This window comes from Tauraco erythrolophus, chromosome Z (assembly GCF_009769465.1).
Source record: "Tauraco erythrolophus isolate bTauEry1 chromosome Z, bTauEry1.pri, whole genome shotgun sequence".
Lineage (NCBI taxonomy): Eukaryota > Metazoa > Chordata > Aves > Musophagiformes > Musophagidae > Tauraco > Tauraco erythrolophus.
This window is the reverse complement of record NC_141496.1, coordinates 76,884,554-77,028,732: the sequence shown is the minus strand read 5'-3', so window position 1 is coordinate 77,028,732 and position 144,179 is coordinate 76,884,554. Positions and strand designations below refer to the sequence as shown.

Below are 144,179 nucleotides of genomic sequence, written 5' to 3'. Positions count from 1 at the left end.
TGATCTTACTAAAGCTCATGAAAAAGTTTATTTGAAAAATGTATTAAAAAGTCTGCCAGATTCCTTTCCAATACAATGATGTATTTTCTTTCTTCCAAATATATCACAGATCTTGTTCTTTTTTTCTTTTGCTGCTGACAATTGTTCTTTGTTCAACCACCTATATTTTTCCTGAGGCTCTCCTTTTTTCAGAAGAATTTTTCCTTTTCTCTTTTTATAATTTTGTAAAAGACTGTCATATGTATAATTTTTTACTTAGGTCAGGATGGAGCTGACTTCATTTTCATACTGTCTAGGGTATGTTCAGCTCAGGCAAGCCACAATACACTTGACAGCCCTGATTATAGTTCTTACAGTCTTGTAAACAATTACCCTGACAAACACTTTCAAATCAATCAAAATCAAAAAATTATCAGAGAGGCCTCTTGAATATTAGAAGGGATTTAGGAATCAATAGGGTGCAATGACTTCAATCAAAACTGACTTCTAAAAATCAAACCTGGTTTGAGGATGGAAACAAGATTTGGTCTTAAATTTGTTTTTCTACAGTTATTCACTCCTTTAAACTTTAAGGAAAAGAGTAGTAACTTGTATGTCCTTTGAAATAGTCGGGGATGTCATTAAAGAAGTAGCTGCAGCGTCAGTCATTTAGATTTAGAGCACAAAATTTTGAGAAATGGAAGGCTACGCTAGCATCTCAATATTCATGTATAAGAGTAGGGAACAGGAAGAGGCTTCAGGCTAGATGTTTTTATACTGCCTTATTTTGCCTAGCATGGAACACATTTTAAGAATAACCTTTTAAGAGTGACAATAGTATAGAACCAAAAATATTTACGCAAAACAAGATTTGAATCACATACTTACTGCTGTGTAACTAATAGGAATATCTCCAACTATCTCTACTCTAGTAACTTTCTTTAAATGCTCAGTGTTACAGTTTCTCCTTATTCTCCTCAAATACATCGAATACATGATTTGATGTAAAATCGTGATTTTCTTACAACCTGTAAGATAAGCACTTGGGAAGATATGTAATAATTTACATATACTGGGCTATGTTTGCTTTCTACTGCAGCCAGTGGCAAAACTTGTGTTTAATCTCAGTAAGAGGAGGATTCAGTCCATACTCTTGCTAAATAGCGAATGAAAGCATTCATGTCAATTTATATAATTTGTATCAGTTTTTCATCTGACCTATCAACATCCTGTTCTGCTGTAGGAAAAACACCAGATTCTATTTTAATAGAAGGCTACATCCAAGTGGAATTCTGTTTAAAAGGTGTCAGAATCAGAAATCCTATTTTAAATAGGGGCAAGAAGCAGGTCTGTGAAGTCTTCTAGAGAACAAATTAACAAGTGGGAATGATTAAGCCAGAAATGACTTGGTGTTCTAATTGAAGAAGTCATACAGCATGATGTCACCCCCTGTTATTAGTATTTAATTGCTTTCAGAGAGAGCTCAGTGTGCCTCTCTTCTCTCTCCCACAAGAAAACACTCACAGCATTCAAAATGCATCAAGTTATAGAAGAATGTTGCTGTTTGCACACACTTGGTCTGTTTTAAGTTCATGTAATTAAATTAGCTACATAAAAAACACGGAGCTGTTTATAGGCTCAGCTTTGGATTTTTTTGTTTGTTTTATGCGTCCAGGTCTGTTTCCAGTCTCATTGGCTGGTTTCAGGACTATTCTTGCAGTGTGTCTAACAAAGAATAGTCACATCCCATGACTGCCCCTGGTTTGCTGAACTGGCTATTTGAATTTTTTTTGGCCGAGTGTCAGTGCAGAGGGTTGTTATGTTATAGAAATTGAGAGTGAGAGGAAGGTACTGTGCTCGTTACTTATCCATGCATATGAGGCATTCAAAATCTTGTTGTCATCAAAGAGTTGGGATAGATGAATTCAACTCTTCCATTAAAGCCAAGCAAAAGCTTTACTGTGTGTTTCTATCAATTGCAGCTCATTTAACATGCATCAAATTATCTGAATGGATCTATATATACACTGCAATGAAAGAAAGACTTAAATGACACTACACATTGCAGACTAGCCTCTACTTCTCGCTCATGCAGGTGGCCTCCGTCGTGGCAGTAGAAGTACTGAAGCATCATGACTGAGAGTTGTATCTAGCTTGTTTTCTGTATCTTTGATTGCTCCTTTCATACACGTATCATACACATTTAATATTTTAACCAATTCAATAATGCTATTGTTCAAGAAAGAAATTTTAATGGTTGAGATTTAACACAATTTTGATGGACTTCTCCCAATTTTTTCATCATTATATCTTTCTCTAGATGCTTTCAAAACCATGAATCTGGGGAACATCATGCATGCACTCTCAGCACCTCTTCCTGATCATTTTCAAAAGCATGTCCAGCTCATATGTTTTCTACTGGACTAGTTGCAAGGTTGAAAAATAGACATCTTAAACACTGCTGTGAGGGACAGGAGTCTGTCGCTTTTGTCCCACCTTTTTCTAGCTATGCTTCAATTTCATAAGGGGAAAAAAAAGTCTCAGTTGGGCCTTTTGAGAGAAAAGATACGCCTGAGGGTTTTTCTCTCTCTTATATCCAACAGATGAAATACGTGGAAGGGGAAAAATTGCTGTTTTTCTCCCAACTAGGGATTGCAGTCCCACCTTGGGGCAGCCTGACAGGGAGTTTTTTCTGCCTGACAATTATCCCTCTTGCTACCTAACAGGCCTCGGTGGAAAAGGAGAAAGAGACAAACATCAAAAGTGCAAGAAAAGAAACCTTTGTTTCCAGCTCTCATGTCCAGGCAATGGCTCCAAAAGTAAATTCCCTATTCCACTGCAGGGGCTAATTCCTTCCAACCATAGACATTTTGTTGGTTTCTCCCGGGTCTGCCAAATGAAAACAGAATACAATGTACCTCAGATGAATGTGCACCAAGTAAGCCATTGAAAAGTGACTGAACCAGAACTGCTTTTTGATCATTTTTCCAGTTCTAGGTCACAAAACACTTTGTTATGTAGTTGCTTGTCCTTAGGTGTGTTTATGCTACATCACCATGAAGCTACAAAGTGGGAGACCTGGCTGAGTAAGTTCTCAGAATAAGATACATAAAAATACAAGTTATGAAAGGAAAGTCTTTGTCCTAGAGGAACCTGATGCGAATCCAAGAGCTTTGTAGGGGCCCGGTGTCCCGTTATGTCACCCCTCCTATGGGTCTGGCTGCCTGTGCACAAGGCTGGTTCTGACATGGTGCAGCTGTGCAACCCGGGACCAGGCTGCTGCAAGAGGCGTTGTGAAAGAGCAGTGAGCAGCAGCACTGGGGTTCCCTGCTTTGCCTGGGAGCTGTGGATAAGGTCTGGCAGTGGGTCTTTGAATTATATGGCAGCCATGCCAGTGCTTGGCCGAGTGCTTAGCTGATTCAGCCCCTGACCAGTCTTGTCTTCACGGTGTGACTTCAGACAGTCTGAAGTCCTGTCTGGTCACTGTGAGCTTGCCTAGTTATCAGCAGACTCATGCCTGATGAGGTTACCAGCATCAGTCCTGCTCTGCTCTTCTTGTTCTGGGCCCTTGACTGTAAAGCCACAACCCCACCTGCCTTGCTGTTGCTCTCGGCTCCGGGCTTGCCTTTCCAGATGGAGACATCCAGTCCTGCTGCTCTCTGACAAGACGTTTGCTCTTGTTAGGCATGCAGGGTTTTTTGGTTTAATTGGATCTATTTCTAATAGATGTTCTATTTGTACTAGACCTTCTCTAATGGAGGCAAGAATTTAAGCTCAAAAGAAAACTTAAGCCAAGAAGTCAGAGAAACTGTTTATCTGTACTGTAAAGATGCCTTTGACTGCTGTAAAGAGCAGTGGTATTAGAATATTATTTGTAAGCATAACTTTTTTTTTCAGCCAATACAATCCTTCACAAAAACATAGATTTTCTGAAAAAGTATATTTCTTAAGTAAAATTTATGTGCACATAAAGAAGTTGATTCTATCTTTTGGCCTTTTCCCTCACCTTCCTTCAGACTTACAACTTCACTATTTGCTATTCAAACCCAGCTCCGATTATATCACACTTTGACCACTCTGCATGGGGATTAAATCAACTGCCTTCTGCTAAAAAGATTTTTATATTACATTTCCAGGCAATTTGTGGTACAGGAAGCTTCGTCTTCAAAGAATGTATTTTGTAATATTTATGAGGAAAACATCACAGGTTAGAAGAGCATTTCCATTTTAAGATCATTTTTGATCCCTTCTTTTTTTCTAGAGAAATTCTTGTGTCATATTTTTTTTTTTTTTTTTTTTTTTTTTTGTCCTCAGATGATGTGACATCCTCAAGATCCTTATTAAAAATATTTGAAGGCAATCAGTTAAATCTTTTTTACTAGTGAGAAGGACTAGGTCTACTCTCAAGAGGTCTATTTTTGTACAGAAGTGTTTCAAATAGTTTAAGAGCGTTCCATATTGTTTTTTATTATTAAATAAAAAAATGGTGCAAATATTGTTTTAATTAAGCATCGCTTTCAGAAGTGAGCCGTATTACTGTTTTATGTTTGTCACACAATGGACACATGAAGACATTCTGTACTTTTAACAGCAGGACTATAAAAGGTCAGGACTTCACTGGCTGTCCTGTTTCCTATCATCATGAAAGTGGACACTTCAAGAGCTGGCTGTGGATGTAGTGTATTACTGTTATGGAGGCATTTTCTAACATAATACACCATAGGTAATGAGAGACAAGAGAAGCTGGGTAAGAATGAGAGAATGGGAGCAGAATATAAAAAAAAAAAAGAAAGAAAGGATTTGGCTTTTCTTTTATAGAAGGAAGTACTATTTTATGCTTTTTGCCCATCTTGTTAAAAAACGGTTGAACGATGTGGGCAAGATACATAATAGACAACACAAATTTGGTAGCAGAGACTGGACATTAGAGATGAAGAAAGGAAGGCTGAAATCAGAGAATTATTAAGCAACGTTAAACCACTTTTCTCCCTGTCTTTAAATTTACGAACTCAGCAACAGAGCTTTTAGCATCGTTAGTGCAGGAGAAACATCTGACAGCCATTAAAGTCTACACAAGTATAGTACATTAATAAACGTTCAGCCTCCGTGGAAATATACCAGGCTGAATGAACTTGTCGCAGTCTTTGGGAGCTACATGTAGGTGATTTTTCCAGTACAGAAATCATATTCGGAAAACATATTCAAACAACTTAATCAGTAGGAGGCATAGGAGGTTCAGGACAGCAAGCAATATTATGGGAAAAAGATGGCATATCCCTTTACAGCTGGATAAAATGCACACCAAGATAAGCACTGTGAGTCAGGAGACAGTGAAGGCTGCTGTCAGTAAGAGCTATGCTCTTTACTGGTTGCTTCCCAAACTTTAAACCACCATTTCTGGAGCTGTTCTTTAAATTTTTCCAAGGCTCTCACTTTGGGCATAAGTGATTACTTAAGAGGTAGCTGAACCAACAGCTTGGAAAACTAGTTTATTTTGCACAAACATATGTTTTCTGCGTTCAAGAGATAATGATGAAAAAATATGGAAACCTCCAAGAATGGACAAATAACTGAGTTATTCAACAAATGAGTCATATACAAGCGAATCCTAATGATTCCCTCAGAATTTTTCATCAGAATATGAGTGACCTGTATGTGTTAAGACATACAGCAGTGTGATTTATGTGAGAAATATTATTTGTTTTACTGATAAGCCTTTGCGTTACGCCATTAACTATATTCTAAATATTACCACTGAAAACAAGGTATCTTCAAACCTATTCAGCTCAGCTAATCCTTCAACTCGAATGCAACAGTCTTCTTAACTCAGTTTTTTTTCAGGTCCCTCTGTCTTAACTGAAGGAACCAACTGCACCCCTGGAGTGTCTAGCAAATCTGATTCTACTAGATCAGTGACAGTAAAAAAGTAAGGTCTTTAAATAAAAGATCCAGTGCTAGGGATCTGAGAGAAGTAAATCTAAGGTATTTTATTTTGGTAATGCTAAGAAAACAATTTTCCTGCTGCAAAAATATCAACATTTTGGAAGTCATTGATGCCAACAGTCATCTTGGAAAGTTCACTGTACATTCTTCCAGTATCATACAGTGCAGAGCATCACACGTTCCCTGCGTGCATGGAAATCATAGAAGTGAGTTAGCCAATAGAAAAGTAAGGAACCAGTAAATGTATCAAACCTTTTTACTAATTGTCTGGAAGAAAGAAAACCCAAAGAGGGAGACAGTTATTTTCAAATCTTGTGACAATAGAGGCTCATGAATGCCCACTAGTAGAAGGGGACATAAATGAGGTATTACAGCACACCCTACTTAGAGTGGAAAGCTTTGATCAGTGACAGCAGAATTCAGTAGCTGCTGTCAATCACGACCTAATTTTACTTCATTACTTTGTACATGCGTACACAAATCTTACCAGTTACTGAAATTCCTACCCAAATCCTATACTACTGCATTGGATTTTTAACTTCTCAGTGGTTATGCTTGAGTTTTCTGAGACACGAATCCTTTACACCAAATAACACCTAAGATGCTCAGAGTTTTGTCAGTGAAAAGGGACAAAACTCTGTTGTAGGTTCTTGGTACATGTGAGGCAGGACTCATGGTATTCTCAAATCCTAGAGAAAACTTCCTCCCCTCTTAAACAAAAAGTAGAAAGTTCTTGCTTTTCATATGCAATCAGACATCATTACAATAAACAGCATTAGTAAATCAAGAATTTCCTATTTTTGAGTTGGCTTTCGACCAGTAAACAAATTGATATTTTACAATAAAGTTTGGAAAGTGGCAATGCTAGTATGTTCAGTCCTCCTTCAGCATCTGTACCAATTTCACTACCTTTTCCTTAAGTTTCTGAATTTTTTTTTAAGAGGAAGTAATTTTTATGTTGGATTGAAGTAATGGATATCTTCTGTTATTTTATGTATTTTTGTCTCTTGCAACTTTTTCTTTGGCTTACATGACATTTACAATCCCATTAAGACTAATTTGAAGTGAACAGTTTGTGTGTGGCACCCCTTCTCACAAGGGACTGGTGTGCTTTGTGTGACATCTCTTGTTGACCTCATCAAAGAGCACCCCAGATCCCTGGCTTAGAGAAACTATGCAGTTTGGTATGGCATAATGTATCTCCTGTGCTACAAGAAGACAGAGAAATTCTGTTTGTTCTACCTCTGTCTCCAAGACATTCAATTATTTTACTTAACACTGGAGCAGCTTTAGCAGGAAGGATGGCAAGTTTGATTCTTTGTACGGCATGTTGGCTTTTGCAGGTCCTATGCTTAGGCATCTTTCTCGCTTCTTTTGGACATTGATTTAGGAAACCCAGATGTCCAAAACCAGGACAAGTTCCACTAGTTGGCAAGGTACTCAAAAATTAAGTGCCACAGCAGTCAGTGTGCTGCGGACTTAAGTCTCTGACAGTGCTAGAAACCTCAGCATGAGAGGAGGTTTACTCTTTCCACAGGCTGGAAAATTGTTGTGTTTCATTGCATGCACAGCTTTACTGAATTTTGACTACATCAGGCAAGATGTCCTCTGGAAATCCACTTCAGTTATGATTCCCCTGCCCTGTTCCTTTTGGTTTAGCCCATAGCAAACCACATGACAACACCCCATTGAGTCTGGTGAGAGATTTGCTTGACTGAGAAGGCTGAACCCTTTGTGTGTTCTGCTTTGTTTTTTCATGCAAATATTTTGAAGGGGGGAAAAAAAGTGTTGTTTGCTGGTGTTCTCAGTAAAGGTTTTTTCTGTGAAACTATATTTTTCTTTTTCGAGGGTTTGGATACGCATAAGTAGTAAGTTTCATAGTCTTTTAAAATTCAGTAAAAGCAAAAAAGCAAAACACATCACTTAATGAGATCTCTGTAGAAATCAAATCTATTTATGCAAGGAAAAAGAAAAGAGTTACATGAAATTATCTTCCTTGTCTTTTGATCCAAGTAGGTGTGTTGTAAATACATAATCTTTCTGTGGCAGTTTTCTTCCAACTTGAAAGACCACCAGCAGTACAGGCTTTGCTAACACCGCTTTCTACATATGGTAAAACCATGTTCACCAGCTCCTAACTACTTTTAGCTGATGGTGACCAAAGAGCACTTCACTTTCCAGAAAGCTGATCAGGCCAGCAGGTGTTACATGGTGTTAATGTGGAAAAGAAAATCTCCCTTCTTCTGCTGACATGTTTTTGGGAAGTAAATTGATTTGTGCCTGTAGGCAACGCCTGACTTTTCGCCAGAGAACGAAAGTTGACAGTTGCACTTTTCCTAGAATCATCTCATTCATCCAATAAAGGATGAGACAATTTTCCAACATGTTGTGCTAAAACCAGATACCACCCACTTGAACTATGTATAATGTATATTGTGTTCTCAGTGAAGGTTTACTGAGAGGGATATGGGAAAAATTATCTCTATACACTTTTATATTCCTCTATCTACCCCTGTACCTATCTAGAACTTTAATCTTGACTTGAAAACTAAATTATCTATGTTGGCATTGCAGGCACCTTCTATGCATATGAGGTTCACGGATATGTCTGTAGTATCTGTCCATACAGTTTAACAAACGCTCACTGAAATTACCCTTTAAGTAAGTCCAACCTAAAATACTTAAAAGTAGTTACAGATTACAGCAAACTGGCTTCTCAAACCTCTGGCATCACATAGACATAAATCTATCCATGGGCTTTAAGATCCCACTCAAACTGAAACGATTGAAATTTAGTTGACTATTAAGTCATTTTAATGACTTTCCTATGAAATTAACATGAAATATGAAAGTAATTCATCCTGACTATGAGGTAAGAATGTTTCTCTAGACAGGAATGATAAGCAGCATGGTCCAAAAGTCTGAGACAAATCTGACCATAGCAACTGAACCCATTTGAAACTTTGTGTCCAAAAGGTCCTTGGCCTTTGACACCGTTGATTATATGATGCTTATGAGACAAACAGGACAAAAAAGAAAATTCACCTGATAGATGATTCCATTCCTATGCAATAGATGTCCACTGTCACAGAAGATACTTGTGCATTACCAAATATCTAGGCTAGAGATCAGAACCAGAGAAAAACAGAATGCTGCCTGTGGTATCTCTGCAGCATGTTGTGGACCACTATACACACAGCGACATCTCTGCCTCCAATATGGTTCACGTTGTCTCCTCTTTCTTTTGACTTCTTTGTGACGTTGCAGCTGGAAACCACCAGCAATCAGAGGCTCGTGTACCAACACCATGGACATGTAACTAAGCATCCTATTCTCCCAAGTTGACAGTCACCAACTACATAGCTTGCCTGCACGTTCAATGCAGCTCCTGCCCTGGGCACGTTCAGTAACTACCATGCTGGATTGCTAGGTGTGTCTCAGCCTTTCCAGGTAATTGCCTGGCCCTGCACTTCATGGGATTGCAGAGGCATCATAATTCCTGCTACAACCCATTATTTTTCCACCCAAATTTTTTCCTTTCCTTTGAGCCAAGCAAAGTAAAACAGTAGCCATATGAACTGCTGGAAGATTTCCCAGTGGCAAGGCTCCAGCTGTAGTGCCTTACCGAAATAACGCAGGCTCAAGCTAGAATCACTGCATTTAAGACCAACTCTGAGGATACGCGTTTTTTATTCATTATTATTTCAATAGACACAACATTAGTATTCTCTCCTACCTTTGACACAGCACACGGAAGTCTTCACAAATGACATTAGATGCCGTCATCTCTGCTCAGCAAGAGTTATTTTATGTTTCTGCTATCAACCCTCAGTTTTCAGTTCAGAGGACACTTAGTGTCTGTGTTCGACCTGAAAGGGACTTTTTGGACATCAGTATTTTAGATCAAGGTACACTTGCAATGACGATAGATGGCAACTTCTAACTTGTAACTTCTGCTTTTGATTTTCTCTACTTCATTACGTTTCATAGACAGTTTGTGAACATGAGTGCTTAAAACGCTCTGCCTGGCTAAACAGAAGTTTGTCATATTGAGAACTACAAAAATGGTGGGTTTACTCGCAAGTTTTGAAAGACTGAGGAGTGCTACCTGATGAGGGGTAATGGTGATTTATAACTGACATTTTAGTGAATGCATATTGAAACTTTTCCCCGTGTAAACGCAAACAGTGACAGGTTTCTTTTAGCCAGTGTATGTAAGCACACGACTCTGATCTTACTCCACAGGTGACTCCTGCACAGCAGGTGGAGTGGGCCACTGGACCTCCTGAGGCTGGAGTGGAAAGGCAGGGCACATAGCTTTTTGAGAACAACCCAAAGCCTTTCCAGCACACAGAGGGTTGGTGATTTTCTGGCCGATAGCGTGTTGCGCTTGTAGCAAACTGATCTGTACTTGCCAGTAAAACAGCAAGTGTGTTGTCTGGATTCAAAATCATTAAAAAGGGAGACTTTGCTTTCTCTGCAGACACTGCTGAGCCTGCAAAATGGTCTCTAACACTTTCTTTCCACCAAGTACTAACAATTTAATTTTCTCTTGGTGACTGACTATGACACAGCTTGCTCATGAGTAAAATGTAAAATACGGTTGTATTGTAAGAGGTGTGTCCAGGTTTTGTCATGCTTTATTTCTAGGCATTTCTGTCCTTTCTAGGTAATGGCCTTGCCCTGCACTTTGTGGCCATGCAGAGACACAGTAACTCAGCGTAATTCTCCTCCACATTGCCTTTTTCCTCTCCTCTGAATGAAGAAAGGAAAATATTGCAGCATGAAGCCTGTGAGTTACTTTCCTCCCGAACCATTCTCAGGTTCTTCTGGACACAAGAGGCTGGTTTTATTCCATTTTTATGGGTGAATTTGCTGTCTCATATTAGAAAGATCCCTTACTTTGAAATGGTTAGTCTGTGGGATTTTAGCAATGAAATAAAAATAATCCTTGAAGGAAACAGTGAGTTTCAAGCAACCACAATGTGGACTGTGAACCTGAATGCCAGTTGAACCTAATCCTCTGCAGTATTCACATTGCAGTGACAACAGACAGTAAATAGAAATGGCTCCAAAGGAGGAGGCCCCCATCTCACTTTAAAAAGCTGAAAATAGAATCACAACCTTTAATCTCTTTTGGTTTGGGTCCCAAAACTAAGAGTCAATGTTAAAGCTTTAAGCAACCAGCTTATGAACTGTCCATACGTTGCACAATCTGCTAGGAAACTAACTTGACTTTTAAAAGCCAAACTCAGACTTAAGCATTTTCAACTTCACTGGCGAGAAGAAAAGGAGAAAATAGGATAATACGCAGAATGAGTGGTGGATTAAAGCATTCTTAGCTAATTCTTTCTCAGTATATAGATTACAAATTAAAGTGTTTATCCCTGACTTTCAGCATTGCAAAACAACTTGACAACTTCACACCAGAATATTTTGCCACTGGCACCATCATTAATAACAATGCAGTCTGTAGTTAGACCTCAGGTAACATGTTATTGTTACACAAAGGAAAGGATTATCTATCCACCTTGATACCTAGCACTGCAGAGCCAGTACCAGTTTAATCAGTGGTAAAAATCCTAAGAAATTCAGAAAATCCATTTACATTTACTGTCTATTTTATGCGCAATGCAAACACTTCTGCTTGCTTGCTGTTATGCAGAGAAAATTCAGATGGCTTTGTTTTCTTTTCATAAAAGGAGAATTTTCTAAGGGGAAGACTGTGTGGTAGTTCTATGAGCAGAAGAATATTAATTTAACCCATGTAATATTTATTTATAGTTTTGCATATCTTGTAATCAAATATTCAGAAAGGCAGGATGTGTTTCGCAATTGTTGAAACATATTATAAAATTAAGCGGCTTTAAATTCAAGGAAATACTTCAAGTGTGTCAATGTTCACTGACATATTCACAGCTCTAAGAAATGACTTTTCAAGATGGCAGTCAGTGGTGTTTATTTGGTATTATAGCAGGAACAATTTATAATCATTTTGCCTACCAATCACTTTAATCACTTGCCAAAATAAAGTACCTAAGCATAACTCTAGGATCTTCTCAACATTTTAGGGTCAAATGCAATATCGATGTAAAGTATGATTCACTTTCTGAATTGAAAATGTGACTTACAACAGAAGGAAAAATCTAGTTCATAGTAACGGTGAAGTGAAGGATTTTATTTGTGATTTGTGTACAGCCAGTAGTGAAAGCACTCTAGTCCAAACAGAAAACAAAATTAATTTCCTCCTGTAAAGAAGACAAAGTTAAAATATTTTTCCGCTGCTATCTTTTTTGAAGAAGATTTAAAAAACACCTCTAAAAGATGTGTTTGCTATATGCTTGTTCAGTACGACATTCTGAGCTTTCTTGTTTTTGTCAAGTAACATTCGTCACTTTTAAAGATGTCAAACAAATTGTCTCTTTTAAACACATAGTTGTGAGTTTACTGCAGCAGGACATATATTGACGTAGCTGTCTTTGTTTAGGCCAGACAGTTTAGCAGAACATATTACTAATTATCTGTCACAATTACATTGCTAGGGGTTCATCACAGAATAAAAGGATACCATTTCCAACTTTTCTATTGAGTTGCATCAAAAATACCAAGTGGGCAACACCATATGCTCAAACACACAAAATTAGAAAATGGAAGCATCAGCAGTCATTGTCCCAGGACTCCTGTTTTATTTTTTTATTCTAGCACATTCACCTTTTGCAACATCAAATGTTTTACCATGTATTTTTTTCAAGGAGTCTTCCCTTTGTATTTCATGTTTCCTTACTCAACTCAACCGTTACATTAGGAAATATGAGCAGAATAAAAAATCTGGAAATTAAATAATCTCTTTTAGATAGTTTCATCTCTCAATATTCTCTATTGTAATGGATTTCTTGATGCATCATAACAACATAAAGAATTGTATCGAGCGCAAAGAGGGGAGTTTTAAAGAGCTTGAGTCTAGATTATGTGGCATGTTTTCAATCACAGTGTTGATATCAGAATAAAAATGTTTATTTTCATAGTACTTATACTCATTGTTCAAAGGTTCAAGAAATTCCAGTAATGAAAGAGCCAGGCTAATCTCAATTTTAGTTATGGAATTTGGTAACAGAGACATGGAGAACATACTGGTTACACAGCTGCTATTAAAGTTACTTGTAGTCCTTACATTGACAGTGGAGTTAGGTACAGCTGCAGAGTATTCTCACAGCATAGGAAAAAATCTGAACTGGTGATTTTTTTCCTAATGATGACTGATGCAGTAAAAAGTTTAAGTTCAAGTTTTCTTGTTAACTATTGCTTACACGCCTTGGATGACTGCTCGTTCTTGGATTTTAGAGAAAAATCCATGTTTAAACAAAAACAATCCAGCATCTACCATTTCCTTGTAAATCAAGACAATTTAGCCATTAAACATGAGTTCAGAGATTAAAACATTCTACAGAACAATTCTTTTCTCTATAGATTATCTGAATGATGGTGGTGTAGGATAAATATATAATAACTGAATATAATTCTTTCTGCTTCATTGTCAAAGCTATTTGAGGCACATAATTATACTAAAAATCCTAATAATCATCCCTGTCCTTGCTTTTATTCATCCAAAAGTTATTCCAAGAAACTTGTCTTGAAGATGTCAAGAAGAATGGAGAAGACGGTTTCCCTTAGATTAATTCCTTCAAAATCCTGTCACCTTTGGCCACTCTAACTGGCCAGATTCATTGCCTATTTTTCCCTCAGTAAACATACACAAAAATTGCATTCTTCTATGGTTAAGACTTTAGAATAGCATGATATAATTCCTCATGGCAAAGTTTTCATAGTGGGATAACAGTCTAGGCAAATTTATGACAAGCAGCAAAATGCTCCTGGGATGTAGTGTAATTATTCTCATGATCACCCCCACCCTTTATTTGCTTTATTCCCTCTGCCTCTCATCTAAATTGTATTTTTACAAAGAACTGTTCGGTCTATCATTAAAACATGAAGGTTTACAGAAGGACTTTGAAAAGGCTTAAACTTAATTGATGTCCAAACTCTCTCAGTCCGCAAATCAATAACAAAAGACATTTTGCCTCCTTTTTGCAAACAGAGCAGACATCTAAGTAAAATATCACCTCTGGAACAGAAGCAACTGACTTTTATGTTCTCATCACAAAAATGGAAGCTCTCCACTGGTGGCCTTTCTTATTTACACCACACACATGGCAATCTTTGACATTCATTTCCTTGAATATAAACAGAAGATACAGCCTCCCTCTCCTGAAGTTAATGAATTGAATGATAAGGTCTTTCCACATACCCCCTTAATTCAAATGCCTAATGACTCTATAGTACTTGTTCAGTTCTGAAAAGAAAGTGTATTAAAATGAACTTTAGATTTCAGATAAAACAGAAGATTGGTGAAACAGTACTTTTCTGCTTACTATAAAAGGACTTGTTCACATACGGCCTTAAGCCAAATTACATATAACAATTTTAATACTGGCCAAAACTAGGTTTTCATTTGACTTAAAGCCAATTGAAATGACCAGAGCACTGAGGTACAAGTTTTTTAACTAACTTACTGGATCTTTTAAAATGAACAGGATACCTAATGAAAGGACATTCACAATATTAAGACTCGACAGACATCAATCAATAAACTGAAAACTTTAGATAAAACATACATTCATTAGAACTAGTCAGATGTTTTCTGGTGAGTTGTTTTGTCTTAAAAAAATTACAAAAGATAAAACTTTCAAATGTATGCCAGTTTTGACAAAGACCAAGGAATTTCAAGTCACGCAGAAATGCACTACTGGAGAAAAATGTTCAGGAAACTCACCTACAATGTGGGGAGCCAGCCTGTTCTGCCTTGTTCAGATGGAGGACATGAACCTTAGCTCTGTCCAAGTCTCCTGGGCTAAGCAACTGTTGTGGTGTAAAAAACTCTGGTTTCTTTTCAGCTTGTTTGCATGGAAAATATTTCAAGTTCCTGTGAAAATGTGCATGATATTTGTTTGCTCTACTGTGAGATGAGAATTTTTCTTTTTTTAAATTTTGAAAAAGGGACAACACAGCTTTCTTGTCCAGCTCTGATATTATCCTGTGCTGAACTACTGTTTATAAGGCTTGCTTGGTGTGAATTGCTGACTTAGTATTCTGCAGCCTGTAAACTCTTGAGTCACAAAACATAAAAACTGGGGAAAAAAAGACCCTCTCAAAAATGAAGAAAAGTTAACGTTTCTGGTTTTGTTGTTATTTTTAACACAAACTTCAATAAGGAACTGTTCTTTTTTTTTTTTTTTCCATTTTAAGTTTTCATATAAACTTGATACCAAGAGTGTGAGAAATGAAGTCTTGCTTGTCTCCAGAGCAAACAAAAAGTGAAGTCATAGTGTCCAGCCAAAACACTTCAATCCATTTTTTTGTGTAGATCATTTAAAAACTGAGGAATTATTTTCCCAGACATCTGATAGCTACCCTACTAAAACTTGGTGAAATTGCTACTTAGGGCCTTTTTTTTAGCTTCTCTTTGAGGTTAGATGGAATCTGCCATTTCTCTGCTTGTAGGGGCAGTGATAAAAACTTCCAGTCACTCTCTATGCACTCAGAATTGAACTGTGGATAGTTTCGCATCTTACTATTATTCCCTAATGGAAACTTTTTGGTCTTTGCATTGTGTGCTGTTTTTGAAATTCAAGTTAAATGTAGCACATCAACTCTACTGTTGATAGCACCTCATGTTTTAGTCAAAACCAATTTCCAATAAAATCTACAGGCTCCCCACAAGCTTTTCAGGTTGCTTAGTTTCATTTACTTAAAAAAGAAGTGGTGGATCTGGGCCTTGATAAAATGTGAAAAAAAGTGCTCTAGCCTGTAATAGCTGTAGGGTTAGACTAAGTGAGCTAAATAGTCCTTTCTTATCTTGAAACCCTTCAGTACATTGAATTGAAAAATAGAGCACTGGGCAAGATGAGGATGATACGTTCCTGTCTATCATGAAATGCACAGTCTCCTTCAGAGTCTCTTTATTTAAAACTCTTAACAATTCTACTCTGTTTCAATAAAGTGGTAAACTACATGTTTCACAAATAGCCCTAAATAAAAAAAAAAACCAAAAAACACAACAACCCAAAACAAAACAGAAAAAAGCCAAAACTTGATTTTTATACAGGTATGAAGGATATTAGATTGGTAGCAGAAAACAGAAAGAGCTGCTGCCTCTGTCTGTATGTGTAATGTTTTGGCATGACAGAGCATTGAAAAAGAACTCCATGATTCTACCCATCAGCTGGCTAAACAGAAAACCCTTGCAAATTCATACAAATAAAAACGTCATTCATTGGAAACAAGATCTGCGCCACTCGCATTTCTGGTATTTAGATGGCCAGGAACGCACAGCTGAGATAAGGCAGAGAATGGGGAAGAGCGCTAACCTAACATAGGCATTATTTCGTAAAACTATAGAAAGTAAAACTCCCCTCACACTGAGACACACTGCATTCCATGACTGCATCCCATTTATAACTATCAGTGGTATCAGTAAGGGGTAATTACTTGAGAAAAGCAGTCTTATGTAAATAGGACGGCAAATCAGAAAGCAAGTATTTAACCTGTATCACAAACTACCCAACCATACGCACTTAGTTGAAGAACAGATCTTCGAGTGTTGCTAATGACTTACCATTTTCTCTGCTTTTTGAAAAAAAAATTGCTGAAATAAAGGTGTAAAGATCTGTTAAGAATTTTGTTTAATTTTATCCGTTAGAGCCACATGTTAGGAATAGAAAACCCTGGTAAGGCTGAAGAACTGAGTTGCAAAACTGGGCATGAGATATTTATCTTCATGTTTATCAACTTGCAAGTTAAATGCTTTTGGTGTATTTTGCTCTTTAACGATGCGGGGGCAGGAGGGGCAGATGGCAGGGAGTAGTGGGAGTTGAAGCCTCCATGCTTTGTGTTTGCCTGTCCTCTTGTAATACTTGTGTTCTCAGCTTTTAGGAGTCTGTCAGAGTCCCAGGCTCATATAAAAAGCAAACTCTGTATTTTGAGGCCTGATCACACATAAAACCCTTAAATGTAATTTGTTGACTAATTCCTGTTTTCACCACGCTGATTCACTCTACAATATTTTAGTGGACAGCAGCGTAAATATCATAGTCATACTGGCAAACTCAGTTCCTGGGCTGTAAAGAAGCAGCAGAGCAGGCAAAAGTGGCAGATATCTGGACATATGGTCCCTCCTTTGATTTCCTGAAGTAACCTGCATTACAACGCTTCACAGTCCTTACAGCACAGGGGACTTGTGAGCAGAGGAAATACAGGCCAGACACTTAAAAAGCACTTTATATGTCTATTTTTTCATAATAGTACACAATTTGAAACCACATAAGAATGCCCAAGACTGCAAATGTTCTGTAGTCATTGCTCGCTGTCAATATATAAGCAGTTCAAATTTCAGAGGGAATGTTCTCTTACTTCCCTTGATGTTAATAGAACAGAAAATAAAGTTTAACAATCTTGATTATCAATAACAATTCTACAATAAAAAGGCAAAAGGAAAATGAATTAAGCGGTTATATATTTCTGGGCAACTAATGTGTGGCACCTGATCTTGATTTTAAAAAATGGCAAAGCCTTGCATTTCCCACTAACCTCATGTGAATTTGTGGAAGGTAGCACTTCCACAGAGTAGGATCGTGGTATCGCCAGTTTGTAGCTTAAATGTAAATGGATCCAGAACAGTGGCCATTTGAGAAAATTTTGCTTTTACAGGGAAATCGCTAAGCAGCCCTTAGCCCATCTGCTTCAGAGCCCCATATTTTATAAACACTCGTATTTCAACTCAGTTGGTGTTTCAGAGAACTTATGCTCATTGATTTACTGTACTTAAAAGGCAATGTTTGAGCAATTGAGTTTTTATGTATTTTTATCCATTGCTGTCAATGTTGTATGAATGCTTCTACAGCTGGCATTATTTATACAGTTATGTAAACGACGGCTAGGCTTAATTTCCCAAGTTGGAGTTCTGAAGTAGATGATAGAACTGCCTCAAAAAGAAAAGGAAAGAAATAAAAAACAAAACCCCAAGAACTCTCTCCTTCCTCCTACAATCACTGTGATTTTCTGAATAATATACAACATTTTTATACAGATCTTCTGATGCAAGCTGGGATCTCCGTAGAAACCAGTTCCATATCATCATTTTCTGCAGAGGAAAACATACCAACCAGCTTTTAGGGATAAACTTGGCTATACACTCTGGCTATACATCAAACATCCTACTGCTTGTCCTATGAGTGAGGTCCTGTAGATGGAAAAGGAAAACAGAGCTCGGTTTCTTCACTGCAGGAAGGGCTTTTTTGTTGGTGGTGTTTGGTTTGGTTTTCCCCCCCAAAGAAGCCTCTGTTTAAGAAAGTGAATATATCAGTATATAATGATACTATTTTCAGTCATTTTCTAACATTGATAAACAAATTATTTGAGTCCTAGAATTACGATGTTTATTGTCATACACTGCCTAACATTCAAGACTAGTTGCAACCAAAATTGCAAGAAAGGAACACGCAAAAAAGCAAAATTACTCCTTACAGACTTGAGTACAATGACCTCTGGGTATAGTGTACTACGCTGCGTCCCAAAGGAACTCTGTGAAGGCCATGCAGTTAATATTTCTGGTACATGGTTCTTTCAAAGTGATTATGGTTCACACATTTTTTATGTACAGATTTTCTACCCCTTTCCCAACCCAGTCAATAGTACTGGAAACATCTACTGGGAACATTTTAATAAAATAAATTGCACAGACTTGTCGAATTTCTCTTGAAAGGACATGCATTGTAGATGTAAGAGAGCCAAATGCATTTAAAATCCTAGACTAGAGCACATGTTCTTTTTCTGGAGGTTATAACTACACACTAAATGAGAAGGTGACTTAGATACAGGAGCGTTGGTAGGGAATACGGTGATGGAAGGAGTAATACAAGACTGCGCCATCTGTAGAATACCCTCTCTGTTACTTCTTTGTTTCTTCAGTTCTATAAAGGTTATTTTAATGGCTGCTGAAATCCAAATTGTGCATCCCTATTGTGGCTGTAGGGTAAATATTCGAAGTTATTTTTGTTTCTGTATAATGGCAAATGGCACCTGTCACATTCAAGTGCAGGACAGTAGTGGAAAATACTCTGAGTTGGACTATACCCGCTGGGAAGACAGTATTCTGCTTCTAAAGGTGGGTATTTCTAACCAGATAAGAAGAATTTGCAAGGAATTTCCTGAAGGATATTTTCATAATAAAATTGCAAGAAAACTAAACAACCCTTCCTCTCCCAACCTCATGGAATATAAGATTAGTTTGATCCTAATTTATCTCTGCACAGCCAACTTCTTCCAGCAAGGTTTGTTGCAAAATCTCTAAAGGTGCAACAGTACCTGCAACAAAAATAACCACTCCTGCCTTGGCCAACATACCACTTTCTGAGCTGTACAAAGCAGCCAGCCTTACACTGGCGTATTGGACAGTCACCCAGTGCCACTCTACTTACACTTGCAAGATTTAAAAATATCTTGTGATTTACTTTCAGTAAATTTTGTCCTTAAATGTAGGTTTTGGTAGTTCTGAACTTTTAACCCTTCAACAAAGTTGCTTACAGTCCAGAAAGGCTCCAGCTGCAGCTAGGGCAGCACTCAACAACGGAGGCTGATAATCTAAGTTTGAGACTTTTACAACGCCTTCGTATGTGGTCAGTGGCCTTGCCAACCAAGAGACCACACACGTGCAAACAGAGGCTCTCATAATTGCCTAACATTTTCACCACCTGTTCTGAAGCCATGTTATCAGATGTGAAGGAACCAGTAAAGAACAGTTTATAAGCTATAAATGGAAGCAGCTATGTCAGAGAGCTGATAAACATTTCAGTGCAAATTATTTGTGTAGCAGACTCTGTAATTTACACGACACTAAACTGCATTAAATTATTGGTTTCAAGTTACAGGATGTCACAGTTACTGTTTTGGGTGGGGGATACGTGTGTTGGGGGGATAAAGGAGAATGCAGGCGGGTGATACTTCTTGTTTAACAGATCGTGTCAAAGATAGTGTTATCTTTTCCTCTCCTTTTCTGCTTCATCTTCAGCCCAGCCTGCTGCCTAAGCGTGAAACCTTGGTTGTGTTTAAAAAAAATCCATAAGGGTGCCTACCACGTTCAGTCATTTCAAAGCCTTCAGAGACGTTTGCTTAGTGTGGAAATGCTGATACGTCTATCTCCAGTAATGTCAATAATTTTTTTTTTTTTTTTTAAAAAAAAAGTAACCTTACCCACACTTTAGTTTAAATGGACTAAAACTGAGCGGAAAAACATATTTTGTATCCATGACTCAGGCAAATACGAAGAAGAAGAGGAAGGTATCTCCAGATCCAATTACAGATATACAATTCCTACATTATTCTTTAAAGATATTTGCTTTAGAACTTCTTTTAGTAGTAGTTCCGCTGTCACCGCTGGTCTGAATAAAAATTATTTGTGGTCAGCCTCTTCTAGAACTGGACATTTGGTACGACGTGATGTAAATAAACTGTTCATTAGGAATATCTTGAGTATCTTGTGAATATCAGCCTTTTTACCCTCTGACTGAAATCCATTCCTATTTGTTACTTACGCCCAAAGATCAGGACTGACTGACTTCCAAGAGAGAAGAAAAAGAGAACCAATTGCACATATGCTGTTAGCCCTGTCAGCTTTGCATATCTCATTCAAGAAAAATTTGACAAAATTTTAGTATTTGTTTTCACTGAACTTATCCTTGAAATTGTATTCATATATACTGACGTCTTCTTGATTTTGGTGTAAATTTTCAGGGTTTTGAATTCTTGTCTGCAACACTCTTTTATCAGTAAGATTATATTTTTAAAAACAGAGAAACTCTGGTATTACAAATATACTAGTCAAAAGCTTGTTTGTGATATTGAGGCATTTACTATAAACCCTTTACAATTACAACTGCCAAAAATTGTGTTGAAGAATTTCCCATAAATTGCTTACTGCATCAGGTTTGGAATTTCAGCCCCTCCAAAGCTGTCTTTCTATATGTCATATAACTATTCTCACCTGGAATCCGGTGACAGCTGCAATTGGTAGTTACACAACTCCGAAGACATTCAGTAACAAACTGTCAAGGTTAGTGCAATTTAGCACTGAAAGAATTCCTTACTGTTCCATGTCATCTGCTGTAATAATTTGGTTTTTTATTCCTTAAGCAGAGCATGAGTACTGATCTTAACAGTTAGCAAATAGCCACTCATGGGTAGAGCACTGCAGAGTGTTTGAACAGTGCATTTGTGTGTGATGACTGCTTGAAAATTTAATTAGGTATTAAATAATCAAGTTTTACTCTCAGATCATCATACAGACAACCTAACAAGTGTTACGCTATAGAAATCTATTATGTAACCAGATTTTACAATTTTGGGCAGTTTTGGTGCTGCTACCTCAACTATTGCAGAGTAAGAAACAAAAGCAGAGAAGGGTAACAAGAATGAAGAGTGGTATGAAATTAACAGTCATACAGGAAAAGGGGAGTAAAAGTGATTCTTCAGTTTGGGAAGTGAGGGTTGAGGCAGGATGAAGGAAGGGGAAGGGAATCACAGAGGCCAATGAAATCATTACTGTAGTGAAGAGGCCAAAAATATCTAGTGAAATTGGCAACAGGGATATCCAGAGAAATTATCATACACGAGTTAATACTAACAGAAGAAGTACTGACTTTCTACATACCTCCAAGTCGTGCAACTTGGAGGCTTGAGATACAAATTTCTCAAATGCTGGCTATGGGAGTCTGGGCAACTTGTGGTAGGAACAGTCACCCTATCCTCATAAATAAATATACTTTTCAAGAAAGTTTGCAGGGCTAAATAGACTTGGGTTCAATTTGCTGCATCAATTCAGTAAGTTACATTGTTTTGCCATGGTGGTGATATTGCTTTTCAGTGTGGAAAATTTCTGTTTTGAGCTAATTAGCTGAGAAATGAAAGTTTGGGACTTGGTGCCTACAGACATCACAGGAGGTTCTTACCAATTCTCCCAGTGAAAGCTCTTGTACTATGCTAACCTTTCTAATTTCAGCAGTACTTTCTCTTCAGATGAACTTCAGTTTTCCTGGAAAGGAGGCATTTTTCCATTAAAAAAGCTTCTTTTTAAAACATTCACAAAATAAAACAATGTTTTTGGCAAGATAAGCTCATTTACAGGCTGGAAATGAAGTGTGAAAATTGCTGAAAACCCTTACTTTTATTGCAAACATTTCTTGTGTTTCTAACAGAACACATTCAGTTGTACCAGGCAATGTATTTTGAAGGAAACGACCTGAAAATTTCAGAACTTTAAAAAGAGAACTTTAAAAACAATCGCTTGCCAAGCATTTATTTTTTTTTAAGATGTGTCTTATCTGAACTTTGAGTGATGTTCTGCCTTCTTTTATTCGCTGCCTGCCTCTCCTTGCTGCTTCTGCCACCAGCTTCAATCCCGTGACCCTTGCTAAGAAAGGTATCTTCTACTTTCTCTGATGGCTGACTGTGTTTTGAAAGTGTTTCTCTAATTTGGTTATGAATCTTATAACCTCCAGAATGCATTGTACCAGAATGCATGTCATCTCTAAAGAATGGACAAATACGACATTTTTTTCTTCTTTAAATAAACAAGAGGCTTTATCCCTCAGGCTACCCTAGCCACCTACTTCCCTGTCAATCTGTAGCAAAGGATCTTCTCCTACTTCTTACTATCCCTGACTTACTGCAATAACTTGAATTATCCACTATCACAGATTTATGGTGAGCATATCCTCTGCAGCTTTGGTGAAGCTCTGGAATTTTGCTTCAAGAGCACTCAGGCTCTTGAAGTGCTAAAGTATTGAAGTACTGAACCCACACAGCTGTCAGTATAACCTGATAGGAGTCAGGTGGAAGGGAGCTTGGAAACTGAATGAAGCTTCTGAAAACTAAGCCAAGTTTAGCACTTATTTTGTTAAGCAGTCAGGCAGATTCTTACTTCTCTTTCTCACTAGAGTGTGCAGCAGCAGCAAAAGCAAGGGAGAAAAAAGCCAAACCCCAGTCCAAACCAAAGCAAATATCCCTTGTATGTCAAGAATTTTTCATATGCTGACCTGGATTCAAGTCTGTGTTCTTGAAAATTGCAGTCGCAGAAAAGAATTGATAACGAACACTTAACTTTTATAGCTGTAAATTGGAAATAGACAGATGCAGATCATCAGCTTGAATCCAGGCCAGCATAGCAGTGCTGAAAGCCATTATGTCATGGAAACAATTGTGTACTCTGTTAAAGACAGGTTGAGGTGCACAGAAAGCTTTTCATTACCCAAAACTATGAGGAGATTAAAACTATGTGGAGGAGAAATACTATGACTTAATTTCTCTTTCAATCCTTCCTTGGATCCAGCTCAGCAAAGAGAGAGTTAGGTGGAGACTAGCTCTGCCATTACCTGCAGTGTATCACTTCTAAACAAAAAGTGGAACATCAACCCTTACTAATTTAAAAGAAACATAGAATCATAGAATCATAGAATCATAGAATGGTTAGAGTTGGAAGGGACCTCAAAGATCATCTAGTTCCAACCCCCCTGTCATGGGCAGAGAAATCCTCCACTACACCAGGTTGCCGAAAGCATCATCCAAACTGGCCTTGAACACTTCCAGGGATGGGGCATCTGCAGCTTCTCTGGGCAACTTGTTCCAGTGCATCACCACCCTCTGAGTGAAAAATTTCTTCCTTATATCTAATCGAAATCTCCCCTCTTTCAGTTTAAATCCATTGCCCCTTGTCCTATCACTACATGCCCTTGTAAAAAGTCCCTCCCCAGCTTTCCTGTAGGCCCCCTTTAAGTACTGGAAAGCTGCAATAAGATCACCCCGGAGCCTTCTCTTCTCCAGGTTGAACAGCCCCAACTCTCTCAGCCTGTCTTCATAGCAGAGGTGCTCCAGCCCTCGGATCATCTTCGTGGCCCTCCCCTGGACTCGCTCCAGCAGCTCCATTTCCTTCATGTGTTGGGGACTCCAAAGCAGTATTCCAGGTGGGGTCTCACGAGAGCAGAGTAGAGGGACAGAATCACTTCCCTTGACCTGCTGGCCACACTTCTTTTGATACAGCCCAGGATACGATTTGCTTTCTGGGCTGCCAGTGCACATTGCTGGCTCGTGTTGAGCTTCTCATCAAACAGCACTCCCAAGTCCTTTTCCTCAGGGCTGCTCTCAATCCATTCTCTGCCCAGCCTGTACTTGTGCTTGGGATTGCCCCGACCCACGTGCAGGACCTTGCACTTGGCCTTGGTGAACTTCATGAGGTTCTCACAGGCCCATCTCCCCAGCCTGTCAAGGTCCCTCTGGATGGCATCCCTTCCCTCCAGCGTGTCCACAACACCACACAACTTGGTGTCATCTGCAAACTTGCTGAGGATGCACTCAATCCCACTGTCCATGTCACCAACAAAGATGTTAAATAGCACTGGTCCCAGTACTGACCCCTGAGGAACACCACTCATCACAGCCCTACATGTGGACATTGAACCATTGACTACAACTCTGAGTGCCACCATCCAGCCAATTCCTTATCCAGCGAGTGGTCCATCCATCAAAACCATGTCTTTCCAGTTTAAAGACAAGGATGTCGTGTGGGACAGTATCAAATGCTTTGGATAAGTCCAGGTAGATGATGTCAGTTGCTCTTCCCCTATCCATCAATGCCGTAACCTCATCATAGAAGGTCACCAAATTAGTTAGGCACGATTTGCCCTTAGTGAAGCCATGTTGGCTGCCACCAATCACCTCCTTATTTTCCATGTGCCTTAGCATAGTCGCCAGGAGGATCTGCTCCATGATATTGTCTGGCACAGAGGTGAGACTGACTGGCCTGTAGTTCCCTGGGTCTTCTTTTTTCCCCTTTTTAATGATGGGGGCTATGTTTCCCCTTTTCCAGTCATTGGGAACTTCACCAGATTGCCATGACTTCTGAAATATGCTGGATAGTGGCTTAGCAACTTCATCAGCCAGTTCCTTCAGGACCCGTGGATGCACGTCATCAGGTCCCATGGACTTGTCCACCTTCAAGTTCTTAAGATGGTCTCGGATCTGATCTTCTCCTACAGTGGGTGATTCTTCATTCTCCCAGTCCCTGCCTTTGCCTTTGACTTGGGCTGTGCTGCTGGAGCTCTTGCCAGTGAAGACTGAGGCAAAGAAGTCATTGAGAACCTCAGCCTTCTCCATATCATATAGTTATACTGGCAGTGTATCCAACCCCTACTCATATCTCACATTAATCTTTAATTAAGTGTTATATAGAGGCCATTCAGGAAGACACTTCTTTGCACTCAGTGAGAAAGGATATCAAATAATGGAGTAGTGCCTTACACACTCTTGGAGCATTAATTATGTTCAGAAAGAATACAGACATCATGAACTTTAAAGAAAATTAATAATCTGCATGTGTTCCTGTTTTTCTTCGGGTAGTTGGGAACAGCCTGTCACTGTGAAGTTTGAAGCTCTCTGGCCATCTGAAGAGCCATGCAGAACTGGCACATCGCTACCAATGCATGTCCCAGTGTGGCTGAGCAGAATTGAAGGCTGAGCCTTGAAATGTTATGGGACTTTCCTTCTTGCAGTTGGTTTTATTTGCCTCATGCACAACTGACGCAGCAGAAGGCTGTTCAGCTTTACTTCATTTGCCGGTTGTAGCACATACAGACACACAGAGGCATGCCGAGCCTGAAGCCTCCAGGAAAGACTGAACGATGACACCTGCATGGAAAAACTGAGATAGGCAGAGATACATCTCCCTCGTCTCGAAATGCCTGGAAGCCCACCTATCCCAGAAACACTTTGCATATGCAGCAGTATTTCACGTTTATTTCTAATGTGAAGCTCGTGCTTTACATTTCGTTTGATCTCTTCTGTTTCACATGCTGTGAGTCTTAACATCTGCGGTGCTGCCTGAACAGCAATCACAGAGGTCCCGGAGCGTCCTCCGGCACTGCGGCTGAAGCGCAGATATTTAAGATGTTTTCTGAGGCAGCTTGTGCGAAGGATTTGTTTCCGCAAGCGCGGTGTGTGTGCGCGATCCCTGTGTGTGGCCTGTGTGGGTACCGAGCGCTGTTTACCCCGAAGGCTCCCTAAACCGCCCTCTCTGCCTGTGCGGAACACATCTCCCTGCTGTAACTGAGCAGAATTAGAAGAGTTATTTGTCCATCCTTTCTTTTATGTACACGCACTCTGGCCCCCAGTGAACCTCCTCTGCAGTTCCACTGCCTGTCCTCAGCAGCAGCCAAAAGTCCCCTTCCATGACTGTTCCTCTCTCCTGCGCCCTACTGCCGCTCCGTTGGTTACATCTGCCTTGCTCCTTCCGCTCTTTCCCAGTGCTTTCCACTGGTTGAAGTCTTTTAATTCCTCAGAGGCTGTGTGGCTGAGCTTCCAACAGAGCTGCTTCATGGGCCACGAAAACTCTGTATTTCTCTATCCTGGTAAGCTGTTACTTCTAGATAAATAAGACAGACAGGAAATAAAACCAACACGAGCTAATAGCTCACAGAACCACCCTCCTGACACAATTGCCATAAAACTTTGGAAGTGACTTGTTTAATTTCCTTCTTTCTCATGCATGCTTGCCGCTAGCAAGCAATCTACAGAGTTCATTTAACTATCAGTGCAAGCACTTTTACACTTCACTATAAAGCCTTGGATCAATAATCTCATAGTCCTATAACCGTTCTTAGAATTCAGAGTAATTTTTAAAATCTTAATGAAAATGTTGCTGGCATGTAAAGTTCACTGGCAAAAAGAATCCTTCCACTTCACTGTTCGTACACTGAAAATCAATTTTTCCCGTCTTGGAATCTGAAGTAATTGTTATCCACTTTACTGGGAGAAGTCAAAAAAACTAATTTCTGTTGAGAGCACAATACATAGTATTTGAACACTTTCTTTTAATTTCATTATCACAGAAAGTGGTAAGTGTTTTATTGCCATCTTTCTGCTAGGGAAACTGTGGTAGAGGGAAGATAAATGACTTTCACAAGAATTTGAGAGTCTTGCTGGTCTAATGGCTTTCCATTAGTGCACACTGCTTCCAGTTTGGGAAGGCAGATTGCTCAGATTCTTTTAATGTATTTATGTTGCCCACCTGCTTTCAAATGATTAAGCACATGGTCAGGAACTACAAGTTCTTTCTCCTTCCAAAGCTGGGTGCTCATCACAGTTTACTACTATGTCAAACTGCACACAGCACTTACTTTTGTGAATGAGGAAAAAAGAGCTAGAAAGCATGAGTGATCCACAGTCATCTAGGAAATTGGTACCAGTACTTCCACTTCCTGATACAGTGCAGACTGCAGCAAAACACAGTATCTGCTGGTGAAATTGCATCAACGCTTTTGGTGGAAATGTAGTTCCTTTCACCATTTACCTCAAGAGGTCCCAAACTTCCCCTTTTCTCTTAACTTTCTGTAACATAGGATGTACTTACTCATCTACATTTAAAGTGGTCTATGTCTGTGTACCTTCAGACTGATGACACTTGCAGTCTTTATTTCAGACATTTCTGCTTACAAAGATCGAGAAGATGTCACCATAGAGAATCAAGGAAGCATGCCTGAGAGAGGAAAGGCTGGTGCATGAAGAAGCACACCGTGACTGAACGTTTTTTATCTCACCTTTGGCAAGTTAAATATCCCTTACTGTTGAGGAAGTCATGAAAGAAAGGCACTCCAGTAATTACTTCCCAGTCATTTATGTAAACAATTTAATAATGAAAGTAAAAATAACACAGTGGTGTTATAATTTCAGACTTGACTGCACTCAGTTTCAGTTAGAAATCCTTTCACATTTGAAAGTACACCAAGAAAGTAATTTTGACTTTTTTTTAAAGTCAGAGGTAAATAAATGTCTCATCTATTCAGAACATCGTCTGTGCGTTTCAATGGAAAAATGTAATCCTGTGGAAAGGAAATACAAACACGGAGTAATCTGTCAGAGTAAGCTGTAGCCTTTTCTGGATACTGCACTATCAAAACTTTCTTAATTTTGATTTCAAATTTTTTTATTATAGGCTCATATACAAGCCTAACTACTATGCTTCAAAATGACTTTTTGTATTTAACGTGAGTAAATATGATATGAAGCTATTGATTCACGATGACTTCAGAACCCTAAAATGCCAATATTAGAGATTTTTCACTCGATTTATTAAAGTTCTTAGAAATATTTTTGTTACATTTACAGTGCAAAATAGTTCTGACTCCTGACCAACAAAAGTAAAGACAGACATTAACAGCGACACAGTTTATGATCATAGAAAACAGCACAACAAGGAGCCAAGGACAAAATTTTGGACGATGGTATTACACGCACTACAGTTCAGTGGTTTCCACACATACAGCTTGCCTACAGTTGTATTTCATGATAAAGTACAATCCATCTGGAGAATCATCAGGTTAGATGTTTTCTGTTGTCCATCCTAGTAAAAAATATTGGACAACAGTGGTGCTGATGACTCAGCAGGCAGCACTCACTCATGTTTGTACTGCAGGTTTGTGGTCTGTTATGCACCACCGTTACGGTTGATGAGTAGTAGCTGCAGTTGTAGAAGATACAGCACAACAAAGGGTCATTTTTGCTGTCTAACCTAAGTGAATCACTGTGCCTGCCAGTGTAGCCTGGGCAGCTGATTTCTCCCTACAGTACAGCCTCCATTTTTATTGTCACCAGTCTGGAACCGAAACGGCAGGGAATTCATTGCTCCTCCATTTGCAACCACTGGGTAAGTACTAAGCTACTGCCTCAATGTTTTACAGCTCAGCTTTTTGCTTTCAAGACAAAAACAAATAATAAAATGCTTTAGTTAAGGATTCTTACTGCTTTGTGCAAGAGGTGGGGCACTAGCCGCATTTTACTGCCTGCAGTGAGTAATTATAGTCTGTCATTTCCTCTGTGCCTTCACATTGTTACCGCATTCTTCCCGCTCTGACCAAAAGGTTGTGTAGTATTTTGTGCACTGTTAAATAGCAGCTTCAGTCCACCCTACAAACACCTGTATTTCATTGTTAGCGAATGAACCAAACCGTCCATTTCTCCTCACTGTGGAATGCACTTTATGAATTTTTTTAAAAGCATGAAGTGTATACAAGGGTCATACCTTGTAGGCAAGAACTGGCAACTGAAGTATATCTATTAAAATTCTTATCCTTAAGTTTTTCCACTTCTCTCATCTTGTCACACTCCTTTAATACATCCATGCTTCTTCAGCTGAAAGTGCTGCTTTCTGAGGCAACACCATAGCACCAGGAGCCAGGTACGCAGCAGGCACACCGACACTATGAATTCCTTAGCTAGGGATGAGTGGGAGACCTCTGGATGTTCTTGGGCTCATTTTTATGACAATGAATTGAAATAAAATTCTCAAATTATTTCACTTTTTCCTCCCTCATAGACACAAAAAAAACCCCACACAGGTGAGCAAAAGCAGAGGATGGTTATATGAACTATGAAACTATTCTTGATCCACTTTGCTTTCAGTATGGACATAAGGAGTAATCTCTTGTGCTAGTAGTTCTGATTGATTGCTTATTCAACAGTAGTTATATGCCACAAGCAAGGAAGAAGAAACCGGTATGGGTTCTTCATGGAAAAATACACTTAATTTACAAAAAGAGGGGCATAATTGTCATCCACTATTGATTTCTGACTGGCAGCGTTCTGCCCCATGTTCGAAGGTGAAAGCACTGGCTTTTGCTTCAGAAAGTGGCAAGGAAGTTACATGGTTTTCTGACTTTTCTATGCTTGTGATGGGCTTCTCAGCATCACTGCGTGTGAAGTTACCTGCATTGTACGGCTTTTGCAGCTTGAGCCGCCAAGCCCAAAAGCTTGCTCCTCCAAAAGCTCCCTGCATGGTGCTGACCTACGTTGTGTTGGTCCATCAGGCAGCTCCAAGGTAGCTCAGGAATTCACACTGACTTATGCACTGGCTCACACTGCGGGAAGCCTAGGACAGTCTATTTTTCAAAAATGAAGCCAAGGAACTTTAACACAATTTTTGAAAAGGGTTTGTATGCCATGTTCAACAATGCCAAAGTCAGGCACTCAGTGAAACGACTGACTGAGTTCCCGCTAGGGCAATGAGGCTCAGAAGTTCAGGAAAGCACATAGCAAAATAAAACACAAGTTAGAGCCCTGTTCTTTTTCCTGTGCTATCACCTTCCCTACCTGTCACTATTTTTACTGCACTTAGTCAGTACAGGTAGACTTCCATGGTTAGGAACATGTACAGCAGTTGGTGGGATGACGTCAACTTTCTTCATAGGCAACATGTTTTGGATTTGTGGCTAAACCACTGATAACACACTAGTGTTTTGGTTGTTGCTGAGCGGTGCTGGCAGTGTCAAGGCTTTCTCTTTTACCCTTTTCTCTCTCTGCTCTCCCAGCGAGTAGGCCAAGAGTGGGCAAAAATTTGGGAGGGGACGGAACCCGGACAGCTGATCCAAACTGACTAAAGCTTAGCTTAGCTGCAGGCTGGGGTCAACTCACCCCAGAATGCAATTATGTAAATAAACAATTTAACTCTTCAAGCTAGTAGAGATTTAGAACAGGAGGTTCTGATTTTGGTGAACCTGCAATCGGTCACTGATGAAAGCACAATGGTGCCCACTTCATAGAAGAAATTCATGTATTATTTAATCTAGCAGATACCAGCAATATACTTCAGAGAACACAGAATAATCAAACTCATGCTAATTTGTGTTGAATCAGTGCATTATACATGAATTTTGTGGTTTTATCCATAAATTTCAGAGAATAAGTATGACTCCAAGGGGTCTTTAGGTATTAATAGCAGATCCAATTTATGACTAAGAGCTCCCCTCACTCTTGGACTCTATCAGCTCATTTAACTACTATTGCTACTAATACTCCACACTTCTGTAGCTTTTTCTCTATTTTCAACTTAAGAGCCCAGAAGTGCTCTCAGAAGTGCTTTTTTTCTTCTCCATATACACTTCCCCACAGGCATGGGCACAAACATAGCTCATCTGATGTGTGTTCTTCAAAGAAACCACACTAGAGCTTGGAAAAAGGCAGAAGATCAGTAGTTTTTACAGATAATTAAAGTACTCACCAACACTTCAAAATAATTTTTAGTTAATGTTTTGAGTTTTATTTCATACTTTTAATGTTTTATAAATTTTAGCCTGGGTTAACAGATATTACATATTACTTAGAAAACAAAAATGGTGACATGTTTTAATACCAGAAAACTGAGATTTAGCAAAATACTTGAGAGAGATGCTGTAACTTCAAAAATATCAAGCAATTTTTAACAGAAAGACTAACACAAGTAACTATTTGGTAATGTGGTAATTTAGAAGAAGTCAACCAGTACTTGTAGCTCAATTAGTAATGAATGCCACAAAGGTTAAAAAAAAATCCCTTAAAGTTGTGTTGCCCTTGGTACTCCAGCTGAGAGTCTGAAGAGGAACAGGATCAGAAATAGACGGATATGGTAAGAGAACCTGATTCGTCTGATTGCTTATCAAAATGTTAAGATTTTGACTTTCCAGAGTAAAAAGGCACTGACTATACCAAAGGCAGTATCTTCAGAAAAAAAAAGCTTCCATTCGTTCACCTCTCTCTGCCTTCCCTGAGAACAGACAAGATGTTCACGGTTCAAGAATATGCTCTGCTTCTTTCATAAATCTTACGCCCGTGAAACAGTTTGTTAAAGTCCGTGAGAAGCTCTCTTGAAATATGCTTGTAACAGCACTAGCGGCAAAAATGATGAAGCAATTGTCTCATTTAGTAAGATTCAACTTTTACTACAGTTAATTTCTAAGGAGTCAGGAGCGAATTCAACAAAAGGTTATATTTCTTGCTGCAATTTCTGCATAAATGACATAGGAAATTGGCTTATTTTATTTAAATGGATGTCAGATGTTGCTAAAAGACAAGAAAACTCGGTCATGGGAAACAATTCCTTAGTCCAGCAGGGTACTCGGAAGGCCAAGCCGCTCGCTAAACATGTAGGTAGTGAATTCTTCAGCCAGGCAACAGTAAAAAACTCCAACTTCCAGCCCTTCAAAAGCCCCTTCTGGAAGGCCGTCTTACACCTCTCGGTGATTTGTGTCATTTCTACGTAGGGAAGATCAATGCTCCCATACTAACCACCTGGCTTAATACCCCTTAGCCATTAGGACAATGGTGTTGGAAGAAAAGTAATCAACATTTAACAATAGGTCTAACACACGTTACACTTCTGATTACTTATGATAGGTAAAAATAATTTTTATTGCAAAGAAATCTATGAAAATGCTTTTAAACTTGATTAAGTCTTGAAATTACTAGTGTATCCCTCTGAAACATATTTCTTTAGGAAAAAGTTGGAAATATTTCTGTGCCAGAATTGCCTGATTTTCAGTAGCAAAGAACATTTTTTTTTTTTTTATAGACTGCAAATTCAGCTCTAGCCAGTCTTCAGTTTGAGCAATTCATGGGAGCAGAACCTAGAAGGGTCCAAATACGGGCATGAGTGACCTAAATTCATCAAACTGGTAGGAATTCCAATTGAAAGCAAGCATTCTGGTTCAGCATTCAGGGGCAGGCAATGTGAAAGGGGCTATACTAAGCACCTTTTCATCACACTACACACCAAAATCTGGATGTCAAAAGCCTAGAGAGCCTGAGACAAACCTGTATCTGTCACAACTTTAGCACCTTAGAATTATTCTGTAAGCCTCTTCTGTTCTCACTTGCACTTTAAATGGATCCATCTCAGTTCATTTTAGGAGTTATTTCTTTGTCTTTTTTTTTCTCTTTTATTGTCAGGCTCGGTGGCCAGGTCTTGAAGTTTTACTCAGATGATTTTGGTCCTGACACTGGCAAGGACTTACACACATCTTTAACTTTCACCAAAAGTATTCCCTCCATGAGTAACCATTATCTGCGAGACCACTTTTGCAGTTCAATCTATATGTAAGCAGCCGCAGAATCAAGGACTTTGAAAACCAGCAAGCAGTAACAATTGTTTGCATTTATATTTAGAAGTGTCTAGCTTAGCTAGCATTAGTTTATACTTAAGGAGATTTTAGGCCATGCCACGTACACTCAGTATTTATCTTTAAATAAGAAATTAATTATTTAAGTACAATAGATGGTAGATACAATTCATCTAGATTCAGGTAGACGTTTGGTATGATGGTATATCAGAAACTAGATGGTGTACGATTAACGTAAGAATTGTAAGAGGTGGAAAACACTGACTAAACAGGACAATACCATGAGTTATGCTGAAAGCAGAAGTACATGAATAAAATAAAACCATTCAGTGCAAAGGAATTTTTTCTGGAAATCTATTCCAAGAACAAATTCAATATTTTTTAAAATTTGTTACAAGATCATAAACAGGTGTAAAGGTAAAAGTATTTGCTGTTGCCTCAGGTGTAGAATGCCAATCATCCAGAGGAGAACCAGAACACCAGGTAAGAATTAAGCAAGTTTGAGGACAGAAGCCATGAGAAGAACTCAACAGTACAAAAACGTAAAGTCATGCATTTAACATTCGTTAATAAGAATTTTCCCTCTCCTGAAAGGTCACCTTTTGGAAGTAAAACAGAAGGACAATCTGCTATCTGTTATGCAGTAAGACATTGAAAATAACTGATGTTTTAAGAAGTGTTCCTATGTTTGTGAATACAAGCCAGGCATTATACTCACTGCAGTTCTCCCCCGTGCTTCCCATTAGCCAATGCCAAAAATTTGGGATAGAGGAAGGGAAAAGGGGAGAGAAGATAAGATAGAAGGAGCATTTTGAAACAGGCATTTCATGAGCGTTTTTATGTTAGCATGACCTCAGGAATAAATTGAGCATAGCGTGTCTGAGCCCAGCAGACTCTTGTGCAGGGTACGCACTTGCATTGATGGCATTCCACTCTCTTTCAGCTGTGGCTGCACCTCGTCTGTAGCCAAAGGAGCCTCAACAGCCTTTCATGCTCAGACAGAAGAAGCAGGCAGTTACACTCCCTGGCTGGCATGCTCACTTTGTCTCTGCTGCTAAACAAAAGGTCTCTGTACGAGGTCACTGTATAATGAGCTCAGTTCAGTTGTAAATACATTTTCAATGTTTCCGTCCCAGTGCAAAACAAAGAGGTGTGTCCCAATTCAGGTCAACATTTCATAACAACATCATTTGAGGAGAAAAATAATTTTTGTCATCAGTTGTCTCAGCATCACTGTTTCATGAAAAGCAGGCTTACCTGATACATTTGACACTGGTTGTGATGTCAAATGCCTGTCATTGCTCTCTTTAATCTTAATTGGTGATCTCTGCTTTGAGCTTGGTTGCATTTCCGCACACCCAATATTATGGGAATTAATCCTGTTTTGTTTGTCCTTCAAAATTACATTCTTCTAGTTTTCAAAGATTTGCTTTCCTAGGGTGCGTGCAAATATGTAAAATCTGAGGTGCAAAACACCAACGAAAGACTTGCAGGGCTAGGAACAGGAAGGTTGGTTTGCTCTTCTATAAGAAGGCAAATTTTCAAATTGGTCTACATAGTCCTGTCCCTCTCTAGAATGCCAGGTCAACTGCAGGCTCATACCATAGTGCATTTTCACTCATACCTTCTGTATGCACTTTATATTTTGTCTTTGAAATTGGCTCAAAATACTATATTTCTTGTCATTTCTGGGTTGAAATTTAGGATTTGAACTACTGTGTGCTATCTTTCAGAGCGGTTAAAACAGTATACTCAGACAGCGCAATTAAACATAAGGGTACAGAATATTTTAGGATGCCAAAATTATATTTGCTTTCACAAACATCACCAAAAAACAGAAAGGCATTTTTTTTTTGTGAACTGAAGATTATAGGAGACTTCCTACTAATCATCTAATTAAAGCTGTGAACTAGTATAAACTAAGTTTTATTCTCAGCTGGAGATGTTAACATCTGTCTCACTGCAATTTACAGGCAAACCAAAACTAAAAGTTAATTTAAATTTATTCAGCCTTATTTCAATATTTCTTCAGCACAATGGCATTTAAAGAAGTCTGTTGCACTAAAAAATCTTAACTCAAAATCTTTGGCACTGTTTTCTCCTTGAACAATCCCAGCTCTTGGTTCTGCCTTTGCTCTGTGTGGTGGCTCTGTACGTACACTGCTCCTCAAGTTTCATAGAATCATAGAATCATAGAATGGTTAGGGCTGGAAGGGACCTTCAAAGGTCATCTACTCCAACCCCCCTGCAAGGAACAGGGATATCTCCAACTAGATCAGGTTGCTCAGGGCCTCATCCAACCTGGCCTTGAACGTCTCCAGGGATGGAGCATCCACCACCTCTCTGGGCAATTGGTTCCAGTGTTCTACAACTCTCATGGTAAAAAATTTTTTCCTAATATCCAACCTGAATCTACCTCCCTCTATTTTAAAACCATTACCCCTTCTCCTATCACAACAGGCCCTCCTGAACAGCCTCTCCCCATCTTTCCTGTAGGCCCCCTTGAGGTACTGGAAGACCACTATAAGGTCACCCCGGAGCCTCCTCTTCTCCAGGCTGAACAGCCCCAACTCTTTCAGCCTGTCCTCATAGGAAAGGTGCTCCAGCCCTCTTATCATCTTCGTGGCCCTCCTCTGGACCCTCTCCAACTGGTCCATGTCCTTCTTATGTTGGGAGCTCCAGAACTGGACGCAGTACTCCAGGTGAGGTCTCACGAGGGCAGAGTAGAGGGGAAGAATCACCTCCCTCGACCTGCTGGCCACGCTCCTCCTGATGCAGCCCAGGACGCGGTTGGCCTTCTGAGCCGCAAGAGCACATTGCCGGCTCATATTGAGCTTCTCGTCCACCAGTACTCCCAACTCCTTCTCCTCAGGGCTGCTCTTGATCCATTCTCCGCCCAGTCTGTATTTGTGCCTGGGATTGCCACGACCCAGATGTAGGACCTTGCATTTGGCCTGGTTGAACTTCATGAGGTTGGTACGGGCCCACCTCTCCAGCCTGTCGAGGTCCCTCTGGATGGCATCCCTCCCTTCCAGCGTGTCGACAGCACCACACAGCTTGGTGTCATCGGCGAACTTGCTGAGGGTGCACTCCATGCCACTGTCCACGTCACCGACAAAGATGTTGAAGAGGGCCGGGCCCAACACGGACCCCTGAGGGACGCCACTCGTGACCGGTCTCCACTTGGACATTGAGCCGTTGACCACTACTCTCTGAGTGCGGCCATTGAGCCAATTCCTTATCCACCGAGTGGTCCATCCATCAAACCCATGCCTCTCTAGTTTAGAGAGAAGAATGTCGTGCGGGACAGTGTCAAAAGCTTTGCACAAGTCCAGGTAGATGATATCCATTGGTCGACCCTTGTCCACCGATGCTGTCACCCCATCATAAAAGGCCACCAAGTTGGTCAGGCACGATCTGCCTTTGGTGAAGCCATGTTGGCTGTCACCCACCACCTCCTTGCTCTCCATGTGCCTTAGCATGGTTCCCAGGAGAATCTGCTCCATGACCTTGCCAGGCACAGAGGTGAGGCTGACCGGCCTGTAACTGCCCGGGTCCTCCTTGTTCCCCTTTTTAAATATGGGGGTTATGTTCCCTCTCTTCCAGTCATCGGGGACCTCGCCAGACCGCCACGACTTCTCAAATACAACGGCCAGTGGCTTGGCAACTTCATCCGCCAGTTCCTTCAGGACCTGCGGATGGATCTCATCAGGTCCCATGGACTTGTGCACCTTCAAGTTCCTCAGATGTTCCCGAACCTGCTCTTCAAGTACAGTGGGCGGTGGTTCATCCTCACAGTCCCTGCTAGTTCTTTCCACAGCTTGGGTGGTAAGACAAGAGGCTTTATCAGTGAAAACTGAGGTAAATGTCCAGAGACAAGCGATTAGAGATTGCAGTAAGTATTTTAAAGACCTTAGTATTATCTTTTTTTTTCCTCCTGAAAGTGCTTGCTGAATGTTTTATATGATGCTGGCCTGAGCTTGCAGTAGAAGTGAAAAATATTTTCAGGTGCCCCATTTCCAGCATCAGGTAAGTCTTTGCAACAACATTGCTAAAATAAGGCACTTGGAAAACATACCCTATGGGGTTCCTAAGTAAGGAAACATACAGAAAGATTTTCTTGGCAAATTCTAACATTAACATAACAGTACGTCAATGAGGTACTTCATGGCAATATATGGCCAGGTTACTGTGCAAAATATTTAGCTTTAGAAACACCAGTACCTTTCAGTATAACCTTCATGCTTCCTCTGTTCTGAGTGTTTTGCATGCTTTCACTTATTCTCTTCCTGAAGTTCCAGAACATGTCTGCATCTTCATATGGCTTTGATGATCCAACACCCTTTTCCATCTCAGGTGGGAAATTCCTAGGGCCTGATGACTGCAGCTTCTTTGGAGTTAGTTAGATTTTTCTTCCTTTAAACACAGACATGCTCTTGTAGTGCACTGTTTAGACCCAGGCATAACGGTAAGGTTTCACACCTCTCACAAGGGGCTATCTCAAAACTGTGCCACCAAATGAGGCAGAACATGAAACGTTCCCTGAGTAAACAACTCGCTAATCTCCAGCCCTGCTCACTCCTCACAAACCAACCAAGTCTAGGTGCTCCCCATCTCTGCTTCTTCCAAGCTGGTGGCTTCTGGGCCACCAGAGGTGCTTCTAATTACACAATAGCTTGTCAACTGGCATCATGCCAAAGAAAAAAAGTTGCATGAAGAAGACTTCAATCTGGCTCTTCTGTAGCCGTGCTTGAATTAGAAAATGGAGGTAGGGTGCTGTGGGAAACGGGTGTCTTTTCTTTCTCTCCCTGCTCTGGCTGGTCAAAGCAGGGAGGCTTCTGACTTCTGTTTTCAATTGAGATTTTATTTTGTTTGACTATTGTTAAAAACAAAAAGATTCTGGGAGGGAAAAAAGCTTTTAAAAGAACATGGGTGTGGCTTTTGCTGCTTCTCTCTAGCTGGTGACACAGCCTGCACGACTGTACTTTGAACTTGCTTTTCCTGGGGGGGAGTAGGGAGCCTGGATGTCTCCTGCAGTATAAAAGATTCTCTCTTCATAATCACAGCAACGAAGACAAGGTCAGGTTTAAGAATTGCAGAGATTTGTCAGGATGATTCATCGCGATATACTGAAGCATTTAACAAGCATGTTAGATGCATGGCTGATTTCTCTGATCCCACACTATTGCAAAGAAAACTCCAGTAAGCATCTCTTTTCCATTTATGAATCTACACCCCTTTACTATCCCTGCCAAAGAAAGCACAAGATCTTTAACACTTAAGCATAACTGGAAAAAAGTTAAAGAACTTCAGCTTAGCCAGTCGAAAGGGTCTATTTACAAGGGGCTCATGAACTCCAGTCTTTTCATTTGGTGAACTAAACAAATCTTCATGGAACAAGATGTAGAATTCAACCTCCCTCTTCAGGACACAGTAATACCACAGCTGTAGAAGTCTTACACCTTTTCTATTTCTTTTGAGTACTGTTTGTTTCATAATAGAGGACTTTGGAATCTTGAAATGGGTCTGGAATGGAGAAAACAGAATAACTGGAGCCAGAAAGCCTTAAACTTCTGTATTTCTTTCATGCATAATGCTGGAGTGCAAATAGATCAGATTAATGTCTGTCTGATAGCTTGTTTTTAACAGACAGTTATGTTTGTTATTCAGTGTCATCCAAAGCCTGTTTTCAAGAGATTTCTTGAAACTAAACTAGCAAGAAATATAGATGGGCAAAACTGAGCATTTGAAGCACAATCAAAAAATTATGCTAGTGCCAAAGCAAATAAACAAATACAATACCAAAAGCTTTGGTTTTGTTCTGCTAAATCATAACCTTATTTTGAAAGTTGGTATGTGTTTTGTAATTTTTTTTGTTTTCTTGTTATGACAAAGAAAAGCATTCATTGGAGATTCAATTCACTTTAACATGCTCTTGGGGGATTTTTTTGGAAGCTGACAATAAGGAAATAGTCTCTGCTTTTTAGCATAATTTAAAATTTTCTTTTAATTCTACACATTTTTATAGCATTTTATTTATTAGAGATATGAGAAAGAATGAGAATTTATTAGAAGAACGAGAAAGGGATGATACACAAACTTATATGGCTTCTAATACAGATGTCATTATTTTATTCTTTTCTTTCTTTGAAAAATACATTGAGCTAAATTCTACTTCCAGTTGTAAAATATAGTACCAAAAAACAGTAGTGAGGTCAGTGGACTTCTTCTGCTTTTACAGGTATAACAGGCTAGGCTTTACTCATCTGTGTTTGTTTTGTAACGAGTAGTATACACTTGAAGTATTGACATATATAAACCCTATAAACAGCTTTATCTAGATATAATCAGTACACCTTAATTCATGACTAACAAAGAATTACAAACAGAAGTGTCTCACTCTTCAAAAGAAATGCTTGTTTTTCCTCTGACTTTAGTCCTAATTTTATACTGAATTCTTATTTTATAGTTCTTGCATTGAAAGGATTATGATTTTGCCAAAAGTATTCAAAAGGCTTTTCATATGTTTACAATATCATCTAGGCTGTCCTTCATTCCACAAGGTACTGTTTTCTTCCTCATAAAAATTTCACTCCTAAAATCCATCATATATCAAATACTACTACAAATTTTAGATTACCAATTGATTTCTGCCTAATATTTCATAAAGTCAGTCACAAGGCATTAATTTCTTAACTGAGGCCTCAACATGTCAAATTGCTTGCTATATTATGCTTTACTTCTGTTTAGAATCATACATCACAGTATGGTTTGGGTTGGAAGGGATCTTCAAAGATCATCTAGGCCAATCCCCCTGCCATAGGCGGGGAAATTTTCCAGTAGATCAGGTTGCTCAAAGCCTTATCCAACCTGACCTTGAACACTTCCAGAAATGGGGCATTCATAACTTCTCAAGGCAACCTGTTCCACTGCCTCACCACTCGCATAGAAAAGAATTTCTTCCTTACATCTAATCTCAATCTACCTTCTTTTAGTCTAAAACCACTACCCTTTGTCCTGTCACAACAGGCCCTAGTAAAAAGTATTGAACATATTGAAAGGTCACAAAAAGGTCTCCCGCCAGGCTAAACAACGTCAACTCTTTCAGCCTTTCTTCAATAGGAGAGGTGTTCCATCCCTCTGACCATTTTCATGACTCTCCTCTGGACTCAGTGGGGAATCCAGAACTGGAGACCCCAGTACTGGCTGCAGTATTCCAGATGAGGTCTCATGAGTGCAGAGTAGAGTGGGAGAATCACCTCCCTCGACCTGCTGGCCATGCTTCTTTGGATGCAGCCCAGGATATGATTGGCTCTGCGGGCTGTGAGCGCACATTGCCAGCTCATGTCCAGTTTTTCATCCACCAGTACCCCCAAGTCCTTCTCTGCAGGGCTGCTCTCAATCCCTTCATCCTCCAGCATGTATAGATACCAGGGATTGCCCCAACCCAGGTGCAGGACCTTGTACTTGGCCTTGTTGAACTTCATGAGGTTCACATTGAAGTTCACCCTCAAGCCTATCAGTGTCGCTCTGGATGGCATCCCTTCCCTCAAGCATATCAACTACAGCACTCAGCTTGGTGTCATCTGCAAACTTGCACTGTCTATGTCATCAGTAAAGATATTGAGCAGTACTGGGCCCAATACAGACCCCTTAGGGACACCTCTTGTTACTGATCTCCATTTGAACATGGAGCCATTGACTGCAGCTCTTTGGACGTGGAGAGCCAATTCCTTACCTGTCAAACAGTCCATCCACCAAACCCGCACCTCTCCAACTTAGCAACAAGAATGTTCTGTGGGACTGTGTCGAAGGCTTTGTAGAAGTCAAGATAGATTACATCAGTTGCTCTTACCTTAGCCGCCAATGCAGTGACTCCATCTTAGAAGGCCATCAGATCAGTCAGGCATGATTTTCCCCTTGTGAAGCCATGTTGCGGGTCTCTAATCACCATCCTGTCATCCGTATGCCTTGACGTAGCCTCCAGGAGGATCTGCTCCGTTATCTTACCAGATACAGAAGTAAGGACGACTGGTCGATAGATCCTGGGGTCCTTCTTTTTGCCCTTTTTAAAAATGGGTACGACGTTTCCCTTTTTCCAGTCACTGGGGACTTTGCCTGACTGCCATTACTTTTTACTTTGTACAACCTATAAAAGTGATGTGATTGATAAGATAGTCTTCTGAAGTTACTCTGCCATCTACACCTTACACAGAATTCTACGGAAATATTGTTTCCTCTTCTATTTATAAGAAAAACATAACCCAAAAGTTGTCCATCTCAGTGAAGAGTAAAATTTATTCTCAGTCCCCATTTAGAGTATAATTTTGTATTTCTGCATAAAATATTTCATTTCCTTATAAAATATTTTATTTCCTTATTTAAATAATTTTCTATCCTTTACTTCGATAGATTTTTGTCTTTGTCCTTGACCAAAACCTACTATTTTTGCAACTAGATGGAGAATTGATTCATATTGTAGCTTTAACATTTGTAATTATCTCCCTTATTTCCTTATAGTTTTTCTTATTTAAAAAATAGAATGTAGTAGGCAGGATTATCTTTTCCTTAAGATGGGGACTCCCATTGCTGTGAAAACCAAACACATTCATCACACTTTTCAGTTGAAATTCAGGGAATAGATGATCTGTATCTTGTGTACCTAAAATCAGGGAGCCTGGAATACCTTTGGGAACAAAAGGACGAAGAATAAGTGCATCATCAAGTTTTGGGGTTAGAAAAAGGAATAATTTTGGAAACTAATGCTCAGACATTATAGAATTTCTAACCTCCATACATTAAACTTACTGTGAACAGTTATGACTACAGCAGTGTGACTGTAGGTTTCTAAGTAGCTTGCATGTCATGGAAAAGGTTTTATATTTTGAGATAGCTGTATCTTTTAAATGAATGTCATCATTTAGTCCTGGTTAAGATGACTGTAGTAATCCAAGCAGGAGGTGTGAGAATCAGGAGTTCCTATCAGAGAAGTATAATCATGATCCCCTCAAAAGATTAAGGAGATCTTGATCGCTGAGTCCATGCCAGGGAGCTTTGAGCCACAGATGTTTCAATTTAGTTAATGAAAGTAGTATGACATACTTCCTCCCACATAATGGGATAAGATATTAATTTAAGAACACTAAATATCCTAAATAATCAAAAGATATTCAGTTTATAAACAGGAAATCTGTGTGCAGGACAGAACTGCAGCAGGGTGAGAAGTTATGCCACCATGGAAAGCTCAGAATTTTTTCAGAGACACCTGAAATTGCCAACTACATTGCACCAGAAATTTATCATGATTAGCATCGAAGACTGACCAAAGGCTCACAGCAAAGGTGATGAGAGCTTGGATTTTTTTTTTTTTCTGAGAAGAGCCTTTTTGGATACCACAAAATCCTCATGTGAGTGAAAAGTACAAAACTCCCAGACTTGAAACAAGAAAGACCTGCAGCACTGGTTTTAAATTAGTTGGAAAGAAGAAGAAACCAGTTCTTAATAATTGTTTGGACTCGCTCAAGTTAATTAAGCAGTTATATGAACATGAACAGGAAGGCTGAGGACACAAAGGTATTCTGATGCACACCAAAATGCCAATAGAATAAGGCAAGAATGGAGTAGAATATTTATTAGTAAAGTGATTTCTGATAGTTGGTGCTAGCTTGGTAGGCTAACTCTGAATTAAAAAATCATTAAAGGTAATACTCTTGTTGCAGAAAAGTGAGAAAGGAAAGAGGTCATAGCACTGACAGCACAAAGTTCATAGAATCATAGAATAGAGTCATAGAATACTTAGAGTTGGAAGGGACTTTTAAAGGTCACCTAGTCCAACCCTCCCGCAGTAAGCAGGGACATCTTCAGCTAAATCAGGTTGCTCAAAGCCTCATCCAACCCGACCATGAATGTTTCTAGGGATGGGGCATCTACCACCTCTCAAGGCAACCTGTTCCAGTGTTCCACCACTTGCATTCTAAAAAATTTCTTCCTTATACCTAATCTAAATCTACCCTCTTTTAGTCTAAAACCACTACCCCTTGTCCTGTTGCAATAGGCCTTGCTAAAAAATTTGTCCTCATCTTTCTTGTAGGCCCCCTTTAAGTACTGAAAGCCTGCAATAAGGTCTCCTTGGAGCCTTCTTTTCTCCAGGCTGAACCCCAACTCTCTGAGCCTTTCCTCATAGGAGAAGTGTTCCATCCCTCTGATCATTTTTGTGGCCTTCCTCTGGACGTGCTTCAGCAGGTCCATGTCTTTCCTGTGCTGAGGACTCCACAGCTGCAGTATTCCAGGTGGGGTCTCACCAGAGCAGAGTAGAGAGGCAGAATCATCTCCCTCAACCTGCTGGCCACGCTTCTTTTTATGCAGCACCAGATATGTTTGGTTTTGTGGGCTACAAGCCCCTATTGCTGTCTCCTGTTCAACTTCTCATCCACCAGTACCTCCAAGTCCTTCTCCGCAGGGCTGCTCCCAAACCGTCCATCCTCCAGTCTATACTGATACCGGGGATTAGCCCAACCCAGGTGCAGGACCTTGTACTTGGCGTTGCTGAACCTCATGAAGTTCACACGGGCCCACTTCTTGAGCTTGTCCAGGTCCCTCTGGATGGTATCCCATCTCTCAGGCATGTCAAATGCACCACTCAGCTTGGTGTCATCTGTAAACTTGCTGAGGGTGCACTTGATCCCACTGTCTATGTCATTGATGAAGATACTGAACAGTACTGGTCCCAGCACGGACCCCTGAAGAACACCACTTGTCAAAATTCGGCAGGCACTGGAGACAAATGCAAGGTAGGATAAAAACAGGGGCTCAGTTCTCCATATTCTTTTGATACAAGACTTGAGGTGGCGGATGATGCAAGCTAGAGCTGTTGGAGGGTCTTTTGTCAAGACAAGTCAGATGTTGTGAGGTCCTTGGTCTTTTCATCTCTAGATAACCCACATCTTCTCCTTCCATTCCTCATCGCTTCCACAAGCATCACAGCCCAAAAACTGCAACCATACAATAATCTTTTAAGAACAGAAAATAAATCTAATGGATCATCTGGATGAAATAATTCTACAATACTCTAATAGCTGCATTTTAGTAATTATATTTGTATTTCATAACATTACCAACACTGCAGCATCTGGGGTAAATTTCTGGTATACGTGTATGTAAACACTTAAGTATTAAAAAGCACACATGGAAGGAGTTTGGGGAATGGTAGGACATGCAGGGCCAAACTTGGCTACTCCTGTGCATGCACTGCCAACCACACAATTTTTTCTGCAGTAAATTATTTAGGGTGAATATCCAGCTTACCCGTGTGGGTAGCACCGTCGCAGACTGCTGTGATTAATACAGGACATATATAATCACATGATATTTCCATTAGCAATGTGCTGCACAAATATAGCATGAACACTCCTGAATTTTTTTTGCAAGCAGTAAAATCTGAGTACGTCTCATATTTTCATGTTGTTGTCATGCAGGTTTTCTGTGTGCTTTATTCCACAGATTTTATTTTTAAAGACATATTTTACTTGCACTGCTGTGAGTTGTTATACAAATGGAAGAAAATTTCTCATTTCAGAAACTCTAAGCATACAATAAGTAGATTACTTACTAAGTCAAAAGGATTGATTTTCTGAAGTATTATATACTACTGCTTGCAGAAATCAGGTTGATTTGAATATGAGCTTTCTCGATGCATGGCTCAGATGCCCTTCTGAAGCTGAAATTAGACCATGGGCCTGTAATATTTCGGTTTTGCAGGTGTAATGAGAAAAAAAATTGTCTGCAGTCTTTATCAAAACTTACATTGCTGTTCCCAGTGTATTCTTTATTTTAATACTGAAAAGAACTCTGTATTTCACTCTGAATTTCCTTAAGAAAATCGAGATCAAAACATCCCTAGCAGATTCTCATGGTAGTCCCATGAAATTTAGTGAAACTCCTAACAAACTTTACATACAAGGATAAATTCGATTTTGTTTTAAAACAGTTATCATCTTAGAATAATAATTAAAAGGTAATGCCTGGAGAAATACAAAATGTGAGTTCAAGCAGAATGAACAGTTTTCTTATTAATTGCAATGTGAAGGTAAATGAATAAAACTGGAAAACACAGGCTCTGAAAAAGATTGTTGTGATAGCTCAACATAGGTAGAAGAATTATAGAGAAAACAAAATTAGACAAGGGAGCTTTGCCTCTTCTTGAAATTATGCTTCGGATCCTTACCCTAATTTCCCACTACCTTCACCTCCATGTTCTACCCCTTTCCTGCAAAGTCCATGTACTGTAAATTGCAATAGGTCTTAAAATCACTTGTCATATTTGGCATTAGTTTAATTAGTTTTGGCAAATGCTTTTTGGTGACTCATGGGAGAGTTCTTTTGGTCTCTTTACTAACAGATGTACCATTTCCTGTGCTAAAAGCAATGACAACAATGTCACATGGCTATAAAATTGTAAGAATTTGCTACTCATAGTCCAATAAAAACAACTTGCTTAAAAAAAAGAAATGGAGTAGATAAGATGGAAAATACACATTAGCAGAAATGTTTGGTCATAAAAGATTTCATGTTTTGTCACTTACCTAAACTCTGTATGTTGAACCAGAATTCCATATCATAGAAAACATTAACTTGGTGGCAACAATTACTTCTTGTGACAAAGAACCCCACTGCATTGCAGAAAGCTGCCTCTTCACATTATGTGCATGGAATAAAATGGACACATATAAACCGCTATCACTTTATTTATCAGCTCTAGTATCATTTGCTAGATGTTCCCTTGTTTATCCTAATACGTTTCTCCTGGTTAAAGTGTTCTGTCTGATATGAAAAGCAGTCTCCGTGGAGTCATACTAGAAGACCAGAAGATGCTCCACAACAATTTTTAAACCATGATTTATCCACTCACATGTCCTCACTCTCCTCTGCTTACTTGATGCAGCAAAGAAGCCCCCAAAAGATACAATAATAAGTTAAAGTCTAGCCATTAGGATATGGCATTTTGTTTTAATGATCTCTAATGTTCCCTTCCCATTTGGAAGCAGAGGGGAATGACACCTCTTCTGGCATAGGTCAGAAAAGGGAAGAAACACCTTGTCTGCATGCCATCTTCTTGTTCCAGAGAGGGCCCTGGAGGAGGCCATCGAATCCTTGCTGGACTTCCTCTCCTCAAGCCTTCAGGGAAAGAAACTACCAGTGACTGTAGAGAGGAGTTTTCTGCCACACACCACTCACAACTATTGGTTCAAGTAAAGCCCCACAAACATGAGTCTGTATTCTCCATTCATTTCAATTTGCTTTCGTAAATATGCTGAGATTTTTATCTCTTTTATCAAAGTGCAGGAAAAACCTGTGAATCATCAGGAGGAGAGATTTCCATTTGAACATCTGTCTGGCCATTCTGAAATATTTTTGAGACGTCTGTCCTATAGAGCACAGACAAAACCACGGGGTTTGTGTCCGGCTGTGTTACACAAATAGCATTTCGAAGTGTGGTGCAGATATCTGGACGCAGGTAGAAGGAAAAGACCCTCCTGCTGTTACTAACTTGTGATTTTTAGACCTAGCTGAAACATTTTTTTGATAATTCAAGGGAAAAAAAAAGTTAATGAAATACTTTTTGAACCATTTCTCAATCAGCTTCAATGACTTCATTCCCCAGTGTAATTAATCTGTCACCTTTATCAGAGCTGAATTCACCAAAACAAAACAAAAATGAAGAGAATGTATTCATCACTTAATTACAATTAAAGGTTCAGATTTAGACAAGCTGCCACAGGGAGATGTAATTTGCACATCCTAACATCAGCCAACCCTCCTATGCCAGAGGGGGCAATTCATCACTGTGGAGGGGTATTTGCTGTTTCATGGGAGCTCTGCTGGCAGTAGGCTCCAAGTCAACAACTTTGCTAGACATCCTAGTCATGCCCTCTTCTGGACAACACTATCCACTCCTTCAGCAGCTGGGTGTACCTAGGACTCTATGCTGATGTTACTTATTGCACCAGCAGTCTGCAACTGCAGCTTCCTCGCACATCACAATTTGAGGAGAAGAAAACTCCTCAGCATTAGAAAGAAGACTTTGTGCCACAAATGTAAGATCGTATGCACTTATTCTTTTAATCATAAATATCTGCATACATGAGGACAAGAAAGAGAAGTTTTTAAGGAAAAGGCAAACATAAAAGCGAGACTGTAATTAAACATGGAGTTGGAATGGTCTCAAATCTATTTCTAGAATCACCTTCTCTTATGTTTCCATGGTGCTACTTTGCACTTTCATTCTGTATCATGCAAAAATTGAGTAGAAAAATCTATCTGTTATCATAGGGTCCCATCCTGTAATATTTATTCACATCTCAGTTAATCAAAGCTTTGTATTTCTCACGAAACATTTGAATATTTTCATGATATATTCAGTATTTGATGAAATAATTCTAGTCCCATCAGAGTCCATGCTGTGGAAAATCTTTTCAAAATAGAATCACAGAAATTAGATGTTCAGTGTTGGGGATTTTTAAACATGTCTAAGAGTTTCCTTTGTATGGCATTAAGGCTACCCTTGACTTCCTCTTTTTGGAGACCCTGGACAATGTTTAACACAAAAGGAGCTATTTTGCTAATAAAGCAAGCCTACTGTGACCTTTACATTGTCTGTGATACAAAAAGCTCCCACCATAGCAGAAAGCAATGTCAGATTTAATTTAAATCCTTGCAATTTGAACTGTCATCAATGATAAGTTCTTTCTCATCAGCAACAGGGAAAAACATGTCCAGTAGTTTGGAAAAGTGTGAAAACGTTTCATGTTAATTAAAGCAAGTTGACTATTGATTTCCAGGTTAAAATTTTGGTTGTATAAAGTGAAGATGACTAAGATTTTAATATCCTGTCAAAAGACTTCAGAACACTTTAGGAAACCAAAAATCTTCAACTCATAATGATTTAATTTCACAGTGCTAATGTAGATCAGTATAATTGCCTCCCTTTGGTGACAGACAAACTGAATAAAGTTAAGATGCATTTTTCTCAGAGACATTCCTGGATCATTTTTTTTGTGGGCATTTAATTTGGAATTAAGGGTGCTTCACTGAGAAGAAAAAGAGGGTCCGAGTCCCTCATGTGAGTATTAATGTGCATTTAGATCAGTATCTAGTGGAATTATTTGAATCTGGGACAATAATTTAGCCTCCATTCATGTTATTCCTGTTACCTTCTCCAGATTTTGTAGTTAGGGAGTTGAGAAGATCATTATTTACAAAATTCCTGGCAGCACCACATAGTTCATGTTTTCTCCAACAGACTTACATGAATATTCATTTCACTACCATCTTATCACCACTGAGCAGAGAAACAAAATAGAAAATGTTTTATCCTTTCCCGGTTAAAAATCAAGATCACAGTTCTTACAACTAAAGGTTCAACTTTTAAAATCACGTACTTGATGAATGCAGGGTCATTATAAGTGCATGTTATTGCATTCCTTTTTTATGTCTTTCAGATCCACTTAGTAAACAAAGCAAATACAAGTCATGGAAAAAGGATGTGCAACTTTAACTCTAGTTAAAGAAAGAATAGAATAGAATTCGTATCTTCATTACTGTGTAAATGACACACTAGGTTTTATATAAAGAACATAATAAGCTTTCCTTCTTAACAATTTTTAGTACTTCTACAGCACATATCTTTTACATTTTTCCAATATATGTTTCCAACAATATTGAAATTTGTTCAGGATGGCCAAATAATTTTTGTGCAAACAGTAAAAATAATCATAAGACATCATGCTGGAAGTCTGAATTACCGCCCAACATGTATCTTACTTTTAGATGTCATTACTTATGCATTTAGATTTTTTAGATACGCTTTTGGCTTTACTTTCAACTTTAACTCCACAACCCAGCTTGACTCGCCCAACATTTTTGTATGTCAACTGAACCAAACTGCAGTTCTCTCTCTGACAGAGCAACATCTTAAAAATTATGCAAGTACAGCCTTGTTTCAAATGGTCTTTGCTCCTGAAATCTTAGTTCTTCTACTCTGCAGAGGTAAGAAGTTTGTAGGCAATATACTGTGTCTGGAGCACTGGACACTTGGCATCAATTAGGATCAATTGTCCACTCCTCTAACCCAGGGAAACTGCACCACTGCTAATAAAATCTCTCTAATAATGCCCTTTGGATTTTATGTGACAACATAGTTTGAGAACGACAGAAGAAAGATAACGGTGGTAAATTCAATCCAGCATCGTTTCTTGCCAATCTAGGTGAAAACAGAATTCTCGTCAGTTTCCCACTAGAAGTGGCGGGAGATGGGGACTATGTTCACAATCTATCACAGTATTAGGCACTAGGAATAATACTGAGACACTAAGCTTAGCAGTGATGAAACATTTAGAAAAATTGAAAGCACAGGACACGTCATTGTTCTTGGTCAATATAAAGCAAAAATATTTCTACTGTATATTCAGTTAACAATGCAGACTTTTACTTCTGCAAAATTTTGAAAAGCAATCTTTTTATTTCCTAGTGTATGGTTCATAATAGATGGAAAAGATTTTAGTGTGAATAGTCACAGAAGACTATTCCGCCCACCTTGTTGGATGATCAAATAAGTAAATAATCTATAGTTTTCAAAGAATAATGAATTTGGGAATGTGCATTTGAGCATATATGTGCATACACAGCATATACAACACAGGCAAATGCTTCATGGCATATTTCCAAACCCACGGGTTTAGATGTCTTCTGTGTTTATCATGATCCTTCTTATTAAATGTCACTCGCGCAGCTGGAATAGGTACGCACAGCACTCTGAAATGACATTGAAGAGTACAAATGTTTTTACTGTACTCTCACTCTTGGCAGGTCACTTTTTTTCTTCTCAACCTTTCAGCTGATACATCTGGCCTCCAGAGCAGCTCTCTTACAGGTTCATATAAAACTCTATCCCTTCTTGGATACTCTAAGTCCAAAATAAACACAAAGCCTCAAACTTTTGCACCACTTCTGGGCCCAGACTTTCATTAGACTCTTCACTACCGCTAGACTCTACAAACGCTTCTATCCTGCCCAGGTTCAGGCAAGCCTAAGTCGGTTTTTGGCTGCTAAACAAGTAATTATCTCCTATCAAGCTCTACCTTTCCACAGGGAGCAATCTTCCTTAGGTCCTGGCACTCAGACAGTGCTTTTACTCCCACAGTAACAGATTAAAAAAACTGTCGTCTTCCCATTCTTAAGGCAAAAAAAACCCCAAAACACAGTGTTACGCTTCTACCTTTGAATCCTCCAAGCAGCTTAATATTGGTCTCAGACTCTCCAGAACTAATTAAGACCTCTTGGGGCTCTCCATGTATCTCTAGGTAAGGGTGTTAAATCACGCTAGAGTTGTCTGAACCTTAGAATGCCTAATTCAAGAAAAATTAAGATGGGATGCCTTTTTTCTAAAAGAAAAAGACGTTTCTACTAGAGGTGAAAATGAAGACCACATCATCATGCATGGTTCACACTACATACAGATTTTGATGCAAATAATTTCAAGAAGCATCTTGAAGTGTATAGATTGCGTTTATACCATATATACAAGCATACTGTGGGAAGGTGCAAGAAGGGATGGAGGGATAAGCATTCCAAATACTTCACTGTACCAAGGAAATTTCAAAGATAATGTGGCAGTAATTAGACCAAGCAGCTTTCATCCCAGTGGTAGCTGAGACACATAGGAAAGCTCTAACAGGTAAGAGTACGGGTTCACAGTGTAGGTGTACAAAGGCAGCAATCTGGTAAGATTTTCTGATACTGTGATTGTTGCTTGCTGTTCTAATACTACCATAAATTAGAACTAACACATTAAGTTGGTCTGGGAAGCTCTAACTCTGTGCCAAAATTTTGGCAGCATAAAACTGCATACCACACAGTAAGATCCACGTATACTGGCATTTGTTGACACCATTGCGCTGATTTGCCCTAACAGCTCAAGATTTGCTATCAATGGTTATTATGTAAAACAGTGCTTCAGGCTGTCAGTACCTCCCATATCCAACTTAATATACATGTTGCAAAAAAAAAAAAAAATCTCTATTGTATATATCTTTTTGTTTGTTTATTTTGCTGCTTGCTGAAAGAATTACTATATATTGGCTGTGCCAGCTCCACTGCAGATCACAGGATTATGTCACTGTTGATTCTGAAACGCAATTTAATGCCTCATATACTTGCTCCTATTGGTGGACAACTCCATAATGACAGGCACGGCAGCAGGAAGTATTGCAATTGTAAGAACAAGTTCTGAGAAGCCAGGAACATTACTATTAAACATTTTTGCCAAGCTATCTTACTTCCATGTGACACACACATCTTTCAAATAAAAGAACATGGCCAGAAGTTTAAGTAATGGCCCTCCAGTGTTGGTTGGCTGCTTCCTCTATGTGATGTAATTGTGAATCATAATATATCATAAAGTTACTCAGTCTTAGTAACAGAACAGCTTCTTTTCAAGCATTTTGTGGATCTATATAGAAAAAATAAATAGAACCAAACTTTTACAGTCAATAAAGTGTTCAGGGTGGAAGGATTTTGTACTTTTTGTACAGATCAAAACAGCTCCTCACCAATACCCAGAGTGCAGTGCCCTATTACAATTCATATTCACAACATCTTGCCTATATATAGCAAATACTGTGCCATTGCAGACTCCATTTTTCAAATAAGACTAAAACAGTACAGTATGACCAGCTATGATAATACATTTATTATCTTTTTTTTTTTTTTAGGAGTTGGCATGGCTGCTATGGTCTTCTGACCCAAATCCAGTCAAGAGTATCTAATTATTTGATACTTACTGAATATTTTATTCAATTTAATTAGCTGGATATCATACGAACTTCCTGACCTATACACTTGGTTATAGCAAGAAAGTTGTAAAGACATATGTATGAAGCCTATGCTTACTGTGATCTGGTATTCATGCAGTGTACTGAATGGGTTTCTCAGGAGAAATTTATGTCTGCTTCTAATCCGTGTTCCCAAGAGAGAGCCTGAAAAGTGGTACATCAAAATAACCCAGGTTTATGCTATCTTTTCCTCAGTTATCTATCTCTCCTGGAGGCAGATCCTGCCTTCAGCCTTCCATGCTTTCTGTGGCTAACAATGCTATGTTTGCAGCCCATGTGTGATAGGATTATCCTACAATTGGATATAATATACCTAATGACTCAAGCTCTTTTCTTCCCTAGAATTAATAGTTGCATATCCAAATAAGTAGAGACTACATTTCAGAGAAAGACATTGTGTGTTCAATTGTTACTCTAAAAGACACTGAAGTTTGTGGAGATAGTCTGAAATCAGTAAGCATTTTAAATGTGCAAGTTCCCCCTGAAGAAGCAGGCAGGAACAGCAAATATCAGACGAATATGCTGAAATGGAAATTATGTCTATGCCAAAGGCAGGACTTTTATCCAGAGAAAGAAAAACAGGAAAACAGACTTGAATTATGCAATTACTAATATTTTTTCTCCTGCTTGGTTCATGGTTTAAAATATGGTTAATATAAAAAAATATCCTTTTAGTTCTGTATCAGACTAAAAGGAAATTAAGATTGAAGGAACATTCATGTCTGAGCGACCCCTACATCTTCCATTGCATGTACCTTCTGTCCCAGATAAAGCTTTTGGGTTTTGCTCCCACATTTCCCTTCCACCCGTTTTCATGGCTTGTTTATCATTTAGTATCTTTCACAAGACTAATGGGGCATGGATCCACTGGAGGATTGCTTTCAAGCCTTTTCTCCTTATCTTCCTATACTTGGATGCTGTCCATATCAACTCACCAAAGGATAGGAAGGCTTTCTTCTTGAGCCTAGGCATGTGCTTTAGCACTCCACCTTCCAAGTGGGAGTTGTTTATTAAGCAAAAAGAGCAGATATTTCAAACCAAAATTGAGAACTTGCTTGACAAGAAGCAGAAAAGAGACGTAAGATCAGATGGTGCACTCTAGCTAAATGGGGTGTTGCCATTTCCTCTCATTCGTCACCTAGGTTGCCCTCCCAGATGTTGAGTGTTAAATATCAAGCAAGTGTAGAGTGATTTCTTTTGGCTGCTGAGTTGGATTCTTCTGGAGGCTATGTGGAACTGAATATGAAAGATGAGTTTGATGCAGAAATGATCTGTATGTCTTAAATTTCTAATCTGAAACCAAATCTTTATCTGTAACACTTGAATGCACATCTTTATAAACGTGTATAGCCATAGGGATTGTAACAACATGTATAAAGTTTGGGTCTAGGGCGTGATAAAGTTTCTAATGAAACATACCTAGCTGAAATGAGTAGGAGTTTGCCCTACGACTACCAATAAACTTTAGATAAGAATCTTCCTCAGCTACTGAGGAAGCTATGATGAACTTGAACAATGCTAACATCAAACATTTAATAATTATTAGATCTTCTCAGGCTGCTTTTAATTTCATATTTTAAAAGCACAGAGCAGCTTCAAGACCTCTGTATTAGGACTGGTATGCATAAAGCTACAGGGTTAGACCAAAATTGTTCAGGGAACAAAACGCAAAGCTAAGACACAAAAGACTAGAGAGCTTACTATTGCAAAAGGTAATAGACTGTGGTAAGTTGGATAAATGACAACAGACAGCGTATTAGTTCTCTCTAGTTAAAACGCAAACAAATGCTTCAGTAAATTGCAGGGACCACAGATGTGCTAAGCTCTAAAGAGGCCAGCAAGGGGGGAATAATTCATCCTTGGGGCTGAATTTGGCACAGCAGATCCTTCTGCCTCTTCTGACAGCTACTTCAGTTTTGTGACAGTCTACTTTTCACAGCACTCAACCTTCCAGCTAGTTTATACGCAGTGTAAACAAGTAGTACCCATAAGAGAATCACACAGCAGTGTCAGGATCCTGATGAAGGCTGCAGCCTTTTTCTCAACAAAAGTAAGAAAAGGAGTACAAAGTAGACGGAAGCTGCATGCAACCCGCTCCTCATGTTTCAACTCTTCTATTGCCCAGTTTAGTATCCTCCCTTTGTATAGCCTGCCTCTACTGTCATAGGAGCTTATAATCTTTAATATGTTTCCTACAAGTATTCAGAAATAAACTGTGCACTACATAGTCCAATGCCAAGACAGGGCTAACAGTCTCACCACTAAGCCTGATTCACTAGCCCTCACAAGACTAAGTTTGGGTGGCCTTCCTATGAAATTGAAAGATACAGCTTTGAAATAATAAACAACAGTACCTCAGGCAGCAAGGAGAGGAAAGGCAGAGTGTTTACTTCACAATATTCAGGCACTACAGTAACACAGAAAAAAGCATTCCTTAACCAAAATACAAGGAACTCAAAAGCCAACATCTCAATTGCATTGTAAACCTTTTTTTTTTTTCTGGGAGCTTTCAGTCGAGCTGAGAGATAGCATCAGTTCTTGTTTTCTGAGAATGCCCTCAGTTCTACATTAGGAACACGTCCCTGGGAGATAAAATTTTCGTGTCGTTTACATAGAAAAGGACCCATTATCACCACAAGCTGCCTTTCAGGGAGCAGAGTACCTAATTTTTACCATCAAATTACCTTTGGTTCATACTTTTGAGAACATCTGTCAGAGACGGCTCACTGGTGCTGGCAACAAGCGCAAACTTTGGTGTGTGGTCAAAAGGAAGAACTGCCTTAACTCATGATATATGGGATGGAGCATGTGAAAGAGGCTGTATCTTTTCAGCACCTGAAATTTCCCGAAGTCGTCATTATACAAAGCTACAATTATCAACTGAATCTCTCAATCAAGGACCACTTGTGATTCAGAAATTCAGATCTTTTGTGATTCACATCTTGAAGGGTTTGTTTTTCATAGAAAATAATTTCCACATTCTGTAGTATTTCCAAATGTTCTTCTCTCTAGCTCCCTGAGCACAAGACTAATAGGCCCATATGCCCAATCGTTTCATACGTGGTCCACGGAGAAGCATTTTTGTTCCTTTTAGACACAGAGGCCACTTTGGAGGCTTACCTTGCCAGACAAGGAGCATTTCCATTGTTTGGAGAGTGCCAGATGAATAGATGTCAGCCACAAACAGATCATTTTCTCCAGTAAGACAGAAGCATTTACCATAAAATACAATGCAGGGACCGCGGCCTAACATTACCACCACTGTGGATTATAAATTCAGCTAGAAGTGATTCTCCCTGCTATTCTTGAGGCCTCATGCAAATATTCTTGACCAGCAAGAATGTTTTCTCCACTCCTGATTCTCTCCTCAGCCCTTAGGTTTTACGTAAAACTAGAAGTCCACCAAAATCGATTCCTAGATCCCCTGGCAGGGGATTTTTTGCTTGTACTTTGCATATGATGAACAAAATACAATCTCCTAGAAGCCAACACCAATAAAAAGGAGCCTACCTTCATATGCAAAAAGCTTTGATGAGTGGCACTGTGTTAGGACCCAATGCTTTGTCTCAGGGCTGAGGAGCACTTCATTTCTACCTAGTCTTGAGAACCCACTTGCACAAGTCTTGCAGGTGTCGCTGATGTAGGATTGTCTGTGATTAAGAAGTATCAGTGTATCGCAAGGGGTCTGCAGTCAAAAGTGTGTCACAAACTGTTGAACATGAAACGGATGATAACGATAATTTTAGGACACACACACCACACCTCCCCTTTGTTATGTTTTTTAAGGTCAGTGATAATGGCTAACTACAGTGCAGTTGTGAAATTCCAGAAGCTGTGTTTGAATTACAGTGTCCTTTGGGGACAGCAAATGTCTTCCAGCTCCAATACGTTTCTCAAGAGGGAAATAAAAATGGAAGCCCCCATATGCCACAGGGAATGTGTCTGGATTGTGTCTTCATAGGGCTAGAGCTGTGTATGTTTATTAGATGTAGCAATAGAGAACATCACAGGGAGCTGAAAATGTATTTAAGTGGGCAGAAGACCACTACCAAAAAGCAAAGTCTGCCAGTGTCATGCTACAAGATTGGACTATCGATTCATAATTGTGCATATTATTATTCTCAGACAATGTGGTAGGCAATACGAACGCAGAACCTTTCAGCTACCAGTTGTCAATTTGAAACTCCTCTAATCTACAGATATTTTACAGAAGAGGAACTGTTGGTTTTGTCCAGTTTTGAAGGAAGAATTATCCATCCTCAAAATCTACCAATGCAGCTAATTCAGTTAACTTAATTCAATAATTTAAATCTTTTAGTTACACATGAGTAAGATTTGTCAGGAACCTACGGTCTACATCTCCAGCCATTTCACCAAGGGCCTCTGTCCATGGTGCCAACCCAGTCACTGCCTTATTTGGAGCCTGCTGAGATAAGTGGCACAAAAGGAGATCAGAAAGTATGAATACTTAGCGATAAAGTATTGGAGGAGTCTGAAAGACACAATTTAAGATGTCTCCTTAACCTTTTGTTGGATCCCAAGAAAAATCAAATTGCAGCTGTTTGTTCTTTTTCTAAGAAAAAGGCTTTACAATAATATTCATGGAACTCCACACGTGGAGAAAATGGCTGTGGTCTCCAAAGCCTACAGTACACGCAGGTAACAGAAAAGGCAAAACAGCAGAAGGCATGCATAAGAGTAGAATGATACAGCAATGACACTGAGTCTGTGTCTCTGTTTTCTTCAAATATGTTCTTTGTTTTTTTTTTCTCCTGTATTAACTGCCATATTGAAGAAAAGATTGAAGAAAGCAATGAGCTAAATGCAGTAGCATTGACTGGGAAGACACTGAAGTTCAGCAAACTCAAAAGCCATTTTCTGCACAAAACTCGACCTAGCAGAAGCCGTACCTTTTAAACTAACTTTTCCTGGAAAATACTTCTTCCAATAAAGCACAAGTAAATTGGCAACACAACATAAAGCATCTAAACAAGAAGCCCACTTGTGGAGATGACATCTCTTTATCTGCTGTGAAAGAAAACAGGCCCTTACAAACTGCATTATAGCTCCATCTGTAGGAAGCTTGGACATAAATAATTTTGTGAATCAGCAAATATATAGATGGATATGTCTCTCAGCTCTGGGATTTCTTGCACCTGATTTTGAAAGTCTGCAGTCTTTAATTTTAGCTTCCCTGTGGTCCTAGGAATCCTTCTTGAAGTCACAAGGAAAACAGGCAAAAGGGAAGGCAAGAAAGAAATAAAAGTGGGATCATAATTATGTCTTCATCCCAGTTAATGAAACTGTTTTATAGTACTCAAAAGTTAGAAAAAGCCTTTTTATAAAATAAAAGATTGTGACATGACTGGAACAATTTTCAAGGTTTAGTTCCTGTGCCTTACACATTTTTGTCAACTCCAATGTTAAGGCAATGTTTTAAAGTGGCAGCCAGTTATGATTGTTCAAATAGAATAAATGTTGTGGTTTTTTTCTTCAGGGAAAAATATGAGTTCTGTAGGAACTAAGCCCATTGACAAGTCTTTTCTCCCTGTCTAAATGCCTGGGCCTTCACTAACTAAGTCTATGAGGCCATAGTTATGATGTAACTGAATGTAAATAAGCAGCAGTATCAATAAACACAGCTAGTATTAGCATACTGACCTAAGAGCTTCACCTGAGACTGGATACTGAACAATCTAAGCTGGCTTGCTTGGGTGCAGCTATCAGTACCCCAGAGCACAAAGAAAGCTGCAAAGCCTACCAGAAAATATACAAACACGCATCCTTGCTGGGCTCTTCTCTGATGTGGATGAACTGCTACTTGATACTCAGATTGGCTCTTTTAAAGCTACATCACTGTGGACAAGCTAAAGAAGACATTTCCTGGTGGTACAATTACTACAGTATAGGTACACTTGGGTATTCTTCTAATTTAAATACAACCCACATTGGCAACTGAGTACTTCTTTGTAAATAACTTATCCTATTTACCTAAACAAATCAATTCAGTAATTGATTAGTCAAAATATATTGTTAGAAATCATACTACGTATACTATAATACTGGGAGAAGTCTTCAGTATACAGGAAGGCTAACTGGTTTTGCCAAATGAAACTGTCGAACAACAGTGGCTTGTTTTGGTGATGTATTTTCATTGAAAATGATACGTAAACTTAACAACACAGTACTCCATTTTCTCATCTTAGAGGCACATTCATTCCAAAACGGAGTGCAGAGTCAGTCACTAAGCAATATAGCCTTTTCTGGTTATGTTACGGAAATAGCCACACACACTTTAGCTGATACTGGAGGATGATTTCTGTATTTATATAAGATTATTTTGTTGGCCTGAATGATGCTGTGTCACTGCGCATTTGTGTATGATGTATTTCTGCAGCTAAGCTTGCAGCTGAGTTTGGGGCCCTTTGACTTTTGTGTCAATCTCAAATTTTTAGTAGAAAACAACATACTACCAGTAGAAGTTGATCATAGAATTTGAGTTTAGCAGTGTAAACCTGGTACTTAGAAATGAGAAACTACGAATCAAAGGACACTCTATTCGTGGCTACTGTAAGAATTCTTTTTTCTCTGGGGCACGTCTCACTCAACCCCCTCATAGTTGATTGCTTAGCTGTGAAATACTTTGCTGCTTTCAGTATATGCTGCAACATCTTACTGATTAGGTACCAGAGATGCTGTGACTGAAGGTATTGTTACTATTAAGTAAAGTATTTGAAGAAAATTAATTAACAACAACTTCATGTAGTTTATAGTATACTTGGCTTTCAGTTATAGGTTTATCCTGTCATCTATTTTGTACTAGTACGTTTCAAAGTTGGTAATATAGCAAAGTGGAGAATTGGGTAATCACATAGTTGTTTTCACGACATACTGCAGTTTGTTTGGCATTTGTAAGCTACAGTGTCCGACAACAATTTGAAAATTCCTGTAGGCATTCTTCCCAGTGGCTAGGTTTGTTTCTGGTGAGCAACTCAAAGGCACAAGATCTGTTTGCCTTCTTACTACGATGGAGACAGCATATTAACACCAATCCTCATCCCTGACAATACTGTAATCTAGATTTACCTTGCAGGAACCCCCCACTAGTGAATAAGACAAAAGCAGTTAATTTCTCACAAATAACAATTCCTCATGACTTATGAAGTGGGAACAGAGTGCCAAATATGACGTATGAAACAAATTACACACCAGATTTTGACTGACTTCTCCAGACCATACCTTTAAAGGACCTCTGAAAACAATGAATTCTGGTTGTTCCAGTGCAAGCTGCACAGTGGTTCCCAGGATAAACTAACATTCAGCTATGTGCACTTTGTGCTTTGGATCTTTTCGTTCAAATATAAATCAATATGGTATTGCACCACATTGTATCTTCCATATGACTTTGGAAAACACGTGCCATGGTATTGTCTAGTAGTCTCCTCTAATAATCTCCAAGTCTTTGTACCAATTTCAAATGAAGGGAGACGGAATCACAGAATCTTTGACAAAGCCAGTCAGAAGAGGTTTTTGGTGATCGTACACCCAATCTCTTGCTGTAAGAAGGCCTAATTTCAGGTGAGAATATGTTGCTCAGAAATCTGTCTGGTCAAGTTTTAAAAATTTCTGTTATAATAACATTTCTAAAATTTAATGAAATTTGTCACCTGTGTAGAGGCCAATACGAGTGGCATTGTCAAAGGAAAGGCAGATAGGAGGCAGTTAATACACATTTTGCTTGGCTTCTGCTAGTCAACTGATAGCTGATACTACTATGGCCTACAGAGGAACTGGCAAGAAAGAACCTGGTGAACAGACCAAGGGAAAAAAATATGCTTTGTTATGTCTCCTGTTTCCAGACTAGCTTGGAAAACGACAAACGAAAGTAAGACAGTAAATGGAGTTTTCATTTTTTAACTATTTTTTCACTCATTAAATGTAGTTCCACTTAACGAACAGCATTTTCACATTAGAGATGTAAGAAGCATATATACATAACTGGCCTAGATTAAGAAACCTTAACTGCAGACCTCTTTCAAATAAATGTAAACCACCTAGATGGATTTTAACTAGAACTCATTCTATTTCTGAAGGCTGAATTCAGATAGGCGAGTCTGCTTTTGTTGTGTATTGTCTAATCCTGCATTTTTTTCACAAGTCCATCATTTTGCTTGATGTAGCAGAGTTCATTTAGAAATGCATCAAGCAAGAAAGCAACAAACACTACAGAATGGATGTCAGCATCTCTACTTAGGCTGTAACACTCATAATTCTGTGGATTCACACAAACGTACTTTGACTCTTCTAAGTCTAGCTAAACCTAAATTTAGGAGCAAACATCATGGAAGAACCAAAAAATGGCCGTTTGCTCTGTTTATGGTTTTCATCAGAAATAAAAATATCACAAATGTAATATATTTGTATCATATCTTAGAGACTGTAGACTTCTGAACCTCTGAATGTCCCATTATAGTCAGAAAATATATGATGGTTTACATGGTCAGCATGCCAGTTGTCTAGCAAGGGAAGACAAAAATCTTTCTAATGCAGTTTTATCTGCACATTTTATTGCTCTATCAAACACATCTGTCAATAAAAAACCCTTATATTATTTTATATAATTTAATACCTTAATTCAGAGGCATTAACATAGTTAAAGACCTCTCCAAAGCAAACAGCTTAGACAAAAATCGCTTTTCAGATAGATTTAGTTGCTGTTTAAACTGGTACCTAGACTCTGAGTATTAAAGAAAAATAGCTTAAAATGATAGAAATAAGTGTCAGTACAGAGCTGAAGGCTTACATTCGAACCACCCCAAGAAATCAGTTGTACATAAGCACAGTAACTGCGGTTTCTGCATACCAGCACTGCATCCAACAATATTTAGCAGTCCAGCACTATAATTCTTGAAAGGGAGAGTGACATCAAAACCGCTAAGCATTTCAATGATCCAGTAATACAAACTGATTTCTTCTTATTTCAGATGTGGTTTGTTTAACTGACAAATTGGATTTTATTTCCTAGTCAACTATATCTTTCAATGACCGATCATCATCCAGCCCTGAAATAAATGTTACCTGATTAAAGTAGTAAAGGTTAAAACATTTAAAACACATGCCGCAGATCTCAAAAATCAAGTCAAGATGTGTAAGGGTAAGAATTATTAGAGGATTTATGAAATCTGCCCCGAACAAATTAATTCATCAGTTTAGCCAAAGGCCTGTCAATGAATTCAAGAGCTTTTCAAAAAATGGAACATCTGTTGCATATTTAAAGGTTCTGTTTATATGTGAACACAGTGGATTATTCTTTCTGAGGCAGGATACACCGTTTACATAAATGTATTTGGAAGTTAATTTGGAACTGCACTCATGTCCTTGAGGATCAGGGGTAATCCACAGAGGATTCCAGCAATCACTAGTCCCCAAGCCTTTGGAGTGATTGAGGAGAATTAGATCTTGAATGAAGCTGCAAGATACATCCATAAATCTGGATAACGACGTTGTCAAAACAACCTATTACCTCACTAGAGTTAATAGTAGCCTTCCTTCATTTTTTTAAAAGGAATCAAGATTACATTGCTTTTTAGAAACACGGTGAAAATCTCTCTGCCTTCTGTGGTCTTTCTGCAATGACATAACAACCTAGGCTCTCATTTGTCCTAACATTAAATATTGATTAATCTCATTCTGTTTTAGAAAATCACTTAAGGTAAGGCTTAAGTCCACTCAGTTAAAAGAATTTGGTTTACTGTCTTTGCTGTGAAAGGATGGTACTGATCAGAAAATGTGCGTTAAGCAAAAGTTTAAGCACTTAGTTTTTTTCTTCTGTATACCTATACAAATATTCTGTTGTAAATGAGCACCTCAGATTCTGCAGAAAACAGACTTGATTATGCTACTTTGTACTAGTGATATTAACTTCATATACATACAAGTATAAATGAATACAGTCACCTACTAACTGAGATTTTTTTAATCTTTCTATATTTTGCCTGAAGTATTCTTAGAAAACATCACACCAACGCACATGAATGCAAACGCTATTCATAGCATACAGAAGACACAGAACCTCAAGACAACAATTTGGCTTAGGCTAGATTTCTCTTCTGCCTCATTTTCCATAGTGGCTGCTGCTGCTCCATTTATTTTTATGGCTCCAGTAGCTGTAGTAGTTAGATGATAAACATCAGTGAAGTCATAATAACAGCACATCTGTCTTAACAGAATTATTTCATCCCACCTACGCACATAGAGCTGGGTACAAGTGACAAGTTAATCTCTTCTTTAAGAAAAAAAAAAAAGACATACAATATGAGTGACTGGCTGTGATAAGAAAGCTCTTGGGAACATTTTTTCTGCTATTTTTTTCTCTTTTAATTACACCTATGACTGCAGATTTGGATTTTTTCCATGTCCTTCTTTTTGCTGAAAGTCAACAGCCTACATTCGACAATTGGCCTGGGAATTCAGTTACCTGTGCCTTATACTTACGATCCAAGACCCACACAGGCAGAATCAGTCCCTAGGACTGACCCAAAAGGGACAGCTGAATTTGGAAAGCGCTGGTAAGCTCTGGACTAGCAGTAATCTTGAATTTTTCTGGACTACCTTGGTAGGCCTGTACAGAAGCAAAAGCAACTGAAAGCCGTATATTTTTGTCTTTCTCTCTGGCTTTTTTTTTCCCCCTTTTGGCTTTGTTTATTTACTATACTTCAGTTTTAGAGGGCAAAATGAAGCATTCAGCACGAGAGAGCATCATGCTGAAGAAGGCAGGTCCATTGCTCAGTGATGCCCTGTGGCAGTGCAACTAACTTTGTTACAAGTCTACTTAATGTCAGCAAGCAATCACTCTCAGAAACAAAAGTATGCTTCTGAACTCCCCTTCCTTGGCCCTGGTTTGTTCCTTAAAACGTGCTAGCAGAACCAGTAATTTAAAAGTAATTTAACAGCAAATATTACAAAAAAAAAGAAAATAGAAATGTTTAAAAATAAGAAAAAAACATTAAGGTTGAGGTCCAATCCCAGAGTAAGACTGAATATTTGTGGTTTATTTGGCTTCAATAATTTTTTAATAAGGAAGCCTATTATCTGTCTTTGAGATAAACTAAAGCTAGAAAACATATGTATGTTTTTAACAGTAACAGTAATCCCTTTCATAAGCTATACTGTTTCTTTCTGTGGTTTATAAATAACTTATGCTATATGCTACATCTTGAAAAAAATCTAGTATCAACTCAAAATTTATTGGACAAGGTGAATCACAGAAAATAAGAGGACAGTGATGTTCAAAGCAACAGAATTTTCTTACAGCTGAGGAAGCCACGTAAGTTTGATTTGGACAGTAAGGCTTAGCTATTATGGCATATGAATCGAGTTTACTATTCTGTGGCTATATTAAGTTTTAATTGTTGATACTTGCATTTGGAAGCCTTAACTACAAACTGGGACCGAGTTTCAGTTTGTCTGGGGGCCAGTGACTAGCATATGCATATACATGTATGTGTACAAACTGAATAGATAGGTCATTTTGAATAAACCTAACCGAGATGCTATCTACTACAGTGATCAGATACCTGACAGCAACCAAATAAAAGGTATGCATGGCAACTTACTGTTTCATTTAATATATAATGTATTTCTGATGATCCCTTTAAATTAAAGCAACTTTTAATATAACTGGGTTAGTAATTTTTTTGATGCTTTAGAAATCATATAATTTTATGTATTCTATTTTATCTTCAGTGTTATCCATAAGCAAGGACTTGAAAAATCTATCAGTACTTTTACTAGTATTGTAATGTGTTGCTGGTGTCACAAAAAGTATATTTATTTTTTTTAACGTAACAGTGAACACTGGGCAGGGGCTCAGAATTTCTCTAAATTAAAGATACACTTCACAGTGCAGTTCCCATTGTGTTACAAAATGTCTTGTGCCTGGGTTACTGGTTTCATGTATTTGTTATACTGAGAGCTGATTCAGCAGAAATAAATCTCTGACATACTGGTCCCAGACATTTGTGGTTTCTGGCACCAACGGCAGTCTGATCCTCCTAGTAAAAGAGGTTAACTGACTTCAGAGTTGGGGAAAAATCCCCCAGGAACAAAAATATCCCTGCCTTCCATATGAACACGCGTCATTCTTACATGCTTTAGGGGAACTGACTGGTGAATTGTTTGACAAGTCCCCAGTTTAGCTTGTCTGTTTCCAGTTTACATCTTTAACATATTTGTACACAGTTATAATATTCCTCTAAAAACTGTCACTTCATCAAGTTACCCTATTTTGCTAGATGTGTTGTGTAGATACTACGAAGAAGAAACACAGGAAATAATTTGTATAAAGCACTGCATTCTACTTACAGTATTGGAATAGGATTTTTTTTTGTTTAAACAGGAGTCGTAACTTCTTAACAGAGCTTCAGAGTTGCTTCTTAATATCCTTATGTGTGTGTCTGTGTGTATGTCTCTGCATGTTTCCTCAAAAGTGTAACACATCAGGTTGTGGCTCACAGAAGTAATGAGGTAAATTGCTTAAAACAAGTCAGAAAGGGAAAAAATATTTAAGACTATAATTACATACAGTTTTTCTTTATTTTTGGATTACTGTAGGAGCCTAGCAATTCACAGCTGGCATCACATTCCCAAGATGACCCTAGTTTTATTTGATTAGAGATGCTTTGGCTATGTTGGACCTGATGATGAAGTCAGATGGCTCTTTACAAGGGATGAGCATTCCAAGTTTCATGATTTTATTTATGAAAGCTGCATGTCCCAGCTTCTCACACTAGATCACATTTGCATCTTCTCTGTTTAGGAGGCTTTAAATCATGACTTTCTTATCTCTTGAGGACAGCTTGCCACATTACCACACCAAAAAAGAAAATAAAAAAAATCTCTTTCCATTTTTAGTCTTTTTCCACTCTCTTTCTGCGTGTGTGGTGCTTTTAAGTCTTTCCCTTCGTGCTTAGCCATCAATCAAAACTCAAAAATGTGAAATCAAACCTGAGGAAGCAAACACTTTTTTTTATTTTTTCCTCAAGGAAAAAAGGGATTACGGGAAGCAAACTCAACTGTAATCCCCATAAACCATTTCTATGACTACTACTCCTACTAATGGAAAGCTCTTTTCCATTTCTGAAATAATTTTTATTTGTAAAGTGAAATGTGTAACACATAATAAAAGACCCTCTGAAGAACAATTATGCTGATTTGTTTTAACCAGACCCAGAACATAACAGAGACTGGTCCACAAGCCTTTTAAATGTTCACATATTTTTCTGAAACATTCAAAACTGCTCTACACAAATATCTGCTGCAAATCCAACGGAGCTGACAAGCCTCATTACCCAGTTCCCACTCCAGGCAATCATGAAATCTGAGTGTTGCTGACACGATCCATTTACATACAATATTTATTTAAGGACAAAACTTTATATTTTCCTCAAGTCACTCTTTAACCAGACACTCGAGGAAATGAATCAATACTTTGTAACACTTGTGGAATCAGTCTCTCAGGTTTATTCAAGCCCAGTAACACATCATCTGGCAGACAAACTTTAAAGGACAGTTTTGTAGCAGGTTATAAGAATTATACTACTCTGGCTTCTCAGAGTTAGTAGGATTTAGGACTGGCTAGACTTTTCCTGAGAATGAGTTAACAATACAAGGGATATCTGATTTACTGAGTTAAATTTCAAGGTGTTATCTATTTTTTAGGTGTTGCGTGCACATTCAGGTGTTGTGCAGCACTTCCAGGCATCCTTAGTTAGGATTTTCAAGCTTTTATTTTACAATTGACAATATAAAGGAGAAGAACGACCTGAAGATCTTACGAGTCATTAAGAATAACTGGAAGATGAAATTGGAAATATGCATATAGCTAGGTAAGCATCAGTGCCATGTCTTTTGGGACTGGGCTACAGGACAAACTTGACTTTGGCTAAGGAATCTGCCTGGTATTTAAAGCTCTTAATTTTTAAATAATAGACAGTTAGCCAGAGCTCAGTTTGTCCTACACACTTCTTTGAAGAATCACAGAATGGCTGAATTTAGAATCATAGAACAGCTTGGGTTGGAAGGAACCTTTAAAGGTCATCTAGTCCAATTCCCCTGCAATGAGCAGGGACACCTTCAAGTGGATCAGGTTGCTTAGAGCCCTGTCCAACCTGTTCTTGAATGCTTCCAGGGATGGTGCATTTACCACCTTTCCAGGCAACCTGTTCCAGTGTTTCGCTACCCTCGCTGTAAAAAACATCTTATATCTAGCCTAAATCTACTCTCTTTTAGTTTAAAACCATTACCCCTTGTCCTATTGCTACAGGCCCTACTAAAAAGGCTGGAAGGCTCTAAAGAATATCTAGTCCAACCTCAAAGTAGGGTCACCTAGCGCAGGTTGTTCAGGCCTATGTCCTGAATAGTATCTCTAAGGATGGGGACTTCACAACCTCCCTGAGCAAACTGTCACAGTGTTCAGCCACCCTCACAGCTGAAGAGCTTTTCCTTATATTTAAATGGCATTTCCTGTTTCAATTTGCACTCATTGCCTCTTGCCTTGGGCACCACTGAGAAAAGCATGGCTCCATCTTGTTTATGCCCTCCCATCAGGTCCTTATGCACACTGAGAAGATGTCCCCTGAGACTTCTCTTCCTGAGGCTACAAAATCCCAACTCAGCCTTTTCTGTATGGTCAGATGTTCCGATCTCTTCATCTTCATGGTCCTGGACTTTCTCCAGTATGTCCATGTCTGTCTTGTCATGGGGAGCCAAGAACTGAACACAACACTTCAGATGTGGTCTCACTCAAGCTGAACACAGAAGATCACTTCCCTTGACGTGTTGGGCAATGCTCTTCCTAGCACAGCCCAAGATACTGTTGGCCTTCTGTGCTGCAGGGGTGCACCACTGACTCATGGCTAACTTGCAGTCCACTAGGAGCCACAGGTCTTTTTCTGCAAAGTTGCTTTCCAAGTAGCTGATCTCCAGCCTATACTGCTGCACAGGACTTTGCTGAACTTAATGAGACTCCTACCTGCCCATTTCTCCAGCCTGTCGCAGTCCCTCTTGGATGGCAGCACAAGCATCTGGTCTGTCAACCACTCCTCCCAATTGCGTATCATCTGTAAACTTGCTGAGGGTGCACTCTGTCCCACCATCTAAGTCATTAATGAAATAGCCAGTACTGGCTCCAGTATGGGACCCCAAAATACTCCACTAGTAATAGGACTGCAGATGAACTGTGTGCTGCTGATAACAATTCTTTAAGCCCTGAAGTTCAGCCAGTTTTCAATTCACCTCACTGCCCATTTATCTAGCCCATACTTCATCAGTCTCTATATAGAGGATGTTACAGGAACAAGTGGTGAAAGCCATGCTGAAGATAAGCATCTTTCCCCTAGTCCACCAAGCCAGTCATTTCATTGTTGAAGACTAATGGGTTGGGCAGTCTGATCTCCTGAAGGCCAGGGTTAAGATCCTGCTATTTGTCTTGCTCCCCTTTCTCAAGATCCTGGACTCCACCATCTCATGGTCACTACCGACCAGACAGAGCTCCATGCATCCCTGCTGCTCTCACATAAAACGCCTATTCGGCTCCCCACTGTCCTGGCTCATTCTTCCTGGCCCATGTCTGTCCACAGCAGTACTCCACTCATGTGAGCTATCTTGCCACATCTCTGTGATCCCAAAGAGACTAGCCCTCTAGCCCTGCAGCTGCACACAGGGGCTCAAACATCCCTTCTTTGATCCCTGTGGGGTGTGCATCAGTGTACACACACTTCACAGCACCGTTGGTCTGATTTCCACAAAGAACTCTGAGAGCTTCTTGAATACTGTTAATGGGTAATGTGTAAAATACCGTGGCAAATGAACTGCTGGAGAGACAAAAGGCCTTCCAAAATGCTAATTCAGTACACATCACATCACCGACTTCCCCTTTGTAGCACTTCTAATGCTGCCATGCTTAACCAATACCATGGAACCGAGCCACCTCTTCTTTCTTTCAGTATAGAATTAAACAATTGACTTTCATTTTCAAAAATTCTAGGTGCCTGTACTTTCCGAGGGCTTGAGTTAGACTCGTAAACGCTGAGTGCAACTGAGAATCACTAGCTTGCTTTGTTTTCAGACATTCTGACATGGAGGATGCTGTAAATGTAACTAAGCTGCCCTTTTCAGATGCACATCAGTTAATTTATCTCCTCTCTCTGTCAAAGAAGAGTGAACAGGAAGGCCACAATGTAACATACGAAATGCTTTCAGGGATATAGCACATATTTAAAAAGTGCTTATCCTCATCATCCTGTTCATTTTGGTTGTTATCAGAGCCTAACACTTCTCTTACGAAATCTAAACTAAGTCAAATATGAGCAGAGTTCAAATTTTCATATGGAGTTTGGATACATTCAACTTTTCAGTAATCACAGAACGGTCTGGTTGGAATGGACCTTAAAGATAATCTAGTTCCAACTAAAAGCAACAGCTTTTCAAAATGAAATTGTTTTACAAACCTTTGCCTGCAGAAACACGGTGTGAGACCTTCTTGACATCCTAGCAAATAAATTCTACCTTGAGATAGAAATATTTTCTGAAAGAAGGGCTGTCATACTCAAAAAATTTTCAAAGATACAGGACAGAACAAAATAATCTTCTGGCTTCTAAAAACACTATCATTATGGGCCTGGTCCTAATCTCCATAGGCCAGCTTGTTTTCTAGCTTTTTATCAAAGTGGAGTAAAGATACAGAAACATCTTCTAACCTGTGAGAGGAATTTTAATGACAAGAGGAAAACCACCTGTTGACATGCTAACCAACTACTCCTGTTAAGGGTGTGTTCCTCCCTTTGTTCTCCCTCCTTAAGGGAAGAGCTACAAGAATTTATCTAACTGTAATGGGGACTCTAGTGAGTTGACTGGGATTTTCATAGAACCATAGAACGGTTTGGGTTGGAAGGGACCTCGAAGGTCATCTAGTTCCTACCCCCTGCCATGGGCAGGGACACTTCCACTCTAGATTAGGTTGCTCAAAACCTCATCCAACCTGGCCTTGAACACTTCCAGGGATGGGGCAGCCACAACTTCTCTGGGTAACCTCTTTCATTGTCTCAACTCCCTCAGAGTGAAGAAATTCTGCCTTATTATTTAATCTAAATCTACCCTTTTTCAGTTTAAAGCCATTACCCCTTGATCTACCACTACATGCCCTCGCAAAAAGTCCCTCTCCAGCTTTCCTGTAGGCCCCCTTTATGTACTGGAAGGCTGCTAGAAAGTCTCCTCAGAGTCTTCTCTTCTCCAGGTTTAACAGCCCCATCTCTCTCAGCCTGTCTTCATAGCAGAGGTGCTCCAGTCCTTGGATCATCTTCCTGGCCTTCCTCTGGACCTGCTCCAACAGCTCCATGTCCTTCTTATGTTGGGGACTCCAGAGCTGAACGCAGTATTCCAGGTGGGGTCTTACGAGAGCTGAGTAGAGGGGCAGAATCACCTCCCTCGACCTGCTGGCCATGCTTCTTTGGATGAAGCCCAGGATACAGTTGGCTTTCTGGGCTGCCCGCACACATTGGTGGCTCATTTTGAGCTTCTCATCAACCAGCACTCCCAAGTCCTTCTCCTTGGGGCTGCTCTCAAGCCATTCTCTGCCCAGCCTGTACCTGTGCTTGGGATTGCCCCGACCCACGTGCAGGATCTTGCACTTGGCCTTGTTGAACTTCACGAGGTTCTCACAGGCCCACCTCTCCAGCCTGTCAAGGTCCCTCTGGATGGCATCTCTTCCCTCCAGTGTGTCCACAACCTTACGCAGCTTGGTGTCACCTGCAAACTTGCTGAGGGTGCACTCAATCCCACTGTCCATGTCACCGACAAAGATGTTTAAACAGTGCTGGCCCTAATATTGACCCCTGAGGAACACCACTCATCGCTGGTTTCCATTTGGACATCAAGCTGTTGACCTCAACTCTTTGAGTGTTACCATCCAGCCAATTCCTTATCCACGGAGTAGTCCATCTGCCAAATCCCTGTCTCTCCAGTTTAGAGACAAAGATGTTGTGCAGGACAGCATCAAATGCTTTGCACTAGTCCAGGTAGATGATGTCAGTTGCTCTTTCCTTATCCACCAACGTTGTAACCCCACCGTAAAAGGCCACCAAATTAGCCAGGCACGAGGTTCCTTAGTGGAACCATGTTGACTATCACCTCCCTATTTTCCATGTGCCCTAGTATAGTTTCCAGGAGGATCTGCTCCATGATCTTGCTGGGCACAGAGGTGAGACTGACTGGCCTGTAGTTCCCTGGGTCTTCCTTTTTTCCCTTTCTAAAAATGGGTCTATGTTTCCCCTTTTCCCATCAGCAGGAACTTCACCAGACTGCCACGACTTCTCAAATATGATGGACAGAGGCTTAGCGACTGTCTAACTGGCAAATCTGCCAGTTCCCTCAGGACCCACAGATGCACCTCATCAGGTCCCATGGACTTGTACACCTTCAGGTTCCTTAGATGGTCTCAGACCTGATCTTCTACAGTGGGCAGTCCTTCATTCTCCCAGTCCCTGCCTTTGCCTTCTGTGACTTGGGCTGTGCAGCTGGAGCACTTGCCAGTGAAGACTGAGGCAAAGAAATCCTTGAGTACCTCAGCCTTCTCCATATCCTGGGTAGCCAGGTCTCCCATTTCCTTCCGGAGAGGGCCTACATTTTCCCCAGATGTCTTTTTATCACTGACATATCTACAGAAGTTTTTTTTGGTTGCCCTTGATGCCCCTGGCCAGATTTAATTCTATCAGATCTTTAGCTTTCCTAACCTGATCCCTGGTTGCTCAGACAATTTCTCTGTACTCCTCCCAGGCTACTTGTCCTTGCTTCTACACTCTGTAGGCTTCCCTTTTGTGTTTGTGTTTGTCCAGAAGCTCCATGTCCATGCAGGCCTCCTGGCATTTCTGCCTGATTTCCTCTTTGCTCGGATGCACTGCCCTGAGCTTGGACAAGGTGATCCTTGAATATTATCCAGCTTTCTTGGGCCCCCTCTTCATCCCATGGTACTATAGCAAGCAGATCCCTGAAGAGGCCAAAGTCAGCTCTCCTGAAGACCAGGGTAGTGAGCTTGCTGTGTGCCGTCCTCGCTACCCTAAGGATCTGGAACATCACCTTTTCATGGTCACTGCAGCCAAGGCTGCTCTTGAGCTTCACCTTCCCCACCAGGCCCTTCTTGTTGGTGAGAGGTCCAGCATAGCATAGCACCTCTCCTCCTCGGCTCCTCTGTCATTTGGAGAAGGAAGTTATCATCAACATTCCAGCAACCTCCTGGATTGCCTATGCCCTGCTGTGTTGTCCACCCAACAGATATAGGGGTGGTCCAAATCCCTTATGAGGACCATGGCTCGTGAACATGAGGCTGCTCCTATATGTCTATAGAGGGCCTCATCTGCTCAGTCTTCCTGGTAAGGTGGCCTGTAGCAGACCCCCACTATAATGTCACCTGTCTCTGCTCTTTCTTTAATGCTGACCCATAAGCTCCTCACCCATCCCCAGGCAGAGGTCCATGCACTCCAGCTGGTCCTTGATATAGAGAGTAATGTCTCCTCTTCATCTCCCCTGCCTGTCTCTCCCTGAGCCTGCATCCTCCCATTCCAACACTCCAGTCATAGGATTCATCCCACTATGTCTCTGTGATGCCAATAAGACAGGTGTGAACACACCTCTAACTCCTTCTTGATAATCTCCCATACTAAGTGTGTTTGCACAGCGACATTTAAGTTGAGTCCCCGATGAATCTGACTTACTGGCTGGAATTCCTTTCTGCTGCTCCTCAGGTGCTCTCAGCTTGTCACCCCCTTCAAGTCTAATTTAAAACTCTATCAGTGAGCCCCACTAGTTCAGGAACAAGGACCCTCTTGCCCCTTTGGGAAAACTGAATCCCATCTGGTGCTGTGTAGGCCATCCCATTATTGAAAGACCCAGAATTGTGGCAGTGACACCAGCCACAGAACCATGTATTAATAGACTTGGCAGGTCCATTTCTTCCCAGAACTGGAAAGAGAGAGGAAGAAATAACCTGTGCTCCAGATACCCTTACCAACCCTCCCAAGGCCCTGAAGTCTCTTTTGATGACCCTTGGACTACCTATTGCGGCTTCATCTCCAGGTGCAACTTTCAGGCACAATTCTGTTTCCAGCTAAGCCACTGAGGTCTTACCACAGACAAAAAAACAGAATGGGATTCTTGGAGTGGAGGCAGAATTTTACTGCCTGTTGAAGTGTTTAAGCAAGAGTTTAATCTGTTTCTTATTTCCTTCTATTGTGAAGTTCTAATATTGTATTTGTGACTATAAAATAACTGCTGCACTCTGCACAAAGAGAGTCCTTACTAAGCACAAATATCTCGGAAAGAATCAAATACAACATACTATTCCTCAAATAAACACCTGTGGCATGAACACACATTCAGCTTCAAACGTGATCCAGTTCAAAAGCTCACCATAGAATCAGAGCCTATCTTCTCACCGATTTTTCTGAGATGCTCTGGGGGTTGAGGTGTATTAAGTATCTGAGGTCATGGTAAAGTTACATTGTGTTTATTTTGCCAAATTTTAAAAATCTGAAATGTCATCCTGTTTTCAGCTTTGGTTTTATGATGATATCGTTCCTGTCACAATCCTTTGGAACGAATGCAGTTAAGTGCATGACTAGATGTGTATTTTTAAAACAAAGCAATTTATTTGTTTTGTGTTACTTTTTTTTTTTTTAACAACCTTACCCAACATACGTGGTGCCTGATATTCATGTAGTTTATTGTTGCAGGCTTTCATGCCTACTATTCTCTCATTACTCTAATATAACTGGCTAATCAAAAATCATGTATCTTTCAACAGAACAAAATTCTGCGTAATAACACACGACTTAAAGAATCAACTTAACATTGTTCCAGGTTGCATAAGCCTTCGTTACTCTTGGAGCAGGCAGGTAACTGCAGACATGTCAGCTGCATACAGGAACAGCACGTAGACCCACGTATTGAAAATTTATTGCCTTGCCTTGCTTCTGAAAACACTGCAGGACACAGAATTTCGATTACCCAGTCTAACTATCCATCTTCATTGCATGTCATCTTACGTACATTTTACTGTACATGCCAAAAAAGAGGGTTTTCTTCCCAAATGCTTAATGTCTCCTCAAACTTGTCTTTAAAATGACTGACGTTATCAGATAATTTGAAGCAATGACAGATTCATCCCAAACTGATGCCTCCTGCGTAAGCTGCTTTAGATCTTGTAGAACTACCTACACTCTCTTAGTTTTCTTAAGTGAAGCTCCTTAGTATCGCACTATTTATTAAATGCTTGTTAAAGTATTTTGTCCAAGCAATAGCAAGGATCTGGGATCTCACGTCCTTCATGTACCATTCCCTTAAATCGCTACTGAGATATGCGGCAACCTCGCTAGCCCCGCCCTCCTTCCGGCCCCGCTCCGGGCTCTCCAGGGCACTCGCCCCACCGGCACCTACGGGCCGCGGCACCGCAGACACCGGCTGCCCGAGAAACCTTCGCCACACCGGAGGCGCCGGGCGGGACCGGGACCGGGACCGGGACCGGGACCGTGACCGCGACCGACCCCGCGCGTTACCCACACGACTTCCCGCCACGCGGCCGCGCGCCCAAACCCCTCCCTGCCCGCCTCTCCCGACACACCAGCAAACCTCGCGATAGTTTCCGGTCCTCCCCCCGCACCTCCGGCTCCTTTAAGAACGACGTCCCGCCGCGCCGCTCCTCTCGCGATACCACCCCCCTCCCCCCGGCCGCCATCTCCGCGCCCCGGCTGTGGCCGGGGTTGCGGCGACGGGGCGGGGCGAGCGCGGCGGCGGAGGGGCTCCTCGCCCCCGTCCCCGGGCACGGCGCCTGCTAGTGCCCTAGCGGAGGGGGAGGGCCGCCCCGGTCGGGGTGGGGGGGAGCGCCGGGCCGTTGTCGGGGCCGGCAGTGGTGCGGAGATGAAGGGGCAAGCGGCGGTTTCCCCCCTGAGGCGCCGTGAGGTGCCCGCCAGCTGACTGCTCGGTGACCCTCGGCCCTCCTCATCCTCTCGCCCGTTGTGCCTTGCCCGGGCAGCGTGCGGCCTGAAGCGAAGGGGTGCGGGCGCTAGACCGGCCCGTTAGCCTCTCCTGTGGCGGTCGGCCCGCGGAGCGGCGGGCCCGGCCGGCGCCTGGTCCTCGCTGCCCCCGGGTGCCTCTGCCCGCGGGCTCCGCTGGGCTTTGCGCGGCCAAAAGTTAAAATGTGTGATGATGTCCCAGGTAAGCATCTTCCGTGTGTCTTTCCAGAGCGGTGTTCAGGCTCTTATTGACATTTGCCCAACTGGTAGATGAGAGCAGGTGTGGAAATTAGGAGGTAGTTTGTAGTCCAGGGTGGGAGCGCCTTGCGTGCACGTCTGTGTGCACATCTGTGTGGCACAGTGCTGCGAGGCCTTGCCGGACAGTGGAGCTGAGGGGTTTGAGTGTAAAAAGTACGGTGGTGTCCATGTTTTAGAAGTATTCAGTGAGAAAACTCTTTTAAAAGACGTTCCGTTTATCAGAAACGTTTGAGTTTGGTTCGTGGGAGAAGTGGAAATGTGGTTAGATGAACTCTAAACATCTCTTGGAAGACAATGTTTTGGGATTTTTTAGCCTCTACTGTTTAACAACTGGGTAGTTAAGCTTTACGTTTTAAGAAGGGCAATGCGTTTACTTTGTAGTATCCTTGAATTTTGCTTTTACAGTCATTGGAGTGTAAAAACCCTTTGCACTCTACGTTTAGTGGTCAAACCTCAATAGTTAGAAAGCATTCATGGTATTGTTGATTGTTTTTTTGTTGTTGGATTTTTTTTTTTTTGTAGAGCAGTAGTTGTCGAAATGAGCTGGTGTGTGACAGTAGGCCAGTAGCAGCGTGATTTAGTACAGTCAATATATATAATGGCACATTTTTTTCAGCTTTGATAGAAAGGGTAAGTATAGGCAGGCTTCTTAAATGCCAGCGTTCTTCATTGATGGCATGTGTGTTGTACCCATGCTAGGAAGACATACAGATAATTTTCTTCATTTTTAAAGATAGTACCCTACATAAATCGTAGTTTTGCTTCAAACCCTGAGAAGTTAGTGAATCAGACTAGTTAAAGTAGTAATTCTTGCTTTGGCTTGTAGAGCATTATTTTCTGGGGTTTTGAAACATTGGTGTCCTTGATACCATTGCTTTGCTTTTCTTTCCCTTTTTTTTTATTCTGTTCCTTGTTTCTCACTAGGTTTGCAGTTTGCAGCAACTGAAACTGTTGTCCAGTGCGATTTATTCCACTTTGCACCTGGAATCCTAATTCTGACAAGTCATATGCAACTCATTAAACTCAAGTAAATGCTTAGTTAAAAACAAAGGCACTGTCATCTTCAGTCATAGTTTCAACTTGAGAGTGTTTAAACTAATAAATGTTCAGATATTACTGAACATTTCAGATATTACTGTAAAAGAAAGTAGTTACGGAACTGCCCTCTCTTATTTTAAACTTTGTTTTGCATATTTAAGTGTGCTCTGTATAGCTGGTTTCATTTTTTCAGTCTTGATTTTGAGAAATTACTGAAACACGTAGATGCTACTACGAGTTCATGCACACGCTTTTTTTCACAGAATTGAGCATGTATGAGAGACAGTACAAATCCCTTAAAGACATTAGTTGTGTATGATTTGTAAATATGGTGTTTGTGCTTCATCTTTGCCTCAAAAAGATATGTTTGAGCCTCAAGCGTTTGAGAAGGTCAAGGGGAATGGCTGAAGGTGCTCTGGAGCAGCTTACATACAGATCACAGGGTGTGGGGTTTGGACTCATCAAGGATGATGGGGGGCGTTATGAAAAAGATCTGCAGAATGATGAGTCTAACAGAGAGGTCATGGTTTATGATCTTGTTAGCATAAGAGATAGTGGGCCATCAGTTTAGGTTGTGGGATCCAAGTTCACAGCAGGCTAAAGCTTCTCAGGTGTTAGAGAGCAGACCCGTGAAATTCATAGTCAGAAGACACTGAATGCAGGAAATCTGCATGTGTTGAAGGTGGAATGGAGCTACTTGAAAGAGAGGGGTCCACTGGGCTTTGCTAAATAGACAAACCACACCTGGCCCAGGAAATCTCTATAGCTAAAGGAGGAAAACTTTAAGGACAAAGAATTTTAGAAGAGCGGTATTCTGTACGCATGTGCTATTATTATTGTTACCTGGTTGTCAAGTTATGGCCACTGCTGGTTGCACAATAGTAGGCTACATGGTTGTCTTTGTTTTCTTTTAATGCACGTAATTTAACTAGTTTTTAAAAATGAATTGTAATTGTCACTGATCTAACTGATATGTTGTGGAGAATAATCCTGTAAGCATACACTTGCATGACGTCAGGAACTAGTGAGAACCACCTGTCTTCTCCATGATTTTTTTGCACTGACGCATAAAAATTGGGGAAGGTGGAGTTTCTTGCCTCCAGAACTTCCTCTTTTCTTTCCCTTACCTCTGTGCAGTGACTGGGTTGATGCACCCAGAAAGGTGTACTGTCACTGATCATAGTTGTGAAGTACGAATACTTAACTCTGGTGCAAAGTTGTCTCTGTCTTGCTCCTTCCCATATAGCCTTAGGTGTCTCTTGCTGCTGCTGCTAATGACTTTCTCAGAAGTAGCAGAACGTGTTCCAACAAATAGATAAGAAACAATGAAAGTTCTTTATTTTGGGGTGGCTTAGCAGGGGAAGGTTGGAAATTGTTTCCACAAAGACAAAAGGCCAACACTTCCACAGCTCAGGTTTGGAAGACTTTTGTGTGTGGCTGTTATTTACTAGGTCTTTCTTTTTACAATGAAGAATGAAGACCTTGTTTTTTCTGATAGAGATGTTTTGTTGGGGTTTTCCTTGTCAGAATGATGTGGATTCTTTCGACTCTCATGAACTGCTGTTCTTATCTTCCTCTTTCTGTGTTAGCAGCACACATACTACATAAAAAATTATCTTTGTGCAGGCAATGTAAAACTGAGATAGCTGGGAATGAAGCAGTTCAGTCATCTCTGGTGTTAATATTTTGTGTGCTGTATTAAGGCCGTGGTGAGATCACACAGAGGAATAGACTTTAACAGTTCCAGACTGGACAGCTATGTAAGCAGTTTGCTGAGTAATCAGCCACTTTGAACAATATAGGCAAATGATATGATACTAAATTTTCTTAAAGCACACTTCCGTTGTTTTTAAACATAAGGGTTTTTCACCTGTTCCAGCCTATGTTAGGAGAAAGGTTATGTTTTCCTATGCTATTATATTTGTAAAACAATTTACTGGCACTGCAGTACTGGATTCAGGTAGATCAGAAGTGTATCTGATATAGAAAGCCTTTTTGACCAGCTGATGTGGTCTGTTAATTGGATACTAAACCTGTGGGCATCAGCATGACGGTGTTTGCCTGTGTGAAGCCACTGTGAACTTAATATGTCAGAATATGGCTTTTACGTGAGAGTTTTTCCTTTAGACTTTCAGATCTTTATAAAATAGCAGCCCTTCAGCAAATTATAATGTAATATCTAGCTCAGGATTTGGTTCTAAGCAGTACTCAGTATCCTAATTCTAGTGCTACCATCAGTAAAGTCTTTTATCTTAAGTTGTATGCATTTTGTCAAATAAATTGATATCCAGTGTTTTGTTAGTGTGACAGAATGAAATACTTCATACATTTGACCAGTTTATCACTATGTATGCTTGTTTGTTTTTTTTATAGGTAATTGGCATATTGGGGAGAAATGCCTTGCCCCTTGTCTTGAAAATGGGAAACTTCATGAAGGAACAGTATCCTCTATTGAAAAGGACGAGAATGGAAAATCATTTGCTCTTGTTTCATTCTTGGAGTCCGAAGAAAGAAAAATACTGATAACTAAACTTCGCAGAGTCGAAGCCAGTAGAGGACCCTGGAAAAGCTTGATATTTGATGATGGTGATCTGGAAAAGCCTTATTTTTCCGACCGAACTCTCCCATCTCCTGCAGTTGCTTTTAAATTATCTGACAATGGTGATGTTATCCCATATACAATTAACAGATACCTGCGTGATTATCAAAGGGAAGGAGCCCAATTTCTGTACAGCCACTATGCTAATAAAAGGGGATGTATTCTTGGAGATGATATGGGCCTTGGAAAGACAATACAGGTATTCTTTTTGATTGTTACCTTGGGAGAATATATAATTTTTTTGGCAGTGTGTTTTCTGTGGGATGTAAATCTTTTTTAAAAATAGCATGTTCAAGAAAACACCCCTCAGTGAAGCTTAACCTTCCTTTTCTGTTTTGGAGGTGGAGGAGGTAGGATGAGACCGTCCAGGACAGCACTTAGAGCTAGGATCCATTGCTGTGCTTAAGATTCACTTCTGACAGGCTGCAAAACTGGATGTGGCCCCTTTCAGTGTAAGCACAGGCAGATACGGTGGTTAAAGTGTTAGTGTTCATGTTATGTTGAATGCACTTGGAGGATTGCTATCTGTGCATTGTGGAAGTAATTTCCAGTGGAGTATGCTAAAACTACTTACACCTCTTGCCTGACTGTAGCTCTTCAAATACCTTTTTCCTTTTTTTCTGTGGAAACCAATAGTTTCACTGTACTAGGAACAAGAAGGATTAGACACGTTTACTCCTATCTCTGGAAAAAGTCCTTAGATGTTCCATGTTATTTTTACCACTCTTTCAGAAATCCAGCTTGAGTTGATGAAAGGACAAAGTATAGCTGGATTTTCCCATTGTGCTTTGAATCAGTGCGGCCCAAACGGTTTATTTATTTTACTAAAATTAGGGTGTTTTTCTGTTTGAAAATTGTCTTTAATCTGTCTGGTTTTAAGCTAGCAGCTTGAGTCGTACAGTGGCTCGTCTCTGTCTCTCTCTCTTTTCTCCCTTCGTGTGCCAAATGCAAGGTCATTCCTTTCCTGACACATTCTGGCTGTAGCATCTGTTGCCCTTCTATTTGGGAGACTGTTGATGGACACCCATCAGCACAAAGAAGTATTGTTCTGTAGCAGACTTGACAAGAGGAGCGAGTAAAGTGAACTGGCAAAACTTCTCTGAATAGAGCATTTAGATGTGCATCATGGATTTGGGTGGCTGCTGCTGATCTGTTAACAGATGGTTATTAAAACTAAACCACATCCATGTACTTTGTGTTTTGCCTAAGCTTGGCCATGTTTTTTGTCCGTGGCAGTTTAAGAACTCGGTAGTTGTGGAAGTTTGTTTCTGCTTAGAACTGCAAATACCTGATTTAATACAGCAAGGGCTGTCTATATAAAGTAGCAGTAAACTAGGGGGAAAAATGGAGTTGTCTTGCTTCCATCTCTTGTGTTTTTTGAATCTCAGAACTGATTCTCTAGTTACCTGGTGTCCTGGTTTTAGCTGAGACAGAGTTAGCTCCTCTTTTTAGCAGCTGGAAGAGCTCCGTGTTTTGGTTTTACTCAGAGGCTCGCTCTGAGAAGAATGCTGATAGCGCACTGGTGTTTATAGTTGACACTGAGGTCTCAAGGACTTTTTCAGCTTGCTGTGTTCTTGCCAGTGTGCAGGAGCACCACAGGATAAGGGGGGAGCATAACCGGGACAAGGGGTCCATGACTCTCCTTACAATTTGTACCTGAACTTAAAATGGAGAGCCAAACTGGCCAATTCGTATTCCATATCATGCAGCGTCATGCCTAGTGTAAAAGTGAGGGTCAGCTGGAAAGAAGGGCTTTTGCCCTTCCGGGACTCTCAGGCTCTCGGAGTGTTTTCTCTCTCTCTTGCTCTCTGTCTCGGGGCCTCCCGTTTGTCCAGGATCGTGGTATCGAGTTTTATCTGTTTCGGGATTGCAGCTTCGTAACGAGACGGGCCTCAGTCAAGGGGTGGTGAGCAATTACACCGTACATCACTCGTTTGCATATGTTTATCCTTGTACATATCTATGTGTGTATATATATATATATATAGGTAGCGGTAGTAGTAAATTGTTCTTATCTCAACCCTTGGGTCTCTTTTCTTTTTCCTTTTTGATTCTCTCCCTCATCCCTGGGGTGAGGGAAGGTGAGAGGGGACTGTGTAGGGTATAGTTGCTGGAGCGGCCTAACCCACCACACCTGGCCATGTTTCTCACACAGTGACGGTGTGTTCTTGTGTGGAATTTATGTCCGATGGTTATTTCTTTTAATCACTGTATTAAGTTTGCAGAAGAAAAGTAGAAGTTTTGAAGAATATCCATAAACCTCAGTGTTTATGGTTTTCAAATGGGAAAGGCAGTTCAGTGGATATGAAGTAAGAGGATTTCACTTGTTTAGAAAAGATGCGTATCTTTGAAAGAATAAATATTAATTAAAATTCATCAAGGAGCCAGTGACTGATCTAGTCTTATAGAAAATTTGTCTTATCTTTGTCAGTTGGCTGAACCTTCTTGTTTCTGAATTACAGGTTGATTTATGAGATAAAGACTTTTCTAGAAAACTTCTGCATTTTAAAATTCTTTGTGCTTCCGAACTGATTTTTGCTTAAATGGCCTGACTGGCTCTTTTATTTCAAGCTGAAGTTGAAGACTTGGAGACAAGTAGAGTAATGTTGTATCTTAATGTGATTGTGGGACATTAAAGTTTCCTATTAAGGCCTTTAGGTTGCTTCCTGCTTTATGTGGAAGAGCCAAAGGTATCTCAGCAGAGTTGCCCTTTTACAGTCTTTTGTTATTGTTAACAAATTTGTGATGCATAATTCTTCCAAAAATGGAGGATGTGGAAGACACATGGAGATTTTATGTTCAGTTGAATTTTATTCTTATTCTTGAAAAGATACAAAAAAACCCCTCCTAAAGTCAAACAGCATGTGCAAACTTGCAGTTCTTTTTAGCCTCAGTTTATATGAAATATTATGTATAACAATGTTTGGTTTTCTTCTACGTATCTCTTTCCCACCCTGCAGTCCCATGTGTGAATGGGTTTCCTCTCTCTTCTGCTCATCTGCCTTTACTCTTCTCAGGTATTTTTCCTGCCTTTCTGCACTCCTGGCTGGTTCTTTTCGCTGTGTCATCAGAGGGAGAAAGCTGTGCAAATTTCGTTTTTTTTGGAAATCAACAGATGATAGATTTACCTCTCTCCTGCTATGAGCAACTGTGTACCAGCTGCAAAAGGAAGGCTGGAGCTGGTTGCTCAGAGTAAAGGGGGCCTGTTGAATTTTCAAAAGAGCACCTCTCTGATGATGCATCTGTTCTTGCTGCTGCTTAGCCCCATGGATACCAAGGGGATTTTATGGATTTGAATGTTCTGTGCCTTCTTCCTGTTTTGGATATCCATGGGAGCAGCTCGGAATAGCCCGTGCTGGGATGTTTGTCCCCAGTGTGCTGTATTATGATAATAAGTGTCTTCTTATAATTAAACGGAAATCACCTTGACTGGTTTGGGACAGATGAGAGAGTATGGATCCCACACAACAGAAAAAACTGTTTTTGAAGATAGTAACTTGAATTGGAAGGAATGGAACATACAGAAAACAACGTATTAGTAAAAAATCTGACCTCTAGTGTAAACCTCTTCTTCCTTTTGCAGAAGTAATGTTTTAAGTATCTCTTTATCTGTTTTCTCATCCAAGATTCAAGTGTCCTCCTGAAGATGACACAGAATGCAAGGCACACCTCATCTCTAGTTTTTGCTGGTTCATTCATAATCTCTATGTACTTTTGGGACTTCTCTGCTTAGAGAGCAAAAGAGTAAAATGGAGCAATTAATTGCTTTTATGATGAATTCAGAATACTCCCAGGGAAGGGGTTTTCATTTTAAAAACATGCTGATTCAAAACAAACAAACAAAACCCCAAACCAAAAAAACCCTCATCCCCCCAAACCCCTTTTCTAAATCCTCTCCAGAATTTTGTCCTAAATATGTATTTTCAGTGACACTAACTAACTTTCTGTTTGCATTTTTGTACATAATCACTGAGAATTGTTTCCTTTCTCAAGGTGATTTCATTTTTGGCTGCAGTGTTGCACAAAAAGGGAACACGTGAAGATATTGAAAATAATATGCCAGAATTTTTACTGAGGACAATGAAAAAAGAATCAAAGTCTAACCGCAAGAAGGTACAGCTTTTAGTGATACAAGCTTAAGGATTTTGGTAAAGGCAATACTTGAATCTTTTTGTTTGTTTGCTTTAGGAGTTTCTCTATATTAATTTTTAATATTCAGCTTCTTAGGTAGATTAGGAGTTCAGGGCCTTCCTGGTACTGTTAGGGGAACCTCCAGTTTTCTAGATTATCGTAGTGCATTATCTAGCTGTTATTGTCTGATCGGTTAATACTGTTAATCTGCACTAACACAAAACATTAGGAAATATCTGGATGAGATTAGTGGCTAGAGTACTTTGAAAAGCCCTTGTCAGTGAATAGAAAATTACACTTTTGTGTGATATTGTTTCTAAAGTACGAAAAGTGTGTGCTTATATATTAACATCATATTTAAATAATTACGGCAAATGCACATGTTTGGAAAATGTATTGCTAATATTCTTGTGACCTCTTGAATGACTGTCATAATGTCAGAATTAAGACTGACCAATCATCTAGATGATCGAATACAGCAAATAGGGATACATATAAAAGTTCTAGCAGGAGTATCTGCTCCATGATCTTAGTGGAGAAAAGAAGGCTCCGGGGTGATCTTCTAGCAGCCTTCCAGTACCTAAAGGGGGCTTACAGGAAAGCTGGAGAGGGACTTTTTACAAGGCCGTGTAGTGATAGGACAAGGGGCAACGGCTTTAAATTGAAAGAGGGCAGACTTAGATTAAATATAAGGAAGAAATTTTAAAATGAGGATGGTGAGGCACTGGAACAGGTTGCCCAAAGGAGTTGTAGATGCCCCATCCTTGGAAGTATTCAAGGCCAGGCTGGATGAGGCTTTGAGCAACCTGATCTAGTGGAAGGTGTCTCTGCCCACGGCAGAGGGTTTGGAACTAGATGATCTTTAAGGTCCTTTCCAACCCAAACCATTCTGTGGTTCTATGATTTCGTGTGAATGAGGGAAATCTGAAGATCATTTTAATTTTACTCATCACAGGACCCATGCAATTGCTGTTTTCCATTGCTTTTTTAATTTTATTGGAATAATTGGAATATTTAACTGGCAGAATGATTCATATAACGTTAGCTCTGTGAATAATGGATACAGGTTCCTTGTGAAAGATAGGCAGAGAAGAAGAGGTGAAGGGATAGTGCTTCATGTGAAAAGAACAAGAATGCTTCTGTCTTGGAATAAGGGAAGAAGAATTTTAGTTTCACAATTAATGAAGTGTTGGAATAGTTCACAGGGAGAGGTTGTGGACCACGCCATTCTTGGGGGTTTGAATGGCTGAGTAGGAAAAGCCCTAAATGTACGAATTCAGTGTTGCTGGTGCTTTGACCAGAAAGTTGGACTAGAAACATCAGGAGATCCCTTCCCACCTAATTTACTTTATTATTCTATGATTAAATGAGTTGTACAAGCTGTCTTAAATTATTAAGCCCTTTTCAGTATTTCTGTTTTGAAGTCTTGTATTGACTAGTCTTATAGGAAGCTTTGAAGGAAGCTGCTCACACTCTTCATCCTTTTGTTTTCTCCATCTGTAAAACGTTTTATGATACACAAATATAGATGCTATAATAAAGCAAAGTGATAGTGTCTCATGTCTTAGTGCAGTTGTTAGAGAATAATTTGAGTAAGTAGCACTACTTTGATATCTTTTGTAGTATTACAGTATTTTTCTTCTGTATTATTTACATAATCTGAGTACACTGGTTTATTTTTGAATTTATATTGACTCTTCAGATATCTTCTATACAACACTTTGAAGTGACAGAGTTAATTCAAACTATAAAGCAGTAAAATAAATCTCAAGATTTTGACTTTCATTATTGAGAAAGTGCTATGTTGTAATTTTTCCAACAATACTATAACAGCTGTTTGTTTTCAGACTTTCCTCATAGTGGCCCCCCTTTCGGTGCTGTACAATTGGAAGGATGAGTTAGACACGTGGGGGTACTTTAAGGTCTCTGTCTTACATGGCAGTAAAAAGGATGACGACCTGAGTCGCATCAAGCAAGGGAAATATGAAGTTGCCCTTACAACATACGAGATGCTTCGCCTGTATTTGGACGAGTTTAACAGGTAATGATTTTAATGTGTTCTTCTACATGCAGAATTTTAACTGTGTGAGTTTGCATTGTTCTTTGCAAGTGCTTGTTTTTTCTGTGTAATGTATTTATTGTTAAATCCAATGACTCATTGTGTGGAAGAGGAGAATCCCATTTAATGGTCTTTGGAGAGTTTACCTTCTACTGGCTTTGTAGTGAGATGCTTGGGAGAAGTTTGAACAGTTTTCATAAAGCTAGTTTTTGCTGTCAGCTTATTCATGAAGTGTTCTCTAAAAGATCCAGGAATTGCCTGCCTGAAAACCAGTGATAGCTAGAAGTATGCGGAAGATATTTCTGTCATTCAGTACTGTGTAAGGAGAAAACGATCTGGAATTTTTAGCAATTGCTCAAAAGCTATTTTCCTTGTTATTTGCACTTTTTACCAGCTTGATGAAATTCTTGAGTCCTAAAAATTTGGAGGTATAGGATGTGTATATGTGTCTGTGTGTGTCTTTTTAAGTAACTGATGGACTTAGCAGAATCAAGGTCTTTCTGACAGCAGATTGTATTAGAAGTCCTACTTTATTTTCTCCACAACTGTCAGCATTTTCAGACTAGGAGTGTTGCATTTCCTTTGTGTATGTTTAGGAGTACTTAGGCTCTCATCTGATCCTAGTGGTCCTCTTTCCTTCTGTCATCTTGGAACTAGGGTACAAGTTGTGTGACTAGCTGGTAGTAGCAGCCTGCCCTTTGCAGCTGGGTGTTGTCAGTGGCTCTGCAGATCTTGTCCTTTTAGGTGTTGGGAAAGGTCCAGGCTCCAGCGAGTGTTGTGGTGTTCTGGACAGCCATCACCAAAACAACCGGATGTCCAGCTCTGTCTGTGCTCAGGTCTGAAAAAGAAGTGCAGATAGTACAAGACTAAAGGAATTGTGTTACTGGTGCCCTGATTCTTGCTGTTGTCTTCCTGAGGATCTCTTCAGGCTTGGTCATTGAATAGACGGTGGTCAGGAAATAGGTGTATGTGCAGAGCAGATCTGGTGTGTGACTGACTGCTTCAGCACACAGATGTACCAAACTCTTTCTGCAGAGCGTGTGACTGGATGGGCCCATGATCTTAGCGCTGGAAGAAGCGATGTGTCTTGCTTAGCTAGAATGATGGATTGGCCTCAAAAACTGGTCTTTAATTATCACTAACAAGAATACATAGACTCAGTTATGCGTGTGAATCAGCCTAATGAGAGATTAAGTTGCAGGAGCTAGCATATGGTCATCTGTTAGGCTTCTTTCAGGAACTCCAATTTTTAGCAGATTTTTAGGAATGTAAGGAACTCAGATATGAATGAATATTTAGCAGGCAACAAAAACGTCGCAAGAGCAGCCTTGAGATTAGTTAACTAAATGCAGCCTGCTCAGGAGAGAAGTTTCCTTCTAAACATGTCTGTTTCAGCTTTTTTGCTGCTCGGAGTATGATCAAAGTGAGCATGATTTCTTTTCTGAAGTATTCATTTATATATATATATATATATATAAAAAGTGATCTCATAAAGTTAATAAATCTCTTTGTAGCAACTTAATGACTTAAATTAGTATCACAGTGTACAAGTCATTCTACCTCCAAGTTTTATGCTTGAACTGACTGCAAAATATCTTTCTGTCCCTGCTTCTAGGTATGTTCCTCCTAGTCACAAAATCACAAAATATTAAAACTCCTCTGCCATATTGGTATCATATTGATATTAAAGTTGAGTAGTGCTTTCACGTAGGAAACCATGCAGATTGAAATGCTTTCAGTCTGCTTCTTGTTACACTGGATAGCTTTTGTTGGAAAAATGAAGCATTTTTAAGCATGTTCAATAGTATACCGTCAGATTTATTTAATTTTTCTAACTTATGAGTGGGTTTAGTGCTGGTGAGATGTGCTGGATTGAGTGCTTCAGAGATTGAAAGCTGCATTCTTCACAGAAAACACTTGATACATTTAACAGTAGTTTGTTTATTTGTCTGTATAGTTTAGGTATTATACTCAACTATGGCAACTGAATTTACTAAACAAACAGAATATAAAGAAACTGAGTCACATAATACAGTGTAAAATGGGAAAGCCAAAAAGTTTTACAAAAAGTCTTACAATAATCACGGCTGGCTACGTGTGTGACTGACTTCACTTTGTATGTGTATGTGGGATGATGGGATAAGTAGTTTTCAGTTAATACAATATTTCTTGTTGATCTGCAGTGTAGAATGGTCTGCTGTGATAGTGGATGAAGCACATAGAATCAAGAATCCGAAGGCTCAAATAACTCAAACCATGAAGTCATTAAAATGCAATGTTCGCATAGGTCTTACTGGAACCATTCTTCAAAACAATATGAAGGAACTTTGGTGTGTTATGGACTGGTAAATAATTTATCTTTTTTATGGTTTGAACACCTCTGTATGTTAACTATGCAGTGAGACAGGGACAGGGCTGGATCATTTGGGCCCATCTGGGTCAAAAAAACAACAACCACAACCTTCCCCCAAAAACCCTGAATATTTTGTGAGAGTGTATGTTTTTCCATAGATGTATTGGAGGTAAGCTCCTGATAGATACATCTGCAGTGTGTATTTTGCTGTTGTTTAGTAGATTTGGAGCTGCTTTTATCATCTGGCTGCTTTGAGGAATTTAGGAAGCGGTTAAAATTACTTTCTTTTTTACCCTATGTTTAGCTTTCTTTAAGGACACTATTTTATTCTTCGTCTCTCCTCCACGCAGTAGGCTGAGAATCATTACACAGTTTTGAGCAATGTTGTGCCTTTACTGTGTCCAGTATGCGCTGGTCGTTCTGACTTACTTGAAAGTTGAACGTAATAATATTTTGCTGTTTTTCAAAATGCACAGGTGCATGTATTTGGAAAGCAACAGTCTTGTCTAGAAATACTTTTGATGGAGACACGGGGGTGGAAATAACCCTAGATAGAAATCTAAACATAGAAGACTTACAGAGGGTACTTTACAGAGGAGGAACAAAGCAAACGTGCCTTAAATATAAGGAAATACAGACTGAATTGTAATATCAGGAAAGAAATACTCTAACAGTAAGCTTAGTGTTGCATGCTATGCTGATATTAATAGATTGTTCCTGTATGTAGTACTGCCAATGATTACTAAATTCTTTTTTCTTTTGGGTTTCTTAAGATTTTATTTAGTAAATTGCAGTATGTGCATAACCTGATTTTAATAAAAACAGTAAAAATTGAAACAGTTTAGACTTCTGAACAGTAGCAGCCTTGTGGTTTAAAGACTGTCTACTTGTGACTTCTGTTGCTCTGCTGAGCTTTACTTTTTCTGGAGATGGCAATCCTTTCCTTGACATTTGGGGATCACAGTAAGTAAACTAAAAAATGGCATGTCTGGAGGTAGTATATGTTTCTATTTATAAACACAAGTTTTATTAATTTCTCTAGTGCTTATTAATTTAAGATCTCTTGCTTTTAGCTAGAAACAGTTTATGATACACTTTGAATCAATGGAAAAGGATAGACTGCTTGGAGCAAAGAAAATACTGTATTGCTTTGAACACACCTACCTACACACACACTCCCTTTTGTTTTTTTATTAATAGGGCTGTACCAGGACTTTTGGGTAGCAGGCTACATTTTGAGAAGAAGTTTTCTGATCCGGTGGAGCATGGCCAGAGGCACACTGCAACTAAAAGAGAGCTAGCAACAGGTCGTAAAGCCATGGAGAAGCTCGCAAGGAAAATGTCTGGCTGGTTTCTGAGACGTACCAAAGCGCTTATCAGTCATCAGCTGCCAAAAAAGGAGGACAGGGTAAGAGCACCTGCGCATTTCAAATGCAATGCTAATGAATATATATCTCCCCTTCGTTGTTGTTGTTGTATTTTTTTCTCTTTCATCATGCCTTTAGTAGTTTATGGTTTTCTTTTGGACTTAGGAATTTAAGAAGAATCCAGAGCCTTGGAAAAAACATGCAGTAGTGTGCTTTGTTCACATAATTACTATTACTGCATGTTGAAATGGAGTTAATCAAGCATGAAAATGCTCAGCTAGACTTTTGACTAGTGATTTACACATCTATTTTATGTGCACTTTTGTGTTTATCTGTGCAAACCCAATGCAATGTATGTAAATCTCTTGAAATTCTGTGTAGGACTTCTGAATTTGCAGCTTGACACTTTGTACATAGAACAGTATACTTTTCATTTTTAACTCTCTCATTTTTGATTACTAAGTAGAAGAAAAACCCCAAACCTAAAGCTGGTTGTCCATAGGTCTGTAATCCTGGTAATCTAGTGGTATTGTAAACATTATGTAAAGTGATGATACGTAGGGCTATAGCTAAGAGTTCTGATAAATTTTTATTAGATATATTTGTGCTTTCCTTCTAAGTAGACGAACACATTAGTTTTCAGCTGGTTTTGTTATCAGAATGTGGTATTTATTCTTCATCCTTAGTGTATAATAACGTCATCTAAACTGTCTTCTGAAGGAAAGATTAACACAAATGTCAGTCAGTTGCTTTTCTAAATCTAGCAGGTTTTCATTCTCTTGTTAATGTGAGTATATGTTCAAGTTACTGCTGTATTATTATAGCTCAGCATGGTGCTGCTGCTGTGTGGGTGGCCTAGGTTAAGGAATGATCTTGGGATTTCTGTCTCCCGCTGCTTAAGACTAAAGATGTCATGGAGATGCCACCCATGGTCTCTAAGAAGAGGGATAAGAGTTTTGACCATAGCACTGTGCAGATCCTTGCCTTCTCATTGCTTACTCTGTTTGTCCTGCCTGTGGTAGTACCATACAACAGCTAGTGCCTAAAAGAAGGAAAGAAAGGGTAAATTAAGCAACTGGCAAAGCAGAGGGGAATCCTTAATTACGATTACGCATTTATTTCTCTCACTTTTCCTCCTCCTCCTCCTATCCCTCCACAAAAGCCATACTGAAAGGTTTATGGAAAACTAACACCAGGTTGTTTTAGCTTGGTATAGATACTTTTTGTAGAATTTTGGGGAGGGGAAAAATAACTATACATACATTTTGGCTATAATTTCATACTATTTTAGTGTCAAGATCCAGATTTTTTCATTTGGTGGTAGAATAATTTCGTGTAACTATTTAAGCAAATATATTCTTATTTTCTACCTTATTTTCAATATTTTACATTTTTTGATGCAGTGTTCTTTGCTTTTCATTGTATGCTGCAAATAATTGTGTTTTGGGGGTTTTCTGTCTTTGGCAGATGGTGTACTGTTCCCTGACCGAATTCCAGAAAGCGGTGTACCAGGCTGTGCTAGAGACGGAGGATGTAAGCTTAGTGTTACAAGCAGGAGAGCCCTGTACCTGCAACAGCGGTCGTAAAAGGAAGAATTGTTGTTACAAGGTAAGATCTTGCACCATTTGGATTTTAGAACATAGTCTTTCTGGTTTGAGTGGTAGAAAGGTTTTTCGTAAGAGACTTTCCGCTGATGAAGAGCTGATTGAGATGGCTGCATGATTGTAGGCCATCTGTTTGGGAAATACCAACAGGAAACATGGGTGGTTGCTTCACGAGAATGATGGAGTTAGGCACTTGGGGATTACAGCAAAGGTGCTTTGCATGCTGTGAGCAGATGGTTGTTATTTATTCAGTAAATTCTGGGTTTGTAGAATTAGTAAGTGCACCTGTAAAACGGTCGATGTTGGCAAGGATCTTGCACTGGGATGTTCAGTATGTCAGGCGTGCTGCTCCTATACACCTCAGGCGGTCGGTGCAGGAGCTGCAGATCAGAGGCATCTTGGACCCAGCAGGTTATCTGGGCTTTGCCTGTGTTGTTTGTAACTGCAGTTGGATTGTGTCTTTCTGTGCCACTAAACATGCACTTTGCTTTGCTTCATTGAAGGGAGGACTCCTGACAGAAGCCACAGAGCACAAGCAGAACTTTGTTCACGAGTAATAGCTCTGTAAATTTCTTCTGTCGTCTCTGGATTTCATTAACACTCAATTAGTCTAGCTTTGTATTTCTTCTGTATATATCACTCAGTAGGTTCAGATTAAGCATGTCTCTCTAACATTTAAAAGCATGTGTCTCATACTTGCTTCTCCCTATTTTCTATCTGGGCTGTTTTGATTCTTGTGTAGTGCGTTGTTCGTTGTTTTGCGTTTGGTTTTGGTTTTTTTTTCAAAGGATGTAGCATCTTTCTTTAAAAACAATCCCTCTATCAGCCTGTTTAATATTCCATGGATAGTGGTGTTCGTTACTTGTTTGCAGGCTTCTGTTTCTCATGATGTTTTGTAGAAAAAAGTAAAATGCTGTTGAACTTAATTCACAAAGGGCATTAGGCATGCCTGCAGGTACTTAAGTGCTCTTATGGGCTGTTCCAAAGTTAACCATGAAATTTAGTAACTTGAGAAGGGAAAGGAAAACGAATCTTGATCAAATCGGCCAACCATAACCAGAAATATAGCTGATGCTCTTGCTGCTGCTGCACTGTAGAATGTTTGAAGTTGCTTGAATTATGTTACGTGAGCTGTTTATAAAACTTTACTTTTCTCTACAGCAGAAATGTATAAAGCTAGCAGCTGTAGGGTAAGAGTTATTCAAACAGCTCTGATTTGATTTACATTTAAATCAGTTTTAAAGTTACTGTCTTTTTGTCTAACAAGGAATTCTTGGTTATCTTAGTAATTTCTGCAGATATCACAATATCTGAAATGTTTAGCAAACTATGAACATAGCTGTGGGTTTTTTCTCTTTTTGAGATGATGTTTTCTATCAATGGGATCACAAAGCTAAGAGAAAAGAAATTTTCCTGCATTTTTGTTCAGCATACAGTATGTATCTTACTGGGATTGATTATAGTGCTACTTAGAATCACTAATGCATTAAACCTTGCAAGAATAGCACTTAAATAAAATTATTTCTTATTTGCAGGAGTATTTGTTTGCTTAAACGTTCTTAATATTCTTTCTTTTTTTTTTTTTGTAGGTAAATGCTCATGGTGAAACCATTAAATCACTGCGCTTCAGTTACCTGACAATCCTGCAGAAGGTTTCAAATCATGCTGCACTACTGCAGACGGACAACACTAGCAAGCAGCAGGTTAGCTTCAGAAGTATTGTGGAAAATTTCATCCCATTGTGGAAAATAGGATGAAAATTCTTGAAAATTGCTGCTGGCTTCCTTTTTAAGTCTCAACTAACTGAAATTAAGATATTTTGCAGAATTCCTTTTTCATTCAGTAATTCAGAATGTATCCCTTATTTAATAGATACAGATGTTACACAACAGTATGTTCAGTTAGTTGATGCATATCTGATAATAAGGGTTATAGAAATATTGGAGAGCTTTAGGGGAAAGAGTAGTTTTTAGTGATTTCTTGTAGTTCTGTTGCGTTTCTGACAAGTGCCCAGTAAGAAAAACAAGTATTTTATTTTTAAATGTCTTTGTGCAAATAAATAAATAAGCAATTAGAATGGTTTTTATCTCTAGTACTTCATATTCAGAGCTGAGCTTCTTTGAATAAAAAGAAGCATGTTTTAGTAGAAAATGCTCAATGAGAGAAGAGTATCAGTTTATCTTGTTACTGTGGCAAGTAACCTAGAAGATCCACAAATGACAGAGTTTTTAAAAGTGCTTGTATGTGATCCTTAAGATCCAACAATAAGCAAAGGGATTTAGAGATGTTACAACTTCCTTTCAGAAGCCACAGGGAAATGGAAATAAGAAAATTCTAGCTAATTTTGGCAAATTTGTTCCATTCAGGCAAATTTGCTTTTTAGGAAATGTTACTGTTAGTGTCGAGGGCCTTATACGCAGTAAATACCCAGATGTTTTCAGGGGAGGTTCTTTTTATATTGTGTATGTAGTTTTTGTTGGAATAACATTTGAGAGTTTAAATAGCCACTGAAATAACAGTTAGGTGAGTATTTTGAGACTTAATATCTTTTACAACATACATAATTATTAACCTACTGAAAAAAATGATATTTTGTAGTGTTTCTTACCTTTAATGCTAAAGTCCATCACATGTGTTATTCTTAGGTGAGAGATGAGATCTTTTCTGCTCCTCTGGAAAATAATGTGTGTGGTCACACAGAGCTACTCAGATTCTAGCAGTGGAGCTTTAATGTGGGTTTTGAACGGTTTAAATGCATTTCCTGTATTGTTTTTTATCATATCAGTGGAACAATATGTAATTTTTTCCATATTGGCTTATCATGCCAGAGCATCAAGAGAAATGCTGATACATGACTGTTGGGTAATGCAAACCTCGAACCAATCATATTCTTGAAATTTACAATTCTGGCCAGTCTTATTGCAGTCTCTGCCCAGGAGAAGAGATTTTGGGCGTCTGTTACTCTAGGAACTGGAATCCATGGTTTCAGATGAGGTTGTTCTTTCTTTTTTAGATGAAGCAAACCAAAAAAACACAGGAGATGTTTTATCCGGCACTTCTGTAGTGAACCGAATAAAAACACGTGATTCTTTCTGCTTGAGTTACTGTGGCAGATTGCCTTTTTCAACCTGTTTAACTCCTTGTGTAGCTTGCTGATATCCCAATGTAGCTCTAACTTTTAACGCCTATTCAAACTTTCTGCTTTTCTTCCAGGAAGCACATATCAAACGGGTGTGCAGCCAGGTATTTTCCAGCTTCCCAGATTTTGTGCAGTTAAGCAAAGATGCAGCATTTGAAACAATTTCAGATCCAAAGTACAGTGGAAAAATGAAGGTAAACGTATTCTTTAGAGGAAAAATTAGTATTGAGAACAGATCTGCAGCTGTAGTCTATGGATATAAGAAAATGTACACTTAATAATTATGGTTTTTTTAATCGTTCTGTTTATGTGGTGGTTCCACAGCAGAGGTCTCCTGTCTTGGATCCAGGTGCCTCTGGGCAAAGACTGCATAAGAGTGATCTGATCCGTGATGCTATGATGTCCTAAGACGTTAGCTTTGCATATTTAGTGATGTTCACAGAAATGAACCTTGTGGTCAAGGGGGTTGGGGTCACAATACTATGACAGATAGTTCTATGAAACCATCGGCTCAGTGGCAGTCAGAAATGTTTGAGGAAGAAGAAGAACAAAATCCTTATGGACGTAATGATTTATGAGCACCTTCAATATTGTGGGTAGTTCCAGTCCCTCCTCTCAAAAATCATGTGTTAGACCTTGAAAAGGTTCAGAGAAGGGCCACAAAGGTGATCAGTGCTGTGGCACAGAAACAACCAAGTACGCTGGGACTGTCCATCCTGGAAAAAATGTCTTGGCATGAATGTGAGAGAGACAGTCATGAGTAACATGAAACTGGAGAAGATGTACTGAGTGTTTACTGTCTTTTCTAACCCTTTGGACATGAAATGAGTCAGGGAGTGGGAGCTAAAGGAGCTCAAGGAGCTCCGTCAAGGAGCGGAGCCAGGGAGCCAGGCTAAAGATGAACAAAATAAGTGTGTTTAGTGTAAACCTGTAAAACCTCTAACCTCAGAAACTGGTTTCGGAGGGCAACTGAATGAATAACTGAAAAAGATGTCTAATGTAGCTAATTAAAAAGAAAACCATATTAGATTTAGAAGTGTTCTGAGCTAAGAGTAACTGGAGGGTGAGAAGCTATGCAGAATGGAGTGTATTATATTTTTTTCTCTGTCTGTTCACTGGAGGAAGGAAGTGGCCAGGCCACGTTTTTTGTAAGAGTAATGATTGTTATCACTTTATTGATTTGTTATTACGCAAGCAACATCTTTATTTCCTGATATTACATACATGTGAGAGGACTGCATATTACCTTTGTTATATACACTTCATTATCTCTTGAAAGTCAACTTTATTGTTAAAATTAGCCACCAGCAAACATTTAATGCATACCTGTAAAAACCATGACATGATCTTCAGTGGTGCTTTTGAAGCTGCTCTTTTATTGGTTAAAACTAATTCTGCTTTCTCTAGAAATTTTTCTCTTGGTGCTATTATATACTTCACTCCAGCACTGCCTCATGACATCCTCATTATGTGTTTTTTGACACTCTAGTGAACAACACAGGCAAGCAAAAATGCCTGAGTTAAGGCAGAGGTTCTAACATTATCTGCCTTTGAAGTCTGCAGCGTACTGAGCTGCCTGTTGGGAGGAATCTGTTTCAAACCACGGCACTAGGTCAAAGTTGTTTCTGTGATGGCATAGACTGCAGCGTGCTCTTAGGGGTGCCACTGGCTGTGGCTGCGTGGGTGGGGTGTAGCCTTGGCTGGTAGCAGTAAGGCCCTTCTCATACTTGTGTACAGTGGCCTTGGGTGGTAAAGAAGATGGTTCTGCTATTGCAGTGCCAGAGTAAGAGCGTAATCGAGGTGGCAAGAGAGCAGATGCTGTGATCTCTAAGTATACTGAGCTTGTGCTGATGGCTTGATACTGATGAGATGTCAGGCAGGTTGAATGTTTACTTTTGACATTGAGAGGTCCGCGTGGTTAGAAAAATGAATCTCTGAGCTACCAGAAGATAAGTGCCAGGCCAGTTTACATATCTCGTAAATCGCCCAAATGTAAGTAGAATCATAGAATAGTGTGAGTTGGAGAGGACCTTTAAAGGTCATCAAGTCCAACCCCCAGGTAGAACAAAGTGAGAAATAATGAGCTACTAGCGTAGTGATGACTCCTCTTGTTTTGTGTTTTTTTTTTTATTGTTAGTGAATAATCTAATGCTTGTCTTTATGGTACTGGAGACTTTCTTGATTGTGCTTTTTATTTAGTTTCTGATGTTTAAGCTTGTTATCAGTCTGTACTGATCTGTATTCCTGTGTTTCTAGGTATTTTTTGTATAGATTGTGTAGGTAACTGCAAAAAACCCAAAACAAAACAAAAACAAGACAAAAAATCCCACAGCCTTCCCAGAAAAACAAACCCCAAACCATAAATAAGCACATCTTCTTGAGAAGACCCTTGGTATGATGAATTTCCTTTTTTTTAAAAAAAATGTGCAGTGTGTGTCATGGAAAATTGAATTTTAAAATCCAAGCTTGTGTTTGTGAAGTAATAATTATACTGAAAAATATTTCATCAGTATGTTTGGTAGATGAGAGTTAGGCACAATATAAATTTCTGTAGAAAAGTAAGAAAGGAAATTTAAAAAAATTACTGTAAGTCTTTCACAGAACATTTGTGCTGGGTTTATTTGATGAGGTTTTGGTAGCAGGGGACGGGCTGCAGAGAGAGCCCCTGTAAGAAGCTTCCAGGGCTCCAAAACCAGTCAGACCAGTTTCTGGCAAGGTTGGACTTCCTGTCCCCTCAGGCCAGGGCGGAGCCAGCCAGCACCTCTGCGAATGCCATGTTTAAGATGGGGACAAAGGAACCTGAATTGCGCTGGACCTAAAGTGAAGAGAGAGGAGGCGGTGGGCTGGATCCCCTGGCCTCTTGAGCTGGTGGTTGACCACACTGGGCTGCTACCTCTCAACTGGAGATGACTGCAGCAGTGCAGCCTGAAGAGTTCCAAAGCACCCTGCTCCTGGAGTGCCCGCTGGGCGAAGTTAGTCCTGATGGGTCTGCTGATGTTTGTCAAGCTGGTTGGGCCCAGCGTGGCGGCAGTGGAGAGAGGATTAAGATCTGAGAGAAATGGCTATGCAGACACCAATGTCAGTGAAGATGGAGCGGGAGGAGGTGTGCCAGAGCTGGGATTCCCCTGTGGTGAGACGGCAGGGGGCCCCTCTGCCACCCGTGGCGATGAACGGTGGAGCAGAGATCCACCTGCAGCCCATGGAGAGGCTTATGCTGGAGCAGAGATGCCTGTGCCTAAAGAAGGTCATAGAGAATTGTTTCCATGGAAAGGACCCCCACACTGCTGGGAACTGTTGATGAAGCAGAGATGCATCAGAAGTCAGTGTAGGACCCCACACTGGAGCAGGTGGCTGTGCTCTAAGAAACTGTGACTCTGTGGGAAAAGCCCACGCTAGAGCAATCTGCTGGGTAAGGATTGCATCCTGCAAGAAGAACTCACATCAGAGAAAGTCTATGGACTATTTTACATGAGGAGAGGCCCTGGAAAGAGTGTAAAGAATCCTCCCCCTTTGCGGAAGGAGCAGCAGAAACAGTGTGTTACGAATGACCTTCAGTCTCTCTCTCATTCCCTGTCCCCTTTTGCCACCGGGGGAGGAGGTGGAGCTGGGAGGAAGAGAGGAGTGGGGGGAAGGTGTTTTTAAGATCTAGCTTTTGTTTCTCTTTATCCTCTCTGAATGAACCGTTAATGAATTAAATTGATTTGTCCCCAAGCCAAGTCTGTTTTCCTAGGGACCATGGTTGATAGGTGATCCTTCCCTGTTCTTCTCTCAACCCTCAGGCCTTCTGGTACATTTTTCTCCTCTCCGCCCCACGGGGAGTGGGGCAGGAGGAGTGAGCGAGCACCACACGGTAGCTTAGCTGCTGGCTGGACTAAACCACGACAATATTTTATTACTCCAACCTTTTAAAAAAGTCGTCTCAGAGACTACAGTGCAGTAGTAGGCAAAGATAAAAAGCCATACGGACCTTCCTTTCTTCTAACATAAGAAACTATGATATGATATTCTTATGAGGGGTTTCCTTGTGTGGTTTGTTTCTCACTTTATTAATAATGAAACAGAAGCATTTTCAAATGCTGCATTTATGACAGCCCGGTAGATTTATGGAATATTTTTCTACTGTTGGTGACCTATAGTTTTGTGTATATGATGCTTTATTTTAGAAGTCTGTAATGTCTATTTCAGTCCATTGCAAACTGGATAGAATTTATCTCAGAATTATTGAAAGAATTGCTTGCTTTGAGGGAAATTGATCTACTTTCTCTTTTAAGGGGAACTTGAATTTTGTGTCGGATCATTGTGATGGTTTGATGGCGGGGGGGCGGGCGGGTGGCAGGAGAGGGGAGTTGCTCCCTGTGACTTCCCTGGTTTTGGAACCGGGTCAGACCCGGTTCTGGCCACCAGATTGGACTCCCATCCTCCTCGGGGTTGAGCCAATCGGCACCTCTGCAAATTGCCCTATTTAAGTTGGGACAAAGGAACTGGAAAAGGTGCTTTGCCCAGGAGCAATGAGAGAAGGGAGGAGAGCACTGCTCCCGCTCCCTGGCTCCCAGCCGGAGGCTACCCTTGCTGAGAATGGCGACGGCAGAGCCGCTTGGGAAACTCGGGGAGCGCCCCTCTCCTGGGGTGCCCGCTGGGCCGAGTTCACCCAGAGAGGACTGAAATCTGAGAGAAATGGCCACACCGACGCCAGGTCAGTGAAGATGGAACGGGACGAGGTGTGCTGGAGCTGTTTCCCCTGCAACCGGTGGTGAGACGGCCGTGGCCCCCCTACAGCCAGGACAGACTCGGTGGAGCAGGGACCCGCTTGCAGCCCGTGGAGAAGCCCATGTCGGAGAAGAGATTCCTAGGCCTGAAGATAGTCGTGAAGCATGGGACGCACAACAAGGTAGAAATGCATCTGGAGTCCGTGGGACGACCCACGCCGGAGCTAGTGGCAACAGCTCCCTAAGAATCCGAGACTGTGGTAAAGCCCGCACTGGTGCAATCCAATGGGGAAGGATTGCATCCTGCGGGTAGGACTCATGCTGGAAAAGTTTGTGGATTTTTCCTCGTGAGTAGGGGATCCACTGGAGCAAGGGAAAAGGGTGCAAGGACTCCTCCTCCTTCAAGAAAAGGAGCGGCAGTAACAACATGGGATGAACTGACTTTCATTCCCCCATTCCCTGTCCCCCTGTGCCACTGAGGGAGGAAGTAGAGCCGGGAAGAAAAGGAAAAGGGGGTGGGGAAGTGTTGTTTTTAAGATCTGGCCTTGTTTTCTCTTTATCTTCTCAAGTAACCGGTTTTGTTTCCCTTTGTCCTTTAAAGTAACTCTTAATAAATTGCTTTGCTTTAAGAAAGCCGAGTCTGTTTTGCCTGGGACCATGGTTGGTGGGTGCTCCTTCTCTGTTCTTATGTTGACCCTCGGTCCTTTTATTGTATTTTGCTCCTCCTCGCTTCACTGGAGAAGTAGTGAGAGAGGGGCTGTGTGGAGTTTAGTTGCTGGATTGGCCTAAACCATGACAATCATGAAATATATCTTACTATAAACAGAATATTCTGAACTTTGTGATGATACCTCTGTGCCTGGAAGGAGAAGTTTTATGTTATGGGCCAAGTAGCCATCATTGAAAAATATGGTGGGTTTTGAGTCCATTAAATTTGACTTCAGAATAATTATAATGCCAGAAATTGGTTCATATGTGTTTGGTGGTGTGGTGACTCTTTTTTTTTTTTTTTCTTTGCTCTTGCTGCTTGCATTGGATGTTTGGCTTATAAGAAAAGATTGTCTAAATCTTTTATTTTCTGTTCTAAATTTTAAAACAGAAGCTCTTTAGGGTGATTTTGGTTTTTATGCTCTGCAAACAAAGTTGTTCAGAAGGTATTCCATTTAGAAGGTCTTCTTACCATCACAAAGTAATGAGAGAAGAGTCATCAGGTACTAGAGCTTGAAAACAACTTTATATTTTTAACATGTTTATTCAGGAAAAAAATTAGACCAGTTATAGTAAAATGGTTTTAATAGCCTTATTCCACTGTAATACTTTACATTTTCTGTTCTATAAATAAATTCTGGAAACTAACTGAAATACCTGTGTAATTTTCACCTGGTAGTATAGACTAAATAGGTATTATTTAGTCCTTTAAATTAAACTTTAGTACAGGCTACCCAGAAATTTTGGCACAGATGATTATTCTTTCGTAGATGAGCATATTTGCAAAACAAAAGTTTATGGCATTTATTTGAATTATTGAGGGCCAGAGAATGGCTGGGATTTGTCAGTGAAGTTCATTAGCTAAGCAACTGTAACTGTTTTGAAGGGTTGAAAAGGTTAACCTATCCGCTAAAGTACCTTCTGTTCCCTCATCAAGCAGAGATAAAACAAGTAGGGAAACATAGCTTTTCGTACTGTGGAGTGTGCCTGTCATCACCAGTAAAACCAGAATTGCCTGAATGGATGTGTGAGAGTGGGGCATATTGGTGTTTGTGTCCTGTCTTGTGTTGTGGCTGTAGTCATCTCTACGTGTTTTGCAAGCTGTAGCATTTACAAAGTGCCACCCCAGGTTTGCTGTATTTCAGATTATAACCGGAACCTGGAAAAAGTCCCTGTAATCCAAATGTACAGGAATAAGCATTGATGGTATACCTGTGACTAGTATGTCCTCAGTATGGTGGGAGGTGAGAAATAAGTAGTGTGACCTGCACTTCAGCTATTTTTGTGGAATTATCTCTTTGTTTCCAATCATACTGCAGAACATAACAGTTTTCAGAAAACATTGCTTATGCTTTCTATTGCAAGGTTAATTTCATGCCTAGATTTTTAACTTGGAATAGTTGAATATGTGAGAACTGAAGTGAAAGAAACGTGCTGCCGTGTGTGGAAACCATCCTTTTTCGATCATGAAGTAAGAAAGTGAGGACCTGCAAAGTGTAAGAACAAGTGATTCCATTGTGTTTTAAACACAAAAATTGGAGATTGTTCACGCAATTGGGGACTGCTTGGAAAAGAAGTAAGAAAAATTAAGGTAGTTTTAAAAGCCTACAGTAACTGGTTATTTGTACAATTTTGTTAAAATTCTGGCTTAGAGAGACTCTATATGCTTTCTAAGTGGAAAGGTCTATTAAGTGTCTGGCACTTGAAATAACTTTTTTTTTAAACTATGCATATAATATTTCCACATCCATTTGTGGAGTTCTGGAATTCTGTTCTTAATATAAATCTCTTAGTGTCATAGTTTAACCCTAGACAGCAACTAAGCACCACACAGCCACTTGCTCGCTCCCCCTTGATGGGATGAGGGAGAGAATTGGAAGAGTAAAAGTGAGAACTTGAGGGTTGAGGTAAAAACATTTTGGTAGGTAAAGCCAAAGCTGCACACACAGAGAAAGCAAACCAAGGAATTCATTCACCACTTCCCATCGACAGGCAGGTGTTCAGCCATCTCCAGGAGAGCAGGGCTCCAGCATGCATAGCTGTTAGTTTGGAAGACAAACACCATCACTCCAAACATCCCCTACCTTCCTTCTTCCCCCAGCTTTTATTGGTGAGCATGATGTCTTATGGTATGGAATATCCCTTTGGTCAGTTGGAGTCAGCTGTCCCAGCTCTGTCCTCTCCCCACTCCCTGTGCACCCCCAGCCTGCTCGCTGGTGGGGTGGGGTGAGAAGCAGAAAAGGCCCTGACTCTGTGTAAGCACTGCTCAGCAGTGACTGAAACATCCCTGTATTATCAACACTGTTTCCAGCACAAATCCAAAACAGGCCCCATACTAGCTACTATGATGAAAATTAACTGTACCCTAGCCAAAACCTGCGCATGTAGGAATAACTATATGGGATTGATTTTATTTTGCCTGGTATATTGTTGTTATTTCAGTAAGAAAATGGAAAGTCTATCAGAGCACTTTGCAAAGAATAGTAACTTCCACTGTTAATAAGCCAGGTAGGCATGGAATGCTTACAAATGCTCTAGGCTGGCTTGGACATCTGTATACAAACAAGGTATTCTCAGATGGGAGAGGTAAAATTTCAGCACAGTTGGACAACTCACAGTGTGTAGTAATAGGGGCATAAGAATTTAAATCCATGTGAACTCTTACAAAGAGCATGTTACTTTTGCTTAAGTGTGATCAAGTATTTTTCAGAGTAACAGCTTTCAGGTTAATACTTCGGTGTGCAAGCATAGAATCAATTTCTCTTTTCATGCAACACTGTTCGTTGCTTTTCCCTGTTCATCAGAGCTGTTCTTTACTCCAGAACACCTAAAATCCCAAAGGGCATGACATTGATTCATTTTATTTAAACAGACTAGGTGGATTTGTTTGTATGTTCTCTTACAGGAAATTCATTATTTGACCTATACTTCAATAATAACAACAATAATACAGTAGCCAAATTCTTTCCACTTTAAAAGCAAGTCACTGTTTTTGTTCTTTTTCTTAATGTGACTAAATGAAATGCAAATGTAAGTAATTTGGCTCTTCTAAAATTACCTGTGGATTTTTTTTTTTTTCCAGTAAAATAAATCCTGGCTTATATGTTGTTCTACAGTGAAACCAGGGAAAAATTACCTTGTTTGTACCTTGTTTTCACTTGTAACTGGCTGGCTAATATGTACAAAGGAGCTTATAAGTGATGTAGCATTACTATTTTATATTCTAGATACTATTCAGAACCGCAAATTTAATATAAACATTTCTCATTATTTGGTTGTCAAAGATTTGTTAGACTTTTAGAGAAATCAGTGTCTATTAACAGTTTATGTATTTATCACTGAGTAAATATAATTTTTAAATATTTATTGCCCAGTGGGAGGAAGCTACAGATATGGTACAGAAAATTCCTCTTTCCCATTTGTATATTGCTTCTGCATGGTACTCTAGAGCTGGCTTTGCCAGATGTGGACATGCTTCTTTTGAAAATAACAGTATCACTGTTATACACAAGACTCTGGATTATTTGCTTCCCCACCAGAAGAACATTGTGTGTGGGCGAATTATTGGCATTTCAAGGTCTGTGCAGAGTCTGGGAAGCTGGATCCTACAGTAAACAGAGCAACAGACGAGAGTGGGAGTGGGGAGGGGCATACATCTCACTGATTATTTTAAGAAGACAAGTTCCAAGAAGTTCTAAACTCAGATGTAGTACAGAAAACTTTCAGGGCAATTGTGTGCAATGCTAAATGCAGAAATTCCCATTCTGAGCTCTCGCAGGAGTAACGTTTTGTTGCAGTCTATGCACTGACACAAATAGCTTCTGAATTTACTTGTTAGTAGTATAATTGCCTTTTTATAGCAGGGCTTCCATGTAGATCACTGAAAAATGCATGGGTTCAGCATCTCCCTTACTAACAAAATAGATGTGCCAAAGTAATATTTTTTGTTAGCCCTCTGCTTGGCTTTGCAAACAATTAATTATGGTGTAGCCTGTTCAAAGGCTGAAGACAGAAGTAAGCGTGTGTGAGCTGACCTGCAGATAAAAATCTCTTAATTTGTATTCTGTGGTTCCTTTACAGGTCCTTCAACAGCTTTTAAATCACTTCAGAAAAAACAAGGATAAAGTTCTTCTTTTCTCCTTTTCCACAAAGGTGAGCTCCATATGATCTTTTTATTTTGTCAGTTAGCTGCAGCAGTAGGTTCTGAAGCTTAAAGCACTGAGGTGACAGCTGTCAACCACATTTTCTTTCTCTCTGTGCTATGGGAAATACTAAGGACAGTGTACCATACTCCAGAAGCATGTTGAAACCCTATGTTTCAACATATGTATGTATTACAAATGTAATGCTCTTTGTCCTTCCTTAGAGCTTTAAAATTGTTGCATTACTTCAGGTGTACGTCGTTTGTACTGAGTTCAGCTCTTAGGTCTTTAGTTAGAGCAGTTTAACAGCAAAATACGACTGAAGTATCTTACAACCCTTGTGTTGACGCTGAAAGAGTTAAACTTCCTCTGTTCTATTGGCTTTTGACCATCACCAGTGATGAAACTTCTGCCTTGAGACTTACTATGCTGGTTTGAACTGGAAACAATGTTTAATTGGAGCAAGAGTTGTATGCACACTTGGCTTTTAAGGGACTTGATCCTTGATTTTTCTTGTTTGGGAATAATGTGTTTCCTGTAATGATGTGAACTGTAATACACTTTTCTTTAGTTAAACATTCATAATGATAGTGTAAAAAATACTAAAAAATAATAGTGTTAATGACAGTTCAGTCTTCAATATTTAATGATTTTAATAATTTTGTGACTGTAAGGTAGACTGCAACTTTACTATTTAGATACAGTAGTAAAATGCTCATGTTTCTTGGGCTGTGCTTCACACCGTTCAAGACCAAACTGGCTGCTGGTTACTGCAGTCTCTTTCACTTTGTCCTTGTGCACTCTGGCTGAGCATACCAGCTTCTTTCTCTGTGCTGGCTCTGGTGCTCATTTACCATACTTAAAGTCATTGTAACTCACTAAGATGGTAGGAAACTGTTTAAGTTGCCCGCCTGTTTATTGGGTTGAACTGACTCAGCATCACTTAGAAGCAGGACAGGCAGCCAGGGTTGGAAGACTGAGTGAGACCACTGCAGACCAACATCAATCACCTTGTCCTTAATGTAGCTGTAGAATCACAGCTGAAGAGTGTTGAGGATGTTGAGATCAGAATGAGGAAAGCTGAGTTTCAAGGCTTGATTTATAGAAAATATATTTGAGAAACATGTTTAATTAAAAAGATAATGTTAAGCACTTAATCTTTTTTTATTATTTTTCCACCCAGTTGCTAGATGTACTGGAACAGTACTGTATGGCATCTGGGCTAGATTACCGAAGACTTGATGGAAATACAAAATCAGAAGATAGGATCAGAGTCGTAAGGGAGTTCAACAGTATTCAAGAAATTAACATATGTCTTGTATCTACAATGTAAGAAAATTTTATTTGTAGTCTGTTTCACTCTGCGTTTCTAGTCTTCAGTAAATAGGTTACTCTGCACTTTACTTCATGACCTTGTGAGGGATTACTTTTTTGAGGAAGTGAGTTGTTGTCTTGGCTGTTAGTAAACAGACACTGCTGTGGACTGAAGCCTCTTAAAATGTCTGAAGACATCCTCCCTTCCTTTCTCCTCTGCTTTATGAGAATTGCTAAGATCTGAGCAAGCAGGTCTTCTGCATCCTGATTTTAAATTTCCACTTGCTGTAGGAATGAGTCTTGATTCTGTTTTTCTTAGTGTTTCTCGTCTTACTGAGTAAATGGAAGAAACAAACAATGATGGAATTGCAGTCAATATAACCAGTGTTTACGAAGAAAAACAGAAGGTACAATTTCTTGTGTAGCTGTCACAGGAAACAAAAGTTATCTTTTTGCTTGCTTGATATACAGTAATGGAAGCAGCTCTAATTTTGTAATCCTTTGGAAATTAGAAATTGATTTATCCCAGTTCTACTCTACCAGAGATTCATCCTTCCACTTACTCAGGTTTCAGACTTGAGGACTTCACAGTATATTCGTTATTTCTCAACACATAGTAAGCTGACAGAGTTGGGTCATAATCTTCTGTTCGTACTTGCTGGGAAGTTTTTGGCTGACTGCTCTGTGTAGTCAACTTGTATGTGTTTTGAAAGTCCCATTGCTCGAAGAGCCAAATGTTGATTTTCGCTGAAAATACTTGCACAGTCTTTTGGCTGCAAAAATGCATTCTGCAAAGGATGAATTCCTCGCGTAGTGATCTTGCGTTTGCCATTATATTCCACTGACACAGTTAACGTAAAATTTTAAACAGGAAGCTCCTATATATAAATTAGTGAGTTACAGTGCAGACAGTGCTGATGACTTAACTGTTAAATTTACAATGTTCCTGTTTTATACTCTGTTTTTTTTTTTATACCAGCAAAATACTGTTTCTGCCTGGAATTCTTATGTATAGCCCATAGACATTTGGAAATCCTGATTTGAATTGGTTGGTGAGTTTTTTGAGAGCTACAGCCTTGAACAATAAAGTAAAAATAAAAGTAAAAATAAAAATAAAAATAAAAATCTCCGTGTGTAGCTTAACCTCAAGTCTTGCAGTTAGTGTCACACATAGTCATATAGCTATCCATAATGCTTTATGTAAAGAGAAGTGCTTAGATGATGAAGAGATGATGGTTGCAGAAATTTCTAGACAGTTTTTATTGTGAAGGGTTACAGTATGCACTTCTATTCCACCTGCAGCATTCTTAATTACTGTCCATTACTGGACTGCTGTCCATTACTTTTTCTTTTTTCAGGGCTTCGTTTCACTTAAATTCTTCACAACTGTGTTGTAAATTTTTAGTGTGCATGTGATCACATTCAAAGAACTCCCAGCCACAAAATCTCACTGAAACAAAGAACTTAAACTATAAATAATGTACCTCAGTAAATAGGATTACGTAGTCACTGCTTTCATGGGAACTTTCCTAATGTGATACTGTTTTGTAATTTGTGAACACTGGTATTAAGTTTTGAGTGACAGGATATAAAACCAAGCCATTTTTTTAACATGGTATGCAGTTTTAAATAAGGTGGTCTTTTTAAAACTGTTGTTTGAAAGAGAACTGTTAAGAGACATTTCATACAAGGCGCTTCATTTGAGCTGTACTATAGTAATTTGCATGGATTGTCTTGCAATAATGACTTCAACCTCTGGTCAAAATGATACCTAAAATGGAAGATATTCTTTACAATGCACAAACTAACTACTGCGTTCATTCAGTCCATGAAGAATATAGGACCAACTCTTTTTTCTGTTTTGCTGTATCTGTTTTCTTGTGACATGCCTAAAAATATCGAAACTTAAAATCTTTATAAAGCTAAGTATCCTGTTTAGTTAATTTTCATAGTCAATTTGGTTTACTGACATTTAAGGCTTTGCACTGAGGTTTAATTCATATTTCAGTTCCAAATACTACAATTTTTTATGAGAAAGCATTTGGAAAAACATGTTGACTTATGTTTCAGTCTGACTGCAGAGTTGGTTTGGTTAGATGAGAGGCTGAATTCTGTCCTCACTAAAAAGAAACACACCAAAATACAGTGAGGTATTCTGAAAAATATAAAGATTTTTATTCAGCATTTCGAACTTTGGAGTGCTCATCCTCCGGAAACCTCCGTTAATATTGGCAGGTTCCCATGTCCTCTCCCATTCCAGATTTAACTAACCCAACACCACACCACACCTGGAAGGAAGAGGCCGTAACTGTATTTACGTTAGCAAGGATTCCGTGAAAACCAAAAGGTGGTGGGCCTCCATAAGCTTTTGGTTTCTGTCTTCATTTATTCACATCCCTGGAAACTTTTTACCTTTCCCACTGCTTTAAACAAGCTGAATATAAAGTCATCTATTAAAACCAGATGCTTAGTAAATTAAATTAAATTGACTTTTTCAATGTTGTGGTACTGCATTCAGAAAAAAAACCACACTTCAAATCAATGCTGTCTATGTCAATGAAAATAATTGTTTTAATAGTTAATAATAGTATTTGGTATGTGCTTATATAGGAACTTCTTGTAGGAATGCTAGTTGAGCCAGTTGAAAAGAATTTTCAGTATTTGCCTGTTTCGCAGCTGGATGAAAAATGCTGTTTTCCTCACTTTTTTTCCTATCAAATCATCCAGCTATGCGTATGCCAAACTCCAAGTGACTGAGCAGTTTGGTTAGATTCAGCAAGGGCGTTAGTTAGCTGCCTCAGATTAAGTGTGTGCTCAAATTCTTTGCTGGCTTGCAGGCTTTACCTGAAAGCCCAGTACAGCTGTTGAATGTTGAAGACCATGTAACTGGTACCCCTGTGACTCCTTACCTCCACAGCAGACAGTTTTCTTACAGTGACTTTTTTCCTTGTAATGGCAAGTGTGAATGTTGCTGACATGCAGCTGTGTGGCCAACTATAGCTTTAACAGTTGACTTCCATGCTCTACAAATATGCGTGTGACAGTTGTTCGTTCTTATTGATGTGACTTACCCTAGGCTGTGACCGTTTTAGTGGAAACTACATGGCATTACTGTCAAAACTGTGTTCTGGGATTAGAGGAAGTAAAACTTAATGCGGACTTTTTATTTAAGCAGTAGCTTTCCTGCTTCTATAGTGTTAACTGGCATAAAAGTGGTTATGAATTTCAGTATAGTTCTTGGAACTCCGTGGGTATGAAGTAGCAGTCAGGACTTTTACTATAGTAAGGTGGTAGCAGTTGATTGACTCAGCTTGTCATACAGTTTGCAATTTTTTCGCTACTTGGGTGAGATGACTGCATTTTACAGCAGTGGTTATTTAAGTTCTTGGTGCTTATTAACAGTAACACAAAGCTGTATCCCACTGTTATCAGTATCTCTATAGTCCTCTTTTTTTTTAATGCTAATATGCACCTAATACACTGGAAAAAAAAAAAACTGTTCTACTTTTCTTACTTCAAATAGTTCTGTTTTTTCATTTTTCTTTTTAGGGCTGGTGGACTGGGTCTTAATTTTGTTGGTGCCAATGTTGTTATACTGTTTGATCCTACGTGGAACCCAGCAAATGATCTTCAAGCTATTGACAGGTACACTCTCAAAATACAGAACCTGATCCATGTTATACTCTTCTTTTGCTTTGATCCTGTAATCTAATTGTCTAGCTAAACTTTCCTAAGGGAAGAAATTTCCTACGTAGTCTGGCTTGTCCACAAGACAGTACGAAACATCCAGCTAAATTATCTTTTAACTTTGGTGTTCTTGTTAACCCTGAATTTTACTACTTATTTTCCATTTTATTTTTGTGGCCTATGTGGCCTTATTTTCCATTTTATTTTTGTGGCACTATGATGGTGCCACATGCTCATTAAAAAAAAAAAAAAAAAGCAAAAGCCATATTTACTGTGACTTTTTGTGATCTCTAGAACAAGTGTGTTTGTGCGTGTGTATTGCTGGATGGGATTTTTCCTGTGTTTGTACGTTGTAATTGACCCTAGTTCAAGTGATGTTTTGAATTCCAGAATCCTTAAAAAAAAACATTTATATTATTTTCTGCTTCAGTTTTGTGGAGATTAGTGTCTTTGCAGCACTCACTTCCATCTCTAATACTATGCCGTTGGAGGATTTCCAGAAATCTGAATTTTTATTTCAAGGCTTTTTGATCATAGGATGTTTCCCTTGGAATTCAGGACAGACTTTTGAATAGCTGAAGTAAAGAATATTGGAAGCCTTCAAAATTCATTATATTTACGTATTTTCATAAGCAGAAATAAACTTGTTTCTGTTATCCTGTCCAATTAGGTAATTCCAGTTTAGGTGCCTTTCTGACTTCTAGGAGGTGTTTGTGTACACATGTTCTAGAGCAATATGCGTATCAAAAATGTGTGTTGTTAAAAGGGACTGTCTTTAAAGAATCCTTGTAAGATCACATTTCCATAAGTTGGTCCAGCCTCTCTTGAATTTTCAAATATAATGTATTAGAAGTCTCAGAATTTGCTGTTTAGATAGAACACTGCCTGTTTGTTAGCTGTTTTTATTATGTCCTAACTTGCAAAGTGCTATATGAAGTTAAGAAAGAACAGACTGCTCCAAGTAATCTGCGATGTGACTCCTGTATAATGCAAATAGGAGAATATCTTGTGCTGGAGCAGATGGAGACAGAGGGAAAAACATACTGAGAAAGCATTGTGGAAGATGTGTTTTCAAAAGAGATGGGAGACACACCTTCTGAGATAAATTGAAGAGAAAGCTTTTTCAGCTGGATAGGCCCAGGAAGAAACTTGAAAAAATAAGAGTAAAAGAAAAGAGAATGAAATACCAAGGAAAATTTGGAAAAGTGAAAAGTCAAAACAAACCAAAAGCCAACCAGCTCATAAATGATTTAGAGTACTCCTTTTTTTATTGGAATGACGTTTTAAAATTTATTTATTTTACTGCCTTTAAGAACTCTTTTATTTTTCTGCTGTTAAAAAATACGTTTTTTTAAATATGCCCCTGTCCTTGCAGAGCTTACAGGATTGGCCAACACAGAGATGTTAAAGTGTTTAGATTGATATCCTTGGGAACTGTGGAGGAGATGATGTACTTGCGACAAGTTTATAAACAGGTATAGTTCACAAACTGTTTAAATTGGGAGCTCTTTTTAGCTGTTGCAATGACTGAAAGCTAAGCTAGCCTATAGCAAAATTGTAGTTTACCTCAGTTCTGTTGATATATGCTGTTACTTTAACATATAATCTGAGATACATCATTTAGCAGTTGTCAAAGAACAAACCAGAACGATCTTTGTATTCACGTTTTTCTGTAACTTTTGACAGTTATATTATGCCATATACGTTAATCAGGCTACACAGGGAAGGGAACTATTTTATTTTAAAAACATGTAAAATATATCTGTGGAAGTTGTAGTTAGTATTTGTGGCAGACTGATTCAGGCAGAATTTAAATTTTGGAGAAAGAAAGCGGAAATCGTGCTGATGCTATAGTTGAAAAGCAAGAAGACATTGCTACTCTCCTACCTTTAAAAACTTGCTTATAAAAGGAGGATGAAACAGCTTGTAGCTGCTGCTGTTATGAAGATAAGTGATGTTGTCTGCCAGAATACTCAACATGAAACAGTTGCTCTCTCTAAATTTTGCGACTTGCACTGATAAGTTTAAAAACCTGAGAGTGGGAAAACCAAAGTGTGTGGTTTGAGGAACACATAATCTAGCAACTGGTTCCTGATGAGATCAGAATTAAAACAAAAAATAAGCAAACTCAGACATGAACAATAAAGAGCAGGCTGCAGAATAATGAGAAACTAGATGAAATATGGACGTATTTTTCTGAACAGAAGTTTCAATTTAAGAAATGGGATGACTGGCTTTGATTTAAGATACTGGCATTATAGGCTTATAAACTTGGAGAGAGGAAGAAAATCAGTGCGATACAGTTGTCCTGAAGAATGCATTACATAGAAAAGGCAAAGTAGTCACCTCAGTGGGCAAGTTATACAATATATTAAAGAAAGCTGCATGAAATTTGATGAATTAACTTAATAATGTCAGATTTTGGCCATAAATATGAAAAATTTGGTATTGAGTCTTCAGTGATAAGCTCTTGTAGCTGGGTTATTTACAAGGAGGAGGTTGGAGGCTAAGTGAGTGGAAAATACAGGAATAGATTGTCATTATCGTCATACAGACTTAAGTAAGAGACAGATAAGGTTCTAAGATCAAGTATTTGGACATTGTATCTGATTTCACAGAGCAGATAGTCAGAAACCCCACAGCTGGAAGATCAAATCTTCAACTGCTTTCCATAATGTGTATGACCTGCTTCGAAGTGTTACTTTCAAAAGTGTACGAGTGAATTTATCTCACTTAAATTCAATGTTTTGTAGAAGCAAAAAAAAAAAAATTAGTTATGTTTAATTTTGACAAAATGATCTAAATAAAAAAAAGAGGAAACGTGTTAAGAAGAAATTAAAAGTAGTAGGTGATGGGCTGAGGTGCTTATAAGTAATTGGGCAATTTTCAGAGACTGTTTCAGAAGCTCAAAATGAAGAAGACATTGTATTCATAGTTGAAATCATATACTTATGAAGAGAGTTAAATATAAAACACAACTAAGTCCAAAAACTACTTTTGAAGGACAGTGGTCTAAAAGCGTAAAAGCTCATGAATGTAGTTTTTGGAACACATCAGAGGCAGGAATTGTATTGCTCTATAGGCATTACTTTAGTGAGATTTAAAAGAGCATTCGTTGCAAAAAAAACCCACTTGATTTATTCTTCATATCCGCATTCATGGAAAAGCTCAGAGAGCATCCTGTTCCAAAGTTTCTCTCGTGCAAAGTACTTTCAAGGATCCATTTCAATAGCAAGTATCAGTAGAAGAGGTCTCTAACAAAATGACCAATAGCAAATTACGACCAACTACGTTCACTAAAATCCTGAAGGAGAGTGTCATGCTTCACAGAGGTCTTTGGAGTTCGTGATCTTATAGATAAAGAAGACCTGGATAATGTTATCTGTTAGAGTTTCCAGAAAGCATGTATAAAACTTCTTGAAAGACTCTCATTTGTTTGTGGTTTGTTTTTTTTTCCAAGTTGACTTGTGTTTTTCAAGTCAAGTAAGAAGCAATAAACAGAGTATTTGTAAATAGGGGATTATTTTATTTTTTTTTAATTCTACACTTGAACTGCATTCTCTGCTACTGACACTTGAGCACAGTTAGAAAACTTTCAGGAAGTTGTAAAGAAGATGACTTTATCTGCTGTTGAAAATTCAGAAACCTTGAGTGTATGTGGATGTGTGGCTTTTGGTGAACTATAAATATGCTCTCAGAACTAAATGCTGTCATCCATCCTTTTCATGAAATGAACTTATGTGAGAGTGGTTTATCACGTTTGTAATGTGTTCTTACTGAGGGATCTATTAGATTCTAAAATTGCTCAATTTTTTTTATTAGCGGTGTTTGGTTGCCTGACCTAGCTGTATGTGATTAAAGAATCTGAACATTGAAAGTTAACATTGAAATCTAACATAATAGAAATCTGAATAAGTTATATATGTATCACAAAGTATACTTTTTGTGAATACCATGCGTAATTCAAGAAAGAGTAAACTGCGTAAAGTTGAACTAGAATTGACTATATAGTTATTGGCCTACATAATTCAAGAGATGTCCTGTCTAGGACAGTGACTATTCAGTGCTAGAACTGGAAGTGAATAGAATGGAACAACTACCAACTGCTTACAGTTACAAAAAATACTACAAGTCTGATATCCATAAAACCATGACTTTGACATTCTTCCACTTAAAGTCAAATATACTAATTATGTAAGTATTGAAAATTTGCAGTCATTGGAATGCAGCTAAACCTGCCTGGCTTTGAAAACGTTATAATTCTGCTTGACAAACTATTTACTTGTCTTTCCTCCTCACCTGGAAGATTGTCAGTTCCGTTCAATCTGCTTAGCAAGAGTACATGATAATTAAAATATTCAGAGATCAGTAGGAGTAATCTTGTGGCTTTTATTTAGTCCTTACCAAGTAAGCATGCAATGCGAAGGCCTATGAAAAAATAGTAAGAATGTAATACTGAGGAAGGATGAGCAGTCAAGATACAGAGGAGTGTCAGTAGTGTGCGTAGTGGGTATCTGATACTAGACAGCAATGAAGTGAAAGACTTGAAATATTTGTATGTCTTTTGTTCATAAAACCAAGCAGGTTCATAGTATACCCCCATCGATTATACCTCCATCTGCCAGGGTTATCCTCCCTTAGGAATTTCTGCCTGCTCCAACTAAAGCTGTGTATACAATTTGGATGCCAGGAAATTCTGACATGTTGTTGGAGCAAACACTTCTGAAATACCTTGTGTTGTTCTGTTTTAGCAACTTCACTGTGCGGTGGTTGGAAGCGAAAATGCCAAGCGGTATTTTGAGGCAGTGCAAGGATCAAAGGAACATCAAGGAGAGCTTTTTGGGATCCATAATCTTTTCAAACTTAGGACTCAAGGATCCTGTCTTACCAAAGACATCCTGGAGGTGTGAAGTCCTGCCCTTTTATTTCTTTCCATCCTTCCTTTTGGTATTTTTGCCTATACTAGGAGGAGGCTGGGGAATGTGATATAGCAGTGTAAAGACAGCATAGCGAAAAGACTAATGTGATGTAATAACACATGCTTTGGGGATATTAAACTTAAGTTCTCTAAATTAAAACATGGTATGTAATATGAACACTGTAGCAGGTCTGCTTTGAAAAAAAAGTGAAAAATCATTAAAACAGTATACACATAAGATCCTCCCAATTTATGCAGTATGTTACTTTTCCTGCAGGTTATGGGTTGGATCAAAGAGCAGTAAGTGCCAAAATATAAGTCTTAGTCTCGACTTCGCTCATTGTACTTCTGATGCTTCTATCTCTGTAGAAAAAGATAAAAACTTTTTTTTCTGGACTTGCCTTCGTTAACTTGAACAGATACAGTTTTTATTCTGTTCATTCTTGATTGTTTTAGAGGGAAGGGCGAGTAGAAGCAGGAGTCATGACGTCAACTACATGGCTAAAGGAAGAAACTCCTCCATGCAGCTCTGAAAAGGTGAGGTGTGTTTGTGGACTATGGACCAGAGCATGGCAATCTCTCTGGTTCCTGATACTACAGTGGCAAATGTGGACAGTATGTTGTTAGGCTGGTAATGCTTTTACCCTAGACTACACTTGGTGTCTTCGGTTGTCTGCTTGCCCTTGGTTTTACATATTGTAAAGCATTAGGTAATGTCATGCTGTCGGTGTTTAAAGTGGAATATTCTGAACATCTGGTAATAGGGTATTCTATGACCTTTGCAACACTGGGATATCCTCAGTCTGAAGGAAGGTATTACTAACATGCTGTTACTGCAGAGCAAGATTCTTTGCTGAAACATTGCTCTGTAGCGCCTTAAGAGTGACAGCCTCGTGATACAATATGATATGACAGCCTTCTGATCAAGAAGTTGATTGAGAATCTTAATACCTACTGTCGTTTAGAAAATTTTAGTTAAGGAATTGTGGAAAGGAGTACCATTGGTTTAGAGGATTGAAAAGCTTGCTTCAGGCATTGTGGACCTGTGTGGAAGACATGCGCTGTTTAGTTCATGTGATCAGATGGTGATTCACACCAATCAGTAGTCTTTTTCTTTTTTTAATAGCTTATTTAATAATTTCCTTCAGGAACAAGATTTTTTTTTTTTTTCCTGTAAAGGCTGAGTTTAAAGGGAGCATTTTTATAAATGTTTTTGACTGAACATTGTGTTCAGATAATTTCAGAAACAGTCAGATAGGTCTACTATATGGCCTCTAAGCATGAAAATACCATTGGATTAGATCACACTGAAAGGTACTGAAAATTAGCCACTATCTCATGCTTTTTTTGAGATTTCTGTGGGTAAATATCTGTACTAATTTAAATCAGTATGCCATCACATTGATGATAACCTCACATTGCTAATACATCACTGTATGGTCAGGATCTCTCAGTAGATTTTGAGACAAATGACAACTTTTTAGCTTGTGTTAAATGTTTTTTTGATGAGGGTGATATCAGGATTAATATATTAATTTTAAAATTTCTCTTCATGTATAAAAGTTTAGTATTTACCCCTCTGACTTTCCATTTACGTATTCTCATAATTCTTATCTCCATAGTACCCAGTTCTGGAGTTGTATTCTGGACTTCTGTAGCTTCAAAATGTTTTAAGGTTGCCTGGAGGTAATTTTTGTTTGATGTCAGTAGGACTTAACTAATTTTAAGAGCAGAATGTTATGTATTCATAGCTCTTATAAACTGAGTTAGCCCCCATCTACAACGAGGTTGACCACTGCTGGGAGATTGTGTTTTTTGATGAATGTCACTACACACTATTAAGGTTTGAAGTTGCTTTTCAGACTGCCTTAGAATGATGAAAAGTTGCAGTAAGATCAGTATAAACTAGAAAAATAGGGATGTGAATTGTGAAGACATAGCTTGTTCTAGCAGTGTGCAGCATATATAGTCTCAAATATATGTATTTGGTTATCTTTGTTGTTGTTCTGCTAAGAAATACGATCTACCAAAGAGGTTCATATAACTTCTCTTTCTGATTTGGTTTGTGTATGCTTTCTCATTGTGTATTGTAATACTATTTTGTATACTTTTTGATTGAGTAACATAGTGAAAATCGACATTTTTACATGGCTTTGGAATGATGTATTTTCAGTCTGTTATTTACGTTTCAAATACCTTTGCTTTAATTTATTTTTAGTATGAACAACCAGACTGTAAAGAAGCAAGAGAGCCTAGAAACATTCAAGTACAATTAAAGAGAGAAGAAATGGATTTTTGTGATGACTTTAGTGATGATGATGTTCTGGAAACTTCTGTGAAAAAATCTGACAGAAGGAAGCCTTGCAATGCAAATAATTTAATGGTAACAAAGGGACAGCTTTCCTTAATGCAGTGTGGATTCTCTAAGTTGTTGCAGAGAGAAATTGAAACTACCAAAGAAGAGTATACTAGTTATAACTCTCATCATTCAAATGCTGATGATCAGGTCGTAAGAACAAATATGCATAGTGAGCGTAGTGATTTTCAGAAACGTCAAAGCCATGCGCATGTTTTGGAGGGTGGGAAAGCTGCTCAGTCACCAGGTGGAAGGGGTAAACAAGATACGCGTAGTACAGACTGGCGTGTTTTGTCAGACTCTGAGGAGGAAGGGGACAGAGAAAGTGAGGATCAGTGCGTTTCAGAGCAAGGTGATGTAGTCTTTGAAACTGAACAGAGTTCTGAAGAGAATGATGATGTCATCTTTCCTACCCAAGTTCCAGCATACCAAGAACCAATGCTTACTAAAAAACTTGAAATTTACGAGTCAGCATCTGAAAATTGTGAAGAGTTAGCAAAAGAAAAAGATGGATTGGTATTTAAGGGAGACAGTAGGCAACCTGGATTGCATAGAACTGAGTCAAATTTCAGCAAAGTCACGTCTTTTGAAGACATCAAGAACGGCACAAGAGATTTGAAAGGGGCAAGTGACATAAGTGATGAGTCTGATGATATTGAAATTTCCCATAATTCTGAATCAGGAAAGTTAAGAACTTCGAGCTTTTTGAAATGGAAAGAAAGACACACCCATAACAATGGACTAGGCAGCTTCTCCAAATCTCTGCTACAGTCAAAGAAGCCCAATAGGAAAGAAAAGGAAAGTGATTCTCAGAATATAGATGAATTTTCATCCTCTGAAGATAACTTACCAGTTGAGAAAATTAATAGCAGAAAGGAAAGCTCTAAGTGTAACAGACAGAGACACAAAGTTCGGTTTGGATCTGACATGCTTCATCGTATCCAAGATACCTCTGCTGCAGAAATGAAGTCTGGCAATTATGCTGTGCGTAGAACTTCTGCAAGTAATACTGAGTTTCAACATCAAGAGCAAAAAGTGGAATCAATGGACAGATATTTAGGTAACTAATTATTTAATTTCTCTGTTTTTTTTTTTCAACTAAAGAAATAACATGTTTAGTTTGTTTTTATTGGCAGATTTTAAGTTCCTCCTGCTATACATGTTTTTGTTACAAGATACTAATAAATACTCAGCAAAATTATTTAGTAATGTCTTTCTGTGTCTCTACCTATTAACCTTACTTTCCTGTTTTCTGAGGTGATGGGTTGCTCTGTAATGTTTTGTTAAATGCTCAATGTCTGTTGAAAGATGCAAAGATTGAAGATTTATTAAAAATTCACGAATCTAAATATTTGAACAGTAAAACCTTAAGTCTTGACAGAGCTGTTAAGTTCTTTTTCATGCGCATAAGTATCTGTGTGATTTGGGAGTTTGAAATACCATGTAGAAGATCTGATTGTTAGAGATGAGACTTTAGACATTAATATTGCAGCCATGAAATCATAGATGATTTGAAACTTCTCCTTTATCCATCTGAAAAAAAACACACCGAAATGGAAACAATATTAAACTGTCTGGATAAATCTGAATAAGTCTAGTGATTGTTGTTCATTTCATAGAGCTGAGAAACTTGATGCTGAGTGAAATCCTAAGAAGCTTTACAACTTTCATGTAAAACTTTTGAAAATTATGATATACTACTTCAGTGTAATTGTGTACCTTCAGGGTTTTGGAACAAATCTTTGATTATACCTTTCTTCCAATATATCAGATGGTGTTCAAGAAGTGGCATATATTCATTCAAACCAGAACGTGGTTGGATCCAGCAAGGCTGAGAATCGCTTGAGCCGGTGGGCAGTGCGAGACGTATTTGAGTTGAAGCAGTTTTCCCAGCTCCCCGCTAATGTAGCGGTCTGTAGTGCCAAGGTAAAGAGAAGTGTTTGGGAAATGTTTTTTTTACTGTTTTTATCCTCATTTTTCATCTTAAAAAGCCCTAACGAACTTGTTTTTCTATTAGTGGCCACCATGTATGATCAAAGCCACTGAGGATGGGAGGAGGAGGCACAAACGGAGGTTTAATAAATTACTTTTGTCTTTTGGTTTTTGTTGTGGGTTGTTTGGGGGTTTTTTTTAACATTCGCCAGCCCTGGAAGAGTTGGGAATTAAGCAGCAGAGCACCCTTTGTGGGATTTTTCTGAGAGAGATGGTAAGAGTAAAGACTGGGTGCTTGAAATCAAATTCTGTGCCATGTTTTTCTGATTTGAGGCTTGAAAAAACTTCAGTTTGTCCTGGATCCAGTTAACAAAAATCCAGTTGCCACAGTACATACCAGCATCTCTGTGACATAGAAAGTCAAACATAAATCAGTTTTCAGATTGATTTTGGTTTTTTGAGTGGACACATGAAGTTGCTATAATGAGTTAAAGTAATAGTCATATTGTCTATGCTTAATGTCTGAAATGTAAAACTGCGTTTTACCGAGAGTGCTCATTTGCAGCAACAAATACATTTTATGCTTTTTGATTGTCATGCATCTTGTTTAATTACATTTGGAATACATACAAATCTGGAATAAATTCAGGTACAGCTTCCACGTTTTTGTTCTTATTATGCAGTGGTTTTAATCTACTCTGATTATCTGCAACTGCTTTGTTGTTTGCGTTGTAATAAACATTTGCCGTTTCCTAGAGTGATTCTTAAAATAAACACAAGCACAGAATAAGTAATTGGTGAATGTACAGTTTAGTCTTTACAAACATATTAGCAATCACTATAGAAATTGTAGACAGAAGACTGTGTCATTCCAGAGTGTTGAACATCCGCAGCGGCTAAAAGAATTTCTTCCAATGTGGTTGGTGTACTGTATTTAATTAAGCCATTAGCAGAGATGCCAAAGAATTTTTGCACTGGGAAATCAAACTAGGCCAACCAGTAAAAGTGAGGCCTTTTCAGTTCTAAGACATTTGCATTATAATATCCTTTATTAACAGAAAAGTTGGTCAAAAATACTCAAGAATACTGCAGAAAGGTCCTTATTTAATGGCAATGGCTGACAGCAATAATAAACTAAATATAAATGAAAGAAAACTGAGAGTACTTTGAATAAGAGTCTGTTGATCCACCTGCGTTCAAAACTAGTTTGTGGGTCTCATAGTATTCATGTAACTTACATCTCATTATTTAGAGTTTCTGGGACTGCAACTGTTACAAATTAACCTCTCTTGATCCACTTGTCAGTCAGTTTTTCTAAGGTATCTATTTTTCACTCAGAAGCAACAGTGGTATCAATTCTTTTGGAGATTTAAGTAGGAGGAAAACCATCAATAATTATGGAGAAGGCTGCCTCTTCCTTTTCTTCCTGTTCTTTCTTTGACGTGGAGGCACTAATCTAGAAATAATTCCTAGATGGCTGCCTATTCTTAAATGTGGAGCTTTGAATTTTTGTGCTGAAAAAGCTGTCAGAGCTTCATTGACAACTTTCAAATATGGTCTGCTTACGATGTTACTGCTACTATTTTCCTTTCTTCATTATTTTATTTTTATTTAAAAAAACATTTGTGAAAAACACGATCATTGTTGCTTTTCTGGCCATCGGTCTTTGCTGGTCAGTTTTCACTTGTTTGCCGTCAGTTTAAAAGAAGACATTCCCTGTCAGAGCAACTAACGGTGTTATAAAGAGAATGCTGATTTCAAATGAAGTATAATAAAGTTTTTCAACAGATTAAAGTAGCATTATATATAATATTAAAAATACAGCTGAACAGTTTAAATTTCCATCAAATAAAACTATGGAATTAAATACAGGAATGTTAAGTGTAACCGGGTAGTTCCTGAAAGAAAAACAGAACTTTTGTCAGCTGGAATTTCTCACTGATGTTGATTTCTAGCATCGTTGTTTTAACTGTTTTTCAGAAATTGGGTAGCTGTTTCCGTTTGCTCTGGGTGTCAATGATCACATTCTTGATTAGAAGCTTGTTTTTTTACAGTGTATCTCTATTGAAGCTTTATTTGATAGCATCGTGAAGGCTCCTGAATAATGTCCTGACAATATTTATGTCCCTTTTTAGACACATTTATTCAATTTGTCTAAGTAGGAGTGATCAAGAAAGGATCTCTTCCTTTCATTTCATGGATAGGTCTCTTTGGGACGGAAGTAAAATACCTTTTGTGCTGTTCAGTTCACCTGTGCCAACTGTGTGTTTTCCTGCTCTGCAATTTTGCTCTACAATCTGTCTATAATAATGCATTTCTGAGTTAATAAAGTTTAAATATGTTCTTCAAGAAATAACTAATATCTCTGGGAAAGAACACCTAAAAACTAGCAAAGTGGATGAGTTGTAAGTTGGGAAATACAACTTTTTCTGCAAATCTTTGCTGAAGATTGAGTGAAGCATTTTTGCTTCCTGCTAGATATGAATCTAGAATGACAAGTGTAATAATGTTATAATAAATAATAAGAAAAAACGAATAAATAATTAGCAAAAGTAATTAATTAAGATAACCTCTTGTAAGAACATTGACATTTTGTTTATTTCTTGCTGTTCGTTAGTCATGTAATTACGTTTTGACTTCACTAAATTCAATTCCCATGAACTTTTACATCCAACGTTAAGTTCTTTAGTTTCAATAGCTACTTTATGGAAATTATTCGAATATAAGTAACAGCAAAAATAAGTTGCTGGAAAACAATATAAAAGAAGTCTTCCTGGTTTTCTACCTGCAGTATGTAAAAGGAGTATAAATTAGGTTTTTTAGTCCTTCCTTTATTGCTGAAGCATGGAGAGTCAAACTTGAGTTGTAGAAACTGCTTAAAACTGGAGCAGACTGCAAAACCTGTGAGGACTTTTCCTTCAAAGTGAGAGAGGTTGCATGGGAAGATGATCTTGGAGAGCCAAGGTAGAAGGGATGGGAGACAGGGAGTTTTGTTCCTCAAAAGAGAACTTTGAAGGTATGTAGAACATCTTATTTAAGAACACAAGTAACTCACGAATAAGTAAACTTCGATTTAAGTTGATTATAAAAAGTGTAAGACTTGAACTTCAGGATAAGAAAAGATGTTTATCTTGAGGATGGTCTCTTTCCTTAATTTGACTTCGGAAGGTCTGTGTTAGATCTGGTCTGTTGGCACTGACGTAATTCACAGTCAAATCTCTCTTAATCTTTTAAACTGTAGGTTTCAGTCAAGCATATTTTTTTTTTTACCCAGTAATAGGTAGTCAGGCTGTCTTTAAAGTTACCTGTGCTAGCACTCATATACCCCAGCTGCCTTTTCTCTGAAGTAATAGAACATATTATTTTAATCTGCTATTGTTCTGTACCATTAAAGGCTTAGAAGAACAAAATCTTCGTTCTTTTCATGAGAAGTAGATCCTGTTACTGTTCCTTCTGCTTTTCTTGCTTTGTGCTCCAGGATCCGTAAGAGTCCTGGATACATGACTTCAAGATTGCTGCAGAGCCTTTCTCTTTCTCTCTCCTTTCTCCCAAGGTGGTAGGGAGTGCAGTCATACTCTGTTTTTCTTTATTCTAAAAGGAATTGTGTTAATCCACTAGTTTATCTAGAATGTTCATGTTTATAATACTGAATGCTTGTTTAGTGTGTAGTTCCATAAATTCTGTATGACTATCAAAAATACAGTAAGGTAACAGCAATCAGAATGTGAAGTCTGCTGTCAAGAAATCAAAATAGAACATTGTGAGAGCTCTCTCACAACTTACTAGCTATGAAAGGTGAGGTAAAATCTGAAAGTAGTAAAAGTGATAGTAAAACCATGCATTAAGTATACAAGCAAGAGAATAAACCATATTTTGGCTGAATATCATTAGTCACAATAAGTCTTTTCCAGCATCTGAATTAAAAATAACTATTTGAAGATAGTTTGTACCTGACAGTAGTAGAAGCAAACAAATGGAAAGGTTTTATCGCATAATCCTGAAGAAACTAAAATAAATTGTGGTTTTGGGAATATATTCCTTTTATCGCAGAAGTCCATGGGATTGCATAAAAGTGGAAGAACATTCTGTAGCTGTAGGTGAGTTGAACTAGCATTTGAAATGAAGATAGATACTGTTGTCTTGTTACAGATGGAGCTGTCACAAATAGCCATCTACAGCAGTGGAGATATACTTTATTTTGCGTGTATAATCAGGAAGCTACTTGAAAGACTAACAGTTTTTTGTAGATAGATATCATATTTATATACTTAATATTCTACATTTAAGGGATATTTAGAATTACAGTTAAAATTTTTAACTTATTACCAACAGTTCCCAAATTGTATGTATTATCCTGTGTCTGAAGATTGTCCATATTCTGACCATTGACCACAATTTGCAGTGTCAGATCAATGTGGATTTTGAGAAAAAAGGACAGAAGAATAGTATATGGTGATCATCCCTCTAATGGTTGGTGTTTCTAGTAATGTTGCTTATGTGCAAGGCATGGAAGCATCAATGATTAGAGGTATTTAAGAGCCTCAGTAATCAAAACAAAGCCGCGGATTTTTGTTCCATGCAGAGGTATGGCAGAGAGCTGTTCCTAAAGAAACTTTGAAGATACAGACGCTACATCTCAAATTCCTGTGTAGTTCTAAAAATTTATCGTACATCCCAGAACCTAAGTGTCTCAGAGGCAGTTAAGTGTCTCTTTTTGCTCTGTGCATTTGTAATCTTTCATAGCAAGTCGTAAGTGTTAAGGCAGAAATTATGGTCAGTTCTGTGATACGACGATGCAGGGAGAATCCCACCAGATTTCAGTATTATAAACATATGAGGGTAGAATGCATGTCATTTAGCATGGCAGATAGTCACTCCGTTAAAAATTACTGAGAGCTGATCTTTGTTGCTTCGTATGCATATGAATACAAAATACACTTGATCTGCCATCTCATAGAAGCACAAAACAAGTGGAAGATTATTGCTTCTGTTACCCCATTACTATCTGTTCAGAAGATAGTTCTTAATTTTGTTTTTCATCTATCTTGTGTAACCATGGAAAAAAGGATATCGGGGAGGGAAGCTTCCAAAAGAAAACGTGAAATGAACCTGTAGACTGGACATGGTGGACTTACAAAGCCAAATTGTAGTTTTCAGAGCAGACTTACAGGTATTTCAGCCTTCCAGAAAAATAAAGGAAATCTTGATTCACTCACGATACTTTGCTCAAAATTATGCTGGCATTATTAATTTTGGGGGGAAAAAAAAAAAAAGAAAGCTTTAACATTTTCTCTAAGACCTCAGTCATCTACTAAGTATCTTTAGGGGCTTTGGGGTTTTTGACTGTTTTTTTTCTGGTGAGTTCCAGGTTCTAAAGCAACTTCCTTGATTTTCAGTGCAGGAGCTTGTTACTTTGTTTTTAGGGTAACTTGCACTGTTATTTGTGAAACTTTTTCTTAGCTACCATAAGAAATAGAAGCCTCTCAGAGGCAAGATTAAATATCTTCTTTTGAAGTTTCTAGACTATTCTGAAGTAAATGACTGCATTCCTTAATTTCCTACTTAATTTCTGTGTTAATTGACAAAAACAGCCTATGTGAAATGTTTTACATAAGTACAGAAGTCTGGAATAGTCTTTGTCTAGTTCCTATAAAGCTGAATTTGTGCAGTATTTCTTCAACAGGAATACGGAGGCAGTCAGTTAGAGCATGGGGAAGACTGGAGAGAAGCCTTGGAGACTTCACAAAAAAGATGAAAAAATGGGAAGAAACCATACTAAATTTGAAAAAACTGATGATGTCCCACATTACAGCTAGTTTGCACTTTTTAATTTGTGGAAAAGTATTAGTCACAAGAGCTTGTACTGTACCTGTTGAATATGTGGAGTCTTTTTTTTTCAGTCAACTGCATGTTTTCAACTTAAGTTTACTTAAAGTTTTACTGAAAAGAAATGTACAAAGACAGCTATTCAATGGAGGATTAATCACTATGGCAACAGAAATGTGGTGACTGAAAAGGGGGAGGATGTATTCTCCCCTCAGCTTCCTGCCAGCTGTCATATTCAACCTCTGCGGCATGAATTCAGGCCAAAATATAGACTGTGACCAGCTCTAAGAAACTATATCTGTATTTTTATAAATTGGTACAAGAATCACACTATAAAAGAAGTCTTAATCCTCTGAATTGGATGACAGACATTTGGCACTCTTGCCAGTGTTTGACAGAGAAATAACGGGATGCTTTGTAGTAAAACCTGGATTAATGGTAAACCCCTCTTTATGTTATTGCAATGTGGTGTAAATGAGAGAACTAAGCATGCTGTCAGCCTAGGAAAAAACATGCCCTTTGTATCTCCCGTGCAGATTTAAGTGCTGTTGAGAATACTGTAAATAGAAAAGTTGTGTTATTAAGAACTCGTCTTTATCGTATTTGTATTACATTGACATTTTGTAGATTATTTAAACAAAGACTTTCTATCAGTTATGGTAACACTGATTGCAGTGTGTTTGCACAGCTTTCAGATTCAACAAGTTTCGATAGTTGTTTACAAAGAGTAGGCTTTTGAGAGATAACATTCCATTATCCTTGCTCTTCTAGGATGGGGAATGCTATTCAGCTTTAAAATAATTGTTCCCAAATGATTGGCCTGTAATGCTTCTTTATTGAGTTTACAGTTTCAGTTTACAATGGAATTAACCGTTTCAGTATGGCTTTTGTTTTTGGTTTGCTTTTGTTTTTTTTTTTCAAATGCACTGAGTTCCTATGTGGTATTCTGTGAAGCATGCAGTTGCATATTTATTATGGTGTATGTGCCTAGCTTTTGGGTTTGCTGCTGTTCGATGAAGGGATCAGAGGTGAGAGAAGATAAGTGCAAGCCCACAGGCTTCTGCTGGAATAAGTAATTTCCTTACCTTTGAATTCTGAGTCAAGCTGATTATCTCCTCTCATTCTCAACAGTAATAATAACTATATTGATTTATGGTCAGATTTTTGGTATAAGAAAGTGATATATGACTTACAGGAGTTCTTTTTGTTAAAGAGTCAACAAGTTAAATTAAATTGCTCCCAATGAGAAATTCTTGCTCTGTTACCCAATTGGAGAAGAAACAGACTCAGAAGTAAATACAAAACAGAGAGAACACAACCCTTCTTCAATTGACTTAGTAGTCAATTCTCTGCTACCAAGCAAAAAATTAGTTTGTGAAATGTCCTTGGTCTTGGTTTGTACATGCAGAAAAGCTGGGTATGACAACCAGGGGAAAATAATTACCTATTACTCTGAAAAAATATCATTACTTTTTTCAGCAGGTACAGCTAAATACTGGTCTCTTGGTGTTGACAGAATATTTTGGAGGAGTAGTTTAGACCCAGAATAAGTCTAACATTTTTTGTAGCTTGAGGAATATTTCAGCTATTGGTCTTCTGTGATACAATCAAACATTAGATACCTTTGTATTCAGAGCTGACATCCTGAGTGGCTTTGTTTAGTTCAGAAAGTTTGGGTATAAATGTGATTGTTTTAGAGGATTCCAAAATTTTAAGGTAGGTTCACTTCATTTTTCCTAAGAAAATTGCAGTACTGACCATTAGCTATACGATTACCTCTCATTCTACAGTCCTGTTTTGTTAGAACAGTAGACAAATTCAGTCTCAGTGAGACTGCTTTTCAATTAAGAAAGTTAAATTCAGAGGGAAATTTAATGTCCACATGAGAAATCATTATAAGATATTGTAAGAGTCAGACTTATCTCAAACGGTGGAACATGGAAGTCACTGTAACCCTCTGAACTACATAGTTTGTTCAGTAGCGTATCCTCTGTAAGTAGAAAAGCAATTCTGGTTTACTTAAGAATCGAGTGAAAGTAGAGACTTCATCATTATTTGATAACATTTTTGTATTATGTTGACTATATGGATATAATTTTTAGATAAACTACATGAAGTTTTATGTGAACATTATTATACTTTATCTTCCTTGGCATGCAGAGTAGTTTAGGAAGAAGTTCTTGTTTGGCATGTATACATGTAGAAGAGAGAAGGAAACAAGACCAAGAATGAACAGTCAGGTAGCAAACATTTCAGAGTATTTATATATGTCCTGGCAACTAGAGGAAACATAGATAAAATAAAAACAATATCTAAGAATAGCATATGTTCAAGAAAAGCCTGTAGAAAGACCATAATAATTCATACATATTATGGGAAGAGCTCCCGGTGGGGAAAAGATTAGCTGAAATAATTTAGAATTGTAGTTTGGGCAGATAAATTTGCTGTAATGCAGTAAGAATCATCTGATCGAAATAATAACAATCATCAGAAACCCACTGCAACTCGCAGTGTATCTGGAAAGTCATGTGTTCTCTCAGGTTTTGAGGGGACTGGGAAAATACAAGGTAGAATATGGCATAAGGGTTTGTTATTTGCTTGCAAGCTGTGTTTTAAGAGGACAGTCATACTGAGTTCACTATGTTTCATGCTTTTGTATGATTTAGGTGACTGCAAGGCAGCTAGAGATTTGAGAAGGCCTTTCTTGTTTGTTTTAGAAGTGAAAACAAACAATGAAGCTGCGCAATGGAAAGTATCCTGGATATCTGGCAGCAGTGGTTTCACGCATACCTGAAGAGGAAAGCCTGTTAACACTGTTTCAGCTGTGAGTGAGGAAGTCAGAGGAGGGTTTTGCTGACTGGAGGTCAGTATTTGGCAAAATACTTACCGTAGTGATACTTTGGGTAGTCAGGCGGTAGAAGAGAAGATGATACTCAGACATTGTACAACTATGGCTGAGGAATAATTACGCAAACATGTTTTCAACTTCAGATTCAGGCTTTTGAAGGAAGTTCATTATCCTCTTAAGTCTGGTGACTTGAATTGCCACAAACTTGAAAGCGCTTAAAAAAAAAAAGTATCCCTGAATGTCTGTTTCTCTTTTTTTCCATACTCATCTTACTCCTAGCCTCTGCTCACTTGCTGTCTCATGCATTTCAATCTTGCTGTACTTAAACATGAACATTGTTCTTTTTTGCCTTGCTTGAAGGGGCTAAAGAGAGGAAAAGGAAAAATCACAGGCTTAAGGTGGACAGTCGTCTCAGTCATGTCTGAAGATGTTATATGTGAATTAGGATTTGTTGTTCCAGAGTGTAGAGCCACCTCTTTATGCCTGTTATAGGAGGAACAGATACTAAAATTTTGTACAGTCAAAACATAGACAAAAATTGGTTTTGGTAAGTACATACTATTTTTAAAACTGCTGTAACTATGCAGCAGGAGGCAGACTGTCACACGGAGCTAACAGATCCAAGAGTTTCTGCAGATTCAAGACGGAATCTCTAAGTAGAAGTTACTGCTGCACTGTGGCACTTAAATTCTTGCTTGATGCTCATCTACATGTCTTCATCCTTCTTGAAGAGCATTACCCTTAAATATGAACTGGTGTGGGACTCTAAATGTGCAGATGCTACCATTTTTGCTGGGCTCTTGATTGCAACATATATGTAATGTGAACGAATGGAAATGAATTATTGATATCCAAAACTTGCTGTATACTTATAAGAATAAGAGACATACATAACAAAAGAAGAAGTGGTGGAGGAAAATATCTTCTGTGGTAGGAAGATACATGTTTATGTTGAAAACTCCCTGGACTAAATAGAACATGAAAGGTGAAAATAATGTTTTCTGTGTATTTTTTCATATGTAGTAATAGTCCCTAATTTTCTGAATACTCTTTTTAAACTGTTTTCTGCGCTGCTATGTAGAAATCCCTCTTCTTTCCCATTGCGATACATGGAAAGCCTCTTCAGAGAAAGTGCGGCAGATGAAGAGAGGATATGATAAGAAAACAAGTGTAAAACACGAAGAAATGGCTGCACTTTGACATGTTATGTTTTCCTAGTTTGCAGTAGCACTTCACAATTTCCTTTTACTGTACTTTCATTAGCTTTATCTCTCTTTTTACTGGGATATTTTCTGTGCTGTAACCTTTTCTGACATAATTTTTTGAATCCAGGAAATGTTGCCTTCCACTAAATAGCTTGTGGCCCTTTGTCTGTATGTATGGCTTTGAATATAAATTGTTTATTTCTTTTGAACTTTGTGTGACGATTTTCTTGATAACATGGAAGTGCACAAAGTTGAATAAAACATTAAAAACATTACATACAGTAACACAATACAAATTTTTTGTCTTTAAAATCGAAGGATTTGTTTTGCTGCACGTTTTTCCCTCCCACTAAGCTACTGGCTTGAGAAAGGAGAAAACATGAAGAATGCAGAAGTACAAAATATTACAGATAATTCAGTGTAGGTGCACTTGATGACCAGTGACTATGTAGTCAAGTTTCACTTAAACTTTTCCACTTTGAACAGTGGAAATTTCATAACATGCACTGCAAAAGTGTCTTCAATATAATTAAATGTTTAGTAGAGACTAACCGTTTTCATGACTGCTGTCAATCTTTTTGTAAACATTCTTTTAAAATACCTAGAGCAGATACTGTATGCTATACTAAGTATTTCCTTGGCTTTGCATCATGTGTGTTTCAGAAGGCTAATCAGAAGATGTGCTATGCAGTCCGTGAAGAATATGTTTTAACACATAGTATGTATTTGTGTGGTGATATGATGTCTGACAAGAATGCTTAACATTCATTAATTCATAAAGGATCTGACATTCAATAATATAAATAGATTGTTACATGTGCTAGTATCAGTAGTGTAAGAACAAGAGTCAGAGCTGAATCACATTGTTCTAATTTCAGTCTTGCTTTGCAAGATTGCCTAATGCAGATGATATTCATCTGAATTATCAAGTATATGGCCAGTGCTGTAAAGTCCACATGGGATTTCATGTAGGAGCAAATAATGGGACACACACAAAATAGTTTGATAGGGAAAGTGCTCGAGGAATAGAAAATAGAAAGATATTGAAAGGAAATGTTTATTTTGAAATAGATCTCAATCAGTGAGTTAGAAGGCAAACACTGAAAGAGAATTGGAAATAAATCGGCCATGAGAGGGAAGAATTAGAGGGAGTAATACATGAAGTCAAATTCAAAAGGAAGCAAAATAGTATGGAATGTTGACAGTGCTGGAACTGATGTTTTCACTTTTTTTAGTGGTATGCTAGAAGAAAGATACAGGAAGTATTTTCATCTATAAGTGTATAGAGCTTACCTCTATCTAGACCTTCATTTAGGTATCGCTCAGAATAAAAAACTTCAGATTTGACCTTTAATGAGCATGGAGACATCTTAAAATCTGAAATAAGTGTTTTAGTTTTACTGACAAAATGTATGTTGTTTTTTTAGAAGAAATTATTGGATTTGGGGCTGGATTTAAGTTGGCAAACTTTCAAAAACATTCACAAGTTCAACAGAGCCAGTTCTTGTGTTTCAGCCTAACTGGGCGCCATTTAATCAATTGGCTTTGCTCCAGATAGCTGAGAAGTTTTTCAAGAGTAACTCACAGTGGCCATGGGTTTTCACTGGCATTGGCTCCTGCCCCTCTTCAGGTAACTTGTTTATAGTGATATTTTCTACGTTCAGGAAGAAGCTTTGAGCAGCTAATTTAGGTAGAAGAGGAGGAGCTCTTTGTGTGTATTTGGTGGCATTTTGCTGTGGTTCTTTTGAGTTTGGCAGTACGGGTCAATGTAATTAAGTTTTGTACTTCCAGAACTAAATACACCATTTGTGAGTTTATTTATAATTAGCGGTACTTTTTACGTTAATTCTGATTCTCTGCAAAGACAAGCAATTTTATGACTTTCAGTGTGTTTACAACATTTGGCTTTTTTCCCAAGAGATTTTTAATCTTCTGTGTTTGAACGGATGTGTAAACCAAAGTATTGCTGCATCATATACTTTGGTCGTCTTTAATAAGACATAGGTGGATGCACATTTATGGTGGTTTAAAATACTTTTAAGACAGGCTTCGACATGGTTAGGCTTGTATTCTGAGCAAGTTTGCCTGAATTAAATTATATATTGCCTGGTTTCCTGACAGAGCGACAAATACGCTAGGTCTTATCATAGTGAGATCTGAACACTGTAAATATTTTTCATGCAAAAATTCCATCAAAATAAATGTTCTAATACTCACATTGCTTTCTCCTTCAAAATACATTTTCCAAGTAAATTTCTTTAACCTGTAAAAAAAAAAGTAAACATTTTAAATGGATGTGGAATTAGCAAGATACCTGTAGGATGTTTATACCATAGATAACATCTGCTAACTCAATCTTAATTTTGTTACTATCGTCATAACATTATTATTGAGACATAGGGTTTTTATCTTCACTGGGGCCTTGGTTTCAGTTTTGTGTAGTATAACTTTTAATAGTGCAGTGAGATTTTAATCTTGGGAGTTACGCATTTAGCTTAAACAGTGAAATGTATGCCTGTAGGTCCCTTACTATTAACATCTCTCTCTGTATGCTAGTTTGAGGTTATTTGCCAAAGTAATGGATTGAGAACAGATGTGAGATCCTAAAGCTCAAGAACATTGTGAACAGCCCATGGAAATAAAGGAAGTGGACATGGATCAAATAGAAACACATTGGGAAGAAACATTGTAGATCCAAGACCAAATTTTGAACTGCAAATGACAAGGTGTGAACACATCATGTGTTTTCATCTTTTAAGTAGTGTTAGGAGAGGGACTGAGGACATCACTAAGCAGCTGTTCTTTCCCCGATCTCGTTTGGGGGATGGAGCAGGGAAAGGTAATGTTACTTTTCTGATTTTCGTGTTTTTTCGCACTCTTTGAAAACATCCTTTAACATTCATGTTTCCCTTGGCTTGCCTTTTGGGAAAGGGGAGGTTTTGACAAGAACTTGTGAGGATCTGTGAAAAATAACTGAGGTGTAAAGAGGGTTATGTTTTTTGTGCTAGACATTGACTGTCAATGCATGATGAGTTGTTCTGTAAAATGATCTTCTTTGATTTAAACATTAACTTTTTATTACCATTACATTTAAAATTTTAATCTTACCAGTTTAAATCTATCAGAATTATAATGAAAGTGTTGTGTAAATTCTTATTTGTGTTCATTTACAGGTAAGTATAGTGATGCCTTGCCTGAAAATATCTTTACAACTCTGAATTAGAGATTGTGATATTTACAAAAATGATTTTCCTTAATTTGGTATCTCTGAATAGTGTTATGATTATTTGTAGTTTTGCTTTGAGCAATTTGTAAATTGCTGAAGTAATTAAGAGTTCGGAATGTGTATTGTGCAAAATCGTGTAACATACATTAACAAGCAGAAAGCAGCGATTCCAAATAATCTGTTAATCTTGATACATAATATCTTCCTGAATAAATTTATCTATTAAGACTGTAAGCTATTAACACAGGCATTTTCTGTTTATATATAATATATAATATATTTGGCAGTTGTAACTGAAATTTGAGTCCTGTGGCACAAGATTAAGAATTTTTTATAACCCCTGTTTATATGTCAGAGAGCTTAGAGAGGTCCATCATTTAGCCTTGCAGTTAACCTGTTTAGAAAACTATCCCGCCTATCCTTAAAGAACTGAGACTTACCTTCAGTGTCCCTGGAAGTTTGTGACTGACTAGAGAGTTTACACTACAGCTCTGAATCCCGTCCTTAACACTCAAACCATTGAGTGCTAGCTAAGAGTGATGGGGTTGGGCATAATAGAGCTCATCACTATGTTTTGACGATTTCCATGTCTCATTTTACTAGAAAAATGAAGAAAGCCTGGAAGAAGGCACAGCAGAGAACAACATTATCAAGGAAGGGCAAGAAGTGTTGGCGAACAGTAAGCAGCAGCACCTGTGCATTATGCATCCTGTGACGCAAAAGAACAAAAAAGTGCATAGAATAGGTTCAACCACCTTCTTGGTTGGAAAGACACCTAAAGGAATCCGCAGGTGAGACTGTTTTGGTGAGGCGGAAGTAAAATTCTAAGCTTGAAATGAACGTACCTCTGAGCAGTTGCTTTTGTCTTCGTTTCAACCGTCCTCAGGAAATATTGATGATTTTCTGTGACAAGAGCAAAACTAATGGGGAACTTCCACTCACGCTTTACAGGGTACTATAATTGATTAATAAGATGAATTGAACCCACAAATCACTTGGATGTGTTGATTCAATGTGTCATATATTGCATAGCTGTGCAGATGTCATCACCACCAGTGTTCATGGTATGTGTGCCATCCAGTACCACAACACAATATTTAAACTGTGTAGAAGCAAGAAGTTTTACACTGTGAGCTTCTGACTGCCTGCTGGTTTTGCCCAGCTTTTATTACTTTCATTGAAAGACTGCTAAAAAAAATTGGATTTTGTATTTATTTTTTAACATGGGACTCAATATTTTTTTTAACATGTCGTTTCCCTCATCATGCTTGGAAGGATAATAATTTTTTTGTCCCCTCTTTTTCTGTTTTTCCCCAAACTGTTGCTGCTATTAATACAAATACTTAAATTCTATTATTACGTAGATAGAAGTTCAGTAACAGTAGCCAGATGGTACCTGGAAATAGAAAGCGGAAAGCTGTTGCTAACTAAGCAAACCTATAGAACTGGGATTTGTTACATATTTTTAATCCAGCCTTGAGACAAATAAATTGCTGTGAGAGTTGGTATCTCAGTAATACCGCTAAGGGTTCTGAATCTGTCATATTAGCTAGCTGGCCTCAGCTATCCAGACTGTTATTGTTGAAGTGCCAGACTTGCTTACTGTTACAGATACTGAAAATCCTAAATCTTTGAGAGGCAGGTAGAGGAGAACCCTTCATGCTAAAAATACTCAAAATTGTAATCTTAGTTAACAGTTTATCGAGATAAAAATTTTCAAAGGCCTTGAAGTAGTTAAGGATGTTATTCCAAGATCCTAAAGCCACGTCTAGCGAAAAGCTTAAGCATGTTCGCCCTTAAATGTTAAGCAGGTCATCCATTAGCACCTTGCTCGGAGTTGTACTCTGGATTTGCTGTGCAATGAATGAAGATCAATAGGTGCCTCAGTTTGGTGTGTTGTGGTTGTAGGGCTGAGTGGGAAGCTCTCTGCAATCACCACTCACAGAGGCTATAGCTGGAGCTAGCCAGTCGAGCGGTATTTGAAGCCAAACAGGGTTAAATCTCTCAGCGAGCCCTCATACAGGAAAGGCAACATGTTTCATACCTGTCCTCTGATAAGGGAGCATAAACCCACCTCTCCAGCCTTCCGTTTAGGTTACCTGATCCCAAACTGTGGCTAACTTGCTTAGAATGATATGCTTTAGAGCTTGGCCTCTTATCAGAAACAAATATTCCACAGCTCACTAGGTAGAATGGACGGAACAGTCTCTGTCTTCTGTGAATGGACAGTTTGTAAGCTGAGGAAATCACACAAGAGTTTGAGATTCAAAAGTAACTTCAGCTCTTCTAAGCTCACTATTCTTTCTTTTCTTTGCTAACAAAACCAAACAAAACTCCTAATAAGGAAGTTACGTTTAATAATTACTTGCTGGGATATGTGAAGTATGTGAATTGAATTAGTTGCTTGAAAGCTGCTTTTGTTTCTAGCTAAAGGTGTCAACACGTTTTTCCTTCTTGGTAATTACAGGAGGCAATTTGAGGAAATGGTATCCTACTTTGATATGGGATCAGTGGAAGAACTAGCAGAACATATTGCAAAAGCTACATCAGAAACAAGGCAGAAGATGTTGAAGGAATTCTATGTTTCCAAGCATCCAGAGGTGGAGTCTTTCTTCCCCGTTGAAATACCAGCACAAGCTTCACATGATTATGAGGAAAGAGAATCGGGTATAACATGCTCCAGAAGAAAAAAAAGCATTGCAAATTTCAGAAGATCCAAGACTAGATCTTCATCAGCTAAAGATCCACTTCTGAGTGGAACTACTGAAACACAGAGCCAGCAGAGTCACAAGGGAGAAGTAGAGCAACTTCACAATGACTCCTACATGCAAGATATGTGTGTTGATGCAAGATATAAACAATCGCCCACTGTTGCTACTCAACATCTCGAAAGGAGAAACAGTCAGGCATTCAAGGATTTTATGGCATCTGGCTCATTAAACAGTAAATCAGAAATAATTGAGGTGCTGTCTTTAAAAAGTTGTGAAGGACAGCAGGACTCCAAAGGAACACAGCTGCCAAGAAAAAGATCCCTGTCTCAGTCAGAAAATGGGGAGAGAAAAGCTCAGACTTGTAAGAAAAAGTCTTTTGTGGACTTACTTGGAGATACCTCTCTTCTCAGTGACCTCTTTAGAAATGGTGGAGACAGGCCTACAGAATCACAGAGGAGATTCCCTTCAGGGCAGGTAGAAAAATCAAAGGAGAGACCGAAAGACTTCTGGGACATGCTGAATGAGCAGAATGATGAGAGCCTCAGAAAGCTCACAGACATAGCAGTCATAGAGAAGCTATGTGAAAGAGCACCTCAGCCCTCAGTGACAGAGGAGAGAGAAGTGTGTGAAAGTTCTCTTTGGAAAAAAAATGAAAATTTTCTATGGAAAAAATACAGTCCTGATGATTCAGATGAACCATCCACTGCTACATTGTGTAATGTAGTAGAATGAAAGTTTTCTGTGTGAGTTGCACTATAATTACCTTAAACATTAAAGTATGCGTAACTTCAGCAGTATGCAGCCAAACGTGATACCTCCATGAAATTAAAGGCACAGTAATGAATTTGTATCTAATGATGATACGGATTTACATTTTACAGGTGTGAATAAACTATGATATATTAATTTTAAATTAAACTTTTTTAAATTAAACTTTTTTGAATGTTCTGAGTGCTCTTTGCTTTCTTACATCCTGATTTGATTTCTAGACTCCGTAGCAGTCCTAAGTAATTTTTCCTCTTTACTTCCATTTGGACACCCTCAGTCATCGCAGCAGAATCTAATGATACTAAAAAAAAAATTGACAATGATACTCCACATATTTTCTGAGGTACTAGAGACTCAGGGACTTCATGAGATAGGGGTGACGTCTTTGTGTCTAATCCCCCTGGGATTTAGGTTTCTTTTTTCTTTCCTTCTCTGATTTTGCTCTGTCTCTCTGAAGCTGTGGAGCTTCTAATTATGTCCTATAGCAGTGAGTTTCTCTGCTTGGTTGATGTGAAAAATCACCAGGTTTTTTGTTCACTTGTATTCAGTGCAAGACCTACAGCACATTAAATGATGTTAGGTGTCAAATTTCATCTTTCACTACACTTTCTTCTCCCATTTTTTCTTTTTGTAGACTTCTGTTATGTCTTTGAGGTGATGTGATCTGGACAATACTTTGGTGGTGTTTACTTTTCTATGCAAGGAAGATAACAGGCACAGTCTTCTAAAATAAAAAAATACACTGTTTCCTGATGAATTTCAGGAAGAATCTAATGCCATTCAGTAATTCAGACTTACTGTTGTTTCCATTTATTTAATACGTTTGAGTGTCTGATAGGAATAAAACAAATGCAGTTTATACTTGGAAAACTTATTTCTTGCTTGGCTTAATAAATGAAACAAGTTTCATTTTGTGAGCATTGTAGTCTGAAAAACTTTCAAATACATTGCTATAGTGCCTGTGCACTTAGAAAATATCATGTAATTGCATGTGTAGATTGCTGATTTATTTAAAATATGAATAGTATGAGCAATTTCGTAGGTATTTGGCTACTTTTTTTTTAAACTCAAGTGTATATTGCAGCTTGAATTCAGCTTCTGTTGATAGTCAAAAGTTTTCATAGAATCATAGAATGGTTTGGGTTGGAAGGGACCTCAAAGATCATCTAGTTCCAACCTGCCTGCCATGGGCAGGGAAACCCTCCACTATACCAGGTTGTTCAAAGCCTCATCCAACCTGGCCTTGAACACTTCCAGGGATGGGGCATCTACAACTTATCTGGGCAACCTGTTCCACTGCCTCACCACCCTCAGAGTGAAAAATTTCTTCCTTTTGTCTAATCGAAATCTCCCCTCTTTCAGTTTAAAGCCATTGCCCCTTGTCCTATCACTACATGTCCTTGTAAAAAGTCCCTCTCCAGCTTTCCTGTAGGCCCCCTTTAGGTACTGGAATGCTGCTATAAGACCCCGGAGCCTTCTCTTCTCCAGGCTGAACAGCCCCAACTCTCGCAGCCTGTCTTCATAGCAGAGGTGCTCCAGCCCTTGGATCATCTTCCTGGCCTTCCTCTGGACCCGCTCCAGCAGCGCCATGTCCTTCGTGTTGGGGACTCCAGAGCTGAAGGCAGTATTCCAGGTGCGGTCTCATGAGAGCAGAGTAGAGGGGCAGAATCACCTCCCTCAACCTGCTGGCCACGCTTCTTTGGATGCAGCCCAGGATGCAGTTGGCTTTCTGGGCTGCCAGTGCACATTGCCGGCTCATATTGAGCGACTCATCCACCAACACTCCCAAGTCCTTTTCCTCAGGGCTGCTCTCAATCCATTCTCCGCCCAGCCTGTAGTTATGCTTGGGATTGCCCTGACCCACATACAGGACCTTGCACTTGACTTTGTTGAACTTCATGAGGTTCTCATAGGCCCATCTCTCCAGCCTGTCAAGGTCCCTCTGGATGACATCCCTTCCCTCCAGTGTGTCCACAACACCACACAGCTTGGTGTCATCTGCGAACTTGCTGAGGGTGCACTTGATCCCACTGTCCATGTCACCAACAAAGATGTTAAATAGCTCTGGCCCCAGTACTGACGCCTGAGGAACACCACTCGTCACAGGCCTCCACTTGGACATTGAACCGTTGACCACAGCTCTTTGAGTGCGACCATCCAGCTAATTCCTTATCCCCCGAGTAGTCCATCCATCAAATCCATGTCTCTCCAGTTTAGAGACAAGGATGTCGTGTGGGACAGTATCAAATGCTTTGAACAAGTCCAGGTAGGTGATGTCAGTTTGCTCTTACCCTATCCATCAGTGCTGTAATCTCATCACAGAAGGCCACCAGATTAATCAGGCACGATTTACCCTTAGTGAAGCCATGTTGGCTGTCACCAATCACCTCCTTATTTTCCATGTGCCTTAGCATAGTCGCCAGGAGGATCTGCTCCATGATCTTGGCGGGCACAGAGGTGAGACTGACTGGCCTGTAGTTCCCTGGGTCTTCTTTTTTCCCCTTTTTAAAGATGGGGGCTATATTTCTCCTTTTCTTGTCAATGGGAACTTTACCAGACTGCCATGACTTCTGAAATATGCTGGATAGTGGCTTAGCAACTTCATCCACCAGTTCCCTCAGGACCTGCGGATGCACCTCATCAGGTCCCATGGACTTGTCCACCTTCAAGTTCTTAAGATGGTCTCGAACCTGATCTTCTCCTACAGTGGGCAGCTCTTCATTCTCCCAGTCCCTGCCTTTGCCTTCTGTGACTTGGGCTGTGCCGCTGGAACTCTTGCCAGTGAAGACTGAGGCAAAGAAGTCATTGAGAACCTCAGCCTTCTCCATATCCCGTGTAGCCAGGTCTCCCGTTTCCTTCCAGAGAGGGCCTGTGGTTTCCCTAGATCTCTTTTTATCACTGACGCATCTATAGAAGTTTTTCTTGTTGCCCTTGATGTCCCTGGCCAGATTTAACTCTACCAGGGCTTTAGCTTTCCTAACATGATCTCTGGTTGCTCTGACAATCGCTCTGTATTCTTCCCAGGCTACCTGTCCTTGCTTCCACCCTCTATAGGCCTTCTTTTTATTCCTGAGTTGGTCCAGGAGCTCCTTGTTCATCCATGCACGCCTCCTAGTGTTCCTACCTGACTTTCTCTTTGTTGGGATGCACCACTCCTGAGCTTGGAGGAGGTGATCCTTGAATATTAGCCAGCTTTCTTGTACCCCTCTTCCCTCCAGTGCTTCATCCCATTGTACTCTAACAAGGAGATCCCTGAAGAGGCTGAAGTCTGCTCTCCTGAAATCCAGGGTAGTGAGCTTGCTGAGCACCCTCCTTGCATCCCTAAGAATCTTGAACTCCACCATTTCATGTTGACTGCAGCCAAGTCTGCTCTTGAGCGTCATGTTCCCCACCAGCCCGTCTTTGTTGGTGAGAACCAGGTCCAGCAAAGCATCTCTCCTCGTTGGTTCCTCTACCACTTGGAGAAGGAAGTTATCATCCATGCATTCCAGGAGCCTCCTGGATTGCCTATGCCCTGCTGTGTTGTCCCTCCAACAGATATTGGGGTGGTTGAAGTCCCCCATGAGGACCAGGGCTCGTCAACGTGAGGCTACTCCTGTCTGTCTGTAGAGGGCCTCATGAGCAGGTGTTACCTTGTGGCACCTGGCAGGCCTTAATGGAAGTATGGACATAGCAATGTTTGATAGTTCTACTGCAAGAGCTGTTGAAGAAGCAGCTTATGCAGCAGCCTGTGCTTGAGGAGAGCACTGGTGGCAGTCCCTGCTTTATGCCACCTCTGCTCTGTAGGCAGGTTTCAGCCTGAAGCACTGGGTATTGTGTGTTCCTCTGGCGTGAGCATGACGGATGCTGGGTGCCTGTTTTGGCTGCTGTGTTTCAGCCAAAGCGAAGGTATTTACGTGTGTCTTCCGTGTTTGACTTTATTCTCAACACTGGAGTTGAAACGGGCTTTGTTGTGATCGTGGCACTTTGAACAACGTCCGGTTTGTGTATTATTACTTCACACTCCGAGCTTTCAGAGCAAATAATTTTTACGTTAGGCTTTTTAGTTCTGCCCAACAGTTCGCTGGTGCTACACAGAGTTGCAGACCTGAGCTTCCAGAATGAAGATGTGTAAAACGAGGAGCAGGCTGTAACTCCTCTCTGATGTGTGCATCAAACACATGCATCATCAAATAGAATTATAGTTAATAATGTTGGTTTTTTACCCAGCTGTGAATAAACACAGGCTGTACCCCATTCAGCTACTTCTGTAACAGAACATACTCATTCTTCCTCCTAAGATGACGAGAAACATGACCTCAGGGTTCCATTTAGCATTCTGAATGCAAAGCATAGATAAATCTACACATCTCTGAGAAAATATTAAATACTTTCCAAGATGTACTTGGAGGAGGAAGCTGCTGCATATCATTTTTATTGCAATACTTAGTACACTACCAGTATTTCAGAAAGGAAGTGTTCACGTCATCAGTTGTTGAGAATATACAATATAGTATATGTGCAGTAAGGAATTTGTCAATACTGACAAGTTATCATCTTACTCCTGAAACACTGGCTGTAATAAATTTTTGAATTTAAAACTGTTCTTCACGGATCAAAGAAGTTGTTATAAGATAAGCAATGACACTTGCCAAGTAGTCTGTCACATTTCTCGATGCTGTGAGATCATGTGAAGGAGTACCTATCATGACACGTAATGGAAAGAGGCCAGGGCTTCATGTTGCTCTGGAAACCTTAGCCCTAATCTCTGATTTTTGTAATCTTGGAAATCTCAAATATAATGCTGTATTAGTATAGGGTTATACATTGAGTATACCGTATAAATTGTTTTATGTGAAGGGTAAATGTTATGAAATTTTAAAAGCTTGGACACTGAAGCTGCACAGCAGCAGTCTGTGAACGGTGGTGGTTTTTGTGGTCTGGATGACTGCCCATTGGAAAATAAGCTTAAATTTGATCTGGAGCAGCTTCTACTGTAGGTCACGGGAAGCTGTTGCAGGCTTTGCCCTGTCTCTGTGTTAACTGTTATGCGCTTATTGTAAGTGGACGCCATCTAAAACTTAACTGGGAAATCTGACTGAGCTTCCTGGAACAAGGAGCTCAGTATTTAACATACCTGATAAAGCAGTAAGAGGCTTGGTCTTTTCAGGCAAATGTTGTAAAATAAATGTGTTCCCCAACTGTTTCTTTTAGCCTGAATCTATGCTTTTACCATTGTATTATAACCAACAATATTTAAGACACAGACTGAAATTTAGAAAAGTCAGTTGGAGCAGCTTTTTAATAAAAATCTCAACTAAGAAAATAAAAGAAACCATAAAACTGTTAGCTATTGATACATTTGAATTATGTACAGCTAAGGAACTTAAGAAGGAACTTAAGACAGGAAATATGTGGGCCCTTTTTCTTGATATTAATAAATAGGACATAAGGCATTTTACTGGTGGCATCATTACTGATTTTCTTTACAGCATTCTTCTGCTTAGAGAGGCAAACTGCTGATTGGTTAAAGAAGAGCAGAGTTGATGGAATGAAGAATATGGCCATCAAGCACATAAAAAGTCTGCTGCATAGAGCAGGGGAATAGTGCTTTCATGTTGACAGCAAAAAGAGAAGAGTAAAATGGTTTAAACTGCACTGAAGGTAGTTGAAGTTAGATAATAGGGAAACTCAGTAAGTGTAGATGTTGTATAATAGGTTGCGTAGTGCCTATATCAGCAGTCATCAAGAACAGCAGAGACAAATACCTGTTAGAAAGTTACGTAGGTAAAATTTATCTTACTGTAGGCCAAATGGAGGGACTGGTAGCTTCTCAATCTGAGGGCCAGGAGGTGCTGAATAACCTTGTTGATTTCAGTTATTAGGGCACTAAACAGAGATTTCACCTGAGCACCACTAATTTGTCAGTCATGATCTAAGTCAGTAGATACTGGAGAGGGCAAAATCTGAGTTAGGTACGATTTCTCATTTTACTTCTTTTAGAAGAACCTTAGAGCAGTGGAACTGTATAGGTGCAAGGCTCAACTCCAGGGCTGATTTCCAAGTAAGAAGCCATCGTCATTTTTCTGAAGTACTCAGGAAATTATGTTTCTCATCTATAAGGTTTTGATATGCACAAATCAAAACCCCCATAGAAGTGCATGTTGTATTCACATGTGTGCCAAGTACTGATAATATATTTGAGGAAATGCATTTGTTATCTGCAATTCAACTAAGCTGCAGGAAGATGTCATGAAGTAAGATTTATGTCAGCCTGTAGCTTCCTGTGCAAATTTAGCATATTTTACTCAGTAGTATCACCTAAGCTATAAATACTGCAATTTTGTGCCCTAGGGATCTGTGTATTATATATTTCTTCTCATGAATAAGATGTATGTATGATTTAAAAAAAAAAAAAAGAATCTGAACAAATTCAAAAGGGAAGAATTTGACCTTCATTTGAAGGCATATTGTTCAAATATGAAAAACAAAACATACTTTTTGTCTTCTTGGGAATCTGTGATTATTGTTTTGTTTAGCTTTAAAAATGGAGGAGGTGTTGGGGAATGCTGTGTTCAAGATCATGGTAGAGTGGAGTTCATACAGCTTCTGTGTGCAGGTCCCTGCATGGTTGCAGGGAAGCACAGGCTAGAGGGAAACGTAACAGCCTCCTAGCCTGCGGAAATGGCTTCGTGGGAGTTATCACTTGATCTCAATATAAGTCAGCCAGGAGGAGGAGGGTGTCTTTTTTGTTATCGTTTTCAGCTGGAAATGGATTGCTAGGTTTTTATCGTTACTTACTGCCATTTCCTTGTTCTTTTACTCAGTGAGGTTCCTATGGGTCTGGCTCTGGGTCCCTGACCTAGCAGGGGGTACCAATAGTTCCCATTGCCTTCAATGGAAATTCTTTGACTGGGAAAAAAAACAGGTTGCCAGTGAAAGAGCAAGAAATCTGACCCTGCCTGTGCTAACAAATGCAGCTCTGTCAGCAACCTGTTTACAAAACTGTCACCAGACCTAGTTAAAAACACTGTGTGTGTCCTGTGTCTGATTTGCAGTATAGCTCGGGTCTTAAGCATGTTTTGCAGACTGGAGCTATGCTTATAACTAGATTTGGGAGTAGCCATGTGGTACACAGATCTCATATTTGGTCTGGGAGAGGGAGAATGAATAATTTCAGATAATGAGTATGTTTGAGAAAGTCAGAGTGTGCATACAAACATTTTGTGAACACAATAAGGCAGTTTGAAAGGATGTATTTGCTCAGCTTTAGCAGGTCATGACTTTGAGCACTGAAAGGCAGACTGACGCCAGTGCCATGGCTTCAGCACAGTGAGTGAAAGCAGCATTAATAGGAGGGAAGGGAAATTGGTAACAGCATAGTCAAAGCTTCAAAGATGAGAATACACTAACTAGGCATGAAAAGGATGGTTAAAGTTACTTGCTTAAGAATCTGAACAGCGGAAGGAGGAGAGGATTTGGTTCTTCCAAGGAAGCATTTAACTGCCTTTGCTGCCACGTGTTTTTCTGTTCCTGCAGCGCCCTGCATATTTTACTCACTGCATACCTTCCAGCTTATGCAACAAATGAGGTAATATTCTTATGAAAACTCTCTCTCCTTGCATTTGCACATTCCACAATTCAGTACATCTTGACTGGTGCATCCTGTAGAAAAAGAGTAATAGTTGTCTAAGAAGGCTTCGTGCCAGACTCTACCTTCCTGATTAAGGCACCTGAAAAGTAGATAACTAGCTTAAAGTAACTCAGGAAACTCAGTTTCTGCAACCTAAGCTGGACATCTAGATGTGCATATGAGAGATGTAGAGATGTAAGGCAGTGATTCAGAGCATGTAAGAAATATGCCTCTTTTTCTATTTTTCCTATAGATCACGTATGGATCATAGGAGGATCCTTGTGATGCTAAATGAGTCTGTATCTCATGCGTGTTTCTGCCAGTTAATTCCAAAAGAGAAGGAAAATATGCAAACAAGATGATTGGAGGGCTTCAGAGTTATTTGCTTGGCATCCTAATTTAGTTGGCATCCAAAAAGATGAATTTCCTTTTTCAAAGACTAAGTGAAGACTGTGCTCTAAGACGAAAGAAGTAATGGAATGTAGGTATGTTGCATATGCCTGATGCTTGGGGACAGGTTGTCTCAGTTGTAGTTTGAGTTTGCTTGAGCTGAGAGGATGGAATCGAGCAGTCAGAACCTGGCCTTGTCTCTAAGTGCAGCATGACTGAACTGAGGTTGCACAGACAATTTACACAAGCTGGAGCGAGAGCAAGCCTGCTGTGCTAAAACCATTGTTTTCTGAAAATGCACAGACACAGCATAATTACATTAGAATTGGCACCGGTCTGTTGTGGCAAGTTCCAATGGCTCAACGTTGGTAGTATATTTGATACCAACATTGGCAATCTGTAACAGCGCATCAGTTAAAGACACTGGCGAAGCAGTGGGGATAGCACAGATGCTGAACGAATACCAGCTCAACTCAGAATGAATCTGTGTTTTACTTCAACAGAACTGTTTATACTAAGGGGATTTTCTTCCCCTATGGTTTGATATTAAGTTGTTTCCATCAAGTGAATGTTCATGTAAACATAATCTCCTATATCACCCTGAAAATCATTCTGTGCCAATTACTTTAAAAACAAATACCAGATGTCTGTTTATATCATTTGAGGTAAATGCTCACAACTGTCAGCAGCGCTGGCCTCTCCGTGCAGGCTTCAGTGGGTTCAGGCTGCAGTGGAAGTTCCAGCACAGTTTCTGGTTGTTCTGGTTTGCAATGCAATGGCAAAGAAAACAAATTCATACTGTGGTCTAATTGGAAACATAATTTAAGTACCTCTGAGAGCAATTTTCTTAGAACTTCTCTTTTGTGCTTTGGTCTTATCACCTGCGCAGTAGATTCAGGTGTGAACTTGGCTTGGTCCTTCTACGTACAGGTATTGTGCTAGCACAGTTAGAGTAGTTCAGGCTTCTCTTGCCTCTCTCTCCGCCTCCCACTGTTTTGTAGTTGCAGTTATATATATATTGCTGGATTACAATACACTACTTTCAATTTAAGAGTCTTATGCTTGGAGGGAATATCAAGGAACATATTCTCTTTAATCAAATGTTAATGTTCTGTTCTGCTTTTGACATGTCACTGTATGCAGTATTTTACAAAATCAGAATCTTAAGTTACCTTGTAATGGATGTTATTATTTTACAATACTACATGCCCTAAATTGTATTCTGTATATATATAATTATATTGTAGATTATCTGTGCAATACGATCTACTTCTAACATACATGGAGAGAAATTCTGATTGTATGAAATGCAGATTTCAGGCCTGTGGCAAAACAAATAATAGATATTTTACCCACATACTGTTGTTTGAACCTTGTGGTTCTATCAAACTGTTGTAATTGGGTGATTCACCATCTGATGGCACTTCGTTTCAAACTCAGAAGCCTTAGGCTGAAAAATCATAACTTGGATCCGTAGCAAATTGCCAATGGCATGAGCTTTAATAAGGCCAAGTGCAGAGTCCTTCACTTGGGGTGTAAAAACCCCAAGCATCGCTATAGGCTCGGGGAAGAGTGGCTGGAGACCTGCCTGGCGGAGAAGGACCTGGGGGTCTTGGTTGACTACCGGCTTGATATGAGCCAGCAGTGTGCCCAGGTGGCCAAAAAGGCCAATGGGATACTGGCGTGTATCAAGCATAGTGTGACCAGCAGGAACAGGGAAGTGATCCTGCCCCTGTACTCGGCACTGGTGAGGCCGCACCTGGAATATTGTGTCCAGTTTTGGGCCCCTCGCTTTAAGAGAGATATTGAGCTCCTGGAGCGAGTCCAAAGAAGGGCGACTAAACTGGTCAAGGGGCTGGAAAATAAAACTTATGAGGAGCGGCTGAGGGAGTTGGGGCTGTTTAGCCTGGAGAAGAGGAGGCTGAGGGGAGACCTGATTACGGCCTACAAGTACTTGAGAAGGGATGGTGGGGAGGTGGGGGAAGGGCTCTTTACATTAGTGATGGGTGACAGGACAAGAGGAAATGAGTATAAGCTTAGTCAGGGGAGGTTCAGGTTGGATGTTAGAAAGAATTTCTTCTCTGAAAGGGTTGTCAGTCACTGGAATAGGCTGCCCAGGGAGGTGGTTGAGTCCCCATCCCTGGATGTGTTTAAGAATAGGGTGGATGAACTACTTAGGGATATTGTTTAAGGGGAGATTAGGGACGGTTGGACTGGATGATCTCTAAGGTCTTTTCCAACCTAGAAAATCTATGAAATCTATGAAATCAAATACCTGAGTTCAGTGGCATTCATCTCTCCGATTCTTTGTAAGCTGCACACATGAACAAGGAGGAAAAAATATAGGGAAATGCACTTGACCTAGACTGTGGTATTTCTCTTGAAACATTTCTGGATAAGTATGAAGGAATTCTCTTCATAAATTCTATTTCATTGAAGAGACAGAAGCAGCAGGAAGGCACTTAAAGTTGGACTTGCTATTGCTTATGTAATGGAAAGGTTAAAATCCTCAGTAATGGTGAGGAAAGCTGTTTAAAGTTATTTTTTTAATCTTTTCCTTTACCCTTTGGTTCAGACACTCTACCTATTAACATTTGTGAATACCAGTAAAAGGAGGAATATCCTAGCTAGTGACTGAAAAAGCCAAAGACACGGAAGCTGTTTGTACCTAGAGACTCTGATGTCCAGAATGTCAAACTGTACTGCCACCCTTACCCCCCAAGAATGTCAAACTGTTCTGCCACCCTTACCCCAAGAAAGGTAAAGGCTGAGGCGTTGTTGCAATGCTGCAAGTATTTTCTCTGCATGATTAAATATTTAGACTGTGGTAGTAGGTTCAGTGTGGTTACAGTTTTTCACCTCATACGTGAAGTCTTATCCTCTATCATGAGAAGAGACAGCTGTCACCTGGTAGTCTTGAGGATGATGTGTCTAGAAAAAAAAAAATAAAGACTGTAAGAAAATCATTTTAGAAAGTTTAAGGGAGTTTAGAAAAATAGCATGAGACTTTTTAATTTTATTTTCATCACTATGGAAATCCCAAGAGTCATCTTAATAGAAGGCTTCATGTTTAAGACTCAGAGCGAGCAATAAAACCCTCTGTAATTGAGTTACTGTAGTTTAAGCATGTGACCGATTTACCTTTTGTTGCTTCATTCCTTCAGAGGTGAGAAGTGGGTGTTCAGAACCGCTGGGAAGCTGCAGTGAGTGTTCCTCCCGGTGGCAGAGAACTTCCATTTTTAGCCTTGCAGGATTACAAGGTAACAGACACGAAGTCTGTGATATACGTCTGGCTTTACCTTTTGTTTTTGTTCAGGCAGGGAACTGGGAGTTGACTGGAGAAGATTATAGCCACCCAGTAGTTTGGTTTGGATGAGTTGAGATGGTAG

General features: G+C 39.2%; 1 protein-coding gene across 2 annotated transcripts; it reads left to right on the top strand.

Annotated features, from left to right (window-relative positions):
- The first annotated feature begins 74,013 nt into the window (after window positions 1-74,013).
- On the top strand, window positions 74,014-132,845 carry ERCC6L2 (ERCC excision repair 6 like 2). 2 transcript variants are annotated; one of them, XM_086629006.1, is made up of 19 exons: window positions 74,014-74,095; window positions 77,563-77,987; window positions 81,782-81,901; window positions 83,767-83,960; window positions 86,162-86,323; window positions 87,532-87,739; window positions 89,166-89,306; window positions 90,892-91,005; window positions 92,516-92,635; window positions 101,936-102,007; window positions 103,181-103,326; window positions 106,861-106,956; window positions 108,374-108,473; window positions 111,750-111,902; window positions 112,373-112,453; window positions 114,135-115,332; window positions 116,044-116,198; window positions 129,913-130,100; window positions 131,777-132,845. In XM_086629006.1, the coding sequence occupies exons 1-19, from the start codon at window positions 74,077-74,079 to the stop codon at window positions 132,750-132,752; spliced, it is 4,668 nt and encodes a 1,555-aa protein (XP_086485132.1). In that variant the 5' UTR covers window positions 74,014-74,076; the 3' UTR covers window positions 132,753-132,845. The 2 variants fall into 2 exon arrangements, with proteins under 2 accessions (XP_086485132.1, XP_086485133.1); XM_086629007.1 differs by lacking the exon at window positions 74,014-74,095 and having other exon boundaries at window positions 77,953-77,987; window positions 81,804-81,901.
- Window positions 132,846-144,179: the final 11,334 nt, after the last annotated feature.

Excerpts from the sequence above, each read along its gene's own strand:
- ERCC6L2 (XM_086629006.1), top strand. Across the intron at positions 106,957-108,373 it reads GATCTTCAAGCTATTGACAG|AGCTTACAGGATTGGCCAAC; the intron begins GTACACTCTCAA and ends CTGTCCTTGCAG. Across the intron at positions 116,199-129,912 it reads TAGCGGTCTGTAGTGCCAAG|AAAAATGAAGAAAGCCTGGA; the intron begins GTAAAGAGAAGT and ends TCATTTTACTAG.